Genomic DNA, 144,179 nt, shown 5'->3' on the forward strand with positions numbered 1-144,179 from the left:
ACTGCAGGTTGCCTCGGGAAGGCACTTGAACGTAGCAGACTCAGACACCTGCTCACCACGCAGCATCTGAGGGAAACACGACACGACAGGGCGATACACAGACACAGCACGGTGAACAATAGACAAGGATCCGACAGGGCAGAAACGGAAAACAAGGGGAGAAATAGGGACTCTAATCAGGGGGAAAGATAGGGAACAGGTGTGGGAAGACTAAATGATTGATTAGGGGAATAGGAACAGCTGGGAGCAGGAACGGAGCGATAGAGAGAAGAGAGAGAGGGAGGAAGAGAGAAAGAGGGGAACGAACCTAAAAAGACCAGCAGGGGGAAAACGAACAGAGGGAAAAGCAAAATGACAAGACAATCTAAGACAAAACATGACAGTTTCAAGGACAGCTTTTTTCGATCTTCGTAACATTGCAAAAATCAGAAACTTTCTGTCCAAAAATGATGCAGAAAACTTAATCCATACTTTTGTCACTTCTAGGTTAAACTACTGCAATGCTCTACTTTCCGTCTACCTGGATAAAGCACAAAATAAACTTAAGCTAAATATGGCTGCTAGAATCTTGACTAGAACCCAAAACATTTATCATATTTCTCCAGTGCTAGCCTCCCTACACTGGCTTCCTGTCAAGGCAAGGGCTGATTTCAAGGTTTTACTGCTAACCTACAAAACATTACATGGGCTTGCTTCTACCTACAGTATCTCTCTGATTTGGTCCTGCCGTACATACCTACACGTACGCTACGGTCATAAGACGCAGGCCTCCTAATTGTCCCTAGAATTTCTAAGCAAACAGCTGGAGGCAGGGCTTTCTCCTATAGAGCTCAATTTTTATGGAATGGTCTGCCGACCCATGTGAGAGACGCAAACTCGGTCTCACCTACTTGTAACCGATGTGAAATGGCTAGCTAGTTAGCGGTGGTGCGTGCTAACAGCAATTCAATCGGTGACGTCACTCGCTCTGAGACCTGGAATAGTGAGTGCTGTGGCTTTTGTGGCGCGATGGGTAACGATGCTTCATGGGTGACTTGTTGCAGAGGGTCTCTGGTTCCTGCCCGGGTCGAGGAGAGGGACGGAAGCTCTACTGATACATACAGATGTGCAGTCAACTGATGAGCCTATCCTCCTGGGAAATTAAATGAGCGGCCTTTGAAGCGCACCTGTTCGTCGGCTGTAAATGGGAAACGAATGTATCTCGCGGACAATAATGGGAGAGAACCGCCTCAATCACTTGTGGCAGGATGTGGCTGAGATATATCCAACCTGTCACTAATTTCCCTCTGGAATGCCAAGTAGCGAGGAATTCCAGAGTGGAAAGTAGGCTACTTGGACAGATACGGGTATGGCATGATTGCAGCGTGTCTTCCTTTCCAGACATTGGGCTAAATCCGCGCACAAATCTAACAGAACATTTCCTGGGAGACGATAGCGATCATCATGAGCAGAAAAAGGCATTCACGACTCTGAAAACTCTCTCCTTTCTAAAAGCACGGTTTTCAATATCTTCCGATAACGCAAGAACATGGTTACCTTTAAAAAAAAATGTATACTCTTTTTACAGAACATGCACCCTGTTTTTAATTCAACATACCTTGCAATTAATTCCTCACACCTTTAATTGACAATTACTAACAAATTGTTCATGAAGCTAATGCAAAGTTTACAACAGGCTTGGACACATTTGCTTCCCAAACTGCAATACCCCTACATAACCAGCAGAAAAATAGCTTACGTCAAGTCTAGACTTTGCGTAGAGATCATGTCCACGTCAAGTAAGGTTTTATAAATAACTTATTATAAGTGGTTTTCTGCGTAAGTCATACTTAAGATCAAAATATTGTAAATCCGTTTTATAAATGAGGCCCCAGCTCTACAGATTGAATAGAGCCCTAAATCTGAAGTTCATTCAAACCCGCCATAGCAATGTTTACACAGTGTCTTTATTTACAATATTCATCCAGTGCCCACACACTTCTAATTCTGAAAAGGGAAAGCATACCTGTGATGGGGGACACCCTGGTACTAGTTGCATGTTTTTATACAGTACCCAAGACCACCCTGAGTTCATTTGACCATTGGAAATCAGGCTACTGCGTAAATACTGCAAAACGGGTTTGATTGAATAGAGCAGTAAGTGTGCTGATCCGAGAGAGGCACACAGCGAGCTGATAGTGGGAACAGCCTCAGTATTCATCTTACACTGTTCATCTCCTCATCTCCCTCCTCATCTATTGAGTCCCACCCATGTGGCTCAGTTGACAGAGCATGGCACTTGCAACACTAGGGTTGTGGGTTCAATTGATGTGGGGGACCAGTATAAAATTTGGATAAGACCCTCTGCTAAATTACTACAAGGTAAATGTATTTCCTCTGAGGGTTCTGTCTTAAATAATAATAATACAGCATCACTGTCAGTCAAGCTGCCAGTGATGCCCTTGTCTGCCACAAATGGCTAGTAGCTCATCATACTCTCTCTGAGGAAGCTTGGAACATTTAATCCCAAAAGGTCTCAGTGATATTTAAAATATAATATGGACACATCAGAATAAAAGTAGACCATTCCATTCTTTATAAATATAGAGCTTTAATTTATTAGCCAGCAACAACAATGGAAAGGGAAGAGAAAGTAATTTACACAATTCATTAGAATAACGTCAGCTCTGTCTGTGCATTTAATCTTTTTTCAGAAAGTCTTAACCGAGCAAAACAAAACAAAAACACTCCAAAAGTAAAGACACATCTTAAAAATCTTTTTTTTTGTTTGTTGCTGTAACACCCTGTTTTCAACTAGAGGAGAGTAACAGGGGCTGTCTGGTTTTATTCTGGGAAAATGAATAGTATTCTATAGTGAAGAGTGGAAGGGTGAGCATGTCAATATCTGTAGGTACATTACACATAGTAGTTCTCATCCATTCAGTTTTTCTCTGTGGCACTGAGGCTGTCCCTCAGACCTTGGCTGAAGTTGACCATACTGTACACCGGAAGAACAGAAAAACTACAACATCGTTTTTTGTTTGTTTTATAATTACAGTACAAATACATACTCATGCACACAATGAAAAGCCAGCTTCCCAAATATTTTGGTTAGTAAGTGTCACAACATTGTTCAATGCTCTGTTCTGTAAGGGCATGTTTATTTTTGTACATGTAAAGCCAAACTCACCAATAAATGAAAATAGATGGCTCCTAGTCAGAACAAAATGGCAGCTTAGTAAAAGGGATCTGGGCATCGCACCATCTCAAGCTGAATTGTGCTTTTGTTTTTGTCAACCAAAATAAAATGTACAGTATTTGGCCAAAGTGTGCTAGGTTTGGCCCTGGCCAATGTTTTGAATATCTAATACATTCCATGAGATTCAAGTCAATCTTTTAAAGATAAGAGAATAATGCCCTTTGTTCCAAAACCTTGACCCTTCCTTTACTGTCCCTCACACTCAATCCCATTGGATGTTTAGATAAACCAAAGAAAGCCTTAGAATGTATATTTGATAAGTATCTATGGTGTTTTTTTTTTAATTGACCATTTTCACAACTTAGTTTACCACAATTGAGCGGCTCAAAGGTAAGATTTGAATCCTTTTTTTCATCCTTTTGTTAAAATATCTATCTGATTGACCTGGCCATTCAATAACAATATCATAGTGTCAACCTTCGCACTCACACAAATATGAATTGCCTTGGAAACATTTGATATATTGATACCTACCCTGATCCTGGCCATGTAGAGCTGTTTTCATGCATACTGTAGGATACATAGCAACACAGCATTTAGAACAACTGGTTTGCCTGAGACAAAGGCATATACTGTACAGTGAGGAATAACAAATGAAGCCAGCAATAAAAACCATCAACCTATTTAGGGAGCCAATAAAACAGCATGGGTATTCAATATACTCATTTAGACACCAGGTTCACAGGGATAGCTATCCAATGAGTGGAGGAATTCGTGCATCCTCTGCCATTGAACTTGCCCCGAATCCCCCCTTCACTGCAACACTTGTAAACATTGGACAATAAATTGTGCCTTCCTGTATTATACTTATGCTAAAATGTTTATTCTATTCTACTGAGATATTTACTTTATGTTCGTATTCTTATCTTTAATATTTTCTTAATGTTGTTGCACTGTAAAGAAGGAACCTGCAAGTAAGCATTTGGTTGGATGGTGTATACCGTGTGTATCCCGTACATAAGACAAATAAAACTTGAAACTTAAAGTGAGGAGTCTTTGTCCTTATTCAATATGGTGAGGTTACTCTATGTTCAAACAATTCCTGGCAAGCCCTTAATTTGAGTATTGAATTTCTGTCAAAGCAAACAACAAGCAAGATAGATATATGTCCATCTACCCCAACCCTCAGTTAATTTCTCTGTATACAATGACACCTTTAAGTTCACAATGAACAGCCTTTACATGCCAGTTTACACATTCCAAACAGAGGTGTCAAAAGATGGAAAGATGAAGAATTTTGTAATGACAGTAACAACAATAATACAATTAATAACAATAATAACAATAACATTTGCCCAAAAGGTATCTATACACAAAGAGCATTTTTCTATAAGTACAAAGAAATCCACAGAATGATTCTATATACAACTTACAATAAATACTGTGTATCATATACTGTATTGTTCAAAGGGATGTGGGGTGTGTTTGTATGCCTCTTGTTTTTTACCACTTCTGTGTATTTTATTTGTGTTTTTTGATTCCTTTCACCTAGTCACTCTCTTAAGTTGAGTCTTTCCCAGTTTCCAAAGAGTGCCATTGAGGTTTGGGAGAGTTAAGGGACCCCTCATGTCTCACCTCCTCCTCTCCCTCGCTGTGATGTCGGCGGTTGCGTGGTTTCTTCTGCTCCTTGAGTTCTTTCGTGTCTTTGCCCTTGATGGCTCCCATCATTGAGTCTCCCAGCTGCCAGTAGTCCTCACAGTACTGGTTGATGAGGCCCATCTCTGGCTGGCTCAGGATGGTCAGCAGGTCCTTGTACTGACCCGCGCTGGGCGGAGACGGACTCAGCCCCCCACCCTCCACCGGGAGGTTGTTGACTGCTCGGCTGGATAGGACCACTAGCTGCAGCTTGACCAGTGTGTGTTTGAAGTTCTTCTCTGTGGCCGTGCACTGGTACACCCCAGAGTCTGAGGGCTGGAGAGAACGCAGCAGTAGACCCTGCTCTGTCTTCAGTACCCGCCCGTCAGAGCGCATCTGAGAGAGTGAGAGAGAGAATCGGAAGTCAAATGTATACTGTTTGCTTCTCTCCCCAACCAAGGAGGGCCTACAGCAGCATCTTCTGCACAGATTCTGTCAGACCTGGGCACTGACAGTAAATCTCAGAAAGACAAAAAATAATAGTGTTCCAAAGAGTTACACTTGCCAGGACCACAAATACAAATTCCATCTAGACACCGTTGCCCTAGAGCACACAAAAAAAATGATACATACCTCGGCCTAAACATCAGCGCCACAGGTAACTTCAACAAAGAAGGACCTTCTATGCCATCAAAAGAAACATAAAATTCCACATACCAATTAGGATCTGGCAAAAAATACTTGAATCAATTATGGAACCCATTGCCCTTTATGGTTGTGAGGTCTGGGGTCCGCTTACCAACCAAGAATTCAGAAAATGGGACAAACACCAAATTGAGACTGCATGCAGAATTCTTCAAAAATATTCTCAGTGTACAACGTAAAACACCAAATAATGCATGCAAAACGGAAATAGGCTGATACCCGCTAATAATCAAAATCCAGAAAAGAGATGTTAAATTCTATAACCACCTTAAAGGAAGCGATTCCCAAACCTTCCATAACAAAGCCATCACCTACAGAGAAATTAACCTGGAGAAGAGCCCCCTGAGAAAGGTGGTCCTGGGGCTCTATTCACAAACACAAACAGACCCCACAGAGACCCAGGACAGCAACACAATTAGACCAAGCCAAATCATGAGAAAACAAAAATATAATTACTTGACACATTGGAAAGTATTTACAAAAAAACTGAGCAAACTAGAATTCTATTTGGCCCTAAACAGAGAGTGTACAGTGGCAGAATACCTGACCATTAGTGACTGACCCAAAATTAAGGAAATCTTTGACTATGTACAGACAGTGAGCAGAGCCTTGCCATTGAGAAAGGCTGCCGAAGGCAGACCTGGCTCTCAAGAGAAGACAGGCTATGTGTACACTGCCCACAAAATGAGGTGGAATCTAAGCTGCACTTCCTAACCTGCCAAATGTATGACCATATTAGGGACACATATTTCCCTGATTACACTGCCCAACAAAGAATTCAAAAACAAATCCAACTCCCATATCTTGTGGGTGAAATACCACAGTGTGCAATCACAGCAGAAAGATATGTGACCTGTTGCCACAAGAAAAGGGCAACCAGTGAAGAACAAACACCATTGTAAATATATTTTATATTTATGTATTTTTATTTGTACTTTAACTATTTGCACATCATTACAACACTGTATGTCTTTATTCTTTTGGAAGTGTAATGTTTACCGTTAACTTTTTATTGTTTATTTCACTTTTGTTTATCATCTATTTCACTTGCTTTAGCAATGTAAACATGCTTCCCATGCCAATAAAGCTCTTAAATTGAATTTAAATTGAGTGAAAGAGAGGGAGCGATAGAGACAGAGAGCGATCGAGAGAGAGAGAGAACGAGAGAGCGAGAGGGATAAAAAGTGTGTGAGAGAGGGAGAGAGTTATGACTTATGAGAGTTATGAAGAAATAAGGCATGATGTAAAGCCAGGGTAGAAACATCAGAGGAGAGGCCAAGCAGACAGCTAATTTCCTGCTCTTGTTGGCAGAACAGCATCATCACCAACCACCAACTATACCACTATATCAGTGTTATGACTACCTATACATTCTTCGACTAACACAATCCACATTGACCTGCAGTTCAATAAGTGCTCTAGTGATTTTATCCATTGTCTCTTGATGTTTACCCTGATACATATTCAAGAGTGTTATTAGCCGCTGACAGCTATTCTACCCAGAATCAGATGTGCTGAGCAACAGCCCTGCCAACTGAGCCAAGCCAATGGGGATAGGCAGAATCCAACAGAAAAGCAAATAAAAAAGAAGTTACACCATAAAACTTTAACAAAAGCGTCAGGGTGAGAAACCATGAGCTGGTCTTATGCTGTTTTATGTATGGGGCCCATCCTTTGGGTAATGGGAATGTTTGGGCTTTACCACGCCAGGTTGAAGACCAACCACCTGGTTGTCATGTCTGGATGGATGTTGTCTCTTTATCACAGTAATACATCAATAGACTGACAACAGTAATACATAAATAGACTGACAACAGTAATATATCAATAGACTGACAACAGTAATACATAAATAGACTGACAACAGTAATACATCAATAGATTTCAGCTATCAGATGAAACATACAGGAGCCTGACAAAGACTCTTCACCATCATTATGTAACAGAATGAGAAGTGCTGTCAACAGAGAGGAACATCACGTCCTTCTAGAGAGATTTACTGCTAAACCTATAAACTCCCTGTCAGAGAGGTGATATATGGTTCAAGTTACCTTAGTTCATGGTATCCCTTAATATGTCTGAGTATAAAGTTAAATTGTGCAGAAAGTATACCTGTAGATCTCAACAGTGTTTTGGGAAGAATACTAGTTTGAGTGATATTGTGAGCATCATAGATGGCTGCTTACCTCTTTACGGCGGTCACTGTTGTCCCTTTGCAGGTGCCACTTGATGGCGGCGTGAGGTGAACGGGCCTGGCACTCCAGGAAGGTGCTGCTGCCCTCCACCCCATACTGCACCATCTCCAGGGTGTTCTTATTAGCTGAGATAGAAAGACACCATGGCAACCATAGATTCAGTATCAAGTCCCACAAAGACCAAAAATCCAAAATAGCAATGTTTTATTTATATCTATTTGAAGAAAATGCTGGCATGTGGGGCCTCCCGAGATGCGCAGCAGTCTAAGGCACTGCATCACAGTGCTTGAGGCATTCTACAGACCGAGGTTCGATCCCAGTCTGTGTCACAAATGGCCGTGATCGGGAGTCCCATAGGGCGGTGCACAATTAGCCCAGCATCATCCAGGATAGGGGAAGGTATGGCCGGGGGGGGGGGCTTTACTTTGCCCATAGCGCTCTAGCGACACCTTGTGGCCGGCCCTGGCACCTGCAGGCTGACTTAGGTGGTCAGTAGAATGGTGTTTCCTCCGACACATTGGTGCAGCTGGCTTCCGGGTTAAGTGGGGAGGTGTTAAGAAGTGAGGTTTGGCAGGCCATGTTTCGAGGATGCATGACTTGAACTTCACCTCTACCGAGCCCATTGGGGAGTTACAGAGTTGAGACAAGATCGTAATTGGATCACAATTGGATATCACAAAATTGAGGAGAATTTTATACAAATGCTGGCACGTGATGGCATAAATTAAGTTAGTCCTCTCAAAATGAATGAGATGAATTCACTGCCACTGAAAATCTCTAATCCATCCACCCACCAGAACTGGCAAATACTGGTCTTACCATTGGAGTTGAAGCCCCTGCACTGCCGGATGGGATTCCCGTACTTGACGTCCTGCCTTCGGCTGCGTCTAAAGGGGTCAGACCAGTATTCCCGAATAAGAGAAGAGAATAAATTAACAAGCAAATGCAAAGCCATTCAACAATCCTCCGAGCCAGTCAAAAATCTATACAGCCATAAAACTTTGCATATATTCATTCAACAACCTATAGAGCCATCCAATAACATATAGAGTTATTCAACAATCTGTAGAGCCATTCAACAACATATAGAATGAGTCAACAACCAAAAAGCCATTCAATAACCTATAGAATCAATCAACAACCTATAAAGCCATTCAAAAACCTATAGAGCCTTTCAACAACCTAAAGAGCCAGTCAACGACCTACTGCAGAAAGCCAGTCAACAGTGTATAGAGCCAGTCAACAATCTATGGAGCCAGTCAAAAATCTATGGAGCCAGTCAAAAATCTATAGAGCCAGTCAACAATCTACGGAGCCAGTCAACAATCTATAGAGCGAGTCAACAATCTATAGAGCCAGTCAACAATCTATGGAGCCAGTCAACAATCTATAGAGCCAGTCAACAATCTATAGAGCCAGTCAACAATCTATAGAGCCAGTCAACAATCTATAGAGCCAGTCAAAAATCTATAGAGCCAGTCAACAATCTACAGAGCCAGTCAACAATCAATAGAGCCAGTCAAAAATGTATAGAGCCAGTGAACAATGTAGAGCTAGTCAACAATCTATAGAGCCAGTCAATAAAGTATAAAGCCAGTCAACAATGTATAGAGCCAGTCAAAAATCTCTAGAGCCAGTCAACAATGTATAGAGCCAGTCAACAATCTATTGAGCCAGTCAACAATGTATAGAGCCACTCAACAATCTATAGAGCCAGTCAACAATATATAGAGCCAGCCAACAACGTACAGAGCCAGTCATAAATCTATAGAACCAGTCAACAAACTATTGAGCCAGTCAACAATCTAAACAGCTAGTCAACAATGTATAAATCCAGTCAACAATCTATAAAGCCAGTAAAAAAATCTATGGAGGCAGTCAACAATGTATAGAGCCAGTCAACAATGTATGGAGCCAGTCAACAATGTATAGAGCCAGTCAACAATCTATGGAGCCAGTCAACAATCTATGGAGCCAGTCAACAATCTCTAGAGCCAGTCAACAATCAATAGAGCCAGTCAACAATCCATAGAGCCATTCTGAGCAGCTCATGCTGATGCTCACCTCTTTTGCGAGGCGGAGTAGCGGGAGCAGGACCTTCCGTCCCAGGCGCAGTAGGGGTCCCGGGCCAGGCAGCAGTCAGCGCATGCCTCCCCGTACACGTCACAGCGGTGGAGGGCCAGGTGGGTAACACCAAGCTCAGAAGACACGTAGAGCTGTTGCTGTGAGAGGAGGAAGCCATGGAGGATGTTAGATCACAGCTGGATAAAGTATGGGAATATCCAGCTAATATCACAGACACAGAGTATCAGTGAACAGAGGATGCAGAGTTGCTTCTATGAAGGCTCTCCATTTTTTAGTGCAGAGGTTTACAGGGGATAAGAATCCATCAAAGCCATAACAATGTAATGTGATAATATAATTTGCTTATTGGAAGATTTGTGAGCACATTGGGAGAGCTCACCCTTTCTGTATAACAAAGATTTCCATTGTTCGGAGACAATCTTCAGTTTTTAAGATCAGCTGTTGTAAAATTGCAACCCTTTCTAAGAATGATGTCATGTCATGTATCCATGGCCAACTATTTTAATCACAGTGAAAGACAAAACTAAAGTTGAATGCATTTTCCATATTTATCGTTTCATTGTCTAAACCAGACTGCAGGCCTTCTATGAATTATGAAGGGACACATTAGTTCCACAGCTGTTTACATGTAGTTCATGGCATTCCAAAATAATGTCCCTTCATTTAATTCAGCTCCTTGGCTCTTTATCCCAGGAAAGATATATAGGTCTATTGGGTAAGGTTTTATACAGACATGCTTACCCTTTTGGACGAGATCTTCATTGTTATAATCGGAGTAGGAACCTGAAATGGGAAGACAATGCATTGATCAGTCTTATAAAGTTGTTGAAAATATACATGGTTATAAGCAGAGAGAGAGAGGGGGAGAGAGAGAGGGAAAAGAGAAGAGAGAGAGAGAGAGAGAGAGAGTTAGAGAGAGAGGGAGAAAGAGAGAGGGGGAGAGAGAGAGAGGGGGAGAGAGAGACAGAGAGTCATAGAGAAAGAGCGAAAGAAAGAGAAAGACAGAGAGACAGAGTGTGACAGGGAGTGACAAAGAGAGAGACAGAGAGAGGGAGACAGAGAGAGAGACGGAGAGAGACAGAGAGAGGGAGACAGAGAGAGAGATGGAGAGAGACAGAGAGAGGGAGACAGAGAGAGAGACGGATAGAGACAGAGAGAGGGAGACAGAGAGAGAGACGGAGAGAGACAGAGAGAGGGAGACAGAGAGAGAGACGGAGAGAGACAGAGAGCGACAGGGAGCGACAGGGAGTGACAGAGAGAGGGAGACAGAGAGAGAGAGAGACAGAGAGCGACATGGAGAGACAAAGAGGGAGACACGAGAAAGAAAGAGAAAGACAGAGACACAGAGAGACATAAAGAGAGACATAGAGCGACAGGGAGAGACAGAGCCAGAGAGACAGAGAGAGGCATAGAGAAAGACAGAGAGACATAGAGACAGACAGAGAAAGCCAAAGAGAAACAGAGAAAGATAGATATAGAAAGAGAGAGACAGAGAGAGAAAATGAGAGAGAGAGAGGATTGAAAAATAAGAAAGACAGTTAGTGCTCACCTTAAACACCTCTACCTCCTCCAGGACCAGTTCTTCAGTCTGCAGGTCATCTCTGGGCAACACAATCACCTTCTGAACCGTTCCCCTGTCTGTGGCCCAAGGAAACACCTGAGACTTGAAACTACTACACACCTGTTGTAACCTAACCTTGTCCCCAGACTATTGCCCACAAATGGCTGGTACATCAATGATTCCATTTTGGTCTTAGTGGGAGTGATCATAGAATTATATGGGAGTGACCTTACTGAGTATTTGTCATCAATTAATTTTAGCAAACCACACGACTACGAGGCGTGACTCAGTGCTTGTGTTGCACTAGCGTGATTGGTTGGTAGATTAAGCCGATTAAGCCAATGCCTATGCACTGGGAGTTTATCCCAGTCTTTCTGTATTGGCTAAAAATGGCCAAGTTTGACACATTGATCCATCAGACTCTCTGCGCATTGGGCGGAAGTGTCTGGGAAGGAGATTAGTTGTAACCCGACACCACCCTGCCTTGCTGCCAGTTAATCAAACTGCCCTCGCTACATTCCTCTGCTAATGTAAAGGTTAATCCTCACTCATCATTCTATCAGGCCTTAGCACTACACTACAGTACTCTTCACCACTTTCAGACAGATCTCTCTGTGTTCACCTTTTGTCCTACATATTACACTGACTCTGGGCATAGTGGAGCACTGTGTGCTCGTATAAAAATCCATTAGTCTCCCAGAACGAAAAACACACACAAAAGGGATACTGTGCTGCATGTATGGGCTTCATGCTTCATGTCACGTCAGCTTTTTAAAAGTTCAAAGAAAGGAGACAAACAGAAAAATCTCTACCGCTGCCATGTACCGGTGGTGAGATGATGGATTTCCTTACAGTAACCCCCCTCCTCCTTTCCCTCTCCTCTCACCCCCCCCCTGCCCTGCCCTGCAGGTAGAGAACCCAAAAACTATTACTTAAAGTGAATGATGTGAAGAATGACCCTATTTATTGGTGAAACATCCATTTTGACAAAAAGGCATTCAAAAGCTTTGCTCCTGGGGTTAAATGTTAGGGAGAAAGACAGCAGGTCCATCTGGCGGGACTGCCTTGGGATTATTTACACGTTTCTCCTTTGTTTTACTAACAGAAGGAAATCTGTTTGGCATCCTTGGACATTGTACAAAGAGTGATGTAGGCCTGCTATATTTCACATGAATATAGACTAGTGAGGACTCACCAGTTCCCAGGAAAAGCACTTCATAGTTCCCGTCTACCGCGGCCACCTGGTCCACAGTGATGGTGGTGAACTCGTACTCCACGTTGGTCCGGACCACCAGGGGGCGCTTGTGTATTGGGTACACAGCGTTGTACATATTGGGGTGGTTCCGCATGAAGTTGATCACCTCGTCTGGGTAGTCTTTGGTGGACTTCATGTTGGGGGTGAACGTACCACCGGGGCACTGTTGTTGAAAAGGAAACTAGCATTAAAACATTTGCCTCTCACCACAGAAACATCAACAACCACTTAAATTTTGGGTATGAAGGCTGATAATTTGTGTCCTGCTTGAAAGACAAATGGGTTCTGTTTGATGTCTAAGTGTCGTTTATGCCACCTTGGTTTGGTATTAACACTCAGGGTCATGGGAGGGTGAGGCTCACCGTCCCAGGTCGAGGGTAGGGGATCTTCCCAGTGTAGGCCACCCACTGGTAGTTGGGCCCCTCCTTGTGGGCAAAGGGTCCATTGAAGACCTGGCGGACGTCAGCCATGGAATAGACACAAACTGCTGAGCCCTTGAACACTGAGCTGTATGGAGAGGGGTGAGATAGACAGCTCAGTGGGTTAAGAACTGAAATAAACCCAAAAAGGGACATAATATGACAATGAAAGTATATTTCAATAATTATTCTTAATTTGTTCTAATAAAAGTGTCTGAACAGAAGTTTGCCCACTCACCCTGAGACAGAGAAGACTCCGTAGATAACAGGAGTCTTGGTATCCTGCGTCGGCTGTATGTAAACATCTCCTAAACGACAGATAGACAGAGACAATCAAGTCAGTACAAAGAGGACAGACTAAAGAAATGTCCTGTTCCACAGCACACTCCTCATCACCGCTAATATTTACAGAGCTCCAGTCACTCCATCAAAAGTTACTCTGTGAAACACCCTTTGCCTTTCACAAAACCTGAACTCCCATCAGAACAGGCAGAACAGCTCTGCTCTTAGGGATCCAAAGGTGTCAAACAGGATGCACAAATGTACACGTCTCTCCTCTCCTCTTTCAAACTGCAGGACAGAGGCAAGTCAAGCTTTGTGTTGCTGAAAGAGGTTGTGTGACTGGATAACAGTCATGCAGTGGCTTGATGGAATTGGAGATAAACTAGAGACGTTGTGTGACCGGACCACAGTCATGCAGTGGCTTGATGGAATTGGAGATAAACTAGAGACGTTGTGTGACCGGACCACAGTCATGCAGTGGCTTGATGGAATTGGAGATAAACTAGAGACGTTGTGTGACTGGACCACAGTCATGCAGTGGCTTGATGGAATTGGAGATAAACTAGAGACGTTGTGTGACCGGACCACAGTCATGCAGTGGCTTGATGGAATTGGAGATAAACTAGAGACGTTGTGTGACCGGACCACAGTCATGCAGTGGCTTGATGGAATTGGAGATAAACTAGCAGTGAGGATGGGGTCAGAGCAAAGATGAAAGGAGAAGATGTGGCTAGCCTCCTCCTCCAGGGTTGTACTACTGAATTCCAGTATCCTGCTGTCGGAAACAGGAGGTGTAAGCCCATGGCACATCTCTAGAGAGCAACAGGAAATGAACTGAGAGACATCTCCACAGGAAGGACTAGCAGGCCAAGGTGAAGGCTTCAGTACTGTATTATACACAATGTAATAAAACACACAAAGAAAAGACCAAGAGCTTCAGAGACAACACCTTTGGAAAGTAACCATTCTATCCATGAGCGTATTCTAAGCCCTAGAGGAAGACGGAATCATACCTCACAAGCCTCTGGGGGTCCCAGCAAGAACTCTACCTAAGATTTGGGCAGTTTGTCTCTCCCCGCTGGCCTGCTCTCTGACTGGCCCACATTCTCCTCTCAGGAGGCCCATCTACCTCACAGAGCAGAGTAAGTGGCCGGCCTGCCAGTGTGTAGTAGGGGAATGTCCATTGGCCAGAGGATAAAGACACTGCATGTCTACACATACCACGCTGTCAAGAACCTGTGAGAACTCTTGAATTGAAAGCAGTATATGGCATTTAATGGACAATGATCTGACGTATAATACATTCTACAAGTCTTACAGTCACAAATTATTCATTATGCGTAGACTGGACACATTTTTATTCACTAGTATTTGCAATGGGACATACTAAAAACAATAGTTGTCCGGTTGACATAGTTCTAACTGTATATACACAACAGAATGACAGTAGAGGTGAGCAGGCCTGGTGAGTCCAGTTGAATGACAGTAGAGGTGAGCAGGCCTGGTGAGTCCAGTTGAATTATAGTAGAGGTGAGCAGGCCTGGTGAGTCCAGTTGTATGACAGTAGAGGTGAGCAGGCCTGGTGAGTCCAGTTGAATGACAGTAGAGGTGAGCAGGCCTGGTGAGTCCAGTTGTATGACAGTAGAGGTGAGCAGGCCTGGTGATTCCAGTATGACAGTAGAGGTGAGCAGGCCTGGTGAGTCCAGTTGAATTATAGTAGAGGTGAGCAGGCCTGGTGAGTCCAGTTGTATGACAGTAGAGGTGAGCAGGCCTGGTGAGTCCAGTTGTATGACAGTAGAGGTGAACAGGCCTGGTGAGTCCAGTTGTATGACAGTACAGGTGAGCAGGCCTGGTGAGTCCAGTTGTATGACAGTAGAGGTGAGCAGGCCTGGTGAGTCCAGTTGTATGACAGTAGAGGTGAACAGGCCTGGTGAGTCCAGTTGAATGACAGTAGAGGTGAGCAGGCCTGGTGAGTCCAGTTGTATGTGTACGCTCTGAGTGTCACTGAAGGCTCTCTCAGGGGAGAGTCTGAGGTTATGATTTCATTTCCATAGCAAAGGATAAGGAGAGGGACTGAAACAGAGCATATGGTCCTTATTCCTCCTTAACCACCTTTTATCTCTAGACACACACATGCATACACATACGTATGCACCGACACACACACGCAAGCACACGCACACACATACACCCTCCTCCAGAGCCCACAGCTGCTCAAGGCAGAACAGCGGAACGGTCATGGGTTACTACAGACACAGGGAGAAGGGCTGTCAGGGTTGTCATAGAACAGATGAGCCCCACCAAGACACACAGCTGTTCCAGTACAGAAAGGGATGAATCAGATAAACTACACGGCAGTCACAAACAGACAGACAACAGGAGCTATCATTAGCTCAATACATGTACAGCAGTCAGTTGCCCCCCAAAATATTATTATTATAAAGGGGAAAAGCTACTTGATTGGAAATATAAATATTCTGACAAGGCAGAGAAGAGTTGGCAACAGGAAGGCTTGTTAAAGGGATTCTCCGGTACATTTGTATACTTTTGAAAGTATTCCCTGAAAATTGCGTACAACGTCACTACATTGCCAAAAGTTTGTGGGCACCTTCTCATCGAACATCTCATTGCAAAATCATGGGCATTGATATGGAGTTGGTCCCCCCTTTGCTGATATAACAGCCTCCACTCTTCTGGGAAGGCTCTCCACTAGTTGTTGGAACATTGCTGCAGGGACTTGCTTCCATTCAGCAACAAGAGCATTAGTGAGGTCAGGCACTGATGTTGGGCGATTAGGCCTGGCTCACAGTCAATGTTCCAATTCATCCCAAAGGTGTTTTCGATGGGGTTGAGGTCAGGGCTCCGTTGCAGGGCGATCTCGACATTCCATTTCTGTATGGACCTTACTTTGTTCACAAGGGCACTGTCATGCTCAAACAGGAAAGGGCCTTCCCCAAACTGTTGCCACAAACTTGAAAGCACAGACTCGTCTAGAATGTCATTGTATGCTGTAGCATTAAGATTTCAATTCACTGGAACTAAGGGGCCTAACCCGAACAACGAAAAACAGCCCCAGACCATTATTTGTCTTCCACCAAACTTTACAGTTGGAACTATGCATTCGGGCAGGTAGCGTTCTCCTGGCATGCGCCAAACCCAGATTCGTGATTCATCACTCCAGAGAACGCGTTTCCACTGCTCCAGAGTCCAATGGCGGGCGCGCTTTACACCCCTTTAGCCAACGCTTGGCATTGCACATGGTGATCTTAGGCTTGTGTGCAGCTGTTGGGCCATAGACACCCATTTCATGAAGCTCCCGTCAAACAGTTATTGTGCTGACGTTGCTTCCAAATGCAGTTTGGAACTCGGTAGTGAGAGTTGTAACCGAGGACAGATGATTTTTACGCACACGTTGCTTCAGCACACGTTCTGTGAGCTTGTGTGGCCTACCACTTCGCGGCTGAGCCGTTGTTGCCTAGAACTTTCCACTTCACAATAACAGCACTTACAGTGGAACGGGGCAGCTCTAGCAGGGCAGAAATTTGACAAAAACTGACTTGTTGGAAAGGTGACATCCCATGATGGTGCCACGTTGAAAGTCACTGAGCTCTTCAGCTAATGTTTGTCTATGGAGATTGCATGGCTGTGTGCTCGATTTGATATACTTGTTAGCAACGGGTGTGGCTGCAATAGCCAAATACATTAATTTGAAGGGTGTCTACATAGTGTACGTGCAGATATGTGCACCACGTCATTGCTCTCTTTTCGGTCTGGTGTTGTTGCATGATGTACCTCTTGCTAGCTGTCACTCATATGGCGAGAGGCTAAAGCTCATTGGCTGAACTGGGAAAATGGCACAGCACAGGTTCTAGAAAAACAGTTGCTTTCAAACTCGGGATTCCGTGGCTAATTGTGGTAAGACGGTAATTCTGCTCATAGGTTATTTATGTATGAACTACACATTGACACATCAAGCCCAAATCAGGTTTAACTAACTAACTACTTAGTAGTTAAAAAATCCTTAGTAGTAGCCACATTTCTGGAGCATGTCTTTAATAAGAGCTATGAATGGAAACTGCCCTTTCCTCTTTTCTAAAGCAATAAAAACTCAAGTCTACACATTTTTTTGATTCCTCAGAAAGAATGTATTTCTGCTGGAGCTTTGACTGATTTCGCTCTCTTCCACTCCCCCCTTCTCTTTCTCGTTCAGTCTTTCTTTTTCTTTACCACTCTTGTTCATCTCTCATAAAGTCTTCTCTCTGAAGTCCATGAGCCATATTGTTGATCAAGCTCAAGCTCATGCAATGCACCTCTTAATTTATATCAACCCATACAATCTAAACCTTTACAGCATCTCTTTATTGTATATCTACAACCTATTTTCTTTGGCCTCTTAATTTTGACATAGAATACAACCACATGTGCCTGGATAAGGACTCTACATTGTGTGTTTCAATTTACTGTGTATAATGTGGATGCAAGTTCTCAGGTAGAGCCAAGTCTTTTTCTCTTTCCAACTGTAAAAACACTCTGGGTCTTTGGCGTCCCTCGCTAACCTCAGTCACACATAATACTGCTCCCAAACAACAAGGCCTAAAGCTGGGCTGGAAGGCTCATCAACATTTTCAATAATGACCCCAATGTCCTCTTTACTTTACTACAACACTAATAGAGAGAGGGGAAATGTAAGTTCATCTGTTCTCTTTATCCAGGTACTTTCGCAACCAGTCCCGGCTTGCTGCAAAGTTCTTCTTACATCAAGGTATGCTAAACCCAAATACCTGTTGGTGGCATGTATGTTTTAGAGATACTCAGAGTACATATTATCTAGATGGCACATAGATCTTGTTGTCTTGTATTACTGGAGTAATTCTACCAGTACGGAGTACGGTGCTTGCGGTTTGGATATCCTTTCATTTACTTGGGTGAAATGGTCACCATTAACCAAAAAAGCCTTACCATTGTGCCATAGTGTTCAGGTAAGTCCAAGACTAATGCACACACGAGCAGAATTACTCAACCATAACATAAAAGCAGAGGTCAAATAGAAAGTCACGCAAGCTTTTTATTGGTGAGGTTAGGGCTTGAGTAACTGTAGACTCCGTCACAGAACCATCAGAAGCCTCATCATTACAACGCTCTATTTGGAAGCAGTGAGACAGAGAGAGAGAAAGACATGGTAATGGACCTGACATTCCTGCCTGGCTACCTGATCTGTCTGCCACGAGGCAGCAAGCCCCTCATATCCAGTAAATTACAGGAGGGAAGAGCACCTCTTAATGCACAGCCAGGAAAAATAAGCCTTTTGTTTGAGACATCTTGAAGGAAAATAATAAGTACACTACCGGAGTGTGTGCAATTCCCATTACAGCATGCAGTGTGGGCCACAGGAGTATTGAGTGTAATGGAAGAGGCTGCCATATGGGACAAGGACTGGGCTGTGTGCAGTGCAGTCAGGCTCTGGGCAGGTGGTGGTATGCAGAGATAAAACTGGTCTGAGATCAGGCTGGATGGATAGTGCAAGCAGGATTATAAAGGACAGGCAACACCAACTAGTTCCTCTAGCTGGTCTGGAGTCAGATCCATCATTTGTGGACTCTATTTGACACAGTATTAATACCAATGGGAAACCTCAAGACATGCCACAGGCTGTCTGGTTCCTCGCTCCTCACGTTAATGTGGATAACGGGTGACACCATATCAAGGGAAGGAAAGGAGAACTCACGGAGCTCGTCGAAGTGTGTCTCGATCCCGTCGGCCCCCGGCACTGAACAGATGAGCCGAGCCTTCAGGAAAGTGCTCCACTTGTTGACCAGACAGCAGTGTCCACCGTCATCATTCTGCATGCATAAGAAGAGGGAGAGGGAAAGGGAGAGAGAGAGGGAGAAGCGGAGGGAGAGCGAGAGGGGGAGAGAGAGGAAGAAGTGGAGGGAGAGCGAGAGGAAGAAGTGGAGGGAGAGCGAGAGGGAGAGCGAGAGGGGGAGAGAGAGGGGAGAAGCGGAGGGAGAGCGAGAGGGAGAGAGAGAGGGGAGGGAGAGCGAGAGAGGGGGGGGAGAGTGGAGAGGAAGAAGTGGAGGGAGAGCGAGAGAGGGGGGGAGAGAGAGGGAGAAGCGGAGGGAGAGCGAGAGGGAGAGAGAGAGGATGAAGTGAAGGGGGAGGGATAAGTGGAGGGAGAGAGAGGGAGAAGCAGAGGGAGAGGGAGAAGCAGAGGGAGAGGGAGAAGCAGAAGGAGAGAATGAGGGAGAAGCAGAGGGAGAGGGAGTAGCAGAGGGAGAGGGAGAAGCAGAAGGAGAGAATGAGGGAGAAGCAGAGGGAGAATAGGAGAGAGAGGTAGAAGTGGAAGGAGGGAGAGAGAGAGGGTGAAGTGGAGGGAGAGAGAGAGAGAGAGAGGGAGAAGGGTATAGAGTGGGAGAAGCCGACAGACAGAGAGAGGGGGAGAGAGAGGGACAAAACATGGACTTCGTCACACACACACACTCACATCCTCCCACCAAAAATAAACACAGGTGGAGTCACCCACACACACTGTACATATTTAAAAAAGCAGCCCGGTTTGGAGAGCGAGCTGGCGAATCGTTGACAATTGGTTAGTTGTGAGGAGATGAGATGGTAAACACTGTCTCCTTTTATTTAGAGCCTAATTCTAGCCCAGTGAGGGAGAGACAAACCCAGTAGATGTGATTTAGAGGCTTCCTCCTCCTTAACAAACACATTCTCCTCAAAGCACATTCCACTTTTATGGGGAAACTACACTGCCAGGTCATACATTAATAAATATTGCTCTAACAAATTGTTTTCACCACATATATCACTGTAATGCCCACATGATGGTTGTAGGCCTGTTCATACTGCACACGACAGTCTACACATATTTATATGTAATAAGTCCCTAACTGGGATTTGAAATAGTTTTCATACATTTTGTGTTACATTATTTGAGCAAATACGCTGTACATTTGTTCATATATTTGGGTACTAGGAGGGTGTAGAGACAATAAACCAAACAGCATTAAGAGCATCCAGATATGTATAGAAGTGAAAAAGAGAGAACAGCAAAACTGGGGACCAGTGAATGTTAGAACAGCAAAACTGGGGACCAGTGAATGTTAGAACAGCAAAACTGGGGACCAGTGAATGTTAGAACAGCAAAACTGGGGACCAGTGAATGTTAGAACAGCAAAACTGGGGACCAGTGAATGTTAGAACAGCAAAACTGGGGACCAGTGAATGTTAGAACAGCAAAACTGGGGACCAGTGAATGTTAGAACAGCAAAACTGGGGACCAGTGAATGTTAGAACAGCAAAACTGGGGACCAGTGAATGTTAGAACAGCAAAACTGGGGACCAGTGAATGTTAGAACAGCAAAACTGGGGACCAGTGAATGTTAGAACAGCAAAACTGGGGACCAGTGAATGTTAGAACAGCAAAACTGGGGACCAGTGAATGTTAGAACAGCAAAACTGGGGACCAGTGAATGATAGAACAGCAAAACTGGGGACCAGTGAATGTTAGAACAGCAAAACTGGGGACCAGTGGGGAATGAATTAGAACAGCAAAACTGGGGACCAGTGAATGTTAGAACAGCAAAACTGGGGACCAGTGAATGATAGAACAGCAAAACTGGGGACCAGTGAATGTTAGAACAGCAAAACTGGGGACCAGTGAATGTTAGAACAGCAAAACTGGGGACCAGTGAATGTTAGAACAGCAAAACTGGGGACCAGTGAATGTTAGAACAGCAAAACTGGGGACCAGTGAATGTTAGAACAGCAAAACTGGGGACCAGTGAATGTTAGAACAGCAAAACTGGGGACCAGTGAATGTTAGAACAGCAAAACTGGGGACCAGTGAATGATAGAACAGCAAAACTGGGGACCAGTGAATGTTAGAACAGCAAAACTGGGGACCAGTGAATGATAGAACAGCAAAACTGGGGACCAGTGAATGATAGAACAGCCCAGAAAGATGCATCCTAAGCTCCAAGTTGACCCTACAGGAACAAACACATTCCCTGTTATTTGTTTTTGCAAAACTGATCCTCACAATTTGCAGCTTTGGGGGAGAAGATCAGGGAAATTACCACATGCTGTCTCAAACTCAACTCTGGACCTCAAAGCTAGATTCACTGCGTTTTTTTTATTGTTCCCCTCTAATCAGGGACTGATTTAGAACTGGGACACTAGGTGTGTGCAATTAATGATCAGGTAGAACTGGTTTAGGGGATCTGGCTTTTACCCTGCTGCTCTGTTACCTGAATACCTAATATACTACATCCTTTAATACATTTTAAGACTACCAGTTGGGAGGTCAGACGATCATAGGGTCGTATGTCAGGGTTCCATCTCAAGGATAGAGACATGTATTGTACACATGGAGGTTAAATATACATGGATTTCAGCGAGTCAGTGTTAGACAAACATCAGTTCTACAGACCGAGACTGGTTCCTTTCCCTTTCTTAATGAAACTGGGGCATATTTGCTGTGCATGTCACATGCATTGTTATTTGTGAATGTGGTCTCATTATTAGTACAATCCATTCTGAGGCTGTGCTCACCAGGCAGATCCGACCGATGCGGGCCTGGGTCACAGGACTCTGGCCCATCTCAGCAGACTTCTCGCGGAAGAAGAAGTACAGCTTGTCGTCATTCCTCTCTGCACTGTCAGGGATGAGCTGCACATGGATGAAGGAAGGATCTGGGAGAAGGAGAGAGAGAAGGAGAGAAAGATGCGTAGGAGGATATGAAGATCACTGAACATCTGGTTGATATCATTTACAAACTGTTTGCATTTCCTGTTTATTAAAGAGTTGAGGATTTTGTAAACATGAAATATTATTAAAGAAGACATTTATTTACCGTTTAACCATCTGGAGTTATACTGGTCTGTACGCATCGCGGTCTGTTTCCCAGTACGGAAGATGGCAGAGTCTGTTCCCATGAAGTCAATGTAGACCCCAGCATAGAGTTCACCATCTGAGAGAGAGGGGAGAGGGAAGGACAGAGAGAAAGAGATTCATCCGCTGAGCCAAATATTTTGACTCTTTGATATAAAGCCAGGCACACCCTTGGCATAACGGACTGAGTCTCTCCTTACACAGAAACCCCCACTACCCAAATTAAACCTTCAGTCCCTGGCAAGACCCCCTGGCGGACCCTAGCGCCCAATACTTTAAAATCAAAATCAAACTTTATTTGTCACATGTGCCAAATACAACAGGTGTAGACCTTACTGTGAAATGCTTACTTACAAGCCCTTAACCAACAGTACAGTTCAAGAAGAGTTAAGAAAATATTTACCAGATAATAAATAAAAAAGTAACACAATAAAATAAAAGTAACGAGGCTATATACAAGGGGGTACCGATACCAAATCAATGTGCAGGGGTACAGGTTAGTCGAGGCCATTTGTACATGGGGGTAGGGGTGAAGTGACTATGCATAGATAATAAACAGCAAGTAGCAAGTAGCAGCAGTGTAAAAACAAATGGGGGGGGGTAAATGTAAATAGTCAGGGGGGCTATTTGATTAATTGTTCTGTAGTCTTATGACTTGGGGGTAGTTAAGGAGCCTTTTGGTCCTAGACGTGGCGCTCCGGTACCGCTTGCTGTGTAGGAGCAGAGTGAACAGTCGACGACTTGGGTGACTGAAGTCTTTGAACAATTTTTAGGGCTTTCCCTTACCCATGTCCAGCAAAATATCTTTAGACTGTCATCACCAGGGTGTCAATGTCAAAGACATCTTTAGCACACAGTGTGGACAAAGACAGATGAACAGCATACATCATAATACACACATAATAAAGATCACACTGTTTGGCCAAACGGACTAGCCACTACCCAGGCTTTTTAAAGTTATGTGAATAAGGCACACACAGGGTAGAAGGACCAGAGTCTTGTTAATCAGTGGGGAGACTGAATTTTGGTCCTCCAGTTGCTGTTTGGGCCTCATATGAGAGCAGGTGTCCCAGCAAACATTTAGTAGCTACAGGGAGTTCTCAGGGGTGGGGTTAATGGGACAACAGGGGCTCAGGGCAAAGGCAGCAACAACTATACTACTAGTCTGTAACAGAATGAATTCAATTCTTCAGATCTTTAATAAGTAAAGTCAACACAGGCCCTGATTTACAGTATAGAGCGTGTATGATATCTAGGGGTAGGGGTGAGGGGGTAGACCTACATGTGTGACCTTTTAGGGGTCAAAGTAGTATTCAGTTCTTATTCCCTGCCATTAGTCACCCATAGCTGATGTTAACTGGTAGAGACTGGGGTTCATTCGTCCTGGTTCGCTGGTTCCCTGCTTCTCTGGTTCCGCCCTGGTCAGCTGGCAGTGTGCTAACGTGGGAAGGCCGTGCTGATGATTTACACAGACTTTCCCACCCCAGTCAGGATCAACTTACACTGACTGTCCCACCCCACAGTCAGGATCAACTTACACTGACTGTCCCACCCCACAGTCAGGATCAACTTACACTGACTGTCCCACCCCACAGTCAGGATCAATTTACACGGGTGGTAACTGTGAGGTCTGGCCCAGGCAGAATGACCAGTGAGTGGAGGACACTCAACTACCTCATGGTTCCTTTTAGAAGATCCACCAACACCAACACCATACCTTACAACATGAAGTTACCACAAACCAAACATGTTGCAATGTGTCATGTGATTGATCTGCATGTATTGGCTAGAAAAGCATATGATTGGATTTCTCATGATAAATGACCACAACAAATCATATGAATATGTTCTTGGTATTTTTCCAATGAAAGTCACAAAGCTACCATGGAAAGGATTGGCCTATTAAAACTGTGAACCCACTGGTCTGTGCCCACAGCTCCTTAAATCCGATTCTTAACAAGGCATGATGCCTTCTGATTTTATCATCAGAGATGAGATCAGCATTGCTCTGCTATCCTTTTCATGGAAAATAGGCACAGAATGAAAAATGATACTTTGTCTGCCTGGACAGATGTTAGGCAATACAAACATTTAAAAAAGTTGCCCCCCAAAAAATTGGGATAAAGGAGGTGGCCATTTGTAGCAGTGGGAGATAAAAGTAGGCGTACACAGGGGACAAACTGGGTGAACTGGAATGGACTGGGACATTCCTGGGACATCTCCAGCCATGTGGCCAAGTGTGGCTTGGATGATGATACTCACTGATCAAAGCTGAGACACTGTTGAGCTTTGGGTCGTAGGAGCACTTTCCCTTCCCAGATTCCACTTTTCCCGGCTCCAAATGCCATATGTATTCCTGAAATGGAAAAATCATAAGAAAGAAGCAATAAATTCATAGTGGTCTTCATCATGTCAGTGTGATTCCCTGGTGGAGGGAAAATTGAGGCAGTTCAATATTCTTCCAGTAGGTCCTCTGGGGCCTATAAGGCATTGTGGTTTGTAAAGGATGAAACATAGACTAATGAGAGTGCCTGTATATAGAAAAAAACCAGGATCTCAATCCAACTCTTTTAATTCCTCTCTAGTGCACTAGAATGACTGAGGGCATAATGTGTCAGGGGGCTGTTCTCTGCACAACAATCTCTCATTGGCCAAATGTCTCTCATCCTCTCTTGGTTAAATCTGTATATGTAGCCCTACTGCTGCTGAGACCTGTACTTCTGCTCAGCAAAAACATGCCTGGGATGGAGGCTGGATGACTGATGCTCATGACTCCTGGTGTCTCTATACACAGCACTGAAAGGTGATTGGCAGGTATTTGGAGTCGCGGATAGAAACAGCCAATGGCGTGCGATGACATGCCCTGTAGCCTTTTCCACAAACCAGAACAAGTAAATTCCCCCAATCCCTCACTCTCCAATCGAGGACTGAGGGGAGCAGAGACGAAGACACCTTTGTCCTTGTCCGTCAACACAGGAGAAAGTGCAGCGCTTGCCCATGTCATCCTCCACTGGCTCCTGAGTACACCCTTATGATATTCCCTCTCACCTTTCATTCAAATCAACCACACATGTAAATCTGAAGGTGTTGGCAGCTCCCTGCAAGAGATGCCAGATGTTAATGAAAATGCGGTCACATGTGCCAAGGGATATTCTCTGAACATGTTTTTAAACCCTTTATGAAAGATGTTACCCGACAGAGGACTAAGTGTTGCATGCAACACATTCAAACATAATGGCCCTGTCCTTCAAAGGGTTAAGACTTCCTTCCTGTACTGTGAATGGTGTTGCTCAGCTATGTGGATCTATTATTTCCTTTCTGCTTTAGCAGTTTGTGTTTGTCCTGAACCAACAGGGCTGCAGTGAGAGTGGGTCAGACGTTAACCGTGTGAGACCTGTGGGAGAGGTTGGCCCACATTCCTACAGAGGGAGAGGGCGGTGGGGTGGGGGTGGGGGGTGAAGGACTGGAGGGTGGGGTGTTCTGTGTCCTATAACACAAGTGACAGGACAATGTAAGGAGGAGAAGAAAGAGATGAATTTATCAACCACAAATGGGCTTATTAGTTAGAAACACTGTCATACATCAGTCATTGATGGTGTCAGTGTTATACTGTATTTATCCTCAATGAAAGGTCTATATTTGATTGTGTAGTGTATTAACATGTTGTGTGACCTTGTGTAGAAAATCACAAAGTGCTGGACATTCATCTCTCTCATGCATAAGAAGCAGGTGACACAAATAGTGGAGAATCAGTTCAACAGCACACCTAAATAGTGTGAGAGAGAGAGAGAGAGTGAGTGAGTGAGTGAGTGAGTGAGTGAGTGAGTGAGTGAGTGAGTGAGTGAGTGAGTGAGTGAGTGAGTGAGTGAGTGAGTGAGAGAGAGAGAGAGAGAGAGAGAGAGAGAGAGAGAGAGAGAGAGAGAGAGAGAGAGAGAGAGAGAGAGTGTGAGTGAGTGAGTGAGTGAGTGAGTGAGTGAGTGAGTGAGTGAGTGAGTGAGTGAGTGAGTGAGTGAGTGAGTGAGTGAGTATGAGAAAGAGTGAGTTATCAAAAGATGAGGCTTACACAAAAATTGACAAATGAGAGCAACGCACAACAGAAATATGACGGAGGAAACAAAAACAGACAAACATTTGAACAACCAATTTATTTTCTCCAAATGGAGAGGGTCTAGAGAAGACATGCTTAGCAGTGAGGAGATCAGCGGTCAACTACACCAGAGACCCAACGCAGTGGGACAATTCAACTGATGATGACAGAAGTGTTTCAAGAGACAGAATGAGCACAGACAGAACAGAGGGGTCAGGAGACATGCACAGCCCTCCCCCTACAGAGAGAGAGAGGGAGAGAGGGAGAGAGAGAGAGAGGGGGAGACAGAGTGCGCATGGCATGCAAGCTGAGGCCCAGAGTGGGTCGCCAGTGCACTCCCCAGCCCATAGGGGCAAGGCTCAGGGGCAGACAGGCAGAATCGTCCAGGCTAGTGACGGGCGCCTGACCCACGCCCCACCTTCAGTCCTAGTGTCTCGAACACAGCGCTGGGTTCGGCTGCGCGGTTAGCCCTCGCTCCAGTCTGGGGCATCTGCAGGTGCATGGCGGCCTAAAACAGGAGACAGCGACACATTCTGGATGTTACGCACCTGCAGTAGGCGGGACCTGACGTGTGCTCAGTAACTCTGTAAACTGGTCTTGGACTGATGTGACTGCATGACTGTTTGAATAATGTCATTCGGACAGCTTGTGAGGAAAATGTATGGATTTCTCATTCTCTACATTCTCTGTGAGATGAATGTTTGCGTAGCTTAACTTCACCAGATGGCACGAACATCAGCAATATCCGTTCTATACCCTGTCGATGAGTCAATACAGTCTCTCACAGCATGATATATCCACTCAACTCTGGCCTGAGCCGCTGCCAAGAACCAATATTTGGCTTTTCCAGACAATACTAGCTATCATAGCCCCATGTAGGCTACTATCCTTTAGGTTTGTAAAAAGGAAATCACGCCTGAATAATTGCTTAACTGAAAATGAAAGAATTCTGAAATCTGGCAAGCTGTTATCAATTGATCTGCGTGTCTTCAGTTACAAAAGCAGGTTCCTGACGTATGAGAAGGAGTGTCCATGTGTGTGTATACATCCACATTAGAAAATGAGCCGATTTCTGGCATTGAGCAGCGTTTCGCCTACTCATGGTTTCCCGTCTGAAAAGCTGTGTGTGTGTGTATGGTTGTACCATTTTACATCTCTGTTCCCATACTTAACTCCAGAGAGAGAGAGAGAGAGCGAGGGCTCACGGGAAGAGACTGACCTGTCTGTTCGACGTGAAGGGAAAATAAAAGCCATCTCATTAATGTACTATAACTAGGACATTTCACTGGCAACCCATAATGGGAGCTGCCATGGCCAATTACCCAACTCCTCACATGGTGAGGACTAGAGGCTGAGGGAGCAGGCCAACAGAGGCACAGGGCTGCTAGAGCTATGAGTGGATGGATGGATGCCCTTTGTTAGTAAGGGTCATATGGATCCATATGAAATAGCAAAGGGGTGTGAAGAGTGTGTCCTCTGCATCAGGCAGAGTCCTCAGAGAGGAGGAAACAGGGAAATAGTATTTATCCACCACCCTTTATTTACTCCCTCTTAAATGTCCCAGGACCATCGTTAAGGAACAAGTGTTGAATTTAAAGCAGCAGGGCTGGGGGTATTGGAGAGGGGCAATAAAACAAGGAAGTACTCTGTGGTGGTGATGCCCGGCTCCAGGAAACTCAAGACTTCCAGTTAAGGAGTGAGACTAAACAGACAGCACCGTAACAGTAACGGTAACAGCAACAGTGCGCTGGGGACGACAGCTGTGTGCAGGCTGAGACTCCAATGGTTGTCCAGGCATGGGGGCAGGAGATGAAGCTGTGGATATCAGGAGGGGTAGAGGTTTGTGAAGGTTTGTGAAGGAATGAAAGTAGGATTGAGAGAGAGAAAGAGAGGTGTGGGGATGGAAAGAGAGAGCGAGAGAAGGATGGAAGGGAGGAAGGCTGGGTTAGAGGTGTAGGATGGAGACTAAATGTCAGAGCAGTAGTCTCCCTCCTTCACCTTTTGACTGTGTACTGTAGCGTAGGGAACACACACCTAGTGTATTCCAAAACTCATGGAGCTCTAACCTGTGCTTTGTGTCCGCGGTTGACGTAGGTACAGACGGGGTTGTAGGCTCCAGTCCCACAGACATACAGGTGGGTCCTGTTCCACGGCTCAATCAGACGGATGAAGTTCCCACACTCGCCCTGCATGGGGACAAACATAGACAAACAAGAATGGATTATCAACATGAATGATACCCAGATAGAGCAAGGTACAGAATGTCAATATTTCAATATACCAGTTTAACGGTCATCTATTTATCCAGACTTAACACTGGCCGAAGGGAGACAGTGAGGCTGGTTGGTCTCCTATGACTTCATGTTACCGATGGCACAAATCACCTGACCTGAAACATAAATGCTGAATTAGTTGTGTGGAAATGGAGAGTCAACAGAAATACTTACATTGGTGTCCTTTCCACTTAGAAGACACTCAGTCTTCCTCTGCTGGGAGACAGGCCAGTGGAGCTGAAGGCAGGGGGGAAAACAGAGGTCATTTTATAGCAATAACCCAACCCATCGCACAACCCGTTCAACATCACTGGACTTTATAGCTGTGGGGCAAAACCTGCCACAGAGATATCCACCCACGGTAATATTAGCCGACTAGGAATGGTCATATCTAGATATGTTTTTGTAGTTTTACAACCCTCATCTCCAGAAAATGGTGCAGTCAAATACAAACTGGAGGTGAGCTAATCAAAACATGCAGCGCAGGGCAGCGGAACGGAACATATGACCCTCGGGGCCGTTTCTGAGAGCTGAGGTAAATGGTTAGCCTCACCCGGGTTTATAGAGCCCTGGAGAGGAGAGGGGAGGGAAGGGGGAGATTTATTTATTTCACCTTTATTTAACAAGGTTGGCAAGTTGAGAACAAGTTCTCATTTACAATTGCGACCTGGCCAAGATAAAGCAAAGCAGTTCGACACATACAACGACACAGAGTTACACATGGAGTAAAACAAACATACACTCAATAATACAGTAGAAACAAGTCTATTTACGATGTGAGCAAATGAGGTGAGATAAGGGAGGTAAAGGCAAAAAAAGACCATGGTGGCAAAGTAAATACAATATAGCAAGTAAAACACTGGAATGGTAGATTTGCAGTGGAAGAATGTGCAAAGTAGAAATAAAAGTAATGGGGTGCAAAGGAGAAAAATAAATAAATAAAATAAATACAGTTGGGGAAAGAGGTAGTTGGGCTAAATTATAGGTGGGCTATGTAGAGGTGCAGTAATCTGTAAGCTGCTCTGACAGCTGGTGCTTAAAGCTAGTGAGGGAGATAAGTGTTTCAGAGATTCAGAGATTTTTTGTAGTTAGTTTGAGTCATTGGCAGCAGAGAACTGGAAGGAGAAGCGGCCAAATAAATAATTGGTTTTGGGGGTGACCAGAGAGATATACCTGCTGGAGCGCGTGCTACAGGTGGGTGATGCTATGGTGACCAGCGAGCTGAGATAAGGGGGACTTTGCCTAGTAGATGACATGGAGCCAGTGGGTTTGGCGACGAGTATGAAGCGAGGGCCAGCCAATGAGAGCGGTGGGTAGTATATGGGGCTTTGGTGACAAAACGGATGGCACTGTGATAGACTGCATCCAATTTGTTGAGTAGGGTATTGGAGGCTATTTTGTAAATGACATTGCCGAAGTCGAGGATTGGTAGGATGGTCAGTTTTACAAGGGTATGTTTGGCAGCATGAGTGAAGGATGCTTTGTTGCGAAATAGGAAACCAATTCTAGATTTAACTTTGGATTGGAGATGTTTGATGTGGGTCTGGAAGGAGAGTTTACAGTCTAACCAGACACCTAGGTATTTGTAGTTGTCCACGTATTCTAATTCAGAGCCATCCAGAGTAGAGATGTTGGACAGGCAGATAGTTTTAGGTGCAGGCAGCAATCTGTTGAAGAGCATGCATTTAGTTTTACTTTTATTTAAGAGAAATTGGAGGCCACGGAAGGAGAGTTGTATGGCATTGAAGCTTGCCTGGAGGGTTGTTAACACAGTGTCCAAAGAAGGGCGAGAAGTATACAGAATGGTGTCGTCTGGGTAGAGGTGGATCAGAGACTCACCAGCAGCAAGAGCGACATCATTGATGTATACAGAGAAGAGAGTCGGTCCAAGAATTGAACCATGTGGCACCCCCATAGAGACTGCCAGAGGTCCGGACAGCAGACCCTCCGATTTGACACACTGAACTCTATCAGAGAAGTAGTTGGTGAACCAGGCGAGGAAATCATTTGAGAAACAAAGGCTGTCGAGTCTGCCGATGAGGATGTGGTGATTGACAGAGTCGAAAGCCTTGGCCAGATCAATGAATACGGCTGCACAGTAATGTTTCTTATCGATGATGGTTAAGGTATCGTTTAGGACCTTGAGCATGGCTGAAGTGCACCCATGACCAGCTCTGAAATCAGATTGCATAGCAGAGAAGGTATGGTGAGATTCGAAATGGTCGGTAATCTGTTGACTTGGCTTTCGAAGACCTTAGAAAGGCAGGGTAGGATAGATATAAGTCTGTAGCAGTTTGGGTCAAGAGTGTCCCCCCCTTTGAAGAGGGGGATGACCGCAGCTGCTTTCCAATCTTTGGGAATCTCAGACAACACGAAAGAGAGGTTGAACAGGCTAGTAATAGGGGTGGCAACAATTTCGGCAGATAGTTTTAGAAAGAAAGGGTCCAGATTGTCTAGCCTGGCTGATTTGTAAGGGTCCAGATTTTGCAGCTCTTTCAGAACATCAGCTGACTGAATTTGGGAGAAGGCTGGGGTGACAGGAGGCAAGGGAAGGTGAAGAGGTGAAGCGTTAGTGACTGTAAGGTCTTACAATGAGCGGCTCCTTGTTGATGTCATGCAGGTCCATAGACAGGATGTGGTCCTTGCTGCCCACGTACATGCGGTCGTGGTCCTCGTCCATACGCAGGATCCGATAGTCAGACGTGTTCAGCAGGTAGGCAAAGTGCTGGGCAGTGCCAGTGGACCTCAGCTCTGCAGAGAGAGGGGGGAACAAGAGAGCAATGTATCCTTTTGGGACAGAAAATTGCTGTACACAAACACAGTAACACACACGCTCAACTGACACATTTCAGAAACCACCCCTGTTAGGCATACCGATGTGTGGATCATATGATGCTTTCAACTAACCCTGTTGAAACCAAACACAGCAGATCAGTGACAAGTGCTAGAGAGGGTCTCATTGTGTTGTGGACATCTTAACACTGTCTAAGAGATGCTCCTTCTAAGAAAAGTATAATTATCATTGTCTTTCTTACACATCTCTGTCAAATACTGCCATGGACATCCGCCAACGATGCTTTTCTCTGGTCATCTGAAGGTCTGAGCTCTGACGAAATGAAGAATGCATTTAACAGAAATTCCAGAGGAAACAGAAACAGGACGCTTCCTACAGAACCTTTCATGTGAGACTGGAGTGTTTGTTTGATTTGTTCTCCACGGTTCAACAGCCATGTACAGACAGGGCAGTGCTGTTTGAGAGGCCCGCTGTCTCTCCACTGCTTGGGTCCTCCACCAAACACAAACACTCTGTGGGACCCTACAGGGTAGAGCTTATCAGGATGGTACTCATATACTGCTGCTTGACAAACATTGAGGTTTCACTAAATAAGCTGGAAGATCCTGTTCAATTTTTACCTTTATTCTACTTAAACATTTCAGGAGACCACCAACAAACAACAGCTCTACGATACCACATGTTCATGTACTGTATGTTACTTTTAGTGGTTCAATTGTGGAGATAAAAAACAGTACAGGAAGCATGTAGGTCTAATTAAAGTCTAAGGTGTGCCTGCACATAATCACAGGAAGATGTTTGGCCATGTCCCCACTCTCTGAGGGTGTCATAGGGAGAGTGGGATATGCAAAAAACACATTTTAAATTTGCACATTCACATTAATACACCCGTATACCTGTGTGAAATAGGACAAATATGAGCAGCCACCTAAAAATGATAATAATTATTATTATTAATATTGTTACGTCAACTTATGTCAACAAACAAAATGGTGCTGGTGTATCACAGCTTCAAAGTGAAAACAACACAGCATAGTAAAAATAAATCAAATGTATCTGCTATTTCAAAAGTGTAAAAAGCAGTTTATTAATATACATGTTTATGCAGGACCTGTTTCAAAACCAGTAACTCTACTCTGGTATGCCTGTCTAAAGCCAAAGCAGGCAAGTGCTGGTTTACGTTCAAGTCCCTCTGTTGAACATAGTGAAAACTACATTCCTATGTCACTGTCTGACTGTCTCTCAGGAAGTTGTCTGAATACCAAGACAAGGCGGGAGTCATGCCCATGTCCCCCATCAAACCACAGGACCTTAAAATAAACTCTATCCACAGACATTCCTCAACATACTCACCACTGAATCTGATATTACCAGTCTTTCATACAGGATCTAAATATAACTCTGGGTTACGTCAATAATCAATGATTAATAACATTAGATTTGCTATATTTATACAGTTTAATTTAATACGTGTGTCAGGCAAGCGTCTGTTTATAGGTCATATGTGTGATTGACAGCTGTCGGGGACCTAAGGTGCCTTTGGAAAATATTCAGACCCTTTGACTTTTTCCACATTACAGCCTTATTCTAAGATGGATTAACTATTCTTTTTTTCTCAGCAATCTACACCTAATACCCCATAATGACAAAGAGAAAAAATAGTTTTAAAAAACCTCAGAAATACCTCATTTCTATAAGTATTCAGACCCTTTGCTATGATACTCAAAATTGAGATGTTTCTACAACTTGATTGGAGTCCACCTGTGGTAAATTCAATTGATTTGACATGATTTGGAAAGGCACACACCTGTCTATATAAAGGTCTCACAGTTGACAGTGAAGGTCAGAGCAAAAACCAAGCCATGAGGTCGAGGGAATTGTCAGTAGAGCTCCGAGACAGGATTGTGACGATGCACAGATCTGGGGAAGGGTACCAAAAAATGTCTGCAGCATTGAAGGTCCCCATGAACACAGTGGCCTCCATCACTCTTAAATGGAAGACGTTTGGAACCCTCAAGACTCTTCCTAGAGTTGGCCGCCCGGACAAACTGAGCAATCTGTCACTCTGACAGAGCTCCAGAGTTCCTCTGTGGAGATGGGAGAACCTGCCAGAAGGACAACCATTTTGGCAGCATTCCACCAATCAGGCCTTTATGGAACTGGGTGTTACATAACTTTGTTAAATAAATAAATAAAATAAGTATCCATATTTTTTGTCATTTGTGAACTCAGGTTCCCTTTATCCAGTATTAGGTTTTGGTTGAAGATCTGATATTATTCAGGACCAAAAATATGCAAATAATTTTGAAAAGTCAGAAAGGGGGCAAATACTTTTTCACGGCACTTTATATCACTGGTGATGTGCGACTGAACAGGACGTTTAACACAGACACATTCCAGGGTAGTTCAAGCCCTTTCTGATCCAGCCTGTCGGCAACAACTCAACGTATGTTGGTTTTCAGAGGCTAGCTGGATGTGACCATCTGTTAGGTGAGGAGGGACTCAGAGAGCTACAGAGCAACAATATACCCTATAGAACACTCCATTTCCAGCTCCAAAATATATGTAATCCAAAAACATAGTCACCTGATAATGTACGAATAATGGAGTGATAATGTACACCAAAGGGTGGCAACAAACACCACACCAAACATATGACCCATTTAAAACATCTATAGCTAGTCGCCATGTGTTTTTTTTCTTCACCAAAGCAATAACATAACACATTAAATATCTATAACACTTTACTATACTGTTATGCATATTTAGATAATAACACTGCTCCTTTGTCAGTGAAAAATAGTTCTCTAAACAAATACAGAACATTTGCCAGCCTGTGTAGAAAATCCTATTCCATCAGTTCTCATCTGTTCTGGTTAAATAATGGATCAGAGAGCTTTCTCTTTAGTCTCCCCTCTTTAGTCTCCTTCTGTCGCACTGAATTGAAGCGTTACTAAGAGGAGGAATCTACTGTTTCTATACACGTATTAGAGGCCTTTCTCCTGGGGGTTTGGCATTGAGCTCATTGTAAACCCAACGTGCCATGGAACTTCCTGGTGTCTCGTCGAGGGTAAAACAAGAGAAAACAAAGAGGAAATCTGGAAGGAAAAGCACACCAGCCACTGTACATTATCCCCCTCTCCCCTCCCCGTCCATCCTCTCCTCTCATCCTCTCCTCTCCCGTCCCATCCTCTCCTCCCTTCAACCCCCTCTACTCTTTCCTCTCCTTCTCCCCTCTCCTCTCCCCCTTCCTCTCCCATCCCATCCTGTCTCCCCTTCTCCCATCCCACCCGCTCCTCTCCTCTCCTTTCCTCTCCCCCTTCCTCTCCCCCTTCCTCTCCCATCCCATCCTGTCTCCCCTTCTCCCCTCTCCTCTCTCATCCCCTCCGCTCCTCTCCCATCCCCTCCGCTCCTCTCTCCTCCTCTCCCCTCCCCTCCCATCCCCTCCGCTCCTCTCCCCTCTCATCCCCTCCGCTCCACTCTCCTCTTCTCCCCTACACTCCTCTCTCCTCCTCTCCCCTCCCATCCCCTACACTCCTCTCTCCTCTCCAATCCCCTCTGCTCCTCTCTCCTCCTCTCCCCTCCCCTGCTCGGCCCTCTGCTCAGACAGACAGAGGCACCGGGGAGTGTGCTCATATTAAATGTTGATCAGTGCTCATAATGGCGGCAGGCTCCGCCACACCGCCTCAGAGGTCAAGCCACCTGTGGAAACAAACCCAGAAGGCCTGTAAAAGGAATGGGCAAACACCGAGCTACCATCAGCAAGCTAAGGCACACTAAGACAGAGGGGAAAATGTGCTGCGTGCATGATCAAGATGGATGGAGGTTTTTGACTGGGCTACTTCATTAGATGTCATACCATTTGGCAAGAAGAAGGAGAATGAGTTTTGGTCAGGCTTGTAGTGAACAGGGTGCTTCATGCCACAGTTTCTTAAAGATCTGCTTCTATCTATAGCCAATGTCAGGCGTATTACAAGACATGCTTGTGCAGGTTCTCTCTATAATACAGGACAGGTGCATGATCTCTGACAGCAGAGTGAGTGAAGCAGCTGGAACTAGGCCTCTGTGCAGACCAAGCCGGGGAGCTTTACTACATAATGGGCCTCCCAGGATGAACTCTGAGTGCTGTTTGCCAGCTGCATTAGGGCATGACAGCATTCTCACCACATAGACTTAGCCTGGAGATTTGGAGACCTGGTTCAGTCTATTAGAGCAAGATCAACTCTTAAAGGAGTCCATTACTAGGTGTAGCTGACTCTGGGGGGTCTGTAGGACACAGAGGGAGCAGAACAATCCCCCCGTGGAATGGCAATGCCTCTATTAGTGGGAAAAGTGAGACTGCCGATTGCCACTGAGAGAAGCTGATCCATGTAATCCTGATCACTCAAACACACACATGCACGCAACAAGTGCAAACAGACGTTATTGCAATGAGTAATGGTGTGCAGAGTGGTAGGTGAAACCTCTGTCGCTTGAGCTCAGAACTCTCAGTAAAGTCTTTGGTGGCGGTCCTGTCCATTCTCTCCAGTCTACTGAGCATGGACAGTCCTCTCCATACTCCGTCCGGATATCTCTAGCTAGTGCTGGCTTACAGGCCACTTCCTATTACTGAACATTCCATTCTATTAGCATAAAATGTTAGTGGATGTGGCTTGGAGTCATGTTAGAAGACGCCCAAACCCACTGTTTCTTAATGGCATATTCTCTGGCAGATGCCCCAAATCCCACCTTAACCACACTGCTTAACGTATGCCTAACCCTGACGTTAAATTAAGACCAAAAAGCTATTTTCTTTAGCCAATTTGGACTTTGTGGCTGTGGTATTTAGTGAGCCTCTGTGCAGACTGGCTAGGGGAGGAAGGCACAAATCAAAGGCAGATCTCAGAAGCCTGACAGTCAAACAGGGCCATCCATTCCACCTCCTGAGTGAATACTTGGCAACTGACGATGATCTCCCATGGCTGCAGGCACGCATGTTACAACATATCTCCCCTTCTTCAATGAATTGCCCATGGGTCCAGTTTACTTTGAAAATGTATGTTTAAGCATGATAATGTTGAGTTGAAGGGTGTATATTCTTGATATCCCCTGGGTATACTGCACATCTATATTCCAATGCAAGAATGATTAACGTAGGTTCATGCTGTATTATACATAATAATGCACAATCCACTGTAGTATGAAATTACTAAAGGAAGAAGGATTTTGTAGATTTGTATTGTAGACTGTATTAATGAATCATGTTTTGTGGCGGGCTCAGAAACATGAGCACTTCCTCTCATTAAGGAAAGATTACTGCATGATTTAAGCGTACCCGGCTCAATCCATATTAACTCTCCTGGCGAATCTACAAGTCGAATAAGGCGAATGACTGAATAATGGAAAACATTTGTATGTTTAAACATAACACAGGGGGGGAAAGAATACTCCAGGCACATGACTGTGCAGCTCACATCAGCTACATCAGCCTGATGTGGGTGTTCCACCCGGCTACATATTTCTCTGGTTTGAAACTGGGTACATTAAAAGTGTGGGCTCTGCCAAAGAAAGATGGAGCATAGCATGTTACTGCATGAATCCTGCCCGTGTCTCTGCGGGGCCTGGAAGAAGAGGAGGGTAGAGGGGTCATGGGTTGAGGGGCTGAATAGTTACATTAAATTTGTCTATTTGAGACTGTGGTGGAAATTGCAAAGAGGTTTGGCTCTAAACCACCTGAGCTAACTAGATTTTGTCTGTGGTTTCTCTTTTATAATTTTTTCATCATTAGAGTTATAGTGAAGACAAGAATACAAGCAGCGCCATCAGTTTATCCTGTTACATTGATTGGGGCATATTTATTGCAAAGCCAACAATGCGGTTTGGATAAACTGACACATGCCAATGCTTTATGGCTATGCAATAAAGTATAGAGACAAATATTCTGTGAGCTTGTTATGGGTGATCACAAAGAGCCTGTGGCCTACGATTACAGCCAGAGCCCCTCGGAGCGAGGCAAAGCTAGGTATGTGACTTCACACACACTGGAGTGGCAGGAGTGATAATAGCAGTGTTTAAGAGGGGCTGGGAGAAATGGCATGCTCACCCACATGAAAGGTGGTGCATGTCAGAAACCCGGGCATTATCATTTGAAAGCTGTCAACGTAGTGAAGAAAAATGTCAGAGTGGTCAGCATTACTTCCCTACGCCCACCCCGTTCCAGTGATGGGATCTCAAACCCTATAGATTTAGGACCTAAGGAAAAACCTATCACCAATAGGAGGACAGAATGATGTTGGCAGCTCCATCCCCTTTTTACGAGGTGCAGTAATGTTTCAACCAGGCAACGGTGCCACAGGTTTAAAATAGTTTGCCCGTCATCCAATACCAGTGCCAGAGGTTTAAAAGAGTTTGCCCGTCATCCAATACCAGTGCCACAGGTTTAAAAGAGTGTGCCCGTCATCCAATACCAGTGCCACAGGTTTAAAAGAGTTTGCCCGTCATCCAATACCAGTGCCACAGGTTTAAAAGAGTTTGCCCGTCATCCAATACCAGTGCCACAGGTTTAAAAGAGTTTGCCCGTCATCCAATACCAGTGCCACAGGTTTAAAAGCTTTGCCCGTCATCCAATACCAGTGCCACAGGTTTAAAAGCTTTGCCCGTCATCCAATACCAGTGCCACAGGTTTAAAAGAGTGTGCCCGTCATCCAATACCAGTGCCACAGGTTTAAAAGAGTGTGCCCGTCATCCAATACCAGTGCCACAGGTTTAAAAGAGTGTGCCCGTCATCCAATACCAGTGCCACAGGTTTAAAAGCTTTGCCCGTCATCCAATACCAGTGCCACAGGTTTAAAAGCTTTGCCCGTCATCCAATACCAGTGCCACAGGTTTAAAAGCTTTGCCCGTCATCCGTTTAAAAGCTTTGCCCGTCATCCAATACCAGTGCCACAGGTTTAAAAGCTTTGCCCGTCATCCAATACCAGTGCCACAGGTTTAAAAGCTTTGCCCGTCATCCAATACCAGTGCCACGGGTTTAAAAGCTTTGCCCGTCATCCAATACCAGTGCCACAGGTTTAAAAGCTTTGCCCGTCATCCAATACCAGTGCCACAGGTTTAAAAGCTTTGCCCGTCATCCAATACCAGTGCCACAGGTTTAAAAGCTTTGCCCGTCATCCAATACCTTCTGGAAGTCTAAATCAGACCCTCTCATTAACGCCTGTGTTACTCTTTTCTACCTGCCATATTTAGGAAGTGTCTTCTGCCTGTAGCCCCGTACACAGTAAGAAAGGCTAATTTGTTCTTAGGCAGACTCATATCATTGGTTGGTTAGACCTGCCAGCGATATGATGGACCTGGGGATGGGCTCGGAGCTCAGGCTCTACTATCTGGAGATCAGAGCTACAATCATTCATTGTCATTCTGTCCTCGTCTTGTTCTCCTCCATGGTACTACTGTAAACATGCTTCAACTAGTTTGCGGACACATATGAGAAAATGCTGCCTCCAGTGTTTTGGTTGATTTATCATCTAGTAATAGATGAATCTAATCACTATAGACACTAAAATAATGTGAGAGAAGCTTTTTATCTAATCAGAGTTTTTCCAGAAGAGCTAATCAGCTGTTAGTGGCCCAGCTTGTTTTTAACTTTAGAAATGCAGTGTGATATTTAGCGGTTGGGCTGAATGAATTTGCACGTTCGTCGTCTGAAAGAGACCAAGGCGCAGCGTGGTATGCGTACATTCTCTTTATTAAAAGAATGAACACCGAACAAACTAACAAAATAACAAACTAACCGTGACGCTATACAATATAGTGCTGACAGGCAACTACACATAGACAAGATCCCACACCAGAAAGTGGGGAAAGAGGCCTGCCTAGATATGATCCCCAATCAGAGACAACGATGAACAGCTGTCTCTGATTGGGAACCATAACAGGCCAACATAGATATACAAAAACCCCTAGACCTACACAAATCCTAGACATACGAAAACCCTAAACATACAAAATACTAGAGTACCCACCCTAGTCACACCCTGACCTAAGCAAATTATATAGAAAACAGAGATATCTAAGGTCAGGGCGTGACACTCGCAATTAGTGTCAGGACAAAGCAGCAACAGCACATGTGCACACTGCACAGTAAACACTCTGAAAGACACCACAAAGTTACTCTGAGAGGGCTCTCTGAGTACTGTATGCAACCTGGTCCTAGCAGGGTGTGTTGCTACCATAACCATAACGGTGGAGAATCCGGTATATTTCCACAGATATGGCCCATCTCCAGATACCTGCATGTCTTAGACAGGTTGTTATTTCTCGGCTCTGAAAATCTGACACAGCTTTCACAACGGTGACTTCCTGTAGTGGGAAGATAAAGGGCCAGATGGTGTGACTGTAACTGAGCAGTATGACAGGTGACATGAACTGGATGTGTCCCCACTGCCCCTTCACAGCAGTAGGGTCCTCGTTATATACAGTCCCCTGTATTAGAGCTATCTGCTCCACTGGCGTGGATCTCCAGCACACTGGTACAAGGTTATGTCTGACACCACCGCTGACATCCCTTCAGTCCCAGCTTGCACACAGGGGAGAGCCTCTTCTAATCAGCAGCCCGGAGCAACCAGCGTCCTACAGCTAGCGTCCTCTTTGATTTACCTTCAACAGCTCCTTTCAACACGATTTGTCTTCATGTCAAAAGATTAACAGGAGTTGTTTGGATTTGCGTTGGCTGCACGCATCAAGGCCCGAGGAGAGGTGACACAATGTTAAAAGAATGCCTGTGTGATTGCTGGAGGTTGGTCCTGTAGAGTATGAGTAGCTGTGCAGCTGCATTTAATGAAAATAAATGATGAGGGCATGGAGCATGGAAAAACAGCACCTGCTGCTTACTTACCTAGTGCTTCTAGAACAACACTGAGAGGTAAAGAAAAATGGACAGGGTCAGAGTGGCTGGCGGTGTCAGATCAGATAGCAAATATGAATCACCAGATAAGAGAAATACAAGAGCACGGCTTCACGATTATATTGAGGAGATATGATCAGACTTCCTTAGAGATGCCTACGCGCCCCATGGAGGGGGGTGGTAACCTGGCATATTTGTCTCTCAGTGGAGTGGTTATGCTTCCCTGCATGTCTTAGTGCAGAGACAGCCCAACACCTTGATGCCTTGAGGGGGGAGGGGCTAACAAATAGAGACTTGACAGCATGCCTGTACCCTGTGCTGTGTATGTTACCAAACTGCTACCTCTTACACGTACAGCCACTATCATAAACTTTGTGATTTCATCTTCCAAGCTTAAAATATTATTACTGTAGTAGCCTACATGGATAGCAATGCTCGTCTTCCTTTATAGCATATCCTGCAGGAAACATACCTGTATATTCAGCAAGAAAGACATGCTAGAAAAAGAGACCCCTATAAGCAAATAATCAGGTGTCTTGGATTTTGCAACTTCAAAAGTTACCTACTATCAGCCCACCCCATCCAGTCCACCCCATCTGCTGGCTCACAATAAAGCATACCTGCCCAGGTATTCACGACATGCTGTTGATAGTCCATTGCGGTAAGCTCCCTTTTTATGAAATAGGTGTGTCCCAGCACTGCTCAAGAATGTCTCAAACCATGGTGTGTGTGTGTGTGTGTGTGTGTGTGTGTGTGTGTGTGTGTGTGTGTGTGTGTGTGTGTGTGTGTGTGTGTGTGTGTGTGTGTGTGTGTGTGTGTGTGTGTGTGTGTGTGCGTGCGTGCGTGCGTGCGTGCGTTTGTCAGATGCATGCACATGTGTTACTCGATGAAGATCATTAGTGTACAGGTCTGACCCCACAGAATGTAGAGGATCATGTGCTGTGATGCCCATGTCACCCACTGCCTCTGATTTACCACCATCGCCAGCTTGTTATCACTCTTCTACCCCCCAACCCCGACCCCAGGGTCCACCCGCTCTATAATTAGAACCAATTAATGGCTTCCCCACCTCCACCCCCCTCTCGTCCACTCTTTGCTAATGGTATCAATTTGTATACACTGTCAGCTCTGATGGGCTCTCATGCAGAGAGATGGCCCTTATCACTGGGGGCCACTGGCTCCTGTCACCTAAGCCCTCTCCTCTTCGACAGGCTAGGGGAGAGAGGAGACAGGCTGGCTGGGGGAGACATGTCTGGGTCTGGCAGGGTGTGTATGGGGAGGCATGTCTGGGTCTGGGAGGGTGTATGGGGAGGCATGACTAGGCCTGGGAGGGTATGGGGGAGACGTGTCTCGGTCTGGGAGGATGTGTATGGGGGAGACATGTCTGGGTCTGGGAGGGTGTGTATGGGGGAGGCATGTCTGGGTCTGGGAGGGTGTGTATGGGGAGGCATGACTAGGCCTGGCAGGGTATGGGGGAGACATGTCTGGGTCTGGGAGGGTGTGTATGGGGGAGGCATGTCTGGTTCTGGGAAGATGTGTATGAGGGAGGCATGCCTGGGTCTGGGAGGGTGTGTATGGGGGAGACATGTCTGGGTCTGGGAGGGTGTGTATGGGGAGGCATGACTGGGTCTGGGAGGGTATAGAGGAGACGTGTCTGGGTTTGGGAGGGTGTGTATAGGGGGGGCATGGCTGGTTCTGGGAAGGTGTATATGAGGGTGGCATGACAGGGTCTGGGAGGGTGTGTATGGGGGAGACATGTCTGGGTCTGGGAGGGTGTATGGGGATGCATGACTAGGCCTGGCAGGGTATGGGGGAGACGTGTCTCGGTCTGGGAGGATGTGTATGGGGGAGGCATGTCTGGGTCTGGGAGGGTGTGAATGGGGAGACATGTCTGGGTCTGGGAGGGTGTGTATGGGGGAGGCATGTCTGGGTCTGGGAGGGTGTGTATGGGGAGGCATGACTAGGCCTGGCAGGGTATGGGGGAGACATGTCTGGGTCTGGGAGGGTGTGTATGGGGGAGGCATGTCTGGTTCTGGGAAGATGTGTATGAGGGAGGCATGCCTGGGTCTGGGAGGGTGTGTATGGGGGAGACATGTCTGGGTCTGGGAGGGTGTGTATGGGGAGGCATGACTGGGTCTGGGAGGGTATAGAGGAGACGTGTCTGGGTTTGGGAGGGTGTGTATAGGGGGGGGCATGTCTGGTTCTGGGAAGGTGTATATGAGGATGACAGGGTCTGGGAGGGTGTGTATGGGGAGGCATGCCTGGGTCTGGGAGGGTATGGGGGAGAAGTGTCTGGGTTTGGGAGGGTGTGAATGGGGAGGCATGACTGGGTCTGGGAGGGTGTGTATAGGGGGGGCATGTCTGGGTCTGGGAAGGTGTATATGAGGGAGGCATGACAGGGTCTGGGAGGGTGTGTATGGGGGAGACATGTCTGGGTCTGGGAGGGTGTGAATGGGGAGGCAAGACTGGGTCTGAGAGGGTGTGTATGGGGGAGGCATGTCTGGGTCTGGGAGGGTGTGAATGGGGAGACATGTCTGGGTCTGGGAGGGTGTGTATGGGGGAGGCATGTCTGGGTCTGGGAGGGTGTGTATGGGGGAGGCATGTCTGGGTCTGGGAAGGTGTGTATAGGGAGACATGTCTGGGTCTGGGAGGGTGTGAATGGGGAGGCAAGACTGGGTCTGAGAGGGTGTGTATGGGAGAGGCATGTCTGGGTCTGGGAGGGTGTGAATGGGGAGACATGTCTGGGTCTGGGAGGGTGTGTATGGGGGAGGCATGTCTGGGTCTGGGAGGGTGTGTATGGGGGAGGCATGTCTGGGTCTGGGAGGGTGTGTATAGGGAGACATGTCTGGGTCTGGGAGGGTGTGTATGGGGGAGGCATGCCTGGGTCTGGGAGGGTGTGTATAGGGAGACATGTCTGGGTCTGGGAGGGTGTGTATAGGGAGGCATGACAGGGTCTGGGAGGGTGGGAATGGAATCATCATCCTAAATGTTGCAGAAAGATGTGCCATACTAAAGAGAGGTAGGAGAAAGAGTAGGAGAGGGAAGGAGAAAGAGTAGGAGAGGGAAGGAGAAAGAGTATGAGAGGGAAGGAGAAAGAGTATGAGAGGGAAGGAGAAAGAGTATGAGAGGGAAGGAGAAAGAGTATGAGAGGGCAGGAGAAAGAGAATGAGAGGGCAGGAGAAAGAGAAGGAGAGTTAAGGAGAAAGAGTAGGAGAGGGAAGGAGAAGAGAATGAGAGGGAAGGAGAAAGAGTAGGAGAGGGAAGGAGAAAGAGAAGGAGAGGGAAGGAGAAAGAGAAGGAGAAGGAAGGAGAAAGAGTAGGAGAGGGAAGGAGAAAGAGTATGAGAGGGAAGGAGAAAGAGTATGAGAGGGAAGGAGAAAGAGTATGAGAGGGAAGGAGAAAGAGTATGAGAGGGAAGGAGAAAGAGTAGGAGAGGGAAGGAGAAAGAGTAGGAGAGGGAAGGAGAAAGAGTAGGAGAGGGAAGGAGAAAGAGAAGGAGACGGAAGGAGAAAGAGAATGAGAGGGAAGGAGAAAGAGAAGGAGAGGGAAGGAGAAAGAGAAGGAGAGGGAAGGAGAAAGAGTAGGAGAGTGAAGGAGAAAGAGAATGAGGGGGAAGGAGAAAGAGTAGGAGAGGGAAGGAGAAAGAGAAGGAGAGGGAAGGAGAAAGAGAAGGAGAAAGAGAAAGAGAAGGAGAGGGAAGGATAAAGAGAAGGAGAGGGAAGGATAAAGAGTAGGAGAGGGAAGGATAAAGAGTAGGAGAGGGAAGGAGAAAGAGTAGGAGAGGGAAGGAGAAAGAGAATGAGAGGGAAGGAGAAAGGGAAGGAGAAAGAGTAGGAGAGGGAAGGAGAAAGAGAATGAGAGGGAAGGAGAAAGAGAAGGAGAAGGAAGGAGAAAGAGTAGGAGAGGGAAGGAGAAAGACTAGGAGAGGGAAGGAGAAAGAGTAGGAGAGGGAAGGAGAAAGAGTATGAGAGGGAAGGAGAAAGAGTATGAGAGGGAAGGAGAAAGAGTATGAGAGGGAAGGAGAAAGAGTATGAGGGGGAAGGAGAAAGAGTAGGAGAGGGAAGGAGAAAGAGAAGGAGAGGGAAGGAGAAAGAGAAGGAGAGGGAAGGAGAAAGAGAAGGAGAGGGAAGGAGAAAGAGAAGGAGAGGGAAGGAGAAAGAGAAGGAGAGGGAAGGAGAAAGAGAAGGAGAGGGAAGGACAAAGAGAAGGAGAGGGAAGGACAAAGAGAAGAAGAGGGAAGGAGAAAGAGAAGGAGAGGGAAGGAGAAAGAGAAGGAGAGGGAAGGAGAAAGAGAAGGAGAGGGAAGGAGAAAGAGAAGGAGAGGGAAGGAGAAAGAGAAGGAGGGGGAAGGAGATCATCTCTAGGGAGGCTTCATCTAATCACACACATCTGCAAAAACACGTCTCTTTCTGTGGCCATGTGTTTTACGAACAATTTCCTTCTCAACAGTGACGAATCTAAACCCTGCTCATATCCCACACGTCCCCTCCCCATATCTCCCTCCTCCCACTGCGACCCCAGACACTGTGTCTAAACCAGAGCCTGCTGTAAATCAGTTGCATTCCTCCCCTGTATCTCTCTCAGTAGATTTCAAACCAAATTGAACCTGATTATTGCACCCACACTCCTGTGTCTGTGGCTTAGGCACTCATAGCTTGAGAGGACATCAGTGCATTTTTACCTCTCTGAGAGATAACATGGCTTGTGTCTCTGGCCAACCTGCTTTGATAGCACTTTCCATCTCCCGCCCGGTGTTATGAGTGCTGGTCAGCAGTGCTGAGCACAGTCCAGTATCGACTCTGAGACCGTGAGGTGGAAGGTCAGCAGTGGTCAGCAACGTCTGGCCATGCTCCAGTCTAATCTGGGATTAGCTCAGGGTAAGGGTTATCTCGCCCGGCCTGACAGGAATCAGGAAACAGGGATTGTCCTGGGGTAAAGTGACATTACTGGCCGCCTGAAAATAATCCCAATGAGCCTGTGTTCTCTGTTCATCAGAGAGAGACACAGAGTCCCGACACAGAGACAAACGGGCAGAAAGAGGGACCTCCATGTTTCACTGAGCCTAGGGTCGTGACCCCCTGCCATCACTCTAAAACACTCCCCGCCGTAAGATCCCTCTTACTGGAAGACAATGCGCACTATGTGTGTCTATGAATTACTATGCCCTGTGAACCCATTAATAATATGCATAATGTGTCGAGACATATTGAGCATACCTTCTGGTGTCCTGAATACATCGTAGTCTGGAACCATGAAAGTCGAGAGGCATTGTATGAAAACTAAATTATATAGGCTACAGTAGCCAACAATTTGTAATATCCTAACCATACTTCTCCAATTGTGCAAAATTAATTTCTGTAAGCAACATATATTGAGAAGTAAGACCAATGATTAATGGTAGGAATTTAAAGAAGCAGCAAAGCCTTCGGAACAAAACATGTAAAAGAGTAAAATGTTCATTGGTATCTATGTCAAACTGGCTTGTCTCAACAACATGTACAGAACTAAGTTCAAATAGCCGGGAGTTCAATCTCTCCTCTCATTAATGGGGTCTTCACAAACACTTCATCACCATAGGAATAAGGTTTGCATATCAAAGGCACCATCAAACTCTGCCACTTAAATTGATTTAATTGAAGTGAATACGGCTGAAAAACGGTCAGATCCTAAAGGGACAAAATCCTGTTTTCACAAGTCAAAAATGATCAGTCGTCATATTTCACCTACAGAGCAATTGTTTGTGTTTCAATAACCCTATCTCTGCTGAATCAGTCAACTCTGTGTGAATTGGACAGGAGCTTCAATAACCCCATCTCTGCTGAATCAGTCAACTCTGTGTGAATTGGACAGGAGCTTCAATAACCCCATCTCTGCTGAATCAGTCAACTCTGTGTGAATTGGACAGGAGCTTCAATAACCCCATCTCTGCTGAATCAGTCAACTCTGTGTGAATTGGACAGGAGCTTCAATAACCCCATCTCTGCTGAATCAGTCAACTCTGTGTGAATTGGACAGGAGCTTCAATAACCCCATCTCTGCTGAATCAGTCAACTCTGTGTGAATTGGACAGGAGCTTCAATAACCCTATCTCTGCTGAATCAGTCAACTCTGTGTGAATTGGACAGGAGCTTCAATAACCCTATCTCTGCTGAATCAGTCAACTCTGTGTGAATTGGACAGGAGCTTCAATAACCCTATCTCTGCTGAATCAGTCAACTCTGTGTGAATTGGACAGGAGCTTCAATAACCCTATCTCTGCTGAATCAGTCAACTCTGTGTGAATTGGACAGGAGCTTCAATAACACTATCTCTGCTGAATCAGTCAACTCTGTGTGAATTGGACAGGAGCTTCAATAACCCCATCTCTGCTGAATCAGTCAACTCTGTGTGAATTGGACAGGAGCTTCAATGAAGAGGGGATTTTTATTTCCAAGCTGGACCACATTTACCCTAATGAATATCATTAAAAAGTTACTATTATGATATTACTGAAATTATAGATAACATATTAAATTAAACTGCCAAACCAAACCGAAACGGACACTAAACTAAACTTTAATGGATATAATGTTTTTTTTTCCAACTTTTGTCAAAGTAATTTGTGGTCTATCTAAATTATATTATTTTATCAGGAGGTCCCCCATTGGTCTTGTGCTATGCTGTAGGCTGGAAACTCTCAGAAAGTCCCAGAATGCAGGAAGGGTAAACTAGGAGATACTTAGCACTCTACTGAGTGGAAAATCCTTTGCTTTTGACAAAGAAAATTCAAAAGAGAACTATTGACCGTTTTATTTGTGCGAAATACAGCAACAGCCTCCCCTCTATACACCATCAAACAAAACTAAGAAAAACACTGTGAATCAAAAGGAAAGTAAGAAGAGGCAGGGGGCTTCAACTGAGTAAGAGAATGAGGGCCAATTGGGAGACAATGTGCAGAGTTTAGGAAGACCATTGGAAGATAACGGTACATATCTCTCTTCTTTAAACTTTTCAGGCGTATCCTCGTGTCTGCAGTTGATTTAGAACCCAAATCAAATCAAATTTGTCACATACACATGGTTAGCAGATGTTAATGCGAGTGTAGCGAAATGCTTGTGCTTCTAGTTCCGACAATGCAGTAATAACCAACAATTAATCTAACTAACAATTCCAAAACTACTACCTTATACACACAAGTGTAGGGGGATAAAGAATATGTACATAAAGATATATGAATGAGTGATGGTACAGAACGGCTTAGGCAAGATACAGTAGATGGTATCGAGTACAGTATATACATATGAGATGAGTATGTAAAAAAATGACATAGTTAAAGTGGCTAGTGATACATGTATTACATAAAGATGCAGTAGATGATAGAGTACAGTATATACATATACATATGAGATGATATAATGTAGGGTATGTAAACATTATATTAGGTAGCATTGTTTAAAGTGGCTAGTGATATATTTTACATCATTTCCCATCAATTCACATTTTTAGAGTGGCTGGAGTTGAGTCAGTGTGTTGGCAGCAGCCACTCAATGTTAGTGGTGGCTGTTTAACAGTCTGATGGCCTTGAGATAGAAGCTGTTTTTCAGTCTCTCGGTCCCAGCTTTGATGCACCTGTACTGACCTCGCCTTCTGGATGATAGCGGGGTGAACAGGCAGTGGCTCGGGTGGTTGTTGTCCTTAATGATCTTTATGGCCTTCCTGTAACATCGGGTGGTGTAGGTGTCCTGGAGGGCAGGTGGTTTGCCCCCGGTGATGCGTTGTGCAGACCTCACTACCCTCTGGAGAGCCTTACGGTTGTGTGCGGAGCAGTTGCCGTACCAGGCGGTGATACAGCCCGCCAGGATGCTCTCGATTGTGCATCTGTAGAAGTTTGTGAGTGCTTTTGGTGACAAGCCAAATTTCTTCAGCCTGCTGAGGTTGAAGAGGCGCTGCTGCGCCTTCTTCACGATGCTGTCTGTGTGGGTGGACCAATTCAGTTTGTCTGTGATGTGTATGCCGAGGAACTTAAAACTTGCTACCCTCTCCACTACTGTTCCATCGATGTGGATAGGGGAGGGTGTTCCCTCTGCTGTTTCCCTAAGTCCACAATCATCTCCTTATTTTTGTTGACGTTGAGTGTGAGGTTATTTTCCTGACACCACACTCCAAGGGCCATCACCTCCTCCCTGTAGGCCGTCTCGTCGTTGTTGGTAATCAAGCCTACCACTGTTGTGTCGTCCGCAAACTTGATGATTGAGTTGGAGGCGAGCGTGGCCACGCAGTCGTGGGTGAACAGGGAGTACAGGAGAGGGCTCAGAACGCACCCTTGTGGATCAGCGGGGTGGAGATGTTGTTGCCTACCCTCACCACCTGGGGGCGGCCCGTCAGGAAGTCCAGTACCTAGTTGCACAGGGCGGGGTCGAGACCCAGGATCTCGAGCTTGATGACGAGCTTGGAGGGTACTATGGTGTTAAATGCCGAGCTGTAGTCGATGAACAGCATTCTCACATAGGTATTCCTCTTGTCCAGATGGGTTAGGGAAGTGTGCAGTGTGGTTGAGGTTGCATCGTCTGTGGACCTATTTCGGCGGTAAGCAAATTGGAGTGGATCTAGGGCACATATGTCAGAGTCAAGGCCCGCGGGCCACATGTGGCCCGCGAGAAGGTTTTTTACGGCCCCTGGGATGATCTTGATTTGTTATTAGAACCGGCCCGCAGACCGCAGCAAGCCGGCAGCCCGCAGATCTTTTACACGCACCAATACTACATTTCCCACAATGCAACGGTGACGCACCGAGCAGTAGGCTGCTTCATTTCAATATTTATTGGCACAGCAGTTGTCAGCATCACAGTAAAATTAACTTTCAGATACCCATCAAAAATGGCAAAACGGAAGGTGGACACTGAGAACCGGGGGTTTCAAACAAGGTGGGAGTCGGAGTATTTGTTCACGGAGGTAGCTGGAAAACCTGTGTGTCTTCTGTGTGGAGAAAGTGTGGCGGTACTGAAAGAGTATAATCTGAGACGACATTATGAAACGAAACACGCGGACAAAAACAAGAATATGGACATGGAACAAAGGCTACAAAAGGCAGAGGAATTAAAACGAGGCCTCAAATCTCGACAGGCTCTGTTCAAAAAAGCCAAATCACAAGGCCAGGCTGCTGTCAAGGCCAGTTTTATTTTGGCAGAAGAGATCGCTAAATCAGCCCGGCCATTTACGGAGGGGGATTTCATCAAAAACTGCATGATTAAAGTTTGTGACGAAGTTTGCCCAGAAAAAAGGCAACTCTTTTTAAATGTGAGTCTGAGCAGAAACACCATTGCCGAGAGAGTAGACCAGTTGTCCATAAATCTAAAAGAGCAGCTTGTGAAAAAGGGAAAAGATGTCATTGCATATTCCTTGGCTGTGGATGAGAGCACCGACATTTCTGACATTGCCCAGTTGTCAATTTTCATCCGCGGAGTGGACTCCAGCCTAAGCGTGACAGAGGAGTTTTTGGCTTTACGTCCTATGCATGGCACAACTACGGGGCATGATTTGTATGAAGAGGTGTCAAGATGTGTAAATGAGATGGAGCTGCCTTGGGAAAAACTTGTGGGTTTGACAACCGACGGAGCACCTGCGATGTGTGGACACAGGAGCGGACTGGTGAAGAAGATACGGGAAAAGATGCAAGAGGAAAACGCGACAGGTGAGCTGACAGCTTATCATTGTATCATACACCAGGAAGCGTTGTGCGGTAAAGCCTTGAAAATGGAGCATGTAATGAGCATCATCACGCGCACAGTTAACTTTATCAGAGCCAAAGGTTTGAATCACCGCCAGTTCAAGGCATTTCTGACGGAGTTAGAAACGGAGCATGGTGATTTGCCTTATCACACAGAGGTGCGATGGCTAAGCCAGGGAAAGGTGCTTCAAAGATGTTTCGAGCTTCGTGAGGAGATTTGTCTGTTCTTGGACAGCAAAGGGAAAGACACAACACAACTCCGAGACGAAATGTTTCTGTGTGAAATGGCTTTTCTGTGTGACATTACGAGTCATCTGAATGCAATGAACTTGCAGCTGCAGGGTCGGGATCGTGTCATCTCTGATATGTACAGTACAGTGAAGGCATTTAAAACCAAGTTGAGTGGATGATAGAAAATTGCTATTATTGTTTTTTTCTTTGAAGTAAATTTAGCCCACTTTTGCTAAAATAGAAAATATAGGCTACTGATGGTGCCTTGAATACCGGTTTCTTTCATTTAATGTTCATGTTATGGGGATTTTTATATAAAGGAAATTTGTCTTTTGTGTCTGTTGAAAATTAAAGATTACTGACAGAGCCATAAGAAAATATTGCTTTATTTATCTGATCATATTGGAATATATTTGTTAGGTTTTCAGTAGGTTCAATTAGGTTCACTAGACTATATGCGTCATTTAAAAATTTTTCAATGAACATTCGAACAGTCCGGCCCTCGGCTTGTAGCTAAATTTTTTATTTGGCCCTCCGTCCATTTGACTTTGACACCCCTGATCTAGGGTGTCAGGTAGGGTGGAGGTGACATGGTCCTTGACTAGTCTCTCAAAGCACTTCATGATGACGGAAGTGAGTGCTACGGGGCGGTAGTCGTTTAGCTCAGTTACCTTAGCTTTCTTGGGAACAGGAACAATGGTGGCCCTCTTGAAGCATGTGGGAACAGCAGACTGTGATAGGGATTGATTGAATATGTCCGTAAACACACCAGCCAGCTGGTCTCGGCTGCAGTGAAGGAGAGGCCGCATGTTTTGGTTGCAGGCCGTGTCAGTGGCACTGTATTGTCCTCAAAGCGGGCAAAAAAGTTATTTAGTCTGCCTGGGAGCAAGACATCCTGGTCCGTGACGGGGCTGGTTTTCTTTGTGTAATACGTGATTGACTGTAGACCCTGCCACATTCCTCTTGTGTCTGAGCCGTTGAATTGAGATTCTACTTTGTCTCTATACTGACGTTTAAGCTTGTTTGATTGCCTTGCGGAGGGAATAGCTACACTGTTTGTATTCGGTCATATTTCCGGTCACCTTGCCCTGATTAAAAGCAGTGGTTCACGCTTTCAGTTTCGCGCGAATGCTGCCATCAATCCACGGTTTCTGGTTTGGAAATGTTTTAATCATTGCTATGGGAACGACATTTTCAACGCACGTTCGAATGAACTCGCACACCGAATCAGCGTATTCGTCAATGTTGTTGTCTGACGCAATACGAAACATATCCCAGTCCACGTGATGGAAGCTGTCTTGGAGTGTGGAATCAGATTGGTCGGACCAGCGTTGGACAGACCTCAGTGTGGGAGCTTCTTGTTTTAGTTTCTGTCTGTAGGCAGGGATCAACAAAATGGAGTCGTGGTCAGCTTTTCCGAAAGGAGGGCGGGGCAGGGCCTTAAGTGCATCGCGGAAGTTAGAATAGCAATGATCCAAGGTTTTGCCAGCCCTGGTTGCTCAATCGGTATGCTGATACAATTTAGGGAGTCTTGTTTTCAGATTAGGATGGAAGATAAGGATGGTAAACTAATGTGACCCCATATGATGACCCATAAATGTAAAGGTCCTATTTGTTTAGTAGTGTGGGGTCACAGTGTAGGAGAGCATTATTGTTCCTCCTCATCCTGTATAGGACAGGAAAAGCTGACAGAATGTGACAGAGGCCATTGTGACAAGCCTCTTCCTCCCACCAGCCACCTCCTGCTGCTACTTCACTTTGGGCGTCTCCAGCACAGTGCTTATCTTCCTGACCCGCAGGAGGGAGGTGGTGAGAATTGTTAGGTTAGATTACTCGTTGGTTATTACTGCATTGTCAAAACTAGAAGCACAAGCATTTCGCTACACTCGCATTAACATCTGCTAATCATGTGTATGTGACAAATACATTTCATTTGATTTGATTTGAGAGTGTTTGGCCCTTTGGGTGATTATTTCTGTTTTTAGGGATAGAGGAATGAGGAAGGATACACTGGTTGCTATATAACCATTCCCTACCCATTTGTCTCCTACCTTGTCAGGGAGAAGTATCCAAGAGCTAAAGCCTGAAACCCTGACATGGGGTTTGGATAGGAGAATTGAGGGTTGGTTATGGGGCTTGGGGTCCCACCAATAGCAGCGGGTGCGGATCAGTCCACAGGCAAGTGCCCCGTTACCCAGGCCGGAAGGACAGGAAATGGGATTAGGAGTCAAATCGGGTGTTTTCCCACGCTTATGTCAGCAGGGTCATGCATTTTGCCTCATAATTGTCTTTCTCTTTTGAGAGGGCGCTCATCTGAAATAAAAGTGATTAGCCCTTCACAAACAGCATGGTGTTTTTGTCTGTTGTCTCCTCTCTGGGCCCCTCACCAAGCAGAGTGCTGAAGTGCCCTACATCCCCAACACATGCGCCCATGGGAATGAGAGGCCACAGGGTTAACCCTTCCAGCACAACCCAGTGACATACCAAGGGACAGAGAGCACTGAGCTAGTACCATGGTGGTTTGTGACTGTAAGCCAAATGACCGTCCTTTAAACCTGCATGGTCGTTTTAAAGGGCCTTCCCAGGCTTGAGATGTCTGATCTGCATCAGAAATCAGAAGGAGACAATACACTCCCTATAGACACTAGCATTCCATCTGGTCAGCGAGCCTCTCTGTCCATTCAACATTTTTGATGTACATACTATACTGTACAATACTCATTGTCCATAAAAAATTACAATAATTCATAACAAAACTGACTGAATTTCTAAGGCATTGACAATGATTCTACATCACTGTAAGAATTTTACAGAATAATTTTCACAAGTCTGCACATAAAAATGTACTCTTTGTCTTATCAAATTTGTTGTCACAAATTTTTCAGATGGATTCCTGCAGTCCTGTTCTACTCCCAGTCCATGTGAGGTGGTGGTGTTGAGAAGATACAGGAGAAGAGGAATGGGAGCCCGGGTCAGTGAGTTGGAGTTTGCCAAGATTATTTAGTCCTCTCAGCTTGTCACTGGTAATCTCTCTGCAGCTAACAGGACGATTAAGAGATAGTGGGTGAAAAGTTCTCCAAGCTGATGATGACATGCTATCTCTGATTTCAACTCTCCCGCTCTGACACACACACACACACACACACACACACACACACACACACACACACACACACACACACACACACACACACACACACACACACACACACACACACACACACACACACACACACACACACACACACACACACACACACACACACACACACACACACACACACACACACACACACACACACAATATCCCAACCATTCCTCATGTTTCTTAACAGCTTAAAGGGCAAAGAGAGCCAGGATTGAACATTGAAAGACTAAAGTAATCAAAGACCAGAATGAGGTCAGAAAGAGAGTAAAGAAAGAAGTGTGTGAATGAGGCAACATGCATATCAGGCCGGTTCCCCCGAGGTGGAATAGTGTTTAGTTTGGTTGTGCCGGCCCGAGTCCTAGGACCTCACAGCTAGCTACCATGCAAAAGTATCCGTCATTCCCTTCCCTTAATCGCCCCAACATGACCTCCCAACACCCCCATCGCCACGCCGTACATCCCTCATCTTACCGTGACCCCCGACAATGTGCTATCTTTTTTAAAAGCCTCAATCTCCATTCCAGAGTGAGAGAGAGATGGGGGTCTATGTGAACACGTCTCCATTCTGACTCCCAGTGAGCCGAGCCAACCACAGCCAAGTCTCCTCTGGCCCAGGGGAAACAAGGGATATTATTCTCAATAAAGAGGTCACGTGTGAGCGGCTAGCGTGCTCTTACATTTCATCACAGTCATGACAGGCCAACAGGTCCTCATCTGGAGCACCCAGATTCATTTCCTCACTTTCACTAACTAAAATAAAAGTTTGTGTCAAAATGAATTTACCAACTGCAGTTTTAGCTGTGATGAGCAGTAGCTTTTAAGAGAAAATGTGCACCTCTGCGTGTTTTCATGCGAACCCTCTATACCCTCTATACATTTATTTAAAAAAATATTAATGAACCTTTATTTAACCAGGTAAGCTAGTTGAGAACAAGTTCTCATTTACAACTGCGACCTGGCCAAGATAAAGCAAAGCAGTGCGACACAAACAACACAGAGTTACACATGGAATAAACAAGCGTGCAGTCAATAACACAATAGAAAAAAAGAAAGTCTATATACAGTGTGTGCAAATGGTGTGAGGAGGTAAGGCAATAAATAGGCCATAGTAGCGAAGAAATTATAGTTTAACAAATTAACACTGGTGTGATAGATGAGCAGATGATGATGTGAAAGTAGAACTACTGGTGTGCAAAAGAGCAGAAAAGTAAATAAAAACAATATGGGGATGAGGTAGGTAGATTGGGTGGGCTATTTACAGATGGGCTATGTACAGCTGCAGCGATCGGTTAGCTGCTCAGATAGCTGATGTTTAAAGTTATTGAGGGAAATATAAGTCTCCAGCTTCAGCGATTTTTGCAATTCGTTCCAGTCATTAGCAGCAGAGAATTGGAAGGATAGGCGACCAAAGGAGGTGTTGGCTTTGTGGATGACCAGTGAGATATACCTGCTGGAGCACGTGCTACGGGTGGGTGTTGTTATCGTGACCAGTGAGCTGAGATAAGGCGGAGCTTTACCTAGCATAGACTTATAGATGACCTGGAGCCAGTGGGTCTGGCGACGAATATGTAGAGAGGGCCAGCCGACTAGAGCATACAGGTCGCAGTGGTGGGTGTTATTAGGGGCTTTGGTGACAAAACGGATGGCACTGTGATAGACTACATCCAGTTTGCTGAGTAGAGTATTGGAAGCTATTTTGTAAATGACATCGCCGAAGTCGAGGATTGGTAGGATAGTCAGTTTTACGAGGGTATGTTTGGCGTGAGTGGCGTGCGAAAGTGAAGGAGATTTTATTTTATTAATATAATAATAATAATAATAATTTGCCATTTGCAGAAATAGGACAGTCATGTGTGATTTCTAGATTTTATTTTATTATGAGTCTGGAAGGAGAATTTACAGTCAAGCCAGACACCTAGGAAGGAGAATTTACAGTCTAGCCAGACACCTAGGTATTTGTTGTTGTCCACATATTCATTCAAGTCAGAACCCCCCAGAGTAGTGATGCTAGTCGGGCATGCGGGTGCGGGCAGCAAACGGGTGAAAAGCATGCATTTGGTTTTACTAGCGTTTAAGAGCAGTTGGAGGCCACAGAAGGAGTGTTTATGGCATTGAAGCTCGTTTGGAGGTTAGTTAACACAGTGTCCAAAGAAGGGCCAGATGTATACAGAATGGTGTCGTCTGCACATTGTCCAATAATGTGCATACGTTTCACAAAACAAAACATACTGTGGCACTAGGATTTACTCATACTGACTGGATAAAACCCTATTTGACCACATGTAGCTGTATATTAACCAGCTAATCTATCAGACCTATGGCAGATTAAACAAAAACCCTGCAGCTAAATTGCATTTGTAGCGAGTAGAGATGGCAGAAACACAGAAACTCATTCTACAGTTCTTCTCTCTCGGTTCTGTTCTGTCCTGCTCATAGCTCTAAATCCTAGTCTGATTTACTGCAGCCCCCACCTCTCTCCTTGCCTCTGGTACTAGAGAATCTGAAGAGACAAAACAAAGCTTCATCCACTCACCACTTGATTGGCCTACGGCTCTGACAGGCTAAAATTGGCTACGTGACCTTGATAGAGGAAAACCAAACTGTCAATCATTGATTGCAGATAGTTTTTACACTTTCACTTAAGGGGTCCCCTTTCAACATTGATCAATCAGCCAAAACACAGACAGAAACCCACTGAGGCAGGTATATTAAGAGGACGTTGGACCAGAGGGGGACAGGGGTTATTAGCTCAGAGAATGAGAGAGAGAGAGAGAGAGAGAGAGAGAGAGAGAGAGAGAGAGAGAGAGAGAGAGAGAGAGAGAGAGAGAGAGAGAGAGAGAGAGAGAGTTAATGCAACTGAGAGTTAATGCAACTGGTGCACGTATGGAGTTGTTTGTTGATCAGAATGGCAGGCATGTGATCAAATCCTACCAAACCCCACTTATACATTCTACAACACTCCCTAAATCCAACCCACCTACACTTGACTCCTGGGTATGTAAGAGGGGTTAACCTCTCAACCAAGCTAGTGCCAATACAGGGACATAGCAGGCCAGGCCAGCTTTTGACATTAATGTCATTGGACACGCATGATGAATACAAACAAAAGACCACTGTCATTTCACACAATGACATCACCAGGAAGACTGGATCCTCCCTTTAACTAGATGTGGGCACCAACGTGCATTATTCTCAACACTCTTAATCAAGCATAATGTTATGAAACATCCCCTTTTATGGTAATATAATGCATATACTTGCTCCTTTAGAGAGATAAAACAACAGCTCCAGCCATCTCTACATATCCTTCTCTATGAAAATAGAGCCACTGCCACAGTACAGTTTATGCGCTGGTTATGAAAATGTAATCACTGCCACAGAGCAAGGGGAGAAAAGCCTATTAATGTCAGAGAAAACAAGTCCTCCGTACTAAACAAACACATTCCTACATTAGCAATGGCATCACAGACATGACTACACTGAATCAGTAACAGTTTATGCATCAGGCCTGACAAGACAAGCACCGAAAGATCTTCATCTGAGCAGGTTTCAATGTTCCTATATGAGCAGGAACTTCGGTGCTATATCCCAGTGCTACCTGAGCCTTGGGTCTGTTTGTGTTCAGTAAATGGTCTGAGGTAGATGCAGAAAGTTCTACACCAGAGCATTCCATAGTAAACTTGGGACCATACATGTAAATATACACAATGCACCTTAGGTTATCAAACTAATTCAGTGTTGTATCTATCCTGTAAAGTGTCAGGTTAAAATGCAGAAACCTTTGCTCATTATTCCTGGAGAGTATATTTGGGATCCTGCTGTGTTGTTGAACCAAGATGCCCTGGCTGCAGGCTGGAAGGGGATTGGAGGGGGTTTTAGAGGATTGCTGAGCTGACCAATAGCATCCCACTCTGTACATTGGCACAGAACTTCAGCCATAGACTACCCAAAATGAGTCATTGATCTTAGCTTCTCAATCCCTGCTGGGTTTATCTGAGCTAATGGGCCAAGCTTGGAATCTCTCATGCCGCTAAGTGCATTTAGAGTTCAGCAGCGGCGCTGAGGCTGCTTTCTGTAGCAGAGCACTCAGTCTGGGGGTAGAAGAAAAGAACCATCCATCTCTCTGGATGGAATGTACATCCCCACTGATTAGAGGGGTTCCCCTCTCCCTCTATCTCATCCATTATTTTCGACTTCCAGTGGAAGAGTGGTAACATGCAGGTAACTGCCAAAATAAAGGCAACTCTTGAGTAAATGTATTAAGAGGCTTTATGTTGGTGTTTCCTTTATTTTCCCAGTTATCTGTACATTCCTTTATCATCTCAAACACTAAACTAGCATCTCACACCATGTGACATCCATTGCTCTTCCCTCATAATAACCCCAAACAGTTGAAATTCACAATGGGACTCCCTCTGCACACCCACGGCAAGCTCACACATTTCCATTCAATTATAACCTTTGGGACTGGCATGACAACAGAAAGCAGCAGGTAGAGAGTGGGATGGGAGGGGGAGACTGTGAGTAAAGAAAATCTAGTAGAAAAAGAAAGAGCAGTGCACTCTACTACAAATACAATACTTCCCTCTGAAAGGTTCTGATTCCCTGAGCCTACTCTCCCTCTCACTTGGCCAATCCCTGACAATGAGACGTAATGGGTCAAGTTCAAAGTCTGATACTGTACAGCATGATTCCAAAAACAATCCTTTATTAACTCATGTGTGGATTATATACTAACACGAAGAGTACTCTTTCCTGGCAGTTCGACTGGAATGGAATAAAAAAACACAACCCTTAACAGATTTTCTATTGGTCTGGACCAAGTCCATTAATCAAGGTCTTAGTGTTGTGTTCTAACACACATTAGGCCTGTTAGATACCAGCTAGCCTATTGGTCAACCACTCCAGCCACTCTAAATCCTATTGGTCAACCACTCCAGCCACTCTAAATCCTATTGGTCATCCACTCCAGAAACTCTAAATCCCCGGGTGCACTCTTAGAGAAGGGAAGAAAGCATTCTTAAGCACTTTGCAGCCGGTTAGCGTCCTGAGGTCTTAACATTAATCCCATATGAGCCCTGAGGGTTCAGGCCAGAGGCCTGAGAATGTCTAAGGAAAGTCAACTCCCTCCCCGCAGAGCAGAGAAAACTCCCATCTCCCAATAGAGATGACTGAATCCTTTCAGCTATAACCCCATTCACCAAAGCTGAGGCCTCTCGCTGTTTTCAAACCCATGTCTAGGATGTGATCTACACTTGTAACAGACAGGTAGACAACTCAGGAAAAATAATGAAATCAAGACTATTCCTCTCCCCCAGATCTGACTGACCAGTCAGTCTCTCCACCAGCTCTGACTGACCAGCCAGTCTCTCCCCCAGCTCTGACTGACCAGCCAGACTCTCCCCAAGGAACTAAATCTTTAACTGCAGTCAAAACTGACAGTCATAATGTTTGATTGACATTCTATCCCATGACCTTGTAGCCCACCAGGAATTTTGGCAGTGAACGGGGTCAAAAGTGTAGATTTCAACTGGTTTGAAAGACAGCTTTTCGCAGTGAATTTCTATATAGCAAGAAAGGCATTGGTTTGGTTGGGAGGAGGCAACATGAGCTAAGACAAGCTCAATGAGAAGGTGCTCTCTCTTACTGTCACTGCAAATCCCATTTGAGAGACCTCACACCTGGTCGCAGAGAATGTTGGTGTATCCAGGGAGAAACTAAATAGATGGATAAAGACAGAGGGAGAAACTGAAAATATAAAGTAAAAAGGGATGAGGGAGGAAGAGTGGGAGAGAAGTAAAGGAACAAGCACCACGGAAACCAGCGACTAAGTTATTTTGGTCTGTCTATAATTGGGGTTATTGCAGCATTTCCTCAGCAGTGTTATGCTTTGATGCACCCAAACTGCTCTTTGGAGCTGAGAACTCTGTCATGCCTGGCCCTGTGTAAAAGGCCCAGCATGCTCCAGTATAGATGGAACTCCGTCTTTCTCGCACTCCTTTGTGGACCTCCAGGTCTCCAGCAATTTACCATCAACTGGGAATGAAACCGTGGATAGAGACTACCCCTGGTTTGAGGGAAGAGATTAATGGATTCTCCGCACTGCGCCAAATGGAACAAAACCCAATCCCAGTGTGTAAGCAATTAATATGGCACGTTATTGTTGGCCCCATTCACGCAAGGAAACATGAATACACTGAAAGGCGTGTCTCTAATAGTCACATCACTCGCAATCGCAATGAGGGGCCCCAGAGTCATTTTATGAGTTACAATTCACTTAATATGAGTTATCAAAAAAATATACAGTAAAGGGGCTTTCTGAAAAGGAATAGATTTGATCTGATCCAGTAAAACATGTAGTATGTAAAGGGTGTTCCACACATGTAACTTCTGTGGTGTGTGGAACCATGACTTTCAAACCAGATAGCATAAATGAAGAGCTAACAATAGACAAAGGAAAAGGTGGCTGGAGTGAATGCTGAGAGGGTACTGGCCTACCGGGGGTTCTGTCCAGGGTCAGTGGCTCTGTCTCCGGCTGCACTGTGGTGCCATAGAGATAGAGCAGATGAAAACAATATATATATATAAACTGTAACTCAATAAAATCTTTGCATATGAACTTTATATTTTTGTTCAGTATAGTTAAATAAGAGAGCAGCAGTGTGATTACAACAGCAACAACGTTGTTCTCTAGTTATAGTCTTTCTCATTTGGTTTAACTCTCTCTTGTTTATAATTTGCCACGTCTACCTAATTGCTCTTTATTCACATACATTTTCAGTTGGTCTCAGTCTCAGCATTTCCGTGTGTGAAGGTCAAATAAAGAGAGTCAGGGGGTGATAACACCTGCAATGAATATTTGCTCAGCATAACATAATAAATCTTTTTTTTTTATCTCTTACCACGACTGCCAACCAAGGTCCACTCCACATCCATCTGCAGAGGGCCAGGCAGATGATATCAGGTCCAGGCAGATGATATCCCAGTAGCTCCATGGAGAACCACCCCTCATATGTATGTCATGATAAAGGAGGTGCCTCTCCCTTACTGTAATCTCAGTTATATGATGATCTGATTTGGACTGGGACAACAGACAGGATTCTTGGCCCATTGTTTGTTTTAGCTTGACAGCTTTTCTTCTCTACAGTAGCTACACAAGAGACGTTGCACAGCTGTGAACGAGATCGACATGTACCTTTCAGCGATTTCCCTGGCCCCTATCCCACACCCATGATGACTTCAGAAAAACTGTTTGCCACAGAAATGAAGCAAGACAAGTCAAAACAGAGCTCTTGTGGAAGCTCTTTGTGAGATAGAAGTTAATCTGATTCCCCAGGCAAGTTTCTCTTCCACAGAATGCTATTAGAGGATGCAGAATATCAGTCGGAGATCTATGGCTTACATCAATGCCAGAGAAAGTGCTCTTAAGGGAAAATATTTGGGCTGTGGGATGAGGTGAATTGAACTGCAGTACAGCTAACGTACTTAATTGATTTTGTCCGATGCTTTATGCACTAAACCCACATGGTCTCAGCTATGATTTGATGTGGGACAACTGCTGTGTGGAGAAAAATAATGATTTATCGGAATGTTCTTTTATGTCATTCAGAAATTGAGTTAATATACACTTCCATATGTGGGGAATTTCATTATGAAGCTTCAAGTTGAGATAGTACACGACTTTGACAGCATTCAAACATTTGAGAGATACAGCATGCAAATCCATCTGTTTTTATCCAGTGGGCAGATAGGGTTGGTTTACTGTAAAGCTGAGAATGGAGAGAGAACAACCTGGATTATCCATCCACTCTTAACCAGACTGTGTTGACATTGATACGTAACCTGTGAAAACTCCTTATACAGACAATGTCTACTACCATCGACCTCCAGACCGTTTCTATTCCCTCACATGCTTCTAAATAGTGAGGTGAGAACTTCAGTTTAAGTTACTCTAAAACTGAGTACCTTACACCAGGGTATCTCAAACATTTTGAGGTCAGGGTCCCGTTCGGGCGGTGCTTGGAGGTCGTCGTCACCGGTCTACTAGCCACCACCGATCCCTTTTTACTTTTCTGTTAGTTTTGTCTTATTAGTTGCACCTGTTTCCATTTGTGTTTTCTTGACTTGCTCGCCTATTTAAATTTGTGAGGCCTGATCTTGTTTGTGCGGGATTATTTTTTGTGGGATTATTTTGTGTTCACGTTTTGAGTTGGAGGTGTTTTTGCGCTCCGGACCGTGTTACCCTGTGTTTGGGGTTGGTCAGTGTTTTCCGCCCTGTGTTTTGGGTTGGTCAGTGTTTTCCGCCCTGTGTTTTGGGTTGGTCAGTGTTTTCCGCCCTGTGTTTGGGCATGACCATTTGTGCCGGAGTAAATTGCCATTTTTCCTTGAACCCTCTGCTCTCTGCACCTGATTCCTACCTTTCACTCCTATTAATCCGTGACACCCCTTTTGTTATTGGGATAGCAAATTCATCATGGACTCCCTTATTTTGTTTATTTAACCTTTATTTAACTAGGCAAAACAGTTAAGAACAAATTCTTATTTACAATTACGGGTTGTTCAGGGACAGAATGACAGATTCGACCTAGCAACCTTTTGGTCAATGATCATGAGGAAGGTGAGGGATCAGCCCAGAACGACACGGCAGGACCTGGTCAATGACCTGAAGAGAGCTGGGACCACAGTCTCAAAGAAAACCATTAGTAACACACTACGCCGTCATGGATTGAAATCCAGCTGCGCAAGCAAGGTCCCCCTGCTCAAGCCAGCGCATGTCCAGGCCCGTCTGAAGTTTGCCAATGACCATCTGGATGATCCAGAGGAGGAATTGGAGAAGGTCATGTGGTCTCATAAGACAAAAATAGGGCTCTTTGGTCTAAACTCCACTCGCCGTGTTTGGAGGAAGAAGAAGGATGTGTATATATATATATATATATATATATATATATATATGAGAGAGAGAGAGAGAGAGAGAGAGAGAGAGAGAGAGAGAGAGAGATCCCCAGTACCTCCGCCGACCCCCTGCCTTACACCTCCATTCATAAGAATCAGATATGCTGTCCTGCAGAATCCCATTACAAAAACCACAGAGAGAGGCATTTTGATAAAATAAGGAAATAGTTTCTCTACTTAATATCTTGTTGAATGGATTAAATGTTGTTTAGCTAGTCAAATGGGATTGTGGTGCAGATTTGTGCCAGCCTCCTAGGGCACAGAGGACAACAGTCCAACAGTGCCCATGGGTCTTCTGGTTGTCACATCAACCAAGGTCAGACTGATGCAGATCAATATGTTCTTAATCCAATGTGAAAATATCTGTCACTAACAGTTGGAAACCAGTATTGTGTGTGATACAGGAAAGTATAAAACTCAATGACAGGAAATATACCAGGTGTTGTGGCTGGTTGTCCAGAGGTCATGACAGCTCTTTTAAAAAGTGCATTTCAGCTGTCCCTCTGAATAATCTGATGGAAGTGAATCTCCTCTCGATCTCAAATGGCAGCCATTGGCAGGTAACTTAAGGATGTTACTGAGAGTGAGAATTGGGGTTCTGTTGAACAGCGGAAAATAACTGAGCTCCACTGAGACAGAAGCCCGACTGTGAAACGACTCAACATGTGATCCAAAACCAACTCTCATTTTCACTATGGACCTACAAATTCTACGCTAAGGGGTTGACAGAATACACCTTTGGAGACAATGGGAAAATAGAGAGAAAAAGTAGGCCATCATATTTTAACACAAAGCCTTCAGTTGACCATTAACCATTTCATTGTACTACAACTCTAAAGTAAATGGCAAAACATCTTACGAAGTTACATTTGAAAGGAGGTCATGAAAGCCACCAGAGAGCAATACTAAGATCCTCTATTGATTTAATGTATATGTCTCTCATAGCTGTTTGAATGTAATTACTGTATGTTAAAACATTTCCCATTGCTATTGCCTTCATGACACTACAACCACTGGGCTGAAGCCTCAGCTGCCTTTGGCTTCCACAACAAGATACTCTTTCTCTTTTCTGATAACACCACATAAATCATAACAAGTTGAACCATAATAAAGTCATTTGAGTTGTCTGGGAGATTTTGCAAATCTGCCAGACTCTATTTTCATAATGACCTGTTATTTTTTCCAGCTCTTAGTCTGAACCAGACCTGGGCGTTCCTGGCATTGACAACGGACGTGTAACATGGAGAGAGCTGGCTGGTATAGGGACTGACATGGAGTGATCTGGCTGGTATAGGGACTGGCATGGAGAAAGCTGGCTGGTATAGGGACTGGCATGGAGAGAGCTGGCTTGATATAGGGACTGACATGGAGAAACCTGGCTGGTATTGGGAATGGCATGGAGAGAGCTGGCTGGTATAGGGACCGGAATGGAGAGAGATGGCTGCTATCGGGACTGGCATAGGGTTGGAGCAGCAGATCAGGTGAGCTTCTGTCTGATAATGTTGCTGTCATGCCACTACAGATCCACAACCTCTTTCGCTCTCACCATGGCAACACCATCCATGTGTAGTGCTGATTAGTAAAGACAACAGGAGCCAAGTGGAGTAGAAAGAGAGAGAGAGAGAGAGAGAGAGAGAGAGAGAGAGAGAGAGAGAGAGAGAGAGAGAGAGAGAGAGAGAGAGAGAGAGATGGAGTCACACCAAATGAACCCATTATTATGGTAAATCCTCTTCTGGAGACAGCATTAAATAACAATTTTATCTTTAGATGCACTATTGTAAAGTGACTCTTCCACTGGATGTCATAAGGTGAATGCACCAATTTGTAAGTCGCTCTGGATAAGAGCGTCTGTTAAATGACTTAAATGTAAATTAAATGTTATTTCCACCAAAAACATTTTGGGAAAGGCTTTTGGGTATAAATGTTAGATAGACTGGGGGGGGGTTGAATAATCTTTACTATTATTCACTATTATTAGCAGAATAATAGTCAAGTCATCAACACTATGAAATAACAGACATGGATTCATGTAGTAACCAAAAAAGTGTATTTTATATTTGCGATTCTTCAAAGTAGCCACCCTTTGCCTTGATGACAGTTTTGCACACTCTTGGCATTCTCTCAACCTGCTTCATGAGGTAGTCACCTGGAATGCATTTCAATTAACAGGTGTGACTTGTTAAAAGTTAATTTGTGGAAATTATTTTGTTCTTAACTTCTTGGATATAGGGGGCGCTATTTTAATTTTTGGATGAAAAACGTTCCTGTTTTAAACAAGATATTTTGTCACGAAAAGATGCTCGACTATGCATATAATTGACAGCTTTGGAAGGAAAACACTCTGATGTTTCCAAAACTGCAAAGATATTGTCTGTGAGTGCCACAGAACTGATGTTACAGAAAAAACCCAGATAAAAATACAATCAGGAAGTGCCGCATTTTTTAAAACCGCCTCATGGCAAAGACTCCTTATATGGCTGTGGATGAGCTAGGAGTCAGCTTACCTTTTCCACGTTTTCCCCAAAGTGTCTGCAGCATTGTGACGTATTTGTAGGCATATCATTGGAAGATTGACCATAAGACACTCCATCTACCAGGTGGTCGCTTGGTGTCCTCCGTCGCAATTTTTGCGTAATCTCCAGCTGCAGTATTTTTCCGTTTGCCTCGGATGAGAAACCGACTGCCAGGAATGATTTTTCATCGAATAGAATTGTGAAAAACACCTTGAGGATTGATTCTAAACAACGTTTGCCATGTTTCTGTCGATATTATGGAGCTAATTTGGAAAAAATGTGATGAACAGAACGGAGCCATTTCTCTTACACAAATAATGTTTTTGGAAAAAATGAACATTTGCTATCTAACTGAGAGTCTCGTCATTGAAAACATCCGAAGTTCTTCAAAGGTAAATTATTTTATTTGAATACTTTTCTTGTTTTGGTGAAAATGTTGCCTGCTGAATGCTAGGCTTAATGCTATGCTAGGCTATCAATACTCTTACACAAATGCTTGTGTAGCTTTGGTTAAAGCATATTTTGAAAATCTGAGATGACAGTGTTGTTAACAAAAGGCTAAGCTTGTGTTTCAATATATTTATTTAATTTCATTTGCGATAGGAAACGTTGCGTTATGGTAATGAGCTTGAGGCTATGATTATGCTCCCGGATACAGAATTGCTCGATGCTAGAGGTTAATGGATTTGAGCCAATCAGTTGTGTTGTGACAAGGTGACAAGGCAAAGGGTGGCTACTTTGAAGAATCTCAAATCTCAAATATACAGTATTTGGATTTGCTTTATCACTTTTTTGGTTAATACGCGATTCCATATGTCATAGTTTTGATGTCGTCAAACTTTTCACTGGTACTGAATATAATTATCATTCTTTTTTTTTCAGTGGCAGTCACAATTTCTATATAGGGGAAACACTGGGCTTCACAAGCTCAACTCAGCCTTATTTCTGCTGAGAGGATGGGTTGCATTCAAAAGACATGGACAGAGTCCACCCGGGCACCTTCCTCTGCATGGTCACACACACGGAAAATGACGAGGTGCATTTAGTTAATAACATTTATTAAAATAGTCAATGGTCATCCTTACAGCCATGAAATGTCATTTAACTTAAGCTGACAGAGTTATGTATCATAGTTTTCTCAATGGCGGCAGAGAAAAAGCAACATTACAAAGCGGGTGATGATATCTGTCAACCCGAAAGTGAAAAAGAATGAGGTTGAGTTGAGTAGTTTGTTAATACTGGCACTAAAGGCAGCATAAATAAAACCTCAATGGTGAGAAACAAATGGACTTCTGCCTGATTACACACCAGTAGAGCTTAACTCCAGGGAAGTGACTGCATGCAGCCACTATGTACAGTTACAGACAAGGCTACAGTTGAATCCCAATGCAATCAGTACTCCCTGTTCTCTGCACCCAAACAGCTTATTCACTCCATCCCTATCCTCCTCCAATCGTTTACACTCTCTCTCTCTCACCCTGTTCTCTCACTATTTCTCTCTAGTCATATCCTGCAAGATACAGCATAAACATGTCTAAACTAGGCAAGTGGAAAAGTGTAAAAGGACAACTGTGGATGAAATGATATCCACACTGTATCAAGAGAGAGAGCGAGTCTGTGAACCAACACGGACTGAGAGGGAGTGGGAGAGTGTTGTCCTTATACTCACTCCAGTGGTGGAAAAAGTACTCAATTGTCATACTTGAGTAAAAGTAAAGATACCTTAATAGTAAATGACTCAAGTAAAACTGAAAGTCACCCAATAAAATATTACTTGAGTAAAAGTCTAAAAGTACGTGGTTTTAAATATAAAAAGTAAAAGTAAATGTAATTTCTAATATATACTTAAGCATTAAAAGTATAAATAATTTCAAATACCTTATATTAAGCAAACTAGACGGCACAATTTTCTTACTTTACGGATAATATTACAACAATTAAAATGTGTAATAAAAAAAAAAAGCATCTGTGTTCGTGAATCAACCACATCAGAGGAGTTAGGAATGACCAGGGATGTTCTCTCTCCATCTCTCAGCGTATGGGTGAGTGTTTTTACTCACACTCTGGATCCGTTTGTATTCACACAGAAAGGAAATGCAAAATAGGCTGTCATGATACTCTGGGAAACTCAACGGGACATCTCTGGGGGGGTAAATAAGCTCACTGGGATACACACAGTAAATTGGCAATAAAGTATTCATTAACCCCCATTTAGAATTAACCCCCATTCAGAGGGGAAGTGGGGGAAACAAGCAGCCAAGTTAAGTTTTCGAACAGAGACTTAACATTGTAAACTGAACCAAGTTTCTATCTGTAAAACAATGGGAAGCCTTTGATGAGCTCAGGTTTGGAGTGCACCTGAGGGGGTAAGAGAATAGAGAAAACTCCAGAGCTGGATCTAATTAAAAGGAAAACAGATGAGTGAAATCTCCTGGGGTTAAGTGGAGCACTATGCCAAAGCATTTCAAAAACATTATCTTTTCCCTTCACACCCATAATATCCACAGATATTCCCAATTACAACACAGTTGTTGACATGGCGATAGGCCAGCCAGGGGAGAGTGTAAACTATCCCCCCGGCTCCCGTGACTCCCAGCACCCCCATATCCATCAAATCATCACCCAGCACCCCCATGTCCATCAAATCATCACCCAGCACCCTCATGTCCATCAAACCATCACCCAGCACCCCCATGTCCATCAAATCATCACCAAGCACCCCCATGTCCATCAAACCATCACCCAGCACCCCCATGTCCATCAAATCATCACCAAGCACCCCCATGTCCATCAAATCATCACCAAGCACCCCCATGTCCATCAAATCATCACCAAGCACCCCCATGTCCATCAAATCATCACCAAGCACCCCCATGTCCATCAAATCATCACCAAGCACCCCCATGTCCATCAAATCATCACCCAGCACCCCCATGTCCATCAAACCATCACCAAGCACCCCCATGTCCATCAAATCATCACCAAGCACCCCCATGTCCATCAAATCATCACCAAGCACCCCCATGTCCATCAAATCATCACCAAGCACCCTCATGTGCATCAAATCATCACCCAGCACCCCCATGTCCATCAAATCATCACCCAGCACCCCCATGTCCATCAAATCATCACCCAGCACCCCCATGTCCATCAAATTATCACCCAGCACCCCCATGTCCATCAAATCATCACCAAGCACCCCCATGTCCATCAAATCATCACCAAGCACCCCCATGTCCATCAAATCATCACCAAGCACACCCATGTCCATCAAACCATCACCCAACACCCCCATGTCCATCAAATCATCACCAAGCACCCCCATGTCCATCAAATCATCACCCAGCATCCCCATGTCCATCAAATCATCACCAAGCACCCCCATGTCCATCAAATCATCACCAAGCACCCCCATGTCCATCAAATCATCACCAAGCACCCCCATGTCCATCAAATCATCACCCAGCACACCCATGTCCATCAAATCATCACCCAGCACCCCCATGTCCATCAAATCATCACCAAGCACCCCCATGTCCATCAAATCATCACCAAGCACTCCCATGTCCATCAAATCATCACCAAGCACCCCCATGTCCATCAAATCATCACCAAGCACCCCCATGTCCATCAAATCATCACCCAGCACCCCCATGTCCATCAAATCATCACCAAGCACCCCCATGTCCATCAAATCATCACCAAGCACCCCGATGTCCATCAAATCATCACCCAGCACCCCCATGTCCATCAAACCATCACCAAGCACCCCCATGTCCATCAAATCATCACCAAGCACCCCCATGTCCATCAAATCATCACCAAGCACCCCCATGTCCATCAAATCATCACCAAGCACCCCCATGTCCATCAAATCATCACCCAGCACCCCCATGTCCATCAAATCATCACCCAGCACCCCCATGTCCATCAAATCATCACCCAGCACCCCCATGTCCATCAAATCATCACCAAGCACCCCCATGTCCATCAAATCATCACCAAGCACACCCATGTCCATCAAACCATCACCCAACACCCCCATGTCCATCAAATCATCACCAAGCACCCCCATGTCCATCAAATCATCACCCAGCATCCCCATGTCCATCAAATCATCACCAAGCACCCCCATGTCCATCAAATCATCACCAAGCACCCCCATGTCCATCAAATCATCACCAAGCACCCCCATGTCCATCAAATCATCACCCAGCACACCCATGTCCATCAAATCATCACCCAGCACCCCCATGTCCATCAAATCATCACCAAGCACCCCCATGTCCATCAAATCATCACCAAGCACCCCCATGTCCATCAAATCATCACCAAGCACCCCCATGTCCATCAAATCATCACCAAGCACCCCCATGTCCATCAAATCATCACCCAGCACCCCCATGTCCATCAAATCATCACCAAGCACCCCCATGTCCTTCAAATCATCACCAAGCACCCCCATGTCCATCAAATCATCACCAAGCACCCCCATGTCCGTCCATTTTTCAAAAAGCAGTAATGGGCCTGGCCTATAGAATGTACAGGCAGCACAGAGAGAGGCCTGTGGGATGGTGTGCAGGGCATTCATTGACAAAAAGGCCTGCTGACAGTTTGACACCCACCCCCAGGTCTCCCAGAATGTGAATGTAGTTCTGTGAATGGAAGGCAGACCTACACAAACGCCGCTGTGGCTCGAGAGGCCTGCAAGACCTTCACAGGGGGAAGAGTGTGTGGGCGACACAGAACAACAACAAGGGGATTGCAAGCCGGGGTCCCCGCTTTCTCTCCCCCACCAATGGAGAAGAGGCACCATCACGGGGGTCCTTGAAAAGATGGGCCACAAACAAAAACAAAACCGAATTGGGTAAGAGCTGCCCTGGCCTGGCCTCAAACTCCTCACGTAACAATTAACACCTACCTACCTACTCCCTATCTACTCCCTACCGACTACTTACCTACCTACTCCCTACTTACTACCTACCTACTACTTACCTACCTACTCCCTATCTACACCCTACCTACTACTTCCCTACCTACTCCCTACCTACTCCCTACGTACTACCTACCTACCTACTCCCCACCTACTACTTACCTACCTACTCCCTACCTACTCCCCACCTACTCCCTACCTGCCTACCTACTCACTACCTACTCCATTACTACTACTCCCTACCTACTCTCTACCTACTACTTACATTCCTACTCCCTACCTACCTACTTACCAACCACCCCCCTTCCTACTACTTACCTGCCTACTCCCTACCTAGTACTTACCTACCTACTCCCTATATACTCCCTACCTACTACTTACCTACCTACTCTCTACCTACTAGTTACCTACCTACTCCCTACCTACTACTTATCTACCTACTACATACCTACCTACTCCCTACCTACTACTTATCTACTACTTACCTACCAACTCTCTACCTACTACCTACCTACCTACTCCCTACCTACTACTCACCTACCTACTACTTACCTACCTACTCCCTACCTACTACTTACCTAGCTACTAGCTACTCCCTACCTACTACTTACCTAGCTACTAGCTACTCCCTACCTACTCCCTACCTACTACTTACCAACCTACTCCCTACCTACTACTTACCTAGCTACTCCCTACCTACTACTGACCTACCTACCCCCTACCTACTCCCTACTTACCTACCTACTCCCTGCATACTCCCTACCTACTACTTATCTACTACTTACCTACCTAATCCCTACCTGAAAATGATATATTATGTATTGTTCCAAATAGTTGCCTTTATCCTTTGCATGCATTGGAAAACACTTAGTTGGTATACTTTACAACAATATCTGACCTCAGTCCTTGGCATTTGTAACATTAATGATGTAGTTTGAATTTTGATTTTTTTTTAAATTAATGCACAGAAATTTACATTTACAGATGAGACATGGAGTCTTCTGTTTTAGCAGTCAGTTTGCAACACTGTAATATGGCCAACTAATCTAAACTTTAGTTCCTGAGGTAAACTCAGTTGAGTCCATTTGGTTCAAATCTAAACTATAGTCTCCCACTCTCATAACTCAGCTTGGTGACTACATTGTATGGTGTTCCCAGTCACAGCCCAGAGAGAGAGGGGGTGAGAGAGAAAGAGAGAGATAGATAGAGAGAACTCAGTAACAGAATATCCAACTGACAGAAGAGGAGAGGAAGAGCGACCATTGACCTCCTCAGTCAGGTTCAGGCCCTCTGGTATGACATTTCTGAGGAACTCCCACATAGCTGACCTCTTGTGAGAAAGGAGTTGTGTACATGTATGTAAGAGGGCTGTTTACGACAGATAGGGTATGGGGTAAGTCCATACCCCATGTTACGTGGCAAAACTCCTGAAATATAATGACAAACATCAACTAATAAATGGATAATCCAGCTGGACATGTTTTCAGAGGATAATGTTTTTGGCCCTTAACGTGCTCCCCATACTGCTAAGAGAGAAAGAGAGAGAGAGATTTAGCCAATTACTAACTGGTAAAAACAACAGAAGGAGCGATATCCAACAATCATCTTCTCACCCTGAAATGAACAAGAGAGAGAGAGATACCCTTGAGCAGTTGGAGGATAAAAATGATTCAAATGTATCACCATCACCACGTCATGAATATTGTCCCCAACACTACACTCATTGCCACCTCACAATTGTCCCAGTGCATTGCCATCTCCCCTCCAATTCCAGTGCTCTGTGCAGTACAGTGAGACGGCGGCCTCTTGATCTAAGGAAGCACTAGACTGCTGTCATGAGCCATTGTGGTCATTTGAGTTGGAGTAGAGCTGGAAATGCATTCTCCCTGTATCCAAATGACAAGACAAAGAAGCCTGTGAAGGTCATGGCTCAGTCAATCTGCACTTGATCTCTGTCTGGGTCACTGCATACAGGCTCTCTCACTCTGTCTCTCTCACTCTCCCTGTCTGTCCCTCCCTCATTCTCTATTTTTCCCACCATTCCAGTAAATCTGAGCACTTCAAGATGATCCTGTTATAATAGCCTCACTTGCACCGGGGTTCTGTTTTCAGATAGCCTTCTAGCCTCAGCTCAGGTTTAGGGGGAATTATTAGACAACTAATCCCTCTGTACTATTATTCCCGCTGACATGTAAATCGTATCTTCCACAGGGGCAGTGCCACGTCCAAGAATACACTGTGGTTTGGATCTCAATCTGAGAACAGAGCCTTGTGTACAATGGGACAAGAATACACCGTGGTTTGGATCTCAATCTGAGAACAGAGCCTTGTGTACAATGGGACAAGAATACACTGTGGTTTGGATCTCAATCTGAGAACAGAGCCTTGTGTACAATGGGACAAGAATACACCGTGGTTTGGATCTCAATCTGAGAACAGAGCGTTGTGTACAATGGGACAAGAATACACCGTGGTTTGGATCTCAATCTGAGAACAGAGCCTTGTGTACAATGGGACAAGAATACACCGTGGTTTGGATCTCAATCTGAGAACAGAGCCTTGTGTACAATGGGACAAGAATACACTGTGGTTTGGATCTCAATCTGAGAACAGAGCCTTGTGTACAATGGGACAAGAATACACCGTGGTTTGGATCTCAATCTGAGAACAGAGCGTTGTGTACAATGGGACAAGAATACACCGTGGTTTGGATCTCAATCTGAGAACAGAGCGTTGTGTACAATGGGACAAGAATACACCGTGGTTTGGATCTCAATCTGAGAACAGAGCCTTGTGTACAATGGGACAAGAATACACTGTGGTTTGGATCTCAATCTGAGAACAGAGCCTTGTGTACAATGGGACAAGAATACACCGTGGTTTGGATCTCAATCTGAGAACAGAGAGTTGTGTACAATGGGACAAGAATACACTGTGGTTTGGATCTCAATCTGAGAACAGAGCCTTGTGTACAATGGGACAAGAATACACCGTGGTTTGGATCTCAATCTCAATGCTCTGTTTTCACTGGTGAGGAAAGCCACTAAATCCCACAGGAAGTGACAATTATGCCACCTAGAAAAGAGTGACCTTCAAGGGTGAAACCCTGTGGTTCTGTTAGACAGTTTAGTCTCACTGCTTCAGTTTAACCCAACAAGTTGGTGCTGAAAGAAAGGTCCTTTCTGGAAACAATCAATTATCTATCAATTTCTGTATTGTATTTTTGGTGAGAATAAAATCACTTGCTCTCTACACAAGTCTGTCTACATACAACCCATCACTGAGTACTGTAGACTGACTTAGCTAGCAGACTGCTTGGATTTCAGCTCTGAGAAAACTGAATCCACTGAAGAAAACCATAGCAACCATTTTGATTAAAGGAAACACTGAGGTAGAGTCTTACTAGCATTCATTTGGAACATGTGCCTTCATTTAACCTTCAAATGTCTGCGTATGTTCACTGTAAGAGGCTCAGTGTAATCTCACAATATCAAAGGCTAACATTGTTTCTGCTCTGCTTTTACTTGATGGTCTGGTTCTGCTTTTCTGTTATTCTAGTTGAATAAATAGTGAAACTGTGTGAGTGCGTATTTTAAAATAAAAACAAAGGTGTACAGGCCCCACTGGTCTGGTACCATAGGGAAAGAGTAATTCATATTATCTGGATAGATGTTATTTTCCAGCATGGCGAGGGAGCAACAGATGCAACAACATGGCCGTGAAAGAGGAGCCAGACAGATAGACAGACAACATTGGGCCTCGGTTTCAATCAAGACAGGGCTCTGACAGAATCAGGAACCCGAGCCCAGAGGATGTCCACAGGTGAAAGTCTCACCAGGGAGGGAACACCACACACACTGCAGCTCGGTTCCCTTGTGTGCTAAAAGAGAGCACCATTGCCACTCCAGGAATTCCAAACACTCCACTCCCTTTGCATTTGCCGCTGTTCCCTTGTCAATGGAAGAGATAGGGAGTGGGAGAAGGAGATAGGGAGTGGGAGAAGGAGATAGGGAGTGGGAGAAGGAGATAGGGAGTGGGAGAAGAAGATAGGGAGTGGGAGAAGAAGATAGGGAGTGGGAGAAGGAGATAGGGAGTGGGAGAAGGAGATAGGGAGTGGGAGAAGAAGATAGGGAGTGGGAGAAGGAGATAGGGAGTGGGAGAAGGAGATAGGGAGTGGGAGAAGGAGATAGGGAGTGGGAGAAGGAGAAGAGTGGGAGAAGGAGATAGGGAGTGGGAGAAGGAGATGGGAGGAAGAGTGGGAGAAGGAGATAGGGAGTGGGAGAAGGAGATAGGGAGTGGGGGAGAAGTGGGAGAGATAGGGAGTGGGGAGAATAGGGAGTGGGAGAAGGAGATAGGGAGTGGGAGAAGAAGATAGGGAGTGGGAGAAGGAGATAGGGAGTGGGGAGAGTAGGGAGTGGGAAGAAGATAGGGAGTGGGAGAGTGGGAGAAGATAGGGAGTGGGAGAAGGAGAAGTGGGAAGATAGGGAGTGGGAGAAGAAGATAGGGAGTGGGGAGAAGAAGAGTGGGAGAAGGAGAGGGAGTGGGAGAAGGAGATAGGGAGTGGGAGAAGGAGATAGGGAGTGGGAGAAGGAGATAGGGAGATGGGAGAAGAAGATAGGGAGTGGGAGGGAGTGGGAGAAGATAGGGAGTGGGAGAAGAAGATAGGGAGTGGGAGAAGAAGATAGGGAGTGGGAGAAGAAGATAGGGAGTGGGAGAAGAAGATAGGGAGTGGGAGAAGGAGATAGGGAGTGGGAGAAGGAGATAGGGAGTGGGAGAAGAAGATAGGGAGTGGGAGAAGGAGATAGGGAGTGGGAGAAGGAGAGAGGGCAGGGCACCAGGAAACTGAACCCCCTAGACAGCCTGGACTATATTTAGACGATACACTGTCACCTTCAGTTTCCCTCCCCAGAATAATCCTTCCGCTTCAAGTTAAGTTCCATGCCGAGCACAGTGGGGATTGACCCTGCCTGCGTCTCCTGTTCCTCCATAGAATCTGTTTACACACTTAATGAAAAACACACTCACTCACTCACTCACACACGTGTGCATGTGCACAGACACCCAAGATATTACACATTGCGACAGAAAGTGTCAACAAGAGAATTTATCAGCATCAATCATTCCGAAGTTCGGCCCAGATGTTCACGCATTGAGCAACGCTGCTAACTCTTGTTTAACCCCAATAGATTCCAGAGGGAAGCTCCAACACTTTATCAGCATAAAAAAGGTGGACCACTTAAGTAAGTGAATTCTGATACATATTCTATTAAAAACTACATGGCCACGTGGCCTTAGGTAAGCTACTTGCAGACTCAAGTGCCAACCGGCAAGATTCTATAACAGCAATTCTATAACCCTGCACTACAATGACAGCAATTCATGGACAGTCATAAAAACTACAATGTGCTTTTAATGACCAACACATGAATATGAGTGAACAGAACAGATTTTTCAAGTCCAGAGGAGTCAGAAGCTGATAGTAGGGGTGCAGTACTAATGGCTGGCTGGCACAGATATGAAATGACATCGTGACCGCTGTGATGTTTTATTTTGAGAGAGAAAGTAGCATCATGACACAGTATCACAACTGGATTAAGGACAGTGTGTGCAGAACCACTCCCCCACGTGTGACCCTGCTGGGATCATAAACCCCTCTACCACCTGACGTGGGCGGGGGTGAGGGCTGAGGAGGTAAGGGGGTGAGGGGGTAGGGGTTAAGGGGGTAAGGGGGTGAGGTCAGGGAGCAGGTGTAAGGGGGGGACTCATGCCACCCTCCCCTCCCTCCTGTGGGTAATGTGGACCACAATGGAGGATTAACACTGGTTTTGGAACACAAGAGCTCAATGTACTGACCTCACAACATAGAGCTTCAACACTCTCTCTCTCCGCCTCTCATACTCACAAGTGCACACACATTTTTGTATGCACACAATATGCATCTGACACAGTGAGACTTGCTTTCCTGACAGAAGTGACACTCCTGTTGAGTGTATTATGAATCCGAACCTACAGCCCAGAGAGAAGGGAAAGACCAGGCAGTGTTTCCATATGACCACTGACCTCCAGCGGCCAATGTTCAATAGTTAACAATTGTATTACAGATGGGCGCTCTGTGCCTGACAGTGGAGCACAGTATTTCTCAACAAGTATAGCTGCTGTGGGGGGAAACTGAGGTCTGGGTCAGGGCCAAAGTAATAGCGTTTTTTAATGCTTTGTCAGTCATTACCTCCCCACCACTGCAATAGGGACCAGGAAGGCCTGCTAAATGTAATTCGACAATATAGCCAAATATTTTAATCTGTGCCAGATGCAAGGGAGCGTGGTTTGGTTTCATAGGATCATTCGAGTGATAAGACCCAGTCAGCCAGTGTGAAGGTGTGGCTGTAAGTGAACACTTGTCCTCTAATGTATTCCTAAATGAACAATGGGGCTGCTGTCTGTATTCTGTATGAATATTGTAATGGTGTAAACATTGACTAGTGGAGGCGGTGAAAGGGAGCCACTGGGGGATCAGCTGGAAGATGAACTGACACTCAGATTTATAAAAACGAAAACAACTACTGGTAAACAGCGCGGACAGTATTAAGCTGCTTCTAATTTCCTCTATTGTTGTTCAGGTTCTGCGGCATTAACACACTGGCAAATAACACTTTACATTACAGATACAACACTACTGTACTTCAAGGGCATTGGAAGTCCTGAGTGCAGGGCTATAAACCTTGAAGGGAAGTTTACAACTCCGGCAGCACCAGAAATAGACAGAAAGACGGAGCCAAAGAGTAAAAATAGAAGCGTGCTGTTACCTCCGGGCTAGACGGGGAGGGTGCAAAGGAGAAGTGTGAATGAAAGATGGGGGCAGTCAGTCAGTGTAGCTTCCTCCTGCTCTGAGACACCTACCAATGGTATTCCCGATCCCAACCACGTGGTCCTTCAGTGTAGCTTCCTCCTGCTCTGAGACACCTACCAATGGTATTCCCGATCCCAACCACGGTGGTCAGTCAGTGTAGCTTCCTCCTGCTCTGAGACACCTACCAATGGTATTCCCGATCCCAACAACGGTGGTCAGTCAGTGTAGCTTCCTCCTGCTCTGAGACACCTACCAATGGTATTCCCGATCCCAACAACGGTGGTCAGTCAGTGTAGCTTCCTCCTGCTCTGAGACACCTACCAATGGTATTCCCGATCCCAACCACGGTGGTCAGTCAGTGTAGCTTCCTCCTGCTCTGAGACACCTACCAATAGTAATCCCGATCCCAACCACGGTGGTCAGTCAGTGTAGCTTCCTCCTGCTCTGAGACACCTACCAATGGTATTCCCGATCCCAACCACGGTGGTCAGTCAGTGTAGCTTCCTCCTGCTCTGAGACACCTACCAATGGTAATCCCGATCCCAACCACGGTGGTCACAGTGACCAACATTCCTGCTCCTCTTCGGATGCCAAAAAGGGAGTAATCCCATGTGATGTCACAGCATTCCCAAGCATTCCCACCATACCCCATAACTCCTAATACACTTGAGAACAACTGTTTCAAATTCCATTAACCCCGCCAAGGAAAAGGTGAGAGGGAGACCGTGTGTAGAGGTAGATAACTTCAAAGATATTGCAGTTAACAGGAAGCTAGAAACAGCAAACACAACCAATGATATGATAATATACATACCAATGTGTACACCATGGTCTTGTCAGCACATCTCTGTGGAGGTGGTTGCGGGGGAGGGACATGTCATCACCACCTAGCCCAGGTCCTGTCATGTTATTTACAACTATGGTACCTCTTGACCCGGTCCCTTTGTTTATTCTCACCTTAAGTTGACCTTATATTAGCAGACAAATGTAAAGAACCTATGTCCTAGAGGCCTTGCTGAGATAATATAGACACTAATGGCTTTTATTCACAACTCACACTTTCTGTAAACATATGCATACAGCATATGCAATGGTTTTACAATAACAATAAACAAAAGCTGACGTTCTATTTGACTACAATGAGTATTTAGTGAGTCATAGTAAGCTACGTATTAAACAGCACAGCTGTAGCCAGGGTTCATGTGCGGTTTAAAACCTCAAAAGGCTGAGCCATAAGCAAGGATCACTCCATAATGGATGAGCAATAACATGTCTCTGTAGCTCAGTTGGTATAGCATGGTGAATGCAAAGCCAGGATAGTGGGTTCAATTCCAGGGCCCACCCATACCTAAAAGAAACATATGCACGCATGCCTCTTTGTATAAAAGTGTCTGCTAAACAGCATATATTGCTACTAGTGTCATAAATAGTATTATTACATTATGTCAGAGGGGGGATATGAGCCAACAAAGTAGGGTTACGCTCATCTGTCATGCAGGGGAATTCTATACCAAAACATGAGAAGATGGAGAAGAATCGCTGGAGCAATGCCTATCAGTGCATTTGTTCGTAAAAATGATTTGTCATTCTCCATGGGTATTGTCAATCTGCATTTCAACACGGGTAATCTGTGAAACAACACAGATAGGGCTAAATCTGCTGTAATCTACTGTAAATGGATTTACAAGGAGCCTTACATATAAACAATCACTTATTAGTTGTCATTTTGGAGGCTGTATTCTCTCAAACAATACTTTTGCATGGCAATTCACTGGCTTTCACTTTAGTAGTGGAGGGCTTTGGTTTATCTTAACTTTCTCCAAAATCTGGAATAATGCCTTTACACTGAATGTATTACATACAGTGCATTCGGAAAGTATTCAGACCCCTTGACTTCTTACACATTTTGTTACATTACAGCCGTATTCTAGAATTGATTAAACTGTCTTTTCCTCATCAATCTACACACAATACCCCATAATGACAAAGCAACAAAAAATATTTTTTTGATTTTTTTTAGCAAATTTATAAAATAAAAAAAATATCACATTTACATACGTTTTCAGACCATTTACTCATTCCTTTATTGAAGCACCTTTGGCAGCGATTACAGCCTCGAGTTTTCTTGGGTATGACACTACAAGCTTGGCACACATGTATTTGGGGAGTTTCTCCCATTCTTCTCTGCAGATCCTCTCGAGCTCTGTCAGGTTGGATGGGGAGCGTCACTGCACAGCTATTTTCAGGTCTCTCCAGCGATGTTCGATCAGGTTCAAGTCCGGGATCTGGCTAGACCACTCAAGTACATTCAGAGATTTGTCCTGAAACCCCTCCTGTGTTGTCTTGGCTGTGTGCTTCGGGTCATTGTCCTGTTGGAAAGTGAACCTTCGTCCCAGTCTGAGTTCCTGAACGCTCTGGAGCAGGTTTTGATTAAGGATCTCTGTACTTTTCTCCGTTCATCTTTGCCTCGATCCTGTCTATTCTCCCAGTCCCTGCCACTGAAAAGCATACCGACAGCATAATGATACCACCACCATGCATCATCGTAGGGATGGTGCGAGGTTTCCTCCAGACATGACGCTTGGCATACACGCCAAAGGTTTCATCAGACTAGAGAATCTTGTTTCTCATGGTCTGAGAGTCCTTTAGGTGCCTTTTGGCTTCCGTCTGGCCACTCTACCATAAAGGCCTGATTGGTGGAGTGCTGAAGAGATGTTTGTCCTTCTGGAAAGTTCTCCCATCACCACAGAGGTACTCTGGAGCTCTGTCAGGGTGACCATCGGGTTCTTGGTCAATTCCCTGTCCAAGACCCTTCATCCCCGATTGCTCAATTTGGCCAAGGGGCCAGCTCTAGGAAGATTATTGGTGGTTCCAAACTTCTTCCATTTAAGAATGATGGAGGCCTCTGTGTTCCTGGGACCTTCAATGCTGCAGAAATGTTTTGGTACCCTTCCCCAGATCTGTGCCTCGACGCAATCCTATCTCAGAGCTCTACAGACAATTCTGTCGACCTCATGGCTTGGTTTTTGCTCTGAAATGCAATTTCGAGTCTCATAGCAAAGGGTCTGAATACTTATGTAAATAAGGGGGTTTTTGGCAAATAATTCTAAAAACCTGTTTTCGCTTTGTCATTATGGGGTACTGTGTGTAGATTGAAGCAATTTGTATTTGTATTTATCCATTTTAGAATAAGGCTGTAATATAACAAAATGTGAAAAAAGTCAAGAGGTCATGCAACAATTTCTAAGATTCTATTTATTTATCATGTGTTGCACCCTCGACAACCACTTTGATTATTATTATTATTTGACCCTGATGGTCATCTATGAACATTTGAACATTTTGGCCATGTTCTGCTATAATCTCCACCCGGCACAGCCAGAAGAGGACTGGCCACCCCTCATAGCCTTGTTCCTCTCTAGGTTTTTTCCTAGGTTCTGACATTTCTAGGGAGTTTTTCCTAGCCACCGTGCTTCTACACCTGCCTTGCTTGCTGTTTGGGGTTTTAGGCTGGGTTTCTATTCAGCACTTTGAGATATCAGCTGATTTAAGAATGGCTTTATAAATACATTTGATTTGATTTGATGTGTGTGTGACAAATAAAATTGGATTTGATTTGATGATCACGCTGTTTAATCATCTTATTGATATGCCACACCTGTCAGGTGGATGGATTATCTTGGCAAAGAAGAAATGCTCACTAACAGGGATGTAAACAAATGTGTGCACAAGATTTGAGAGAAATAATTGTTTTATGCGTATGGAACATTTCTGAGATATTTTATTTCAGCTCATGAACACTTTACATGTTGCATTTATATTTTTGTTCAGTATAATTCACTGTATTCTCCAGTTTTCCAGGTCTGACTTATGGGGGTAGATGGGTGGAGACATTCCCCTCTTGGGGATTGTTGGCGACAGCAGTCTTGTCTGAGCTACCCCCATAGAGTGCAATTGATTATCTATGGCGACTCACTTCACTTTATGCCTAAGTTAGGTTGGCCATTTAAATGAGCTGTGAGGTATTGATTACACAGATTCCTATTAGCTTTCCTAACTGAAGAGGACTTCACAGCTCTGGCTATCAAAGTCCTTCACCCTGGCTGTGATCGTGCAGGGCAGGAGACAGTGATAAGCCTGACCGAAGTCTACCCTTTCAAGGCTCTTATCTCATGCTTTCACTGGCTACAGATGATGGCTAGACTTGAAATATCCTCACTTTCTAACATTCAAGTTTTAGAGTGAATATCTTGAGACATACTAATGCTGAACGTTTTCTTATTTACAAAAGCAGAGATTCATGCTCCACATTTGGCTGCATATAATTGACACTCAGTCAGTAGGCCAGACCAGACTGCATCATAGAGATGTAGGATCTTAATTCCACCAGTATTGTCGTAGCAAAATAATCCTGCAGCAACAGAATTTGAACATGTAGTCCATAATGTTGCTTGATGGGTGGTTAAGCGATTAGCTGGATAAAAGTAGGCTATATGAAAAGTGCAATCATGTTAATATAACCGTGTGTTAGTGCTGGTTTTCTGTGAATTTATGTAAATCACGAAGCTCATCTGCATTTCCTTAAGTGGAGGAAAATTCTCAGCAACAAAAGAGTGATCAAATTAAGAGCCTGCATCTATCTGTAGGTGAAGTTCCCTGGGGAAGCATTTCAAGTAGAAAGAAAAAAACAATTAAGAGGTTCTCGACTTACTCTCCACGTAGGTACGACCTGTTTAATGGGGAAGTGAGGGCCCCTTGTGTACGAGGTCACGGTCCTTAGCGCTTCTCGGGAGCAGCAGAGTAAGCAGGTTTTGGCAAGCAACCAAGCTCACAATAGTTAGAGACCAGACCATTAAATAACCAAGAAGGGATGTCAGCTTAAAGTTTTTAATTTGGGATACGTTTAATATGATACGGCACCATTATACGGCACTTTCATAATGAGCATATTATACATAAAAGTATATCAATATAACACCGGCAGTCGATGCCGTTTAAGATGAGGGAGGACTGTAATTCATATTCCATTCACACAGTTCAATGTAACAGCGATAGGTTTAGGCTACTACAAGATATTACAATTTTCCTATAACCATGATGAGGTTGCTACAAACTAGGTTATGAATTAAAGTTTAAAACGTAGGTGCACACACTCAATACCGTCTTGCACAGTCTTGCCTGTATTTAACTGATCTAGGGTGTAATCATTAGTCCAACAGTTGCAAACAAGAGTTTCTATTGGACAAATTCAGGTATGTTTATTCCCGTTTCATTCTGCTTGCTTCCGTTTAAGAAAGTTTTTTAACAGACCCGGCAGAATAAATACAGCCCTGAGCAAGAGTAAACACAGTTCACTTTCATATAAGCTGCGTTGTATTCCTTCTTGCATCAATGCGCTCTACTCCTCTCACCTTATCCCTTTGCTTGTAAACTTCAATGCACAACACATCAGCTGTATGTGACCAGATGAAAAACCATACCATAACCTCTACACACAGCCTACATCATTATCACCATATTAGCTAACGTCATACTCAACATAGCTAATATAACTAATGCATTAGTAAACCACCTAGAATCATGCAGTAACGTTACAGTGTACAGTCAGTAAGCAGTTTAGCACATACACCGGCGGGGCCCGGCGGCAAAAAAATTGTCAAACCAAAATCTGTACTTGACTTGGAAAAGTTTCAGTGTTGTGTTGAATAGTCATAGCCAGCTAGCTAACATAGCATCCCTCTGTTTGAGCAGGGTGTTTGAGTAGGCTAAACTAGCTAACAGCATTTGCTAGATAAGTAAGTGAACCCACGACCGTATGGCCAGGCAAGACTCCAACACCATCATTAAGTTTGCAGATGACCCAACAGTGGTAGATCACCTGATCACAGACAACGATGAGACAGCCTATAGGGAGAAGGTCAGAGACCTGGCCAGGTGGTGTCAGAATAACAACCTATCCCTCAACGTAACCAAGACTAAGGAGATGATTATGGACTACAGGAAAAGGAAGAACGAGCACGCCCCTATTCTCATCGACGGGGCTGAAGTGGAGCAGGTTGAGAGCGTCGAGTTCCTTGGTGTCCACATCAACAACAAACTAGAATGGTCCAAACACACCAAGAAGCCTATTCCCCATCAGGAAACAAAAAAAAAATTGTCATGGGTCCTTAGATCCTCAAATGGTTCTACAGCTGTAACATCGGGAGCATCCTGACTGGTACGGCAATTGCTCGGCCTCTGACCGCAAGGAACTACAGTGGGTAGTGCGTACGGCCCAGTACATCACTGGGGCTAAACTTCCTGCCATCCAGGACCTCTACACTACGCAGTGTCAGATGAAGGCCCTAAAAATTGTCCAAGACCCCAGCCACCCCAGTCATAGACTGTTCTCTCTACTACCTCTTGGCAAGCGGTACCGGAGTGCCAAGTCTAGGACAAAAAGGCTTCTCCACAGTTTTTACCCCCAAGCCATAAGACTCCTGAACAGGTAATCAAATGGCTACCCATACTATTTGCATTGTGTGCCCCCCCTGCCCCAACCGCTCCATTTTTTTATGAAATTCACTCAGGAGGTTGGTCCTCCCCTTCCTCCTCTGAGGAGCCTCCACTGCAATATACATGTTATGCTGTGTCAAAGCCCATAGCCCATAGCACCCTTTGATTCCCAAAACATCAAAGGACGCCCTAAAGAGAAATCACAAACTTGTTGCTATAAATCTAGTTAGTAAGTACGATCTATAAAAATAACCTACATCGCCAGTCAATAGTAAAATGCATCCCTGAAACTGTAGTGAATAATTAAAACACTATAATGCAAGGTAGAAAGTGCAGCTGCTTTGTCAATGTGGGGTTTACAAGGTACTAGAAAAGCAATTAAGTGGGTGAATCACAATATTGAAGGGGGAAAAGGCTCTCTCCAGAGCTTAGGAGAAAAGCAGAGTCAGTAGACTGTGAAATGCATCATGACTGGGTAGCAAAACAAACAGGTAAGCAAGAGAGCCAGGTTCTCCTCTGTGTCTGCTCGTCAGCAAACAATACTGCTGGATTTGCCAAAAAAGTATTGCAGCTAATATAAAGAGCAGGCCACAATTTCAAACGACACACTTCTGAGAATTTTTTGAATATAAAAAAAAAAACATTCTAAGAAAAACAATCAACTGAAAAACGAAAAAAAAAAAAAACTTTGTTGATGCAGTTGAGTAAAAGCAATATATTTGAAGATATTCAACTAGAGAACTGGGTATATTGATATTTGGGGGAAAATAATGAAAGAAATGCTGAGCTCTGGATACGTGTTCAGTGATGTGTTTAATCTGCCTTGATTAAAGAGGGAAAGAACCTTTAATATTGAACTGTGCCAGCCCAGGAGTCCTGGGAAATGGAAGCCAAAGCAAACAGGGGCACTGCTCAGTCCCTTAGCGCTGCTACGGCTGCTAATCGCCGGCTAGATTGGAGAGAGGGACAGACCTTAGGGACAAACAACGCTCTGCTTGGTTGAACCAGGCAATTTGATCTCAGTAATACCCGCTACACGCTCCCTCCAAACCCCACAACCCCCAAGCCCTACCCCACCTCATCTACATGGCCACTGAAGTGCATGAACAAAGCCCTGAGATGTGTCATTCTGTAGAGGGACCCCTGATCTGATAATGACCATGATAGTGTTATCATTACATGCTAAAATGCTGCAGGCTAAGTCTTTTTAATACATCACTTTCACCTTTAGATAGTTCCTTCTCCATTACAAAAACACCAGAGAATCTAATCATGTTGATTCAAGGACACCTTATAACTACCATTCTGTATCAGAGGGAAAATTGTTCTAAAAAATACACTGTTGTCTTTGTTAACCTCAATTTGAAGCTTTTTTTCTCCTTTGTTTGTGTTTTTAATTATTCGTTCAATACAGTAAAGTGGAAGCAGTTGCTGAGACTGACCCTGCCAGAATATTTAAGAGAGGAAGCAAATTAGAATCGCTTGATTTGTTAGTGGTCACTATGACGGATCTGTGGTGCAACATGACTCATGACTATGCTGTAAGTTCTTCCTATGGAATCAAGAGCACTTATCAAGGCCAGAATCATCCCATTTATCTGATTATCATATCATCAGTCACACAAAGGGTGCACACACAGTGCAGAGCAGTAGAAAACAGAAAATGGGGTGATTCTTTTAATGACGCCACACAATGGGAGGAAGCTATTAGAGGAGAGAGCTACATGAATTCAAGACTCCAGATAGAAACCACTAGAGGGAAGACCAGAGATGTCTGCCTCTTACCTTTGAAGGAGATGAAGACGCGGGGTGAAGCATGAGGGTCGTTGATGTTGTGATTGCACAGAGCCCCAACAACCAGGGCCAGGAGTATGTGGACCGTCCATAGACCTGCCAACAGCATGGTGAACCAACCTCCAGGTAAAGAACAATCACAGAACACTGGAGGAAAGAAGAGGTCAACAATTAAACATTTAAAAACATTAGCTGCTAAAAGTATTACACAGTGGTATTTACGATGATAGCTTCCTTGTGAGAGCTGTGAACATCTGATATTCCATCACTCATGCTTAGGGATTACACCCAGACCATTGGACCTTTGAAAAGTAGAGAGTCCAATTCCATTTGGCCAGAGTCATATTGGACCTTGATGTATGCGAGACAAAATGGAAAAATCAAGCTGTCTCCTCCATTGTTCCCTGCCTCTTGTGCAAGAATATGCTGTTATCTTCTAGTCCCACCAAACACATTCCTCTTTCAAGATCACCAACCCCGTGCACTACTCTGTAATTATGTAGTCACCTAATGTAAGGTTATACCTCGTCTTCACACAAACCAGAGTGATTTTTTTTTTGTCACTGGTGTAATCTCACCTCTACAAAATAGAATACAGCATTGAAGATAAAATCAACCAGAGTCTTACCAGAACCACTGGGATTGTTGATTGAAACTGTAATAACATTAACATGATCAAATGTAGCAATGGAGCCATACCTAAAAGGAATGGGCAATACACTCAAGTTATAAAGGGTAAGCAGAATACTGCATGCTTTATTAATGATCCAATGCAGCCATTTTTATCTCAATATCAAATCATTTCTGGGTAACAATTATGTACCTTACTGTGATTATTCTTTACCATTTAATTGAAAACAATCAAAAATAGCTTCTTAGCAAAAAGCTATTTTTCAAGCAAGAATTTTGCTAGAATGTCTGGGCGTGGCCTGAGTGACGGGTCTAATTGAACGAGCCTAATGGGAGGGATATGTAACCTGAAACCTGGCTGTTATTTGCAGAGAGGAGGGCAAACTCTCTTTGTTATTGGCCTATTAACTTATACCACCTGATGATTTCACCAGGTGGTCCAAATTTTTTTTTAAATTGCAAACAAGCTGAAATGTTTGGTGGTCTTTTCAAACAACTCTTACACTAAAAGGGAATGATGCTCTTTTTCACAAATGCACAGTATTATTCCAAGCCTCATAGTGTGGAAATATATATAAAACGCAGGAAAATCAAGTTTCGACTGCCCTGCCCCTTTAAGGGTAGTACGGTGTTGCCTAGACTTGATACAACAACAAAAAAACTGCCAAACTCAAATCTAGGGTAAGTATTATTATTAGTCTTATTTCATGGCTTTAACAGTGTCGGGCAGATGCCACTGTGGTTAATAAACCACAGATCCATGGATGTTCAGGCTTGGCCAACAAGCTCATGCCATCTACTAGATACAGTGCCCTGCTCTTATGGACACTGTCAACCTTCACATTATCCTGATTCCCACAGTCAAGGAGCTATAGCGCTATTACTTCAGCTGTAACAGGCAGTTTCTGTGTCCCATAGCCCAGGGTGCTACGACATCACATGCACCTTGGATTCAGTGAATACACATCATCAATGTACAACGTTTCCTTTTTGATGGCTATACAACCACTCTGCATGTGATTGCAAGTGAGCACAGTGTAAAGGGCCCTTCAACCACAAACACAACATGCAGGCTGCTGGAGAGCTGGGGCCAGAGCCTACAGCTCAAAAGAGATCATTTAACCAAACGGGTTGGTTAGGGTGGATTTATGAGTATAACCAGCTGTTCAAACCTCAGCTATTTGTGGACAATTTGTTAACTGGGCAGCTGTTTATTCTGAGTCATGGTCCGATTCCTTCACACAAGCAAATTAAATTAAACAATGAACTATTTACAAATAACATTTAAACTGACACAGACACACACCAACACACGCAGGCGCATACACACACACACACACACACACACACACACACACACACACACACACACACACACACACACACACACACACACACACACACACACACACACACACACACACACACACACACACACACACACACACACACACACACACACACAGTTACACACAGACGTGCATGATTTTCCATTTGCACAATATCCTAGGAATTCTAATTTGATTAAATGATCTAACAGGTCCAGATCCAATGTCTTCCTCTTTATGTTCTTGAAGTGCAACAAGTGTAATAGCAGTGTAATAGCGTGGGCCTACACTTGAAAACATAAACATAAATTCGTTAGAGCTAAATATAGGAATGACGCTCAGTAGCCTTGGCATGGTTCTCATCAAAGGATCGAAAATGTATAATAAACATGACACCTAATTAAGGCATCTCATCCCCCACCCACCCCATCGGTTCATTGGCATGTCATCACTTTTACATTAGATAAGCATTTTTGTTCAAATGTCAACAAACTAGCCTATAATAATACATAATTTTGGTTCCTCGTTAATGCATTTTATCAGAGGTGTTGCCTAATTGTCTGTTCTCAGTACTTGTATGTGTTTTTGACAGCAAACATGACTTATTGCTGTATCGTGAATCAAGACAATTGCCACGTTGAGCATGATTTACTGTCCGAAAGACGGTAAAGACCACTATTAAAACTCGCTTTTAGCCACTCGCCCTCTTTCTGCTTGGTCCAGCGGCAGCCGCGCTTGACAATTCAGCGGGCTATTAGGATCATATTCGAAGAGTAGGATTGCATACTTTCTGCAGGCTTTCGGGCGTGGGTATGCTACCTTGCTTTCTTAGAGAGACGTGTGCGCTTCTAATGATTTGTGCACTTTTACCAGAGACAAAATAACCTTTGTGGATGACTAAATCCCGTACGTATGTTTATTCTAAAAAGAAAACACATAGGCTATTGCAGAATCTATGTGAACAATCTTTGAAATATTATGCTATTTTGAAAACTGGAGAAACTCATTATCAACACTACCTGTGTTGAGTTTTGCGACACAAAGGTACTAATTTGTCAGATAGATCTGCAGCTGGTAACGTTAGTTGTTCCAGCACATGAGTGAACAGAAAAAAAGGAAAACTCGTTTAAAGCATGGCACGCCTCCCGAGTGGCGCAGTGGTCTAAGGCACAGCATCTCAGTGCAAAAGGCGTCACTACAGTCCCTGGTTCGATTCCAGGATGTATCACATCCGGCCGTGTTTGGGAGTCCCATAGGGCTGAGCACAATTGGCCCAGCGTTGTCTGGGTTTGACTGGGGTAGACCTTCATTGTAAATAAGACTGACATGACTAGTTAAATAAAGGTTACATTTTAAAAATGGTAAAACTAACATGACATGGCATACACGTTTATAACAAAGTCGAAGTGTCCAGCATTGGCTGTCACACTGAAATTCAAATGTTCATTATAAAAGCCTAATTTAACAAGCCACATTAAGCTGTTTTTCATACAGGCTAACCTAATCAACAACAAAAAAGTAACAGTTGTATGCCAGTACAGAACTTATTAGATCCATTTTGTCACAGCTCTTTTGGAGAAACAGCATGTCAAATGTAACCCACCAGTAAATAATGTCAGTGCTGTGTGCAAATTGTAGGCTGTTTGAATGCAAAGCATTACCCTTACAAAAATAAAAGTGCAGTAACTGGAGTCGACTGTGGTATTTTGGACGCAGTTGAACTGCAGTTATATTGCACTCTAACTATAGTTACACTGCAGTTATAACTGTAGTACACTAAACATGTTTTATTTTTGGACGCAGTATTTGCAGCATACTGCAGTAATGATTCACTGTACTACATTTATAATGCACTCAGACTGCAATCTTTTTTCGTAAGGTTAACGTTATGAATAATTACCTGATTGTCACTTTACTCTCCACAAATAACTTTGAGTCCAAGTCCAACCTTACAAGTCATCGAAAAAACCAACAGAATTCCACGAAATTGTTCGCCTCTCGTCTCTTGTCTCCAAGTTTAAAATGTATACGATCCGGGTGCCGTTGCAGGTCAGTCTTTAGAGATACACCTGAGCCGGGTGTGTTTATTGCTGCCCAGTACAATGCTCATGAGGAGCAGCTGAAACCGTCTCTCCAAATCAATTTTGTGAAAGTTTAATGACAAGTTGTGACAAGTCCAATGTGACAGATCCCGGAAAACAGACAATTTTAAGTATTCGTCTTTGTCTGAAATTCGTCTATAAACGCAGAAAGTGTTCCTGGTAAAAGTGTATTCGCTTCGGACTGCAAAGGGAAACGCGTTGGCAGGTGGATGCAATGCCTACACTTGCGTTGAACACACCCACGGCGAGGGAAGTACCTTAGCTGCCGCCGCCCATTCCTCCCGCCTCTAGATAATCAGTTTGATAGAACCGACCGGACTATTATGGTGATTCATTGGTCAACAGTATCAGTATCCCTCAAACCAGATTGACTACACATTTATGAAAAACACACGCACATTTAACGCTTTGATACTTTGTTCCCACATTCGCAAAGTATTCAGACCCCTTGACTTTTTTACACAGTTCGTTATTATATAATGGATTGAATCGTTTTTTCCCTCATCAATCTACACACAATGCCATTAATTAATGAAAACAAGTTGTTAGACATTTTTGAAAACTTTTAGAAAATGCATTTACATGTATTCACTACAAGCTTTTTTGCACACCTGTATTTGTCTTCTAGGCTATGACACTACAAGCTTTGCACACCTGTATTTGGGGAGGTTCTCCCATTCTTCTCCCATTCTTCTCTGCAGATCCTCTCAAGCTCTGTCAGATGGATGGGGAGTGTTGCTGCACAACTATTTTCAGGTCTCCACAGAGATGTTTGATCCAGTTCAAGTCCAGCCTCTGGCTGGAGCACTCAAGGACATTCAGATACTTGTCTCAAAGCCACTCCTGCGTTGTCTTGGCTGTGTGCTTAGGGTCATTGTCCTGTTGTAAGGTGAACCTTCATGGTCTGAGAGTCCTTTAGGTGACTTTTGGCAAACTCCAAGAGGGCTGTCATGTACCTTTTACTGAGGAGTGGCTACCGTCTGGGCACTCTAGCATAAAGATCTGATTGGTGGAGTGCTGCAGAGATGGTTTTCCCTCTGGAAGGTTCTCCCATTGCCACAGAGAAACTCTGAAGCTCTATCGGGTTCTTGTCTATCGGGTTCTTGGTCACCTCCCTGACCAAGGCCCTTCTCCCCCGATTGTTCAGTTTGGCCGAGTGGCCAGCTCTAGGAAGAGTCTTGGTGGTTCCAAACTTCTGCCATTTAAGAATGATGGAGGCCATTGTGTTCTTGAGGACCTTCAATGCTGCAGACATTTTTTGGTACCCTTCCCCAGATCTGTGCCTCCTTCAATCTCATGGCTTCGTTTTTGCTCTGACATGCACTGTCACTGTGGGACCTTATATGGACAGGGGTGTGCATTTTCAAATCATGTCCAACCAATTGAATTTACCACAGGTGGACTCCAATCAAGTTGTAGAAACATCTCAAGGATGATCAATGGAAACTGGATGCACCTGAGCTGCAAGTCTCATAGCAAAGGGTCTGAATACGTGTATGTAAGGTATTTCAGTTTTTAATTTTTAATAAATAAGCAACATTTTCTAAAAACCTTTTTTTTCTTTGTCATTATGGGGCATTGTGTGTAGATTAATGTTACAATAACAGCTGAGACAAACTGAAAAGATGACTTTATATTCTACATTGTCCTTTGAATGGCTCCTTTCAATTGCTAGCAAATGCACATCAGAGACTTGCTTATGGAACAGAAATGATCTACACTCAGTGTATGTTGCCCCATTCATGTAGCTATAGCACAGAAATCTGCATTATTCCATTGTTAAAAACGAGTTGTCGAAACTGTAATGATATGAAAAAGATGTTCCAAAACGTCACTCTAACATCTTTGTTTCCAGCACTTTGGAATGGGAATGACTCAAAATCCCCCAGTTGTCTTTTTATTACTGTATCTCTTCTCTTGGAATTTGAAATGATACAATAACTATGAAGTTAAAGTAAAAACTATCAGCTTTAATTTGAGGGTATTTTCATCCATATCAGGAAAGGTACAGATGCAGAAATGTCAGACCCCCAAGACACAATCATACCATCACAATAACATTTGAGGTTAGCATTTTTGGGGGGTATGATATTTTTGCATCTGCAACTTTCTCACTCATTATTATTCACGATTCATTCAGGATTATCCAAATCATGGTAGCATCCACATAAATGTAGAAGTGTTTAGAAACAATCTATTCTTATTTACAATAAAAGTGACTTCAAAATGACACAATACATTCATATTAATTTCTATTGGGCAGAAAATAATCTGAAAGACAAGCAAAACAAACAACAAATGCATCCAATATGTTTTTAGAGTAACAAGATTGATGTAATCATTGCATGCTCGGAATATTGGACCAAATGCTAATCTTTTGACTACTTTAATACACATACTGTATAAGTGAATTTGTCCCAATACGTTTGGTCAAATCGAATCAAATTTTATTTGTCAGATGTTAATGCGAGTGTAGCGAAATGCTTGTGCTTCTAGTTCCGACAATGCAGTAATAACCAATGAGTAATCTAACCTAACAATCCCACAACTACTACATTATACACACAAGTGTAAAGGGATAAAGAATATGTACATAAAGATATATGAATGAGTGATGGTACAGAACGGCATAGGCAAGATTCAGTAGATGGTATAGAGTACAGTATATACATATGAGATGAGTAATGTAGGGTATATAAACATAAAGTGGCATAGTTTAAAGTGGCTAGTGATACATGTATCACATAAAGATGGCAAGATGAAGTAGATGCAGCAAGATGCAGCAGTTTAAATGAGTACAGTATATACATATACATATGAGATGAGTAATGTAGGGTATGTAAACATTATATTAAGTGGCATTGTTTAAAGTGGCTAGTGATACATTTTTACATTAATTCCCATTATTAAAGTGGCTGGAGTTGAGTCAGTATGTTGACAGCAGCCACTCAATGTTAGTGGTGGCTCTTTAACAGCCTTGAGATAGAAGCTGTTTTTCAGTCTCTCGGTCCCTGATTTGATGCACCTGTACTGACCTTGCCTTCTGGATGATAGTGGGGTGAACAGGCAGTAGCTCGGGTAGTTGTTGTCCTTGATGATCTTTATGGCCTTCCTGTGACATCGGGTGGTGTAGGTGTCCTGGAGGGCAGGTAGTTTGACCCCGGTGATGCGTTGTGCAGACCTTACTACCCTCTGGAGAGCCTTTCGGTTGTGGGCGGAGCAGTTGCCGTACGAGGCGGTGATACAGCCTGACAGGATGCTCTCGATTGTGCATCTGTAAAAGTTTGTGAGTGCTTTTGTTTACAACCCGAATTTCTTCAGCCTCCTGAGGTTGAAGAGGCGTTGCTGTGCCTTCTTCACAACACTGTCTGTGTGGTTGGACCAATTCAGTTTGTCCGTGATGTGTACCCGGAGAACTTAAAACTTACTACCCTCTCCACTACTATCCCGTTGATGTGGATAGGGGGGTGCTCCCTCTGCTTTTTCCTGAAGTCCACAATCATCTCCTTAGTTTTGTTGACGTTGAGTGTGAGGTTATTTTCCTGAAACCACACTCCGAGGGCCCTCACCTCCTCCCTGTAGGCCGTCTTGTCGTTGTTGGTAATCAAGCCTACCATTGTAGTGTCGTCCGCAAACTTGATGATTGAGTTGGAGGCGTGCATGGCCACGCAGTCGTGGGTGAACAGGGAGTACAGAAGAGGGCTCAGAACGCACCCTTGCGGGGCCCCAGTGTTGAGGATCAGCGGGGTGGAGATGTTGTTACCTACCCTCATCACCTGGGAGCGGCCGGTCAGGAAGTCCAGTACCCAGTAGCACAATGCGGGGTCGAGACCCAGGGACTCGAGCTTGATAACGAGTTTGGATGGCACTATGGTGTTAAATGCTGAGCTGTAGTCGATGAACAGCATTCTCACATAGGAATTCCTCTTGTCCAGATGGGTTAGGGCAGTGTGCAGTGTGGTTGCGATTGCGTCGTCTGTGGACCTATTGGGGCGGTAAGCAGATTGGAGTGGGTCTAGGGTGTCAGGTAGGGTGGAGGTGATATGGTCCTTGACTAGTCTCTCAAAGCACTTCATGATGACGGAAGTGAGTGCTACGGGCGGTAGTCGTTTAGCTCAGTTACCTTAGCTTTCTTGGAAACAGGAACAATGGTGGCCCTCTTGAAGCATGTGGGAACAGCAGACTGGGATAAGGATTGATTGAATATATCCATAAACACATCAGCCAGCTGGTCTGCGCATACTCTGAGGACACGGCTGGGGATGCTGTCTGGGCCTGCAGCCTTGCGAGGGTTAACACGTTTAAATATTTTTTACTCACGTCGGCTGCAGTGAAGGAGAGCCCGCAGGTTTTGGTAGCGGGCCGTGTCAGTAGCACTGTATTGTCCTCAAAGCGAGCAACAAAGTTATTTAGTTTGGTCCACTAAAATGGGGGGAAAGTACAGAAAGTGCTGTCATTTCTAAACTGTTTCAAACGATATGGATGAAAATACCCTCAAATTAAAGCTGACAGACTGCACTTTAACCTCATAGTCATTGTATCATTTCAACTTCAATGTTTTGGAGATCAGAGCCAAAACAACAAAAAATGTTTCATTGTCACAACACTTTTGGAGCTCACTGTATATCACCATATTTGACTCTCACTATTTAGAGGGTGTTTATTTGCTTTTAATCAACTGCTTTTATTATTTCCATTTCCCAACGACAGCCAGAGACTTACCATCTGCCACCATCGCATGACGTGTGGAAGAATAATATTCAACAGGATTTGGCTGAGGAAAACATTACAGACTTGCTAATAATGTGTTCTATATTCCTATGGATTTAAATGCTTTATTAATCCACAAGCGGGAAAAAGTATACATTTTTTAAAATGTTATTATTGGAACTTCATGCAAGAAGAAACAGACAAATTAATACCTATTTGCAAATCACTGGTAATGCACATGTTGTATATGTTCAGTTGGCCAACTCTATGGCCATAAAGACTGAGACCACATACTAAGTTGACCTTAAAGCCATTAAACATAATTCACATCGCTTTCCAATTAATGTTTGACTTTCACTTCCACTAATATGACCGAGCACAAAGAACACTTTAACAGGTGCTGATTAATAACCCCATTGCAAATGTAAAAAAAAAACAATGTTATCTTCGTCATGTACTTGTGATGATAATTTGAATAATAATTCTCAGAGGGCAACTGATGTAATTAATTTTACAGAGCTTAGGAAATGATCATTAATATGGTTAATTTCCCCTTCCATTCAAACTGATAGAATCCAATGCATTAATTAAGTTACTGCTGTTAATTTTCAAAAAGGAGACTCATTATTTTCACTTTTCACTGTCATTTCCTACCTGCTTTATAATTTTCTTCTTCAATCTCATCCCTTTAAATGTCATGCATTCATTTCCCAATTAAGCATGCCAATGAGTTAGGGAAGTTAGCTAGATGTGCTGGAGTTCAATCAATGGAGTCAAAATAAACTGTATAAAGTATCTCAAGTTTTCACACATAAAAAGTAATGAAATTCAATCTATACTCCTCAATCTCCAATGTATTCTGGCCTTCCATAAAGGTCCTTTTCCAAAGTGACTTGGCAGAGGTCAAATGGAAAAGATCTCCCCGATGACTTCAAACTGACTTCTTCCTCTTCAGCTCTTCAGGTAGGGTCTGAGGCTGAGGGCAGAATGGATTTGAGGCTGAGGGCAGATGAGAAATGTGCCTGAGAGTTCTGCAAAGCCATCTCTACATTCCTCACCTCATCCATTCTGCTGAAAGAAGAACATTTGGGGTGTCAGAACGAGTCCCACACTGCCCATGTGTGAGTTGTGCTTTGCTGCTTGATCCAAATGTAAGATGAGTTGTAGACATTTTGCAGACAAAAGGACTCTCTGTTTTTAAATGGGCCTGAACTATAATATTTGGGATAAAATCTTGCCGGGAGGTGATTTAATGATGCTGTTGACATCTAAGTAGTGTATGACGTTGTTTTTAGTGTTCTGCAGAATATAATGCATTCCAAAGGGAGAGTGAAGAACCTGCACAGGTGTTCGTCGTAAGAATTATCGGACCAAGGTGCAGCGTGATATGGTTTCCACATGTTTAATAACTGAAACACACAAAAACAATAAAGAATGAACTAAACGTGAAGACAATGGAGTGATAACAGGCAACTACACATAAACAAGATCCCACAAATACAGGTGGGAAAAATAACTACGCAAATATGATCCCCAATTAGAGACAACGATTACCAGCTGCCTCTAACAAAACACCAACATTGAAAAAGAAACTAGAACACAACATAGACATAGGATACACTAGATGACCCTCTAGTCACGCCCTGGCCTACTACACCATAGAGAAACAATGGCTCTCTATGGTCAGGGCGTGACATCATGGGCATTGCCTGCCTGTGGGACTGGGATGGATTGCAAGCATTGGATGTCACCCTGCAAGATTCAATAAAGGAAAATTCCACCCCAAAAATCAAGTTTTCAAGATATGTAACTTTCAAAATACAGAAATCCTCCCAATAAGATACATTTCACAACATATGATGTTATAGGAATATTTCTATTTTGCCCTGTTTCTCAAAACTTGTCAATAATCAACTGATTGGCTTTCTTGATGTCTGTAGTTTTCTCTCTGTTATGCAATCTGGTTTCCGCTCAGGTTATGGATGTCACTGCAACCTTAAACGTCCTCAATGTCACCATTGCCCTTAATTCTGAGCAATGTCGTGCAGCTATTTTTATTGACTTGTCCAAAGCTTTTGATATTGTAGACCATTCCATTCTTGTGGGCCGGCTAAGGAGTATTGGCAGTAGTATAAAGTACTTAAGTAAAAAATACTTTAAAATACTACTTAAGTTTTTTGGGGTATCTGGTCTTTACTATTTATATTTTTGCCAACTTTTAATTTTTATTCACTACATTCCTAAAATAAATATTGTACTTTTTATGACCAAAAGTACTCATTACATTTTGAATGCTTAGCAGAACAGGAAAATTGTAAAATTCACAGACCTATCAAGAGAACACGTGGTCATCCCTACTGCCGTATGTTCTGGTGGATTCACATACACAAATGCATCTTTTGTAAAAAATGTGTTGGCTATCCATACATTTTAAAAACAAGAAAATGGTGCCGTCTGGTTTGCTTAATATAAGGACTTTGAAATTATTTATACTTTTACTTTTGATACTTAAGTATATTTGAGCAATTAAATGTAATTTTGATACTTAAGTATATTTAAAACCAAGTACTTTTAGACTTTACGTGAATAGCATTTTACTGGGTGACTTTCACTTTTACTTGAGTAACTTTCTATTAAGGTATCTATACTTTACTCAAGTATGACAATTGGGTACTTTTTCCACAACTGAGTATTGGTGTCTGAGGGGTCTTTGGCCTGGTTTGCTAACTACCTCTCTCAAAGAGTGCAGTGTATAACATCTGCTGTCTCAGCCACAGCCTGTCACCAATGGTGTACCCCATGGCTCGATCCTAGGCCCCACGCTCTTCTGAATTTACATCAACAACATAGCTCAGGTAGTAGGAAGCGCTCTCATCCATTTATATCCAGATGATACAGTTTTATACTCAGCTGGCCCCTCCCTGGATTTTGTGCTAAATGCTCTACAACAAAGCTTCTTAGTGTCCAACAAGTTCTGTACCCTTAATTAACATTGTTCTGAACACCTCCAAAACAAAGGTCATGTGGTTTGGTAAGAAGAATGTCCCTTTCCCCACAGGTGTGATTACAACCTCTGAGTGTTTAGAGCTTAAGGTAGTCACCTCATAAAAGTACTTGGGAGTATGACTAGACGGCGCACTGTCCTTCTCTCAGCACATATGAAAGCTGCAGGCTAAAGTTAATTCTAGACTTGGTTTCCTGTATCGTAATCTCTCCTCTTTCACCCCAGCTGCCAAACTAACCCTGATTCAGATGACCATCCTACCCATGCTAGATTACGGAGACGTAATTTATAGATCAGCAGGAAAGGGTGTTCTTGAGCGGCTAGATGCACTTTACCATTCGGTCATCAGATTTGCCACTAATGCTCCTTATAGGACACAGCACTGCACTCCTCTGTAAACTGGTCATCTCTGTTTATCCATCGCAAGACCCACTGGTTGATGCTTGTATATAAGACGCTCTTAGGCCTCACTCCCCCCATCTGAGATATCTACTGCAGCCCTCATCCTCAACATACAACACCCGTTATGCTATCCCCAAACATTCACTAAAGGTCCCCACACTTCCTGGGTTGCTTGTATTTTCAGTTTGCTGCAGCTAGCGACTGGAACAAGATGCAACAAACACTCAAACTGGACAGTTCTCTCTCAATCTCTTCATTCAAAGACTAAATCATGGACACTCTTGCTGACAGTTGTGTCTGTTTTGCGTTATGTATTGTTGTCTCTACCTTCTTGCCCTTTGTGCTGTTGTCTGTTCCCAATAATGTTTGTACCCTGTTTTGTGTTACTACCATGTTGTTGTCATGTTGTGTTTCTACCATGATGTGCTGTCATCTGTTGCTGCCATGCAATGTTGTTGTCTTAGGTCTCTCTTTATGTAGTGTTGTGTTTTCTCTCTTGTTGTGATGTGTGTTTTGTCATATATTTTTTATTTAATTTATTTTTAATCCCAGCCCCGTCCCCACAGGAGGCCTTTTTGCCTTTTGCCTTTTGGTAGGCCGTCATTGTAAAAAAGAACTTGTTCTCAACTGACTTGCCTAATTAAATAAAGGTTAAATAAAAAATGTAAAAAGTGGATTGTAATGATGGGCAGCCTGGCGCCCACGAGTGCCAGGGAGCAGGATGATCCCGCTGAGGTGTGGGAACCTGACGAGCCAGGTGAGGCATGACATGGGATGGGAGCCCGAGGATCCAGCTGAGGCCTGATGTGGGATGGGAGCCTGCGAGCTAACTGAGGCAAGGAAACCTCTCGAGCCAGCTAAAGTTCGAGAGGTGATATGCAACTTTTCAGGGAAGATAGGAACCAATATACACAGGCAGTTAGGAAAGCTAAGGCTAGCTTTTTCAAACAGAAATGTGCATGCTGTAGCACAAACTCAAGAAAGTTCTGGGACACTGTAAAGTCCATGGAGAATAAGAGCAGCTCCTCCAAGCTGCCCACTGCACTAAGGCTAGGAAGCACTGTCACCACCGATAAATCCACTATAATTGAGTTTGAGTTAATTTTTTATAGGGACAGTGCACATTAATCAACGTTTCAGTAAAAGTGGCGGTTTTAGCCAGCCGGCTAATTTTCAACCGCAGTCCCTGGGCAGGTTATTAAAAACAATTACAATATAGACAATAGCAACATAGAACAAGCAAAACATAGCAACATGGGACAAGCAAGACATAGCATACAGACAGAGCAACATAGGACAAGCAAGATGTAGCATACAGACAGAGCAACATAGAACAAAAAGCAGCAAGACAAAATTCTTAAAAGCAACAAAGTGTTTCCACACCTCACAAGCTACAGACAACAGACAACATGGAAAGCGGCAACACACAGCTAGGGACCATGTTCACAAATCTGATTGACCTTTAGCCATGTCTTCAAGCATTTTGTGAAAGTGTGATATGTGGTGCAGTTATGTGTGTCTGATGGCAGTGTATTCCAGACATGGGAAGCTCTCACAGAGAATGCAGATTTACTAAAGGTGCTTTTCCTTAGGGGAACTATACACTCACCTCTCATGGCAGACCTTGTGGATCTGCTGCCATATGTCTGGGTTTTCTGTTTAACAAAAATATTGAGTGGAGGGGGAGCCAGGCCATTAAGGATCTTGAATACAAGACATGCGTCGTGTATTGCACAAGATTTTCCCAACTCAAGAGCTCATGCTTTCTAAGGATGTGACAATGATGATGGCTATTGGGCTTCCTATCAAGCACTTTGAGAGCCTGTTTGTAGACAGACTGAATAGGTTTTAATGTTGTACAGCAAGCTTGGGCCCAACTAGTCAAGCAGCATGTTAAGTGGGGGAGTATCATAGAGTTGAAGTACGGTTTTGCTACCTCTGTAGTCAAAAATTTTGCATAAATCAGAAATTAGCTAGGTTGAATTTAGTTATTTGAATTACCTTTTTTTTCTTATTGAACATTTCAATAAGCATTTTTCTACAGCTGGCCATGCTTTCCACCTGGCTACCCCTACCCCGATCAACAGCCTTCCACCCGCAACAGCAGCTCGCCTAAGCCTCCCCATTTCTCCTACACCCAAATCCAGATAGCTGATGTTCTGAAAGAGCTGCAAAATCTGGACCCCTACAAATCAGCCGGGCTAGACAATCTGAACCCTCTCTTTCTAAAATGACCTGAATAAATTGTTGCAACCCTTATTAATAGCCTGTTCAACCTCTCTTCAGGATCATCTGAGATTCCCAAAGATTGGAAAGCTGCCGTGGTCACCCCCCTATTCAAAGAGGGAGACACTCTAGACGCAAACTGCTAGAGACCTATATCTATCCTACCATGCCTTTCTAAGGTCTTTGAAAGCCAAGTTAAAAAACAGATTACCGACCATTTTGAATCCCACCGTACCTTCTCTGGAATGCTATCTGGTTTCAGAGCTGGTCATGGGTGAACCTCAGCCACGCTCAAGGGCCTACATGATATCATAACCGCCATCAATAGGAGACATTACTGTGGAGCCATATTCATCGACCCGGCCAAGACTTTCGACTCTGTCAATCACTGCATTCTTATCGGCAGACACAACATCCTTGGTTTCTCAAATGATTGCCTCGCCTAGTTCACTGATAGAGTTCAGTGTCAAATCGGAGATCCTGTTGTCCGGACCACTGGCAGTCTCTATTGAGGTGCCACAGGGTTCAATTCTTGGGCTGACTCTCTTCTGTATACATCAATGATGTCGCTCTTGCTGCTGGTGATACTCTGATCCACCTAAAACTAAATGCATGATCTTCACCAATCGTTGCCCGCACCTGCCCACATGTACAGCATCTCATGTACAGCATAACTACTCGGTTGTCTGACTTAGGTATTTGTAGTTGTCCACATATTCTAGGTGTCTGGTTAGATTGTAAACTCTCCTACCAGACTCACATTAAGCATCTCCAATCCAAAATTAAATCTAGAATCAGCTTCCTATTTCGTAACAAAGCATCCTTCACTCATGCTGTCAAACATACCCTCATAAAACTGACCATCCTATGGTTCCTTGACTTCGGCGATGTAATTTACAAAATAGCCTCCAACACTCTACTAAACAAATTGGATGCAGTCTATCACAGTGCTGTCCGTTGTGTCACCAAAGCCAACCATATACTAACCACCACTGCAACCTTTTACGCTCTCGTTGGCTGGCCCTCGCTTCATGCTCGTCGCCAAACCCACTGGCTCCAAGTTATCTACAAGTCTCTGCTAGGTAAAGCCCCGCCTTATCTCAGCTCACTGGTCACCAGAGCAGCACCCACCCGTAGCCAATTCTTCCTTTGGCCGCCTTTCCTTCCAGTTCTCTGCTGCCAATGACTGGAACAAACTGCAAAAATCCCTGAAGCTGGAGACTCATATCTCCTTCACTAGCTTTAAGCACCAGCTGTCAGAGCAGCTCACAGATCACTGCACTTGTGCATAGCACATCTGTAAATAAACCATCTGTCACGATCGTCGTAAGGAGCGGACCAAAATGCAGCGTGGTATGTGTTCATGATGATTTTTGCATTAAAGAAAGCACTGAACACTGAATACAAACTACACAAAACAATAAACGACCGTGAAGCTATAATGTGAACTGTGCTGACACAAACAACTAACATAGACAATCACCCACAACCCACAATGACAAAACAGGCTACCTAAATATGGCTCCCAATCAGAGACAATGACTAACACCTGCCTCTGATTGAGAACCATATCAGGCCAAACACAGAAACAGACAAACTAGACATCCAACATAGAATGCCCACTCAGATCACACCCTGAACAAACAAAACATAGAAACATACAAAGCAAACTATGGGCAGGGTGTAACACCATCCAACTGCTTCATCCCCATACTGTGTTTATTTATTTATCTTGCTTCCTTGCACCCCAGTATCTCTACTTGCACATTAATCTTCTGCAACATCTACCATTCCAGTTTTTAATTGCTATATTGTAATTACTTCGCCACCATGACCTATTTATTGCCCCTTATCCTACCTCATTTGCACTCACTGTATATAGACTTTTGCACTGTATTATTGATTGTATGTTTTTTATTCCATGCTTAATCTTGGCCAGGTCACAGTTGCAAATGAGAACTTGTTCTCAACTAGCTTACCTGGTTAAATAAAGGTGAGATAAAAATGTTAAAAAAGGCTTGGAAGCCCAACGAGCCAGCTGAGGCACCCCTTGTTCCATCGGCAGCGGCACCCGGACCCGACGTCACCACCAAAACCAAAAAACACGAACTCCCTGATGCTTCAAATAGTGGTGTCAGCATTCTGTAAGGACTGATGATGGAGACGAGAAGGAAGTACAGGGAGTGAACATTTAATGAAACAACGGACATATAACAAAACAAGAACAGCGTCTGGACAGGGGGAACAAAACGACATTTGGAAAATAATGCTGACACAGGGAACCAACTGAGGAACAGACAGATATAGATAGAGGGGCAATCAACAAAGTGAAGGAGTCCAGGTGAGTCCAATGAGCACTGATCTGTGTAATGATGGTGACAGGTGTGCGTAATGATGGGCAGCTTGGCACCCTCAAGCGCCAGAGAGGGGAGCGGGAGAAGGTGTGACATCCACATTGTGTTCATCTTCACAGTCCCATTGTGTAGGGAGATGTAACAACCCTGGTGCGTGTCTGGCTCTCCACTCTTTGTGACCTCATGCTTTACAGTGCTGCTGGCATTCAGATGAACAATGCAGGTTTCATAATCCACCTGGTGTTGGTGCTGCTGAGCTGAAAGGTGTAGTTGTCTCTGTCTGGATGTTTCTGGCAAGTTGTGGGAATTGTTTTAGTAATTTTGTGGGAAACACATGAGGTGTCTTGTTCATCCTGGAAATAGGTATTACGGTCTTCACATGCTGTGTTGCCATTTCAAAACACTCTGTTTCAGGAGGTCTACCTCATTGCTTGGCAACTAGTTCCAAGTGTAAAAAATATTACATCATTTAACCTCTTGAGAGCCTGAAGTCCCTGTCAATAAGCCTAAAGGTAAAGCATAACCACAAACACATCTCCAAGGGAGGAATAATGAGGAGGCAAAAAGCTTGGCTGTACATATGGGTGTTAGGTCATTGGTCTTTGACCATGTTTAATGTGTTTAACATTGCACCTTCCAACCTGAAACCCATAACTACACACACACACACACACACACACACACACACACACACACACACACACACACACACACACACACACACACACACACACACACACACACACACACACACACACACACACACACACACACACACACACACACACACACACACACACACACACACACACACACACAACCCTGTTGAGTTTAAGGGCTGCACATGTAGTAATCTTTCAACTTCAGTAGAAAAGCTGTATCCTTATGGTGTGACAAGATATGACAAAAAATGCTGGTCTGAAGTCGATGTTCTCATTGTTATTAGCATTTAAATGGAAAAATAGGTTATTGCAGTAGACAGCATCTCACCTTGATCATGGAATAATCTTTCTCCTATACTGCTTTTTTCATTGATAAGTAGTTATAGTCCACCTGCAGTACAGACGTAATAACTTTTGTTGAAAATACTTTTAAAATTAAACACACATACAGTATTTTACAGAACCAAGTGAATGAGTCAGAGAGTGGGTTAGAGAATGAGTGAGTTGGAATGAGTTACTTAGAGAGTGAGTGAATTAGAGTGAGTGAATTACAGAGTGAGTGAGTTAGATAGTGAGTGAGTTAAAAAATGAATGAGTGAGTTAATTAGAGAGTGAGTGATATAGTGAGTGACTTAGAGAGTGACTTAGAGAGTGAGTGAGTTAGAGAGTGAGTTAGAGAGTGATATAGTGAGTGAGAGACTGAGTGAGTGATATAGTGAGTGAGTTAGAGAATTGAGTGAGTGAGTGAGTTAGAGAGTGAGTTAGAGAGTGAGTGAGTGAGAGACTGAGTGAGTGATATAGTGAGTGAGAGACTGAGTGAGTGATATAGTGAGTGAGTTAGAGAATTGAGTGAGTGAGTGAGTGAGTGAGTGAGTGTGAGTGAGTGAGTGAGTGAGTCAGTGAGTGAGTGAGTTAGAGAGTGAGTTAGAGAGCAAGTGAGTGAGTGAGTGACTTAGAGAATGTGTGAGTTAGAGGGGGAGTGAGTGAGTTAAAGAGTGAGTGAGTGAGTTAGCGAGTGAGTGAGTGAGTTAGCGAGTAAATGAGTGCATTTGAAAGTGAGTTGAAGAGTGAGTAAGTGAGTTAGAGTTAGTGAGTGAGGGATTTAGAGAGTGAGTTAAAGAGTAGAGTGAGTGAGTGAATTAGATAGTGAGTGAGTGAGTAAGTGAGTTAGAGAGTAAGTTAGTTAGAGAGTGAGTGAGTGAGTTAGAGGGTGAGTGACTGAGTTAGAGAGTGAGTGAGTGTGTTAGAGTTTGTGAGTAAGTTAGCGAGTGAGTGAGTTAGAGAGTGAGCGAGTTAGAGAGTCTGTGAGTCAGTGAGTGAATGAGTTAGAGAGTAAGTTAGAGAGTGAGTGAAATAGAGAGTTGGAGAGTGAGTGAGTAAGCGAGCTAGCAAGCGAGTGAATGGCTAAGTGAGGGAGTGAGTGGGGCCTGGCAGCAGTGGTCAACAGGGCAACTGGCTGTGTGTTGGCCCCTTTAGCAACAGACCACAACCCTCTGCAGCTTTCACCACACAACCATGCCATTTTGGACAACTGCCCCCTCAGCTCGAACAGTGGCAAAAATCTAATTTGAAAGATTATATGGATTGATAATGTTTTCTGAATGCCCTTAATAGCATGGTCCTCACAAGAACACTGATGTTACAGGACCACCTTTCCCCGTACCTGTGGTTGGAGTGATTCAGCCACAGTTTCCTCTGTTGTTTTTGGCAGCATGTTGAGCTTTTCACAAAGCACACCTCCCTCCTTCCCTCCCTCGCTCCCTCCCAGACTCTAACTGCAGCCCCTTATGTTTCCGTACTGCCAGTATCTAAGAGGAGCCACAACCCACTGTGGCCAGAATCTGAGGCCATTTTAGGGAAATGGCTTTGATTTCCTTCCACCTTTCACACATCAAATAGGAAAGGGAAGGAGTACTGTAAACTTCTCGCTTCCAAGCTGCACAAATAAATCAGTATCCCAGTGAGACCACTGGACCACTGCCCATGATTTATGTGTGTGTGTGTGTGCGTGTGCGTGTGCGTGTGTATGCGTCTGCATGTGTGTGTGTGTGTGCATACGCGTACCTGTGAGCTTGTGTGTGTATGGAGGAAAAGGTGAGCTCATTTTTACCCACGACCGCCCTACATCAATGCTGAAATATGTCTAAGGTAAATAGTCTGTAATTAAACAAAATCACAACTCTACAGTGCTTGGGTGGAGAATATCTCAGTGTCCACTAACTCAATGTTGCTCAATAAACCTATTTTCATGGGGGCAGGACCTCAAATTCTGTGGTCCTTCTTGGCTGCTAAAGTCAAGTCAAGGGGCAGAACTTTGTAAAAAATAATCCATCTTTCAAACTTTGAGTGGTGATTTCATTCTGCGGAAAGGGAAATGAGCACAATTAGAGGTGGGTCATTTATGATTCATGAATAGTATGCGTCATGCTTTGATGCAATTTAAAGGGACGTTTCAGGGGAGTAACAGCAAGTAGGGACTGTGCATTGTGCTGGCTGGTAGTACCTTAAAGTACAGTCAAAAACTCCTCTATTATGTCACTACTGCATTGTTATTGGATGGACGGCATCGTTGGGAGTGCCTATTTAAAACAACTGAATTGAAATAAGAGCATATCACCATACATTGATATCTTATTGTGATATCACCATACATTGATATCTTATTGTGATATCACCATACATTGATATCTTATTGTGATATCACCATACATTGATATCTTATTGTGATATCACCATACATTGATATCTTATTGTGATATCACCATACATTGATATCTTATTGTGATATCACCATACATTGATATCTTATTGTGATATCACCATACATTGATATCTTATTGTGATATCACCATACCTTTTTTATTTGCTAATGCCCCCAACGAAGAAAACCACCAATGAAGATGTTACATTGGACAAGTTTTATTGTATTGTATCGTATTGCTGCACTACACATTGTGGTGCCCATGTCTATCAGACAGACAGAGAATGTACAAGGGCACTGAAAGGTATGGGTACGTTTAAAAACGGATTAGCAGCTGTCTCTCAATGCTGCCGGCCCCACCACTTTGCCAATGCCACTCTGTCTCACTGCCAGCTACTGTGGTTATTGTGTGGAAACCACTGCATCTCCCCCAGAGGAATGCTGGGATATTCTCTACACCAAGCTTCCTATTCAATGAGGACAGGAATTATTAGTGTTGTCATATGACCCTGTATGATTGCATACCATTACAAAAAGATAAACATCAGTATAATTGAATATTGGAAACTGCGTGCTCAGCCCACCTCACCCCTCTGCTGTCCCCTTTCCCCTCCTCTCCCTGGGAGTGGGTGTCTGTCATCACTGGGGCTGACAGGCCCATGGAGCAGGTGGCTGTGGCGGTCAGGTCAGAGAGGTCACTGAGACCGTGCAGGTACTGTGTCGGGTAGAGTGCATGTTAACTCCTCACCACCATCTGCTTAAATGTTAGGGGAGGTTTTACTGGAGTCTATTTCCCTCCACTTTGTCCTCAACACAATCACTTACTGCTGATTATATCCCTACCTGTATGATGTCTTTCTTCTACCCTCTGTCTTTTACCACTTATCTGTTTACTTCATTTGAATTCACAGAAATGGAATCACAGAAAATATGTAATAAATACTCTGAAGTTCAGTATCGTCTTTTACTTAATCCATCTGTTGAGCAAAAGGACGTCAGCGGCCTCTATCCCCAAGTGGTCTATTGTGCTGTAGGCTTGGCGTTGCCCAGCCCATTGATACTTCCTGAGGATATTGTGGGAAGGCAGCAGGCTTCTACTGGGTAAGAGCGCACCAGTTCCTCTATGTGTTCATCTACTTCCTGCCTTGCTACTGGGCAGTTGGGTTATGACCTCAGTCTCCATGACACTCACATTCTACAAGGGCACTAACTAGGGTTGGGAATTGCCAGGGACCTCACAATATGATATTATCATGATACTTAGGTGCCAATACGATATATATTGCGATTCTCAAGATCTATTTGGCTTGCAATTCGATACTGTGATTTTTTAGCATTTCGATGTTCCAAACATATTGCTCAGCATATGTCTGTTGCACAGGGACAAGAGAGAGCCATGAGAAATTGAGTTTTGATCAGTAATATAAATAAATGTGCTGAAAACAAATTGGCTCCCTATTTAAAAAGAATATGGAGTTTTTGGTGCAGGTACAGCCAACAAGAGCAAAAATAATATATGCCATTTAGCAGACGCTTTTATCCAAAGCGACTTACAGTCATGTGTGCATACATTCTACATATGGGTGGTCCCGGGGATCGAACCCACTACCCTGGCGTTACAAGCGCCATGCTCTACCAACTGAGCTACAGAAGGACCAAAAAGGACCAAAAATAATGTTGCAATATTGTCAAAACGATACGATATAAAATCAAAAATAATGTCCTGATGTGTAACTGTATCTACTTTTTCCTCCATCACTAGGCACGACCAGGATGTTGCTGTGCCAGAGGTCAGAGATGACACCAGCCTACATCAGAACCTCTACTGGGATGGATAGGCTTAGTTCAAGAATACTGCATCCCAATGCTCTATTGTAAATACCACATGGCAGGGATTAATGACAGACATGACAAGGAAAGACACAGAAAAGGAATTAAAAAAAATATTTAGAGAGAATAGAAAAGCAACTTTTAATTGTTCATCGAAGAACATTAGAAAAAAAAAAAAACATTGAATAGCTGTTAGGCACAAATTGGTGGTTAAGTTGCATGATTTAGCACGCATAATTAGGCTGTTTGAAAGGAGAAGGAACAAAGAGATCAATGTGTTTGATACTTGAAGCATTCCTATTTTGTCTGCATGAGAAGAGAAAGCTTTGAATTCACAGAACGCATTCATGAAGTTTCTTACAGCATAATATCTACATTTCAAATACTGACAGGAGTCTGTGAAATATGTTCAAACTAATGTATTCACAAGTTTACAATTCTCTCAATGCAAACCTCTCCTGCATACTGTACAGTCATGATAGTAATGGAATGGGTCAACTGTTTTGCTGAATATGTCTTCATATCCAGTCTTGTCACTATGGGTTGGGTTTGTAAGGGTTGCCAGAGGTGAAGGGTTATCTAGAAGGGTCCATGGGAACCAAGCTTGAGAGGATCTCACTGGCTGTCCTATCAGCTATTGCAGCAGCAGAGACAGAGCACTCCCTTCCTCTAATTGATGAGGTGCAACCCCCAACGAGTGAGCAGAGAGTAGACATGGGAGACAGACACAACTGCTGTGAATGCTGTTGTCCCACACCAGAATAAAACAACAACTGACATTATTCACACTGCAATTTGGTGTGCTGTGCTGATACTTTGTCTGCTTTGTCTGCTGTCTTTGGATGCTGGTTGGAGAATGCATTAGACCTATGAGAGGAATGTATTAACAGTCCCTTATCTGATTCATATACTACACCACTGGTGGGGGAGTATCCCTCATGTTCACAACCTCATTAAACACATTGCCATGGTGATTTGTATGGGTAATGTGTAAGGAACATACAGTACTAGTGTCTGTGTTTTACCATAAGGATTCTGTGGAAAGGCTGTGCGTTTGACAGTCATTCATGACAGTGGCACACACCTCATCACGTCATTCCATAGTAAAGGAAACCTGCTCCCATGTAGTTGCTCTTTCCTTTTCCTGCTGAAGCTTGCCTGTTTCCCCCGTGCCAGCCCACAGGAAGCCAGGCAAAGCCCAGGGCGTGCTCTCCAAATGTCACTCTATGATATAACTCTCACATGCACACCACCCAAAAGTTCTGGAAACTCACTCTAATATCTTTCACAGGAAATATCAGCAGTCATGATTTCGCATCGTGAAACCACCTGCTTCCTTGCAACCAACTGGAGCCAGCACTGAATCATGCTGTTTCTGCAGAGTCATGATGTATGACAAAGGTGTTTAATAGGAAGATTGACAAAAGCTGTCAGAAAAGGGGCTGTCAGAACAAGCGTTTGCGTACTTCAGTTATTCTCAGGATAAATGTATCATCTGTCCAGCACCTACCAGTGCAAATGACCCACAGAGGTGGTGAAATTAGTAGCTGGTCAACTCTGAAAACATCCCTCAGAACAACTCCACAGCACTTGTTTGCTTGGTGAATCAGCTCTTTGATGTTGAGAAGGGAGGAAGAAGACTGAGTGGTGAAAGGTGCTTCAGGATAATTACCCCTCAGCGCCAGAGGCTAGTTGGATAGACAACATACATGGTTACACACACACACACACACACACACACACACACACACACACACACACACACACACACACACACACACACACACACACACACACACACACACACACACACACACACACACACACACACACACACACACACACACACACACACACACACACACACACACACACACACACACACACACACACACACACACACACACACACACACACACACACACACACACACGCACACACACACACGCACGCACGCACGCACGCGCACACACGCACACACACACACACGATAGTTCTCCAGGTGACAGACAGCTTGACACTTAGTGAAATTGTGTTTGGGTGTTTTTAGGAAGGGGAGAAGCTTTTGATGCTATTAGAGGCACATGTACTTGTCTGTCTTAGAGCTGGAGGGGCTGAGGGACCTGCACGTCTGGGCTCCTCTGCTTCTCTGTGTAGACTACTACGCAAACCCCGTAGAACGGCTCTAACGCCTTAGCCCTTTTTCTGGCAGTCACTGAAAAAGTTTTCCTAAAACACAGTGCGGCATTGGTTGCTATATGTAACTTAAATGCCTTGCCAAGCTATGTCTTTGTTTCTAAAGCCTCACTGACAGAAATCAGATGTTAAAATTGTTTTATTATTTTGTCGTCTTTTGCCAGGATCACGTTTGGCGAGTGAATTATGTCAAGGGAGGGGTTCCTAACATAAACTTCATTTCTAGGCTGAGTGCTGGATGTTTTCAATAACTCTCTCACTCCCTGCTACAAACAAACACTGATGCCGCGCAGTGCCAAGAAACCAGTCAGGGGATTGCTGAATGATTTATGTGCTTCAAACTCTAATTCCAGTGAAATCAAGACCATGTCTGATGCAGTAAATCATTCTCATACCTACAGAACACATCGCCGAATTTGACATGATGTGGCGATAGGCCACTCTGCCACCCTCTCCATGCCACTAGAACCAGGCACTGCATTTCCTGTTGGGTGGAAACAAACAGACAAATCCCCAACAGAGCATGTTCTTTGGATGAGACTCTCCTTAGTAAATCACAGGTGTGGCACACCTCTTAACTTGTCAGGCTGTTGATCAGTCTACCAAACAGAGGTTGAGAGGTCATCCTGTGATCTTGTGTCGATGACATAACTGATTAAGGATTGTTTGGAACCCTGGTGCTTCTAAACCTGACAGGTGGAAAACACATCCAGCTCAAGTGTCATCACAGACACGCAGAGATCCCAGGAGGATCAGCCCAGCACAGCTCGTCCAGTAGAGGTGGTTAAACAACAGGTTCTACCCAGCCAAGCTCACCCAGTAGAGATGGTTAAACCACAGGTTCTACCCAGCCAAGCTCACCCAGTAGAGGTGTTTAAACCACAGGTTCTACCCAGCCAAGCTCATCCAGTAGAGATGGTTAAACCACAGGTTCTACCCAGCCAAGCTCACCCAGTAGAGGTGTTTAAACCACAGGTTCTACCCAGCCAAGCTCACCCAGTAGAGATGGTTAAACCCCAGGTTCTACCCAGCTCACCCAGTAGAGATGGTTAAACCACAGGTTCTACCCAGCTTACCCAGTAGAAGTGTTAAACCACAGGTTCTACCCAGCCCAGCTCACTCAGTAGAGGTGTTAAACCACAGGTTCTACACATCCCAGCCCAACTCACCCAGTAGAGGTGTTAAAGCACAGGTTCTACACATCCCAGCCCAGCTCACCCAGTAGAGATGGTTAAACCACAGGTTCTACCCAGCCCAACTCACCCAGTAGAGATGGTTAAACCACAGGTTCTACACATCCCAGCTCACCCAGTAGAGGTGTTAAAGCACAAGTTCTACCCAGCCCAGCTCACCCAGTAGAGGTGTTAAACCACAGGTTCTACCCATCCCTGCTCACCCAGTAGAGGTGTTAAACCACAGGTTCTCTCTAGAGCTCCAGGGCTCTATTCTCCAGGTGACAAACTCATTAGGTCTCATGTACGGCTAATGACTAGGAGTGCTGAGTGCCATAGCCGACACCCTTTAAACTCAGACGATTTATGACCTGTTTAAGTATAGATGTTTGCCAACTGGACCCTGTACAATTCCCCTGAGACTGTCGCTAAAGTCCAATGATATGTTTGAACGGAGTATCAATTCAGCCACCATCAAGCTATTAAAACATAGTTTTCACAGCTTGATTTTAGCTGCAGCTGGATTTATGGCCTACCCTGAACCCTCATGTTTTCTCCATTATACTCTATTGCAGGGGTACTCAAGTAATATTTTAAAAGGTCTGATCACACTAATTTCCTAGATGGCAAAGGTCCAGATGGATATTGTCATTTATCAACGCAGCAACAAACCCCCACCTCGCAATCCATGCAACATCAAACTGTTCACACCCCCTTTTTTGACCAATATTTTTTCTGTTTTAATGCCTCTTTCTCACAAATCTACAATTTTGCATGGGGGAGATACTTTTTTTTGCTGTTTTAAAGCGCATTTCCTGCTATTTCATCTGTTTGTTTATATGATATGTCATCTGTTTGTTTATATGATACCAGGGGTCGAAGCCCGAGACCCCCCCCCCCAAAAAAAAACTACAAACAATATATATTATATATATTGTATATGACCGGGTTCTATTCCAATCAGTTAAATACAAGAAGAAGTGGCTCCAGTGGGCAACCGATCACCAACACAGCACAACTGAGGAGTGGAAAAACATTACCTGGAACATGATAGCGAGTTGCCAATAGAGGATCTTTGGGATGAGATGGATCGGGCTGTTTGCAGCATGAATGTACCACCATCCAATCTGTAGCAACTGCGTGACACCATCAAGTCAGCATGGACCACCATCCTGGTGGAACATTTTCGAAATCTTGTAGAATGCCCTGAACAATTCAGGTTGTTCTGGAGTCAAAGGGAGGTCTGACACCCACTACATGGGTGTACTTAATAAACTGGCTGATGAGGTTATATATACAGTATATACACTGAACAAAAATATAAACGCAATATAAACGTAAAGTGTTGGTCCCCTGTTTCATGAACTGAAATCCCAGAAGTGTTCCATTCGCACAAAAAGCTTATTTCTCTAAAATTTTGTCCTGAATTTTGTTTAAATGCCTGTTAGTGAGAATTTCTCATTTGCCAAGATAATCCATCAACCTGACAGGTGTGGCATATCAGGAAGCTGATTAAACAGCATGATCATTACACAGGGGCACCTTGTACTAGGGACAATAAAAGTCCACCTTAAAATGTGCAGTTTTGTCACACTACATAATGCCACAGATGAGGGACCACGTGTGACCACGCCAGCCCCAGCACCTCCACATCCGGCTTATGTGGGTGTGGGGAGGCCTTTTGTGAGGAAAAACTGATTTCCTGAGCCTGGCTGCCAAATGGTTGGGGCTATAACCTCCAAGGTCCACCTATGGCCTAATTAATTTATTTCAATTGACTGACACGAGATACTGACTTGTGGATGGATTATCCTAGCAAAGCAGAAATGCTCACTAGCAGGGATGTAAACAAATGCGTGACTCATTTCAGGAAGCTAGGCGTATGTCACGCTTCACTTGTTCACAGGAGAGACATTTGAATGTAAACTTTTTTTGTGGATCAAAATGTGTATTTTGGCAGAAATGCCATCTGGAACCTGTGAACTTTCATGTGCCTTAATAACACATTTGTATTCCATCTGTAAATACGAATTCAATTGTTAAATTACGAGCCTAGTTGGTTTAGCCATGGAAAAAGCCAAGAACCTTCCCGCTATCTTGTTCTAATTCAAATAAACACGAGCTGATTCTCTAGGATTAGAACATCTAATATGCTGTATCTTTGTACAGCTTAGAGGAATCAAACATAAGTGTCCAACCCACACAGACAGGTCATTTGGATGTGATTTATCCTGAGATTCATATTTGGTTTCTAGCTAACGGCAAGCCCTGGCTATACCACTGCCAGACAAAGAGCACAGTGTGGCAATAACTAAACTTCAGTAATGATACCTTCCTATAATTGACATGAACTTGTTATTTCATCCCGCTGTGATTTGTTTAAAATGTTGTAATTGGCAGTGGTGTGTAGGCATTGCATGTCACACAGAGACACTTGACTTCACCAGTGAAACTTCAGTATAACAGGGGACTCCAGCATTGTAAATGTCCTACAGTAACAATAACTCGAGTCACCTGACCTCCCAACTCTCTGAGAACCCACCAGAGTTTATTGGTTAGCTCGTAAAGGTGCAGCAATAGTAAAGGCCTCACCACAGGTAGGTGGGGGTATGTTAATGCCTGCGGTGCACAGACTGTTTCCTTCCCAATAAGAAAAGATGAAAGGGCCCTTTGTCATCATTATTAAAGGGGGAAACATAGGTAACAATTCTGATTGGCTAGCTACTATTTATTGCTGCTCCATTAGTAATAGGTCCTTCCACAGAACTGTCCTCCATAAAAACAAAGCACCTGGAGGGACAAGCACAATATCGAGGTCTTAGTATTGACTCACTAGACATAAATGACCTTCAATGGCCTGGGAATTGCGTAGCCACGCACGACTCCAACACCATCATTAAGTTTGCTGATGACACGACTGTGGTAGGCAGTGTGGCGACATGACTCAACAACCTCTCCCTCAACATCCACAAGACAAAGGAGCTGATCGTAAACTACAGGAAACAGAGGACCGAGCACGCCCCTATCCACATCAACGGGGCTGTAGTGGAGTGGGTCAAGAGTTTCAAGTTCCTCGGTCCACGTCACTAAGAATTAAAATTGTCCACACACACCAACACAGTCATGCAGAAGGCACAACAATGCCTCTACCCCTCGGGAGCCTGAAAAGATTTGGCATGGGCCCTCACATCATCAAAACGTTATACAGCTGCACCCTTGAGAGCATCTTGACTGGCTGCATCACTGCATGTTATGGCAACTGCTTGGCATCCGACAGCAAGACGCTACAGAGGGAGATGCGTACAACCCAGTACACCAAACAGGACCTTGAACACCTTCTACCCCCAAGCCATAAGACTACTAAATAGTTAACCAAATAGCTACCTGGACAATCTGCATTGACCCTCTTTGCTCTAAATGTTTAAACTCATCACATAAGCTGCTGCTACTGTTTATTATCTATCCTGTTGCCTAGTGACTTTACCCGCACCTATATGCACATACAGTATCTACCTCAATTACCTTGTACCCCTTCACATAGACTTGGTACTAGTACCCCGTGTAAATATCCATGGTGTCTTTACTCAATGTGCCTTTATCCTTGTGTCATTATATTTATATAATTTTCTCTCTGCATTGTTGGGAAGGCTCTGTAAGTTAGTGTTTCACTGTTAGTCTACACATGTTGTTTACAAAGCATGTGACAAATAAATTATATGAATTTGATGAGATTTTTACATTTTTTAGGGACATCTCAATTAAGAGGAGGTGAGAAAGAGTGATTTTAGGCGAGAGAGGGGAAAGAGGGAAGGAGGGAGGCTACTGATCGACACCACCTGCAGCTGCCTGTTGCCCCATTCTCCTGGAGCCAGAGTATTGGAGTTAAATCCCCCTATCCCACACAGCAGCCACACAGCCCAGAGCCCAGCAGTCAGGCATTAGAAGATGGAGGTCTGGACAGTGACAAAGAGCCCACTCAGAGCAGATAAGTGAGCCGGAGATAACACAGAGAGACACGATAATGTCTCATAACAAACGGTTGAGAGAGAGAGACACGGGCCTTAGTTGGGCATGTTATTAAGCACGCCTTTGAGATGTTGTTCTCCACATTGGTACTGTGAGAGGGAGAGGCATGGTGGCTGAATGATTTGTTTTTAGTAGACCTCGCCCTCTCCCCCAAGTAGGCTGGTGTGTCACCCCCCCCACACACACTCTAGTATGGCATCATTATAACCTGCTTCTTGGTATGATTCCAGAAAGACTAACTGCAGATTTTTTTACATATTTATTTTATTTAAACTTCATTTAACGATGCAATTCAGTTAAGAACAAATTCTTATTTACAATGACGGCCTACCTGATACTGCTTACAGTTATGTGCAGTGAAGTAGGATAAGCAACATCAATTAAAGTTTCTAGGAGTCCTGTCTTGGGTTTATGGTGTGAACATCCTTGGTGCGCATGCAACTTCTGGAGAAGTATGAATGCGATCTGTAAGATGGCTCAAATATGTACAATTCAAGTCGGAAGTTTATATATCACCTTAGACAAATACATTTAAACTCAGTTTTTAACAATTCCTAACATTTAATCCTTGTAAAAATTCCCTGTCTTAGGTCAGTTAGGATCACCACTTTATTTTAAGAATGTAGAATAATAGTAGAGATAATTATTTATTTCAGCTTTTATTTCTTTTATCACATTCCCAGTGGATTAGAAGTTTAGATATACTCAATTAGTATTTGGCAGCATTGCCTTTAAATTGTTTATCTTGGGTCAAATGTTTTGGTTAGCCTTCCACACGCTTCCCACAAAAAGTTGTGGTGAATTTTGGCCCATTCCTCCTGACAGTGCTGGTGTAACTGAGTCAGGTTTGTTGGCCTCTTTGCTCGCACAAACTTTTTCAGTTCTGCCAACAAATGTTCTATGGTATTGAGGTCAGGGCTTTGTGATGGCCACTCCAATACCTTAACTTTGTTGTCCTTAAGCCATTTTGCCACAACTTTGGAAGTATGCTTGGGGTCATTGTTCATTTGGACGACCCATTTGAGACCAAGTTTTAACTGATATCTTGAGATGTTACTTCAATATGTACGCGTCATTTTCCACCCTCATGATGCAATCTAGTTTGTGAAGTGCACCAGTCCCTCCTGCAGCAAATCACCCCCACAACATGATGCTGCCACCCCTGTGCTTCACGTTTGGGATAGTGTTCTTCGGCTTGCAAGCTTCCCCCGGTTTCCTCCAAACATAACGACGGCCATTATGGCCAAATAGCTATTTTTTTTGTTTAATCAGATCAGAGGACATTTCTCCAAAAAGTATGATCTTTGTCCCCATGTGCATTTGCAAACCGTAGTCTGGATTTTTTTATGGCAGTTTTGGAGCAGTGGCTTCTTTCTTGCTGAGCGGCCTTTCAGGTTATGTCGATATATGACTCGTTTTACTGTGAATATAGATAATTTTGTACCTGTTTCCCCCAGCATCTTCACAAGGTCCTTTGCTGTTGTTCTGGGATTGATTTGCACTTTTCGCACCAGAGTACGTTCATCTCTAGGAGACAGAACGCATCTCCTTCCTGAGCGGTATGTCATGTTTTGTCATTTATTATCATGTCTTGTCCCTGTGCTTCCCATTCTATTCGTTTCCCTCTGCTGGGCTTATTAGGTTCTTTCCCTCTTTCTATCCCTCTCTCTCCCCCTCCCTCTCTCACTCTCTCGCTCTCTCTTCTCTCTATCGTTCCGTTCCTGCTCCCAGCTGTTCCTATTCCCCTAATCATCATTTAGTCTTCCCACACCTGTTCCCGATCCTTTTCCCTGATTAGAGTCCCTATTTCTCTCCTTGTTTCCCGTACCTGCCCTGTCGGATCCTCATATATAATTCACCGTGCTGTGTCTATGTTTTGCCCTGTCGTGTCGTGTTTCCCTCAGATGCTGCGTGGTGAGCAGGTGTCTGAGTCTGCTAGGTTCAAGTGCCTTCCCGAGGCAACCTGCAGTTCTCGATCAAGTCTCCAGTCTGTTCTCGTCTTTACGTGTAGTATTATGCTTTTTGTTTTGTAAAGTTTATTCTGGATTAAATACTCTGTTTTCGCCAAGTCGCTTTTGGGTCCTCATTCACCTGCATGACAGAAGGATCCGACCGAGGAATGGACCCAGCGACTACAGACGCTCGTAACACTGCCGTCGAGATCCAAGGAGCCATGCTCGGCAGACACGAGCAGGAATTGTCTGCTGCTCGCCATGCCGTGGAGAGCCTGGCCGCTCAGGTTTCCGACCTCTCTGGACAGTTCCAGAGTCTTCGTCTCGTGCTACCTGTTACTTCCTGGCCTGCCGAGTCTCCAGAACCTAGGGTTAATAACCCACCTTGCTACTCCGGGCAGCCCACTGAGTGCCGCTCCTTTCTCACCCAGTGTGAGATTGTGTTCTCTCTCCAACCCAACACATACTCTAGAGAGAGAGCTCGGGTTGCTTACGTCATTTCACTCCTTACTGGCCGGGCCCGAGAGTGGGGCACAGCTATCTGGGAGGCAAGGGCTGATTGTTCTAACAATTACCAGAACTTTAAAGAGGAGATGATTCGGGTTTTTGACCGTTCAGTTTTTGGTGGGGAGGCTTCTAGGGTCCTGGCTTCCCTATGCCAAGGTGATCGATCCATAACGGATTACTCTATAGAGTTTCGTACTCTTGCTGCCTCTAGTGACTGGAACGAGCCGGCGCTGCTCGCTCGTTTTCTGGAGGGACTCCACACAGTGGTCAAAGATGAGATTCTCTCTCGGGAGGTTCCTTCCAGTGTGGACTCTTTGATTGCTCTCGCCATCCGCATAGAACGACGGGTAGATCTTCGTCACCAGGCTCGTGGAAGAGAGCTCGCATCAACGGTGTTTCCCTGCTCCGCATCGCAACCATCTCCCTCCTCTGGCTCTGAGACTGAGCCCATGCAGCTGGGAGGGATTCGCATCTCGACTAAGGAGAGGGAACGGAGGATCACCAACCGCCTGTGCCTCTATTGCGGATTTGATGGACATTTTGTTAATTCATGTCCAGTAAGAGGCCAGAGCCCATCAGTAAGCGGAGGGCTACTGGTGAGCGCTACTACTCAGGTCTCTTCATCTAGATCTTGTACTACTATGTCGGTCCATCTACGCTGGACCGGTTCGGGTGCTACATGCAGTGCCTTGATTGACTCTGGGGCTGAGGGTTGTTTCATGGACGAAGCATGGGTTCGGAAACATAACATTCCTTTCAGACAGTTAGACAAGCCTACGCCCATGTTTGCCTTAGATGGTAGTCATCTTCCCAGTATCAGATTTGAGACACTACCTTTAACTCTCACAGTATCTGGTAACCACAGTGAGACTATTTCTTTTTGATTTTTCGTTCACCTTTCACACCTGTTGTTTTGGGTCATCCCTGGCTAGTATGTCATAATCCTTCTATTAATTGGTCTTGTAATTCTATCCTATCCTGGAACGTATCTTGTCATGTGAAGTGCTTAATGTCTGCCATCCCTCCCATTTCTTCTGTCCCCACTTCTCAGGAGGAACCTGGCGATTTGACAGGAGTGCCGGAGGAATATCATGATCTGCGCACGGTCTTCAGTCGGTCCCGAGCCAACTCCCTTCCTCCTCACCGGTCGTATGATTGTAGTATTGATCTCCTTCCGGGGACCACTCCTCCTCGGGGTAGACTATACTCTCTGTCGGCTCCCGAACGTAAGGCTCTCGAGGATTATTTATCTGTGTCTCTTGACGCCGGTACCATAGTGCCTTCTTCCTCTCCGGCCGGGGCGGGGTTCTTTTTGTTAAGAAGAAGGACGGTACTCTGCGCCCCTGCGTGGATTATCGAGGGCTGAATGACATAACGGTTAAGAATCGTTATCCGCTTCCCCTTATGTCATCAGCCTTCGAGATTCTGCAGGGAGCCAGGTGCTTTACTAAGTTGGACCTTCGTAACGCTTACCATCTCGTGCGCATCAGAGAGGGGGACGAGTGGAAAACGGCGTTTAACACTCCGTTAGGGCATTTTGAGTACCGGGTTCTGCCGTTTGGTCTCGCCAATGCGCCAGCTGTTTTTCAGGCATTAGTTAATGATGTTCTGAGAGACATGCTGAACATCTTTGTTTTTGTCTATCTTGACGATATCCTGATTTTTTCACCGTCACTCGAGATTCATGTTCAGCACGTTCCACGTGTTCTACAGCGCCTTTTAGAGAATTGTCTCTACGTAAAGGCTGAGAAGTGCTCTTTTCATGTCTCCTCCGTTACTTTTCTCGGTTCCGTTATTTCCGCTGAAGGCATTCAGATGGATTCCGCTAAGGTCCAAGCTGTCAGTGATTGGCCCGTTCCAAGGTCACGTGTCGAGTTGCAGCGCTTTTTAGGTTTCGCTAATTTCTAGCGTTTCATTCGTAATTTCGGTCAAGTTGCTGCCCCTCTCACAGCTCTTACTTCTGTCAAGACGTGTTTTAAGTGGTCCGGTTCCGCCCAGGGAGCTTTTGATCTTCTAAAAGAACGTTTTACGTCCGCTCCTATCCTCGTTACTCCTGACGTCACTAGACAATTCATTGTCGAGGTTGACGCTTCAGAGGTAGGCGTGGGAGCCATTCTATCCCAGCGCTTCCAGTCTGACGATAAGGTTCATCCTTGCGCTTATTTTTCTCATCGCCTGTCGCCATCTGAGCGCAACTATGATGTGGGTAACCGTGAACTGCTCGCCATCCGCTTAGCCCTAGGCGAATGGCGACAGTGGTTGGAGGGGGCGACCGTTCCTTTTGTCGTTTGGACAGACCATAAGAACCTTGAGTACATCCGTTCTGCCAAACGACTTAATGCCCGTCAAGCTCGTTGGGCGTTGTTTTTCGCTCGTTTCGAGTTTGTGATTTCTTACCGTCCGGGTAGCAAGAACACCAAGCCTGATGCCTTATCCCGTCTGTTTAGTTCTTCTGTGGCTTCTACTGATCCCGAGGGGATTCTTCCTTATGGGCGTGTTGTCGGGTTGACAGTCTGGGGAATTGAAAGACAGGTTAAGCAAGCACTCACGCACACTGCGTCGCCGCGCGCTTGTCCTAGTAACCTCCTTTTCGTTCCTGTTTCCACTCGTCTGGCTGTTCTTCAGTGGGCTCACTCTGCCAAGTTAGCTGGTCATCCCGGTGTTCGAGGCACTCTTGCGTCTATTCGCCAGCGATTTTGGTGGCCGACTCAGGAGCGTGACACGCGCCGTTTCGTGGCTGCTTGTTCGGACTGCGCGCAGACTAAGTCGGGTAACTCTCCTCCTGCCGGTCGTCTCAGACCGCTCCCATTCCTTCTCGACCATGGTCTCACATCGCCCTAGACTTCATTACCGGTCTGCCTTTGTCTGCGGGGAAGACTGTGATTCTTACGGTTGTCGATAGGTTCTCTAAGACGGCACATTTCATTCCCCTCGCTAAACTTCCTTCCGCTAAGGAGACGGCACAAATCATTATCGAGAATGTGTTCAGAATTCATGGCCTCCCGTTAGACGCCGTTTCAGACAGAGGCCCGCAATTCACGTCACAGTTTTGGAGGGAGTTCTGTCGTTTGATTGGTGCGTCCGTCAGTCTCTCTTCCGGGTTTCATCCCCAGTCTAACGGTCAAGCAGAGAGGGCCAATCAGACGATTGGTCGCATACTACGCAGCCTTTCTTTCAGAAACCCTGCGTCTTGGGCAGAACAGCTCCCCTGGGCAGAATACGCTCACAACTCGCTTCCTTCGTCTGCTACCGGGTTATCTCCGTTTCAGAGTAGTCTGGGTTACCAGCCTCCTCTATTCTCTTCCCAGCTTGCCGAGTCCAGCGTTCCCTCCGCTCAAGCGTTTGTCCAACGTTGTGAGCACACCTGGAGGAGGGTGAGGTCTGCACTTTGCCGCTACAGGGCACAGACTGTGAGAGCCGCCAATAAACGCAGGATTAAGAGTCCTAGGTATTGTTGCGGCCAGAGAGTGTGGCTTTCCACTCGCAACCTTCCTCTTACGACAGCTTCTCGTAAGTTGACTCCGCGGTTCATTGGTCCGTTCCGTGTCTCCCAGGTCGTCAATCCTGTCGCTGTGCGACTGCTTCTTCCGCGACATCTTCGTCGCGTCCATCCTGTCTTCCATGTCTCCTGTGTTAAGCCCTTTCTTCGCACCCCGTTCGTCTTCCCTCCCCCCTCCCGTCCTTGTCGAGAGCGCACCTATTTACAAGGTACATAAGATCATGGACATGCGTTCTCGGGACGGGGTCACCAATACTTAGTGGATTGGGAGGGTTACGGTCCTGAGGAGAGGAGTTGGGTTCCGTCTCGGGACGTGCTGGACCGTTCACTCATTGATGATTTCCTCCGTTGCCGCCAGGATTCCTCCTCGAGTGGTGCCAGGAGGCGCTCGGTGAGTGGGGGGGTACTGTCATGTTTTGTCATTTATTATCATGTCTTGTCCCTGTGCTTCCCATTCTATTCGTTTCCCTCTGCTGGGCTTATTAGGTTCTTTCCCTCTTTCTATCCCTCTCTCTCCCCCTCCCTCTCTCACTCTCTCGCTCTCTCTTCTCTCTATCATTCCGTTCCTGCTCCCAGCTGTTCCTATTCCCCTAATCATCATTTAGTCTTCCCACACCTGTTCCCGATCCTTTTCCCTGATTAGAGTCCCTATTTCTCTCCTTGTTTCCCGTACCTGCCCTGTCGGATCCTCATATATAATTCACCGTGCTGTGTCTATGTTTTGCCCTGTCGTGTCGTGTTTCCCTCAGATGCTGCGTGGTGAGCAGGTGTCTGAGTCTGCTAGGTTCAAGTGCCTTCCCGAGGCAACCTGCAGTTCTCGATCAAGTCTCCAGTCTGTTCTCGTCTTTACGTGTAGTATTATGCTTTTTGTTTTGTAAAGTTTATTCTGGATTAAATACTCTGTTTTCGCCAAGTCGCTTTTGGGTCCTCATTCACCTGCATGACACGGTATGACGGCTGCGTGTTCCCATGGTGTTTATACTTGCCTACTATTGTTTGTTCAGATGAACGTGTTACCTGCAGGCATTTGGAAATTGCTCCCAAGGATAAACCAGGCTTGTGGAGGTTTACAATTTTTTTCTGAGGTCTTGGCTGATTTTTTTGATTTTCCCATGATGTCAAGCAAAGAGGCTCTGAGTTTGAAGGTAGAACTTGAAATACAACCACAGGTACACCTCCAATTGGCTCAAATGATGTCAATTAGCCTATTGGAAGCTTCTAATGCCATGACATAATTTTCTGGAATTTTCAAAGAAGTTTAAAGGCACAGTCAACTTAGTGTATGTAAACTTCTGACTCACTGGAATTGTGATGAAGTGAATTATATGTTAAATAATCTGTCTGTTAACAATTGTTGGAAAAATGACTTGTGTCATGCACAAAGTAGATGTCCTACCCGACTTGCCAAATCTATAGTTTGTTAACAACAAATTTGTGGAGTGGTTGAAAAACAAGTTTTAATGACTCCAACCTAAGTGTATGTAAACATCCCGAATTAAAATGTATATAAACATTATATTTGGGAGCAGTTTAACGGAGTGGACATTCTCCCTTTGTCTTTATATTAGATATTTGTCCAACTACTGTGAAAAGTTTGGATGTGCGTAAAACCCCTCAAGTCTATTTTTTTTAAATATTATATACCCAAGGGGAGCAATTATGCTGCTTGTAAGTTAATTTAGAGATAGCCTATTTAAAATAAGTTGTTTAGTTGTTTACAACTTGATTAGAATTATTCACTCTCTTTTTAGGCCTTAGCAATAATACATTTTATCTTGCTTATTAACATTTGGCCATGCTCAACCATAACGCAATTTACAGTAGGCCTATATCAGTGTGAATGCTATGTATATATTTCCACATTCAAGCGATGCATTTACTTTGAACAATGTTGACTACAAATAGGTTCAAGTTCAAGTTAACATATTTAGCAAAGATGGATTAGGTCTACATTTTGCTATTCCATTTATGTAAGCTGTTTATTAACAAACTATAATGGACTAACATTGGATTTGGAGTTGATTCCAAGGTACTATATAAAAGACCGTAAATACACAATTTGAAGCAACCACATATTTAGCCATGGTGCACGTTCTGATTGGCCACTGAGGGGCCAAGTCTCAACACACCCACAACTGGTTTATTCATCAAAAGCCACTGTCAGCACTGCGCCAAAAACATATTGGTTGTGAAAATAGCAAAAATATTTGACACACCCCCGAACCTGTAGCGCTACTGTCACTACTTTATGTTGATTAAAATAGAGCCCAAACACACACACAACAGAGAGTCATATTCTTAGCATAAAATAACAGACTTCTATAGGCCCTTAAAAAACTAAAGGTATCATATCACAGTGCTGTTGGCATTTGCATCACAAGCACCTTGAGAACACAGGTGGTCTATTGATGGGGAAATGTAGGCTACACAAGTCACCAGGAGATGGTATATCATTGACACCTTCACACAGAGATCTTTTAAAGTTTGTCTTTATGAGCAGTGTATCATCATATAGTCAGCCAGCCTTGAGGGCATGTCATCCAGCAGAGCCCTGGGGATCTGACAGCTTACACTGAGAATGGAATGTAATGGTTGTCCACATCAAATCTATTGTGTTGTCTACAATGACCCTGTGACCTGCTGACATACAGACTGCCCCTCTGTGCTACTATTACACTGGGCCTGCTACTCCACTCACCTTTATGGAACATCATAAAGAGTCTTCACCTCCTTTTCCCTGGTGACATACAAAGCCCTCTACATTGTGACCAAGTTATGTTATCTCCCTCACTCTGATGGATTGACACTAATAAGACATGCAGGCCTCTTCTTTGGAAATAAATTATTAGGGGAATGGAAATAATGATGGCAGTTTTGCACAGAGGAGCCATTGTTTGGGTAAGCTCAATGGCCAACAAATACCTGACATATTTTCAAAGTCCAAGCTAGAATCTTACTTCCCACTTTCCAGAATGAACTACAAACTCCTTGAATTACTTGAACTTCGGACATGTCATGCTTTGAGAGGGTGAGCTGAGGAGAAGCCATCATTTGATCCAAACTGACAAGGAGCTTGAGGAAAAAATGAATAAAACACATAAGGTTCTTAAGTCTTTCTCTGTCTCTCTCTTGAGAATGGGCCAGCAAAATAATAGTTGAGTAAATGTTAAAACAGAGAGAAACAGACTGAACTTTGGGGTGTAAATGATTAAGACTTTGGTGTGATTTGAGTCTGTTTTGGTTGTGTGTGTGGTGTATGCCTGTGTGTGCGTGCATGTGTGTATGGTGTATGAATGTATGTACAGTATGTCTGTGCATTTGCATGTGTGTTGAATGTTAACCTTGAATGCTCCTTCTCTCCAGAATGCTAATAAACATGCAAGTGGTACTAGAATGTTGTGAAGATGAACACACCACTGATGACCACTTCAACTCCCTTATGCTGCCAGTCAAAATATTCCTCCTGCTAACAACACACAGTAAGAATAAACAAAACACTTTGGAATATCAAACCAGTAAAAGATCCCAACTTCATCCTGGTTGAACTACTGAGTGCCCATCGAGGGACTGGCCAGTGGAATCTCATAAAGATGCAGAATCTTAATTTGAGCCAGTTTTCTTTGTTTATAATTAATGGAAATTGTTGCAGGGGTTGATCCATTTTTCATAAGGGAAAATCAAGTCAGAAGTTTCCAAGTGGAAATTACAAACGTACGTAGCCTTTTTAAACCTTAAAGTTTTAAGTTCTCCTGCAACAGGGTGGTCAAATTAAGATTCTACATCTTTTTAATTTTTTTACATTTTATTTCACCTTTATTTAACCAGGTAGGCTAGTTGAGAACAAGTTCTCATTTGCAACTGCGACCTGGCCAAAATAAAGCATAGCAGTGTGAACAGACAACACAGAGTTACACATGGAGTAAACAATTAACAAGTCAATAACACAGTAGAAAAAAATGGGCAGTCTATATACAATGTGGGCAAAAGGCATGAGGAGGTAGGCGAATAATACAATTTTGCAGATTAACACTGGAGTGATAAATGATTAGATGGTCATGTACAGGTAGAGATATTTTTGTGCAAAAGAGCAGAAAAGTAAATAAATAAAAAACAGTATAAAAACAGTATGGGGATGAGGTAGGTGAAAATGGGTGGGCTATTTACCAATAGACTATGTACAGCTGCAGCGATCGGTTAGCTGCTCGGATAGCTGATGTTTGAAGTTGGTGAGGGAGATAAAAGTCTCCAACTTCAGCGATTTTTGCAGTTCGTTCCAGTCACAGGCAGCAGAGTACTGGAACGAAAGGCGGCCAAATGAGGTGTTGGCTTTAGGGATGATCAGTGAGATACACCTGCTGGAGCGCGTGCTACGGATGGGTGTTGCCATCGTGACCAGTGAACTGAGATAAGGCGGAGCTTTACCTAGTATGGACTTGTAGATAATATATGCCATTTAGCAGACGCTTTTATCCAAAGCGACTTACAGTCATGTGTGCATACATTCTACGTATGGGTGGTCCCGGGGATCGAACCCGGGGATCGAACCCACTACCCTGGCGTTACAAGCGCCATGCTCTACCAACTGAGCTACAGAAGGATACACCAGTGACTAGATAAATAAAGAAGAGGTCAGGAGCAGGACTCTAACACGGAAGCTTATAACAAATCCTGCTATGCCCTCCGATAAACCATCAGACAGGCAAAGCGTCAATACAGGATTATGATCGAGTCGTACTACACCGGCACTGACACTCGTTGGATGTGGCAGGCCCTGCAAACCATTAGACTACAAAGGGAAGCACAGCCGAGAGCTGCCCAGTGACACGAGTCTCCCGGATGAGCTAAACTACTTCAATGCTCACCTTGAGGCAAATAACACTGAAACATGCAAGAGAGCACCAGCTGTACCTGAAGAGTGTGATCACGCTCTCCGCAGCCAATGTGAGTAAGACTTTTAGACAGGTCAACATTCACAAGGCCACAGGACCAGACGGATTACCAGGACGTGTACTGCGAGCACGCGCTGAACAACTAGCAAGCGTCTTCACTGACATTTTCAACCTCTCCCTGTCTGAGTAGGTAATACCAACATGTTTTAAGCAGACCACCATAGTGCCTTTGCCGAAGAACACTAAGGTAACCTGCCTAAATCACTACTGATCCGTAGTACTCACATCTGTAGCCATGAAATGCTAGATGACCTGGAGCCAGTGGGTCTGGCGACGAATATGTAGTGAGGGCCAGCCGACTAGAGCATACAAGTCGCAAGGCATGACAGACAACTTTATGGGAGTAAAGAGGAAGGCAGGGAATAGGGGTCTATCTCCATGGAGACCATACCATGTGGGAGAGAGGGAACCTCAGTGAGAGTTGTTTGTCTAGACTAAGTAAGCATCTAGTTCTGGGTGAAACCCAAGGCAAGGCTTTGGGGTTGTCCCCTTCATGCGCTTGACTAGGAGCATGCTAACATTTATGACACCAGTATTAGCACTGCCCAGCTTAGCCCAGCTCTAACAGGAGTATCCATAGCAACCTGGTGATACTGTAAAACACTGTTGGCTATCTACAGTACAGCAACAGAGAATAGTGCTTCATGGAGCAGAGCCATAAACCTGCTGATGTTTTGATTTTGTCTTTAGAAGGAACAAAATTACAGGAGCAAATGAGGGAATGATTGATTTGGAATGCTTGTTCTGTGTGTCCAACCTATTAGACCACTGAGCTCCAATTAGAGAACAACTGCTTTGAATTATTACCTGCTACCAAAATGGGAAACGTGTTGTCCCTAAGGACCTTGGGAGCTTGGGATGCAGAGTCACTACAGAAGCCACTACATTCAGAGTCTCTGTCACCTGATGCCAGAAGCCACAGCAGCAAAATACCTGGAGAGTCAATGCAATGATGTGAGAATTCAATTCTTATTTTGGAAACTCTGGACTGGCAAGCTACAATGAGCATGTAAGCATAGCTAGCATCTCTCACTAAAGGTTAATGGATACTGTTAGAGAGAGGATTCATATTGTGTAAATTAACCTGTTCATTGCAGATGTCTGTGATAAAGCATGCCAACAGACGCTCTCAAGTAAATCATCTACACGCAATTGAACTTTAAAATAATAGTTAATGGTTCCTTATTAATGTGAAATTATATTTTCACTTTACAGAATTATGTTTGACTAGACCAATAAAAATAAAATAAAATCACACTTTTAGCACCTCATCACAACCCAGCAGAGGTCCGCTGTGGCTTTCCTCACTTCAAAGACGGCCTAATGGGAGATAATTTACAGCCTCTTGAGTTAGAGGTGATTTTTTCTGCTGTAAACTGCCATTATTCATGGTCCTGTCATCTTAGGAGCTGCCTAACACTCCCCTGACCATGAGCGGACACACAAAAGAGCACACAAAAGTGTGTGTTTTAGTCTGTGTTTTGTGTTCAGGCACCCTGGTGTATGCTGACATAGATTCCCATACAGCAGAGGAAACATATTATCACACTAAGACATATTCTGGGTATGTGCAAATGTACTTGGTGAAAAAAGCTGATTCTGATCTGAATATAGTGTTGAAGTGTCACGCCTTGGTCTTAGTATTTTGTGTTTTCTTTATTTATTTGGTCAGGCCAGGGTGTGACATGGGTTATTGTGGTGTGTTTTTGTCTTAGGGGTTTTGTGGGGTGTCTACGTTGTCTATGGCTGCCTGAGGCGGTTTTCAAACAGAGTCAGGTGATTATCGTTGTCTCTGATTGGGAGCCATATTTAGGCAGCCATATTCTGTGAGTGTTTCGTGGGTGATTGTTCCCGTCTTTGTGTTTACACCAGATAGTGTTATGCAGGTGAATGAGGACCCAAAAGCGACTTGGCGAAAACAGAGTTTTTAATCCAGTAAAGTTACTTTACAAACAAAAGGCATAATACTACTCGTAATGACGAGAACAGACTGGAGACTTGATCAAGAACTGCAGGTTGCCTCGGGAAGGCACTTGAACGTAGCAGACTCAGACACCTGCTCACCACGCAGCATCTGAGGGAAACACGACACGACAGGGCAATACATAGACACAGCACGGTGAACAATAGACAAGGATCCGACAGGACAGGAACGGAAAACAAGGGAAGAAATAGGGACTCTAATCAGGGGAAAAGATAAGGAACAGGTGTGGGAAGACTAAATGATGATTAGGGGAATAGGAACAGCTGGGAGCAGGAACGGAACGATAGAGAGAGGAGAGAGAGGGAGGGGGAGAGAGAGGGATAGAAAAAGGGAACGAACCTAATAAGACCAGCAGGGGGAAACGAACAGAAGGGAAAGCATAATGACAAGACAATCTAAGACAAAACATGACAGATAGGGCTGTTTCGGTTTTCATTATTTCATTTAATTATTTTTGTAGTTTCTGTGTGTATAGGTTTTCCTTCATTAAAATATCATGAATCATCATCACGCTGCATTTTGGTCCGATCCTTGTTCTACCTCTTCATCAGAGGAGGAGATAGAAGAGAGCCGTTACATGAAGACAAGGTCCACTGAGTAAATGGAGTACAGTTCAGACCAGTTGGGGTAATTTTAAATAACTTGAATTGTTGACAGCCTACCCCAGCCAAACCCTAACGGCAATTTTGTGCTGACCTATGGGACTCCCAATCACAGCAGTTGTGATACAGCCTGGATTCAAACCAGGGTCTGTAGTGACGCCTCTAGCACTGAGATACAGTGCTTTAGACCATTGCGCCACTCAGGAGCCCATTACATAGGGACGTATTATATAACATTTGTTTTGGAGAATCATCAGCTCGGAAGACATTTTAAAATGCTAACAAAGACTTGAATGGATAATGATATATATATATATATATATATTTTTTTTTAAGCCAAGTGCAAGTTTAGTTTTAAAGAGTAACAATGTTGGTTGCAAGAGAAAGGATACAAAAATAAGAACTAATGTGGAAAGCGAGTATCTACAGATCTACACTATCTGAGACAAACAACAGTATATAAAGGACTGGGCACTTGGACCTCTGGGCACTCATTAGAAAGGACCACCTGTTCCCCAGAGCTATGGAGCATGAAAGTAGATAGGGGGTCAATCAACAACACAGTGCTGGTATTTGGCAGCATTAGAGGGTGACAGATAATCCCGTCATTGTCCTGTATCAATAACCTGGCCACTGCTCCACAGCAGAAAATAACCGAACAGAGAGCTTGGGTCTGGTACTGTATATCTGTACCCCTTAGCGGCTCCTAATCTAGCTACTCTGACATGATATCTCATTAGCTATCTGGTTAGAAGGTATTCAGGGCAGCTACAGCTGGGCAGGCTTGTTGGGGAAGCTGAGTGACGTCCCTCTTCATCTGTGAAGGCCGCTCCCTTTCATGTGTCCAGGTCACGTGAAAAGGGGCTCCAGAAAATGAGAGATTGATCAGCAAGGCACCAGTGACAACATATGTCGTCTTTCTGTCCTACCTGTCTCGCCCAGTCTGAGATGACAGATGTTCTTCTACCACAGTGTATCATTGGCGGGGCGATTGGAAAAAAGACCTCCTTAGAAAAGACACAATTGATGTGGATTCCTTTTCACTTTTCTAAAGTACATTTTGCGAGGTGCCATGATTTCACCTCCGCTTGTCCCTGGGGATATGTCTGTAATGTGATATCATTGGGAAATGTAATCTGTGCTGATGATCTAATGATCTGATGGATGTTCAGAGAAGAAGACTCCATTAAAGAAGTCCCTGGCAGGAATGTGTCTCTATTAATACTAGGGTGTTTTGTTTTCCCATCTTGATGAAATAAGCATCTGCTCACATAAAATATGTCACTCCTCACATGTATTCTCTTACCTGGTAGAGTTACAGTACATCAAACCAGAGACACCAGTTCCAAGATGGCTGTGGAAGGCAAAAAAACCTAAATCATTTGTTTCCTCACAGGCCTGAGTGGCCTGCCCACAAAAGAGGCATAGCCTCCTTCTCTATGTTATGCTCTTAAACGGTTCCAAAAGGGTTCTTTGGCTACCCCCATAGGATAAACCTTTTTGCTTCCAGGAAGAACCCTTTTTGGTTCCAGGTAGAACGCTACATGGAACCCAAAATAGTTCTACCTGGAACCAATATGGTTCTACCTGGAAACAAAAAGGGTTCTACCTGGAACGCAAAAGGGTTATTCAAAGTGTTCTCCAATCAGGACAGCCGAATAACCTTTTTAGGTTCTAGATAGCACCTTTTTTTCTACGAGGGTAGGGGTGGGATGCCTTCTTGTGCTTCTCTATGGACAAGGAACAATCAAAGGGAGCACATGTAACGGATGTGAAACGGCTAGCTTAGTTAGCGGTGTGCGCTAAATAGCGTTTCAATCGGTTACGTCACTTGCTCTGAGACCTTGAAGTAGTGTTTCCCCTTGCTCTGCAAGGGCCGCGGCTTTTGTGGAGCGATGGGTAACGACGGTTCGAGGGTGACTGTTGTCGTTGTGTGCAGAAGGTCCCTGGTTCGCGCCCGGGTATGGGCGAGGGGACGGTTTAAAATTATACTGTTACACACACACACAGCCATCATGGCACAGGGGGTTAGCCACTCTAGGAGCATGCCACACACGCACACCGTGACACGTTTTCCCACGCCCTGGTTCTACACTGGGCACACTCATTACAGTGCTTTGTCAGAGTCACTTAAAGCCAAAGGTCAGCCGTGGGCCAGCATCTCAGTCACACTCAGAACGGCCCAGCCCTAACTCAGCTACATGACAAATCACCAGCCCCACACACTAACGAGGTGACCATAAATAACACCAGGGCCAGGTGGAAATGAACACCTCCACCTCCAGCTCTCAATTAAGACTGTTTTACATTTCATTTAGGCTGCTCAATTTTCAGATTCATTCTTTTTGTGGTGAAGTACAGTACTAAAGGATTAGATTGAAAGAAACAGGAACATACAAAACATTTATTCCTTCAATGACTGCATAATAATGGACGTAATTATCAACAAGTGGACTCTAAACCATCTTGTCTCTAAGGTGTGTTTGGATGGGAAGGTATTGATTGATGTAATTGCATTTCTCCCCGTCAGCCACTGGATCCAAGGTCCCTGAGCCCAAACACTCTGGGCAGGCAGGCAGTGAAGTATCAGTCTGGCTCTGTCAGTCAGTGGCATCAAACCAAACCACCAGAAAAGATGTGACCTCCCAACCCCTGTCTGGGTGTTGAGCGCTCCTCATTTATGAACTGCTCTTAACAATGGCCTTTAGCTGTCCATCGACCTGAGCGCCATATTTCTACCTCTAGAGTGACTCCAGTATTGACAGGCTTACACAACACATAGCTAGAGTGACATTGATCAATGCAAATAGGGGTTATTCATTCATACATTCATCAATTCATTCAAACCACTGTAGGCACATAATCTATAATGAAAGCATAACATGCACTAATAAACTAAATGTATTTCATAATTTGCCTTTTAGAAAGGTATCCCTCATCATGACCCATTTCAAGTTGATGTTGACCCAGATGTCACATTATGAATGACTGACTCTGACAACGTGTTACAAATCGGCACAAAACTTCATGAATCATCCGAGGGGCATGAAGATTTTCAAAGCAGCCTAAATGGAAACTCATTATTTGTATAAATGCATCACTAGCTGGCTCACTGTGGCCTTCATATATCTTAGCCGTTATCTGATTAAATAATTTTTGAATATTTTGCATACTGAAGGATTTGTTTTCCTGGAGTGCAGTATCACTTGGTTGTTTAGCCTGGTTCCTCTCTAGGTTTTGGCCTTTCTAGGGAGTTTTTCCTAGCCACCGTGCTTTTACACCTGCATTGTTTGCTGTTTGGGGTTTTAGGCTGGGTTTCTGTACAGCACTTTGAGATATTAGCTGATGTACGAAGGGCTATATAAATACATTTGATTTGATTTGATTTGGTTATTGTAGAATGTCGAAGCCTTGGGAAGCTTTGTGGAAGACTCTCTTCAACTGTTTAACTCAGTGTTTTGCAAGTGTAAACAATCATTTGGACCATGGTTTGACAATAGTTCTCAAAAGTCCAAAGACACACAGCTCGGCCCCACCCCGCACCCTCTGGCCTTTCTCACTTGGCCTCTCTGTAATTACTTAGTCCTCCACAGATTGACTGACAGGCCCTGTCCTTCATACTTCAAAGGAAAGCACCCTTCTCAAGTTTATACCATTTTCCCAACAAGAAAGAGAAGTACAGCTGTTGCAATATCACTTGAACTAAACCCCTCGAAAAAGGGTCAAATTCCTGAAGGACCGAGGGTTCATGGGGATGTAACTTGTTTCTCCTGGCTTTTCATTAAATATGCCCGGTTCATTTTCACATCAGACCTCTTGGAGGTTAAACAGACATTTTAAGTCAGTCAACTAAATCCAAACAGCCATTAATCATGTTTGGAATGCTGCTAAGGATCATCACGCTATTGTCTCTTTAATCAAAGCAGTAATTATATACCAAACTGTGCTTTTCAACTGGCTCTACTGCAGGAGTGGAGCGATTAGCTAAATCCACATTCTAAGTTGTAAGCCAATGGGTGAATGTGCCCTAGTTGGCACCAATGTCCGTTTCCAGGCAGCACTGTGGCCAATGCAGTTTAAAGTATAGAGATGCTGTGACTGGTCATAACATACTTTACTGTTGGAACAGAGCAACTGCCAGGTTGGAGAATGGGAGAGGGAAGTTTTGAAACAGAAGAAGGTTGATTCATACAGTGGATGGTGGCATGTGTAGACCTATTGGTATGGGGGCTATGGTCTTACGCCAAGATTCTTATGCCCCTGCATGTTTATGTTAGTGGAAGCAAAGTGTGTCAGGCCTCCCCTGGAAACTGTGGTGACTACAAGGCCCTATAAATTCTCATTAATTAAAGTTTTGTCACTCTAAGATATACTTCCATCGTTAGCACAATGAGTGGGAGGTAGTTAAACATGACTTGCGATATATCTGAGTAGGAAATGTTCCCGGGTGCAGGCGTAGCGGAGGTCATGCCATCTGTGACATCACACCAAAAACTCTCAGCCAGAATTATAAGAGGCATTATGAGTGGAAAACCACTTACTGCTTTGACCACACATCTTTCCCCAAAATGTTCAGCCATATTTAGCAAAATAGCAAAACAATCCTACACTACAGTGCTTTTTCTTATGACAGGCACATTACAGCATGGCTTAATGAGAAGTTCATTCAAGGAAGAGCGGATTACAGGATAATTAAAATGATCAAGCTGATGTCATCTCAACTCTTTGTGTGGCGGCATGGTGGGTACAGGCTGAATCTAGCTCATAATCCTGCTTACCCGTATTCCTGGCTGCAATTAAACATTGTGCTTGCTCTACTGGAAGAACACAATGCACTCATTTGATTGGCTTGTGCCATTCTGCGCTGCAATACCTACCCAATGTCCTCTGGAGACACAAGAATGTGTGCACTCCGCTGTTAGATTTAAAGATTTTTTTTGGTTTCACCATCAATTTGGCCCTGTCAGGGTCTCAACCTTTTAAGAAGGCAAGAGAAAGTCAAATCTACATCTATCAAAATCTCTTCCGCACATTGGTGGGTAACGTTATTTTCTGTAGATCTGCCCCTACTGGTAGTATGTTGGTCATAACTACTAAACCATTGTTGCACTCGACAGAGCCCTTTCATGTAAAACTCTGAGTTTACTCACACAGTTTGCTCAAAGATGGATTGATTTGTGAGTGTATATTTGGGGGAATTTGTGGTTCTATTCAAATGAACAAAAGTAATTGATGTCACTGATGTGTAGAGAAAGAGAATTTACACCTTGGAATGTTAATGAGAAGTGTTACGGGGACAGTATGCTGTCACAATTAAATCACATTCATCAAGCAAAGAAAGTGCAAAATAGATATCAAAAGAGAGATAATCAAGTAGCCACACTACAGTTATTGAGGAGAGGAGTCAAGCAGTGTTGGGGAAAGGGAGTGTTTCTGCTCTAGCACTCAGTACTGTGTTTATTCTGCTTCTCTGTGTGACAACATTTCAGGATCAGTTTAGATGAGGCACAGCAGGGTCCAGTCTCACTCTCTTCAAAGCCAGTTTCCTTCTCTTTGACAGCTGAGCAACACCCCCAGTACACCTGGCCCCACTTCCATCCTTCCCACAACTCTCTCCAGTCCACAACGGGGAGAAGGGCTAAAGGACATGTTTGTCCTTGACTTATTGAGTATTGGAAGTTGTCATTAAAGAGAGGATATAGAGATGCAGCAGGGTTGACACATGACCTTTCCCTGGCATAGGGACAGCAGGGGCCACGATCCAGGAGTCCTCTCTAAGTGTGTATCATTGGCTATTTTATAGCGTGTGAAAGCTGCACATGTGAAGAGCTTGAAGCAGAATGAGAAGCTCTGTCATGTGGCTGAAATAGTCAAATCCACTAATTTGAAGGGGTGTCCACATATTATATTGTCAGCAGAAGACAATATGCTGAAATTATAAATTCAAATAAGAAACTTTAACCACTTAGTTAAATAAAGTAGTATCATATGGTCTTGAGGAGGACAGAGCAATGAAGAGTAAGACAAATAGATTACAGATAGAAATAATGACGCTAGCTAGAAATGAATTACAGGAAAGAGGCCTCTGAATCAAAATTATGAAAAGGTGATGACCCTTGATAACCCCTTGTTTCTCCTTTGAGGGCAGAGGAGAGAAGTTGAGTTATTTGGAATAGAGCAGGCGATTAACATGAGGACTAGTACTCCTGTGTCTCCTCTTTTCAGTTTCAAGTAGAACACATTGTTTTACAGGACTAATTCAATACTCGTACTGTAGCAAAACTCAGAATCGCAATTACACTTCCAGTCTATATTCAGTTGATAGGAATGCATTTATATCCCTGCTTTCAGAAGAATCAGAAACAGATGTATGAAAGTAGTCCTGTGGTAAAACAACACAAGCATGAAGCTGATTAGGAAACGGGGATGAGTAACGACGTAATGCCTAAAACCCATAAATGAACACTTGCATTAAGATTCACTGAGGGGTGAACTGAAGAGGTGCAGGACATTCAACAGGACATACAACATTGTGTGATCAAGAGCAGAGGCTCAATCCCCCCAAACCCCAAACCAACTCAATGGACCTTTAAAAAGTGAGCTCTGAACAACTGCCAGGACAGAACAAGCGTTCCAAGGGAAAACAAGCCAATAGTAAAGAGGCCTGATCTAGCATTTAGATGAGAGTGTTTTCAGCAACCTAGTTTCATTGGGAAATAACCATTAATTCAGCACAGCAGGAGTTGAAAGGCCAGCCATTAACACTAGAGATGCTCTTTCTGGTTTACATTCACTCAAAACAAGGCTGCATTCTTCTTGATTTATAATATTACTATGTACTGGATATCACCATTTAAAACCCATTGACCTTTGACTCCAGTCCTTAGTGTTAATCCCATAGATGTGTACCAGAACTTGGCTGCTGTTAGTGTTAGCCATGGGAGTCAGAATGCACCATGACAGGCATTGGTCCCTGTTCCCCCGCCCCTGTAGTCCTGCTGCCTGCTTCCACTGGAGAGCTGTCAGGCCCCAGGGTCTGGTTAATGCACACATGCACACAGCCTGGTTTGCAAGCACCACACCACTTCAGTCTAAAGCAGGTCAATTACACACATTCACATCCATTTCCTCAGAAAAACAGAGAGAGAGAGAGAGAGAGAGAGAGAGAGAGAGGACTAGAGAGATGAGAGAAGGAGAGAGGGTTGGCAAGAGACCCGAGTGATTGTGCATAATAAAAAAGAGAGATTCCTCATATACAATTAGCTCAATTTGCCTTCAGAAATATTTACTTAGGCTTGTGTTCAAGACTAAATTATGCATGCTTTAGTTATATAATAATAAATGGATTGAGGCCCTCAAACAAATGATAGGTGTGAAAAAACATGATGTCCTCAGTTTGTCTTCATCTTATACATTTGACAGCAGTGTGGGAGAAATTGGCAGATGTCTAGAAGAGACTCAACAGGTTTCATTGGGGTGGCCGTCTTAACCCAACTCTATCAATTCAAATCAAATCATTGTGTATTTGTCACGTGCACCGAATACAACAGGTGTAGACGTTACAATTTTTAAGTAAAAAAATGGGTATTAGGTGAACTATAGATAAGTAAAGACATAAAAAACAACAGTAAAAAGACAGTGAAAAATAACAGAAGTGAGGCTATAACAGTAGTGAGGCTATAACAGTAGCGAGGCTATATACAGGCACCGGTTAGTCGGGCTAATTGAGGTAGTACGTACATGTCTGTATGGTTAAAGTAACTGCATATATGATAAACAGAGAGTAGCAGTAGCGTTAAAGAGGGGTTGGCGGGCGGTGGGTGGCGGGACACAATGCAGATAGTTTGGGTAGTCAATGTGCAGGGGGCACCGGTTAGTCGGGCTAATTGAGATAGTATGTACATAAATCTAGTTAAAGTGACTATGCATATATGATAACCAGAGAGTAGCAGCAGCGTAACAGAGGGGTTGGGGGGGGCGGGAACACAATGCAAATGTCAGAGTAGCCATTTGATTACCAGTTCAGGAGTCTTATGGCTTGGGGGTAAAAGCTGCTGAGAAGCCTTTTGGTCCTAGACTTGGCGCTCCGGTACCGCTTACCATGCGGTAATAGAGAGAACATGACTGGGGTGGCTGGGGTCTTTGACAATTTGTAGAGCTTCCTCTGACCCCGCCTGGTGTAGAGGTCTTTGATGGCAGGCAGCTTAGCCCTAGTGATGTACTGGGCCATACACACTACCCTCTGCAGTGCCTCGCGGTCAGAGGCCGAGCAATTGCCGTACCAGGCAGTGATGCAACCATGTTGAAGCTGTAGAACCTTTTGAGGATCTCAGGACCCATGCCAAATCTTTTTAGTTTCCTGAGGGGGAATAGGCTTTGTAGTGCCCTCATCACGACTGTCTTGGTGTGTTTGGACCATGTTTGTTTGTTGGTGATGTGGACACCAAGGAACTTGAAGCTCTGAACTTGCTCCGCTACAGCCCCGTTGATGAGACGGCGTGCTCGGTCCTCCTTTTCCTGTAGTCAACAATCATGATGTTGGAGTTGTGTCTGGCTACGCAGTCGTGGGTGAACAGGGAGTACAGGAGGGGACTGAGCAAGCACCCCTGAGGGGCTCCCGTGTTGAGGATCAGCGTGGCAGATATTTTGCTACCTACCCTCACCACCTGGTGGCGGCCCATGAGGAAGTACAGGATCCAGTTGCAGAGGGAGGTGTTTAGTCCCAGGATCCTTAGCTTAGTGATGAGCTTTGAGGGCACTATGGTGTGGAACTCTGAGCTGCAGTCATTGAATAGCATTCTCATGAAGGTGTTCCTTTTGTCCAAGTGGGAAAGGGCAGGGTGGAGTGCAATAGAGATTGCATCATCTGTGGATCTGTTTGGGCGGTATGCAAATAGGAGTGGGTCTAGGGTTTCTGGGATAATGGTGTTGATGTGACCCATTACCAACCTTTCAAAGCACTTCATGGCTACGGAAGTGAGTGCTAACGGTTTGTAGTCATTTAGGCATGTTTCCTTAGTGTTCTTGGGCACAGGGACTACGGTTGTCTGCTTGAAACATGTTGGCATTACAGACTCAATCAGGGACTTGTTGAAAATGTCAGTGAAGATACCTGCCAGTTGGTCAGCACATGCCCGGATCACACGTCCTGTTAATCCGTCTGGTCCCGCGGCCTTGTGAATGTCGACCTGTTTAAAGGTCTTACTCACTTTGGCTACGGAGAGAGTGATCATACAGTTGTCTGGAACAGCTGATGCTCTCATGCATGCCTCAGTGTTGCTTGCCTCGAAGCGGACATAGAGGTGATTTAGCTTGTCTGGTAAGTGTGTGTCACTGGGCAGCTCGCAGCTGTGCTTCCCTTTGTAGTCTGTAATAGTTTGCAAGCCCTGCCACATAAGACGAGAGTTGGAGCCGGTGTAGTACGATTCAATCTTAGACCTGTATTGGCACTTTGCTTGTTTGATGGTTCATTGGAGGGCATGGCAGGATTTCTTATAAGCTTCCGGGTTAGAGTTCCACACCTTGAAAGTGGCAGCTCTACCCTTTAGTTCAGTGCGAATGTTGCCTGTATTCCATGGCTTCTGGTTGCGGTATGTATGTACAGTCACTGTGGGGATGACGTCCTCGATGAACTTATTGATAAAGTCAGTGACTGATGTGGTGTACTCCTCAATGCAATCGTAAGAATCCCGGAACATGTTCCAGTTTGTGATAGCAAAACAGTCCTGTAGATTAGCATCTGCTTCATCTGACCACTTTTTTATAGACCGAGTCACTGGTGCTTCCTGCTTTAATATTTGCTTATAAGTAGGAATCAGGAGAATAGAATTGTGGTCAGATTTACCAAATGGAGGGCGAGGGAGAGCTTTGTATGCGTCTCTGTGGAGTACAGGTGATCTAGAATTGTTTTCCCTCTGGTTGCGCATTTAACATGTTGATAGAGATTAGGTAAAACGTATTTAAGTTTCCCTGCATTAAAGTCGCCGGCCACTAGGAGCGCTGCCTCTGGGTGAGTGGTTTCTGGTTTTCTTATTTCCTTATTGCCAGCATCCGTCTGTGGTGGTAAATAAATAGCACGGAAAGTATAGATGATAACTCTCTTGGCAAATAGTGTGGTCTACAGTTTATCATAAGATACTCTACTTCAGGCGAGCAAAATCTAGAGACTTCCTTAGATTTTGTGCACCAGCTGATGTTTACAAATATGCACAGACCCCCCCCTCGGGGCAGCTTTCCTACTTGCCTTCTATGGATCCTTACGAGGCACCCCGCTCTGTGTCCTCTTTACCGGAGTCTCTTTCTCTTGCCAATAACGGGGACTTTGACCTTGTATGGTATTAGTAGCATATCCCATGCATCCTGCTTTTTGAAGAATAAATCTTTGTCTAATCCGAGGTGAGTGATCGCTGTCCTGATATCCAGAAGCTCTTTTTTTACCCTAAGATACAGTGGCAGAAATGTTATGTACAAAATAAGTTACAAATAAAGTGAAAAACCCCCACATAATAGCACCGCCTGCTTTTGTGCGGGCTTGTTCTCTGTTCTGTTTGAGGATGGTTGTGTTTGGTTTATTTTTGGACTGTTTGGTGTCCTGTTTTGGGGTTGGTCATTATTTGCGCCTGTTGTTGTTGCCGTGACCTTACCGGAATGAATACGGTTTTCCCTAAACCTCTGTTCTCTGCGCCTGACTCCGCACCCACCACTCCTAGCTACGTGACACATATTGTGCTTCCCATTCTCAGCATACCATGTAGAAATGTGAATGTGTGCATTTGGAATAATTGAATGCTGTCAGTCTCTCTAGATGTGTCCTGATAACCGAGAAAAGCTATGGTCGCCCATATTCAAACTGGGATGACAGAAGATCCTATCTGAACCATCTCTCTCTGCTTATCTCACACATAAGGCAAAACAACAGCAAAGCAGGGAAGATACAAATATTTGTGAATACTCCACATGCAAAGTTCAGATTCATTCACTGCATGCTGAGTGCTGGGGTTGGTGGTTCAAAACACACACGATGGAGGAGTTAGCCAGGTCCTTCTTCTTGCTGGCCCGGCTTGACTGTAATTCAACAGAATCCTGTATTTTATCACAATGCTTTCAGTTCCAGTTGACAAATATGATAATTCTGTTATAAATGGGACCTGCACCGGAGGTCCAACAATTCTTCCAGCCTAATAAAGAGTCTGGCAACAGCAGGCCCCTTTGCCTCTAATGCAATTGCTCCATGTGCTTTACGTGCGCTGAAGTCTCATGGTCAGCACCCACTGGTTTGATGCAGATCTCTTTATATTAGTTGTGATTTTTTATGATTGAGTGTTCCGAATTATGTCACCATGTGTGGCCTCGAGAGAAGCCAACAGTACTGCAGGCCAAGCTGAGTTCTCCTTCAGAATGTCAGAATTACATCCAAATGAAACAGAGGGGGAAAGATGAAGGATTGAATTGGCCAGTATTGAGTCCAAAAATCTCACCACCCCTGACATCAAACATTTACCATTTACCTAACAGAATCATTACTGTAATGCTGACAATAGAATGGGAGAGATTCGATTTAATGTATTGTTATATATTGTCATTACTAATATCATTATTAAAAACTACATATATTTTTAATAAAAAAATATAATGTTATAATAATTTGACATTACTGTCATATGAATGCATAGTCTTTAATCCATAAAGTAAATCTACAATCATAAGACATAATTATCATTATTAAAAACTACTAAAGTATATGTTGCACATATATTTTTAATAAAACGATAGATTTTAATAATGTTATAATAATTTGACATTACATTCTGGACAATATGTCATTTTGAGTAAAACGTCAGAAAACATTTGATTTGGCTTCTAGGGGCAAGGAGACCCTGCTACAACCATTGACAAACATGAGGTTTTCAAGGGATTGTAAATACATGCTATAACTATTTGGTTGAATTATCATCACCTACTGAGCATAGTCAGAACTACACATTTCAGATTATTCCATGCGAAACAATTGCGCACATTTAGCTCGATCATCAGAGTTATACTGTAAGCGACTGCATGCTTTTCATGATTAGTAAACATCAATGATCATGTATACTGAACAAAAATATAAACGCAACATGCAACACTTCCAATGATTTTGCTGAGTTACAGTTCATAGGAAGTCAGTCAATTTAAATAAATTAATTGTGCCTTAATATATGGATTTCACAAGACTGGGCATGGGCACAGCCATGGGTGGGCCTGGGAGGGCATAGGCCCACCCACTGGAGATCCAGGCCCAGCCCTTCATCCCCACAAAATGGCTTTATTCCAGAGAGAAATACTCCTCAGTTTCATCAGCTGTCCATGTGGCTGGTCTCAGACGATCCCGCAAGAAGCTGGATCGTCCTCCGCTGATGTGGTTACCGTGGTCTGCGGTTATGAGGCCATTTGGACATACTGCCCAATTCTCTAAAACGATGTTGGAAAGGGCTTATTGTAGAGAAATTAACATTAAATTATCTGGCAACAGCATGTCAGTTGCACTCTCCCTCAGAACGTGAGGAATCTGTGGCATGTTGTTGTATGCCAAAACTGCACATTTTAGAGTGGCCTTTTTTTTGCCCACAGTACGAGGTGGATCTGTGTAATAATCATGCTGTTTAATTAGCTTCTTGATATGCCACACCTGTCAGCTGGTAATGGCTGGTAATGGCTCACATCAACACCATTATCCAAGAAACCCTAGACCCACTCCAATTTGTATACCGCCCAAATAGATCCACAGAAGATGCAATCTCTATTGCAGTCCACACTGCCTTTTCCCACCTGGACAAAAGGAACACCTTCGTGAGAATGCTATTCATTGACTACAGTGCAGCGTTCAACGCCATAGTACCCTCAAAGCTCATCACTAAGCTAAGGATCCTAGGACTCAACACCTCCCTCTGCAACTGGATCCTGGACTTTGTCACGGGCCGCCCCCAGGTGGTGAAGGTAGGTAGCAACACATCTGCAACACTGATTCTCAACACTGGAGCCCCCAAAGGGTGCATGTTCAGTCCCCTCCTGTACTCCCTGTTCAACCACGACTGCATGGTCAGGCACAACTCCAACACCATCATTAAGTTTGCAGACGACAGTGGTAGGCCTGATCAACAACGATGAGACAGCCTATAGGGAGGTCAGAGACCTGGCCGGGTGGTGCAAGAATAACAATCTATTCCCTCAACATAAGCAAGACTAAGGAGATGATTGTGGACTACACGAAAAGGAGGACCGTGCAAGCCCCCATTCTCATCGGCGGGGCTGTAGTTGAGCAGGTTGAGAGATTCAAGTTCCTTGGTGTCCACATCACCAACAAACTAGAATGGTCCAAACACACCAAGACAGTTGTGAAGAGGGCACAACAAAGCCTATTCCCCCTCAGGAAACTAAAAAGATTTGGCATGGGTCCTGAGATCCTCAAAAGGTTCTACAGCTGCAACATCAGGAGCATCCTGACTGCCTGGCACGGCAATTGCTTGGCCTCCGAACGCAAGGCACTACAGAGGGTAGTGAGTACGGCCCAGTACATCACTGGGTCAAAGCTGCCTATCATCCCAGGCCTCTACACCAGGCGGTGTCAGAGGAAGGCACTAAAAATTGTCAACGACCCCAGCCACCCCAGTCATAGTGTAAGGGATTTCCTCCTCTTCTTCCGAAGAGGAGAGGCGAGAAGGATCGGAGGACCAATATGCAGCGTGGTTGAAGTTCATGTTTTTTTTAATAAGAAAAACTATACATGAACGAACTACAAAACACCAAGAACCGTGTAAATCCGAAACAATCCCGTGTGGTACAAACATTGACACAGGAGACAAACACCCACGAAATACTCAAAGAATATGGCTGCCTAAATATGGTTCCCAATCAGAGACAATGATAAACACCTGCCTCTGATTGAGAACCACTCCAGGCAACCATAGACTCTCCTAGACTACTTCACTAACCACAATCCCATAACCTACAAAAAAAACCCGAGACAAAACACACCACATAAATACCCATGTCACACCCTGGCCTGACCAAAATAATAAAATAAAAAAAACACAAAATAGTAAGGTCACTAGCACGACAACAACCCAAGGAAACAACGGTATCAGCCAAAAGAACAGTTTTACCGTCCTCTGTAGAATCCCACTGTTCAGTCTCAGAGGAATGTGCATAATAGGGTTTTAACTGATTTACATGGCACAGCTGGTGTGCTTTCCTCCGTTCTGGAGTGGCAACTAGATAATTTTGCTCAGTGTACTGGCGCACCACTGTATATGGACCTTGAAACTTGGCTTGAAAAGGAAAACCAATAATTGGCAGCAGAGCAAGAACCTGGTCACCTGGACTAAAGTGACGAGGCTCAGTTCGGCGATCAAATATGCCCTTCATCCTCTCCTGTGAAGATGATAACTTCTCTTTAGCCATTTCACCAGCGGCGTACAGCCATCGCCGGAAATCACACACATACGATAACAGGGACTGAGGAGGCTCAGCAGACTTCCAGTCATCCTGGAAAACAGATAAAAGTCCACGCACCCTATGTCCAAACACAAGGTAATTTGGACCGAAACCTGTGTTCTCCTGTGAAACTTCCCTATCGGCTAACAGTAACCAAGGCAACCCCTCCTCCCAATCCTTATCCATCTCAGTACAATAAGCTCTCAACAAAGACTTAAGTGTTTGATGGAAACGTTCCAGTGCTCCTTGACTTTGCGCGTGATAGGCGCTAGACATAAATTGTGTTTAATATGGAGCTGTTGAAGAACCTGACTAAACGGATTAGAGGTAAAATTAGATCCTTGATCACTCTGAATGACCTTAGGGATTCCAAACAATGAGAGAAACTGAGTCAAAGCTTTTAACACCGATTTAGTCGTGATAGATCGGAGAGGATAGGCAGCAGGAAACCTAGTGGTCTGACACATCACAGTGAACAGGTAACTGCTACCCTTTTTAGAACGAGGCAGAGGACCCACACAGTCAATAATCAGATTCTCAAAAGGTTGGCTGAGTACAGGAATAGGAAACAATGGTACTGGTTTAATAGCTTGATTAGGCTTACCAGTTAATTGACAGGTGTGACAAGTTTTGATCAAATCAGAAACATCCCTCTAATCTAGGCCAAAAGAAATGTCTTAATATGCGATTGTAGGTTTTCCTCACCCCCATATGTCCAGCAACGTCGCTGTGAGAAGTTTCCAACACCAACTCACAAAGCTTAACTGGTACAACAACCTGACTAATTGCCTCCCCCAGAAAACAACTATCATGAGACACCCACTTGCTCATCAGGACATCCTCTTGGAGAAAATAGCCATGGGTGACATCTCCCAACTGTTCTATAGGCACAATTTGATGACGCAACTCTTCCAACGTGGGGTCATCCCGTTGCGCATTGATTCGATCTGAGCGGGTTACAGATAACGGGATAACAGGGAAAACATTGACATACTTTGTATTATTATCATTAGTCGGCGCAGTGACCAGTTCGTCACGGCTCATAGAACGTGTCACTGCACACGCAGAGAACACCTCTGGGAAACTCTCTCATCACTCTCATCAGGAATCCCAACAAATGACGGCTTAGTGGAAACCACTAGAGATGGAAACACGACAGGCCATACACGCTCACCAGCCAAGTTATTCCCAAGGATAACATTGATACCCTCAATAGGCAACGAAGGACACACCCCCACAACAACTTCACCCTTCACCAGCCCACAATCCAACATCAGTTTATGCAATGGAACTGACAGAGTGTTCAAACCTATTCCCCTAATTAGAACACTATTCCCCGAATCAGTCTCAGCAGAAAAGGGTAACACAGACTCCAACACAAATGATTCAGAGGCACCTGTGTCTCTCAGGATCTTCACTGGCACTAGGTCTTTACTTCCTAACATAGACACAAAACCTTCCGTAATGAAAGGTACATAGTCTGGATCAATATGGACTTTCACATTCTCCTGGGCCTGAGGAAATGAGTCATGAATGAACTGATGTGGAACAGGTGCAGCTAACGCAATAGGCTTAGATTTAGCGTAAGCACCCTTTAACCTGAGAAGTGGACATTTGTTTTTCCAATGACCTGAACCTTGAGAGTAGTGACACTCCTGCCCAAAGTCAGCTTTACCATGGGAGTCAAGGCTCAACCCTAGTTGAATAGAAATCTGCCCGAGAACCAAAGTATCTCGGTGACCAAATCTATCCGAAGGCCCCCACTCTTTCCGAATACGGGGCTCTGCAAAGACACTTTTGTGAGTCAACACATACTCGTCCGCCAAAACCGCAGCTTCAGCAACATTCTTTACTTTCTGTTCATTAATATACGTGGCAATACGATCAGGAATTGTGTCCTTAAATTGCTCTAACATAATCAGATCACACAGCCCTTGGAAAGTCACAACTGCAGAGGCGGAACACCAGCGATTAAACTGTAAAGATAATTGTCGCGCAAACTCAACA

At 44.2% G+C, this 144,179-nt stretch overlaps 1 protein-coding gene across 6 annotated transcripts; it reads right to left on the bottom strand.

Moving 5' to 3' along the window:
* Nucleotides 1-2,570: 2,570 nt before the first annotated feature.
* On the bottom strand, nucleotides 2,571-89,141 carry LOC124002680 (semaphorin-3F-like). 6 transcript variants are annotated; one of them, XM_046310304.1, is made up of 19 exons: nucleotides 88,723-89,141; nucleotides 84,856-85,011; nucleotides 31,161-31,321; nucleotides 28,745-28,807; nucleotides 28,364-28,483; nucleotides 26,716-26,805; nucleotides 24,473-24,566; nucleotides 22,173-22,289; nucleotides 21,872-22,011; nucleotides 19,041-19,155; nucleotides 13,272-13,341; nucleotides 12,977-13,121; nucleotides 12,555-12,777; nucleotides 11,348-11,436; nucleotides 10,540-10,581; nucleotides 9,778-9,935; nucleotides 8,533-8,600; nucleotides 7,705-7,838; nucleotides 2,571-5,209 (listed from the first exon to the last, which is right to left on the bottom strand). In XM_046310304.1, exons 2-19 carry the CDS (start codon nucleotides 84,971-84,973, stop codon nucleotides 4,739-4,741), a joined length of 2,418 nt encoding a protein of 805 aa, XP_046166260.1. In that variant the 5' UTR covers nucleotides 84,974-85,011; nucleotides 88,723-89,141; the 3' UTR covers nucleotides 2,571-4,738. The 6 variants fall into 6 exon arrangements, with proteins under 6 accessions (XP_046166260.1, XP_046166259.1, XP_046166262.1 ...); XM_046310303.1 differs by having other exon boundaries at nucleotides 8,533-8,615; nucleotides 88,723-89,140; XM_046310306.1 differs by lacking the exon at nucleotides 26,716-26,805.
* Nucleotides 89,142-144,179: the final 55,038 nt, after the last annotated feature.

Source organism: Oncorhynchus gorbuscha, linkage group LG18 (assembly GCF_021184085.1).
Source record: "Oncorhynchus gorbuscha isolate QuinsamMale2020 ecotype Even-year linkage group LG18, OgorEven_v1.0, whole genome shotgun sequence".
In the NCBI taxonomy this organism is placed as follows: domain Eukaryota; kingdom Metazoa; phylum Chordata; class Actinopteri; order Salmoniformes; family Salmonidae; genus Oncorhynchus; species Oncorhynchus gorbuscha.

Excerpts from the sequence above, each read along its gene's own strand:
- LOC124002680 (XM_046310303.1), bottom strand. The coding sequence starts at position 84,973 with ATGCTGTTGGCAGGTCTATGGACGGTCCACATACTCCTGGCCCTGGTT. Across the intron at positions 13,342-19,040 it reads GACACACTTCGACGAGCTCC|GAGATGTTTACATACAGCCG; the intron begins GTGAGTTCTCCT and ends TCTGTCGTTTAG. Across the intron at positions 8,616-9,777 it reads TACTCCGCCTCGCAAAAGAG|GTCTGACCCCTTTAGACGCA; the intron begins GTGAGCATCAGC and ends TCGGGAATACTG.